The sequence below is a fragment of the Lytechinus pictus genome, chromosome 1, assembly GCF_037042905.1.
Source record: "Lytechinus pictus isolate F3 Inbred chromosome 1, Lp3.0, whole genome shotgun sequence".
NCBI lineage: Eukaryota > Metazoa > Echinodermata > Echinoidea > Temnopleuroida > Toxopneustidae > Lytechinus > Lytechinus pictus.
Genome location: NC_087245.1, coordinates 1,513,603 through 1,657,781, shown reverse-complemented (window position 1 = coordinate 1,657,781; position 144,179 = coordinate 1,513,603). Strand labels below are relative to the sequence as shown.

Below are 144,179 nucleotides of genomic sequence, written 5' to 3'. Positions count from 1 at the left end.
AAAAGAAATGATATGTCTTGCTATAAAACATGTTGTCAGACAATATTTTACTCGTAGATCACAATTACATGCATTTTATGTTTCTTACTCGTGTGAAAATTAGTTTCTCCATCTGCATTGTACATGATAAATATAGGGCCTATGGCGGCCATTTTGAATTTCAAAATACAGCATTTATCACATAAATGGCATATTAACAATTATGTATTTAGTCAGTATTCCACTCGTTTATGTTAATAATATGCATTTTAGTGCTCACATTTTTGGTCCCGGCCATTGCCATTGTACATAATACTCTTTGGGCCAGTGGCGGCTATTTTAGATATCAAAATACAGCAATGTTCCCATATATGACATAATAAATGATATATCTCGTTAGCAATGATGATTTGCATATATTACTTCGTTTATACATCGCGATTTTTTTGCAGTTTAGTGCTAATTTTTGTGAAAATTAGTTTTCCCTATTCATATTGTACATAAGAGTATACAATGGCCTATGGCGGCCATTTTGAATATCAGGAAAATAAATATTTTGTCAAAAATTATTTTTTCAGAGAGTATTTCACTCCTACCACACAATATCATGCATTTCATAGCCAATGTGTGAACAATTTTATGATTTTCATGTGTAATTTGCGTATTTTGGCGGCCATATTGGATATTGCGGAAAATGCTCAAGGTTACACGAGTGGCATCATCCAGATTCCAGATTTGTCAACTTTCTATGGGTCCTATCCTGGACTTTATCTAATTCCATGACTAAATCCGAGTGATATTCCACCCAGAGTAATGGCGTTTAAAATGTTTACAAAAACAATTAGTGCATAGTTTACATTAATGACATTAACCTTTCGTTTAATGTTCCAAATGTTAATAGCTACAAAAATGTGTAACAAACCCATGAACCAATATAGAGGCATCTGATTTGATATAGCTCTATAGTTTTAGATTGAGGTCCCTATGGCATGTATGGTTAACCATAAAAACGAAGCATGTTACTGAATTAAAACCATTAATGCAAATGCGTGTGGGAGGGGGAGGCAATGCAAAGCCCTTAGAATAAAAATAATTTAATTTGTTCTTCTTTTCATTTATTATTTCAACCATTTATTAAAAAACAAATAGCAAGAGCTTGTTGTAAGGGCCCCCTGCAAGTAACAATCCGATTGCATTGACAACCAGACATACACACACACACACCCCCACACCCTCATCAACACACACACATGCGCTGAAAGATGAGAGAGGAGATCGCAATATTTTTTGATCTGGTCGAATTTCTTACAGATGCTGACTAATAGAAACATTCCCATCTCTGCTGATGAGGTCTCCCTCGAGGGCAGTACGGTCAGTGCTGGAGTGACCATCATCACCAACGACACATCCAAGTTTGTCATTTACAACCTTGATAAGCCATCAAAGAACAAGTGTTGTCCCTGCCCGAGATTGTTCCTGGAATATAGTAGGACGTCGGGACGTTTGACCGGTTCTTTGCAGCTCCTGTGGAGCATGGCCATTATCACGTTGAGTAGTGTGATGCTGATCCTACACGGAGCCATAGAAGCATTCTGTGTGAATATGTCTATTGGTGTTCTGGTAAGACTCTCCGGATAATATTGTCCATGTTAAGAAGTCTGAACTCTATGCATAAAATAATGAAGGGTATCCCGGATGCTAAATCCTAGTTTATCATATACTATTAATGTACTCTTTCAATCTATACCGTATGATGTTTGATATTCTTTACTTCATTATCGTACCATAGAATGAGAAATAACAAGGGTTAGAAGGCCACCCAAGGTCATTTATGTCGATTGACCTCAATACCACTCTAATTGGCCTTGGTAATGTTGTATAACCTTTAAGTCCCCCCCCCCCCCCCCCATTTATCAAAGTGCACCCTGTGACGTGGCCTTGGCGCTAAACATTACAAAATTTAAGGCCTGGGATAGTATAGGCCTGCAAATAGAAACTCTGAACACGGGCCAATGAATAAGATCCATATTAGTTTTTGGATTTAATATTTTGTATTCAGAAAGGCCTAAGCCTATGATCTTAGAAATATATTTAAGTTTAGCTAAGACGGGACTCTGTGATCCAAAACTACCATGAGCCCATTTACCTTTAATGACCATTTTATGTCAAATACATCATCCTAATCACTCTTGGCACTGCACTTTTTCCAGAAAACAAATAATCATATTTTCATTGTGATTTGTATTGTATTTATGCTTGCATTTTGCGTTGTTTTATGTTATACAGGGCCCCCTTTAGACTGATGGGGTTACCCTGTTTAAATAATACAAAATAAATAAATAAATTTAATAAAAAGGAATATATTTTGTCACTATTATTGAATGATGTCCACCATGTCCACTGTAACATCATGGATAGTTCCATGGTAACATAATAAAAATACACTTTTTGTAATTAATTTAGCCGGACGACGCCACAGTATTTACCCACGCATCGAGTCATGTCTCAATATATTTTTCCAGTATAATTCTAAGTATGTTTCGCCATTTTTATGCTTTGCCCTAGGTATTTACATGCGGCACCGTCGGCGTTCTATCATTTGATATGAACAGAATCGTAGTAAGTTTTCCTTGGTATTGCATTAATTATATTGAAGAAGGAATGAAGCCAAGACATATTATCAGAGTGTATCATTAAAACTGATTAAAGGACAAGTCCATCCCAACAAAATCTTGATTTGAATCAAAATAGAAAAATTTAATAAGCATAACACTGAAAATTTCATTAAAATCGGATGTAAAGTAGGAAAGTTATGACATTTTTAAAGTTCGCTTAATTTCACAAAATAGTTATATGCAGATCCTGGTCGGTATGCAAATGAGGAGACTGATGATGTCATCCATTACTATTTCTGTTGTATTTCATTATATGAAATATGAAACTCCCCATTGTCAAGTGAAACAACGATAAATTCGTCCCTGAATAATTATGTGCTATTACCATTACTTTAACATTATATGGTTCAGTCAAGTTGGTCATTATTGTCAAATCTGTAATAAATGAAAAATTGTATAATTCAAACAATAAAACACAAAAGAAATAGTGAGTGAGGGACATCATCGACTGTCTCATTTGCATGTCACTGAGTCGTGCATGTCACTATTTTGTCAAAAATAAGTGAAACTTTAAAATGTCATAACTTTCTTATTTTACATCCGATTTTGATGTAATTTTCAGCGTTATGCTAGTTTGATTTTTCTCTAATTATTCAAGTAAACATTTTTCTGGCGTGGACTTGACCTTTAAACGTGTCACATAAAAATACGGATCTCATCTTTAAATCATTGCATGTTATTGCTTCTCTTTCATTCGAATAGCTATTTAGAATATCGAATGACAAATTTTCATCCAGACATTCTAAATTCCTACACGGTTAGTTTTAAAACAGTATATTGATATAATATGCATTAATTCATTGATCAATTCATTAATTTAAAATAATCAGGCGGAATATAAATCATTCGTTTATTCATTTTAATGTTTAATGCATTAATTCATTGATCAATTCATTAATTCAAAATAATCAGGTGGATCTTATATTTAAAACCATCCAATATGGGCCTAATTTGTTATTATGACAATCTACTGTATATCATTCTTCCAGATTGGTGCATACATGATCCTATCACTGATATCATTCTTTACTATGGCATATACTATGATCATGGGTGCATACTTTGCTCAGTTGATCAACTGGACCAATTCCTGTCGAGGGATAGTATACATTTATTACCCTTGCGATCCTAGTGAAATTGATGAGGTAAGTAATGATGTTAATGGTGGTCATTTTTATTATTTCAACACACATTCAAATTTAATATTGATTGTTGATTAATTCATAATTCATTATTCATAATCCATTAATCATTATTCAGTATTCATTATCAATTATTCATGTTATTCATTATTCATTACAGTCGCAGCTATTGACTATTGGGGTTTGTATGATCGTGTTTGCTTGCCTGGAAGCTCTGACGTCATATATCGCTTTTATATTCTGTTGTATTGGTGTATGTTCAACCTGTTGTTCACTCCACTGTGCTCGTTGTAGAAAGCGTTCAACCAGACTATCAGAGGCATTGAGTAATGATAATAACATATGAAACATACATTAGTGAACAAGTGATAATCTTATAAGATGGACATTCACCCTAACTACGCGTTAGAAGAACACGGTAACCATGGTAACGGCAACGGAGCGATCATACCGGAAAGGATGAATATTCAACCCACATCCTAAATTTGCTTTGACTTAAAATAATAATCAAAAGGTCAATCAGTACGAACAAAGTTAATGAGTTACTCAGTTATGTAGAATAGAAATCATGAGAACAAGTAATATATCCCTGATAAAGCTGACCTCTGATCTTTGGCTACTTTTTTTTTATAGAAACACCCTGTAGTTGATCGGGTGGTACCAACACTTTCAGATGTTGTAAATATTAAAAATTAAGGTTTGAAAGTAATTTTGAATGCTTTTATTTGACTTTTAATTCCAACGTTATATCTCATTTATACTAGTATTATCGTTTAATGGACAGCCTTGCACCGGGCCTTACATATCCGAAACTATGACAACACATTGTTGTTGTATGTTTTTCAGTAGTTGTTACTCTTACTCTTGAGTTGTATACTCTTACACCAGCACCTGCTCTCTGGGTTTTTACGCATTCTTCCTTGTACATAAATTATATATTGGATTTACATTCATTGCTATATTACTATATTACGGATCTGTTTATTTTCATTTGAAATTGGATGTAACCTGTGTAATGTCAATCGGAAGAAAATAAATTTTTAATTGAATTGAAATTGAAATGAATGAACCGGAGCCATGGATATGCTATGAACTATGGAAGAGCGCCATCTATCATCATAGCTAACGATCACACTAGTCCTTTTAATTTATTGCTGAAGGAATTAACATCATGGCTTGCATTTGAATCCACGACCCTTGGTTGAAGGAGGGGGGGAGGGGGGAGGGGAGACCAAAAATAATTTTAAAAAATTGCAGCTTGCACCTTAAATAACGTTCAAATATAAACCATAATAGTATACGTTGTTGAAAATGCATTTAGGTAAAATGCATGTTCACAATGCTTCTAAGTCTACCAATCCCCAGCTGGTTGCTCCGATTTGATTTTCATTTCTTTATTTGTGTGAGTATATTTTGGAAAATCGAAATGTTACATCTATCGTAATGGAATATATCTCATAATGTCACTACATATCATCGAGAAGTTGAAAATATTAAAAATATAAAGGAACATATGAAGAGGACACTACAAACAAAATTATTATTTTTTAGATATTAAAAAAAATACCATGCTCAGTTGAATTCTACCATAGAAAGTAGTAAAAGCATTCATTCATTCATTTTTTCGATAAGGTGGTTTAAAATGTAATAAAACAGTCCTACCTTAATTAACTATTTGATTTATTAAAAAAATAAAATGAATATTGATAATTGTATGATGTATCAGAAGTATATGAATTTTAGTATGTCAATAAATTTCTTTGATTATCATAATATGCTTAATTGATGTTAATGATAATAATGTTTACCAAAGTTTTATAATCAACACGTGAAAGTTATAACATTATGTTTGATCAGATATCAATAAATTTCTTGACCTTTCTCACGCACATAATGTTTAACCTTCCAGGTCTGAGCAAGACCACTCTCTCTAATCTCATATTTACTAATTTACTACTGGTAAGATTTTCGGATATTCTTCTCAGTCGTCTTACTACTAACTCTTCTTCCTCTTCGTTTTTTTATTATTGAAAATACATTAGTCCCTTTTTAAACTTTAATATACAATGAATAAACTGGTCCATATTCTTGTACTTTCTTGTAACAAAACCACTTTGTTGTGTATTCTATGTATTAATTTATATCGAATGTATAACCTATCGCGTCTTCAAGTAAAATAGCTGTTACGTATTTCTTTACAGGCATGATGAGGTAAGCATAGTAGCTTACATGTGATTAAAATGAACTACATAGCATAGAGAGTTGCATCTCACTCATCATCTTTATTATGTGTCTTGCAATTACAACATGTATATGTTTTGTCTTGCATATAGCCAAGTTCTCACAAACACACGGGCACACACACATATAGTCCTACATAATATCAATTTCATAAAATGTTCAGCTCTCCCTCCCCCACTCCTATATGTTCTACTCTGTACTCCATCTACAATCTCTTTGTCATTCCAACACACACACACCATCCAACCCCTACCCGCATGCACGCGCCGCATCAACAAGCACACGCGCATACACCCACACACACAATCAGGCTCAAATACTTTAAAACTCATCCAAGTATTATATAGCTGACTCACTTCCAAGATCATCCATTTTAAAAGACAAGTCCACCCCCAAAAAAGTTTGTTTGAATAAAAAGAGAAAAATACAACGAGCATAACACTGAAAATTTCTCATCAAAATCGGATGTAAAGTAAGAAAGTTATGCCATTTTAAAGTTTCACTTATTTCACAAAACAGTTATATGCACATCCTGGTCGGTATGCAAATGAGCTGACTGATGACGTCACTCACTGATTCTTTTGTATTTTATTACCTGAAATATGAATTATTCTAATTTTCTCTTTAATAAAACAAAGTTTTATTCCTTCCTGAGCATGTGTTTCTACGAAGCCCCAAACCGGACATTTTTGACAACCAAAAAAAAAAAATTATCACGTACGTACGTAGTATTATTACGTACGTACGTGATAATTATTACGTACGTACGCAGTATTATTGCGTACGTACGTGATAATTATTACGTACGTACGTGATAATTATTACGTACGTACGCAGTATTATTACGTACGTACGCAGTATTATTACGTACGTACGTGATAATTATTACGTACGTACGCAGTATTATCACGTACGTACGCAGTATTATTACGTACGTACGTGATAATTATTACGTACGTACGCAGTATTATTACGTACGTACGCAGTATTATTACGTACGTACGTAGTATTCTAATTTTCATTGGTCTATGGAATCCGATATTCGCCGAATGTGGCCGACATCGGCACCCCGCATTGCATGGCCCAACCAACGTCCGGCTTGCTAGCTGGGACCATGGTTGGACCATAGTCATGCTGGTGATGATCATGACTTTTCATCGATTATAGGGCCTATATAACAGGGACCTGGGAACGATTTTTTCAGTGGGGGTGCTGAAATCTCTCCTCAAAGGTGGGGGGGCGCCGGCCGCGCGGGACACAATAATTGAATTTTCCATAATTACACACACACACACACCTCTAAGGGCACCACACACACACCAACCAATCCTCCCCCCACACACATATATATATATATATATACATATATGACAGTCACTTCTTAGCTTTCTTCTTATAAAAGAACATAGATATATAATGAGATAAGTCGAGCGCGATCGAAACGCGAGCTATTTTTTTGGGGGGAAATTCATGTATTTTGTCCTGAAAAATTGAATATTTTGAGCAATGTTTGTGGTCCTGAACAAGATGCGTATGTAACAAATAATAACTGCGAACGTGATCAGTGCGAGCAGATATTCGCGCTCTGGTCTGATCGAAAGGGAAGTGTTATAAGGAATGTTTGCAGTTATACTCATTAAGACGATTCATATATCACCAATCAAATAATGCGAGCGCGAAGCGCGAGCTGAAAAAATTGACATTCCGACCTAAATACTGGACATTCTAAGCACTTTTTGCAATCATGAACAGGATAAGATGCGAGCGCGAAGCGCGAGCGGAAACAAAATTGAGATTTCAGACCAAAAAACGAGACATTCTAAGCACTTTTCTAATCAAGAACAGGATAGGTATATAAATATACAATTGATGCGAGCGCGAAGCGCGAGCGGAATTAAAAATGAGATTTCAGACCTAAAAACAGGACATCTTAAGCACTTTTCTAATCATGAACAGGATAGGTATATAACTATACAATTGATGCGAGCGCAAAGAGCGAGCGGAAACAAAATTGAGATTTCAGACCTATAATAGGGACATTCTATTCATGTTTTGAAAATCAAGAAAATGATGGGTAATTGGATATATTCTTACATTAATAATGTGAGCGCAAAGCGCGAGCAGAAAATTTTTGATATTCTGATCTGAAACTCCACACTGAATGCAATATGGTTTGAACAGATAAAGAGAAATCAGGCGAACATAAGAATAAAGATTTGATCAAAATCCGACAAGGAATATCAAAGTTATTGCATTTTAAAGATTAGCATTATTCCGGTGAAACAGTTTTAAGCATGTCTTCATTAATATTCAGTGAGCAAACTGATGATGTCATATCCCCAATTGTTCTTTTGTATTTTATTATATAAAATTAGGTTTATTTGATATTTTCCCTTCAAGAACCAAAAAACAGTTGAATTGACAACTGATTTAGTCTATTAGATATTCTTTGCTGCAACTTATTTCATTATAAGGGAGACATATCATTCACACTGGTATGAAAAAATTAAACAATTTTGATTCCATGTAATAACACAAGAAACAGGATAGTGGGGATGTGATATCTTCAACCCGCAAGGGCGGAAATCCCAGAGGGGACAGGGGGACGTGTCCCCCTACCAAAAATAGTAGGGGGACACAATATCAAATGCCCCCCTACTATTTTTGGTCTTTCATGGAGAAAAATACATCACTTCACAATCGAAATAATAGCTTTTGGACTAAATGACCTTACATTTTGGGTGAAAAACTTTTTTTTCTTTTTTTTATGCTTGTCAAATTTTCCATGCAGGCCCTGGTCCCTCTACCTTTGGGAAGAGATTTCCGCACATGTCAACCCACCTATTTAATATTCATGACGACATGCATATCACCATTTTCATAAACTATTGCTAAACTTTAGAATTAAATAACATAACTATTTGTTATCAGATTTTCATAAAATTGTATTTGATATAAATATTTTCAGCCCGGAGTAGCCCCAAAACAAGCTGCGTATCTGAATAAACATGCGTGCGCGTGTTTAGAGTTAGCCCTTTAGTATCTGGGCGTTGTAAATACTTTGTTTTTATTATAAAAATCAATAATGCGAGCGCGAAGCACGAGCAGAAAATATTTGATATTCCGATTTGAAAAAGGGTGAATTTAAACACTATTTTAAGTACTGTGTCGGAAAATTCTTAAGGGGGTGGGGTCTACAAAACGTCGTTCATTTTCATTACATTTCTGTCATTCATCAACTTACCACTAGATTTCCAGGAGGTGTTGCCTATGGAAAATAACACATGCAGCACCCCCACATTTTGGGGTGCTTCACCCCCAACACCCCCGCTTCCCAGGGCCATGGGGCAGGGCGAAAAAGACTGAAATTTGATTTTTATTGTCTGAATTGTAATTCTTTATACAAAACACGGGCGGTCGGGCTCGCCCACACTTGATTCGACATAAAACCCTCTAAGTTTCAAGTCCAACCACACCCTTGTCCCTCTCTGCTATCGAGTAGTCATGGTAGTGTGTAAACTATAATGGTTATCCAAAATTTATTAAGTGGGTAAAAAACATTTATTGCGAGAGGAAAAGTTATGTTATGAATAATGGATTTTTAACTAAGGTAATTAATATGGAAAGAGGCATATTCCAAGGGTGCCCAATTTCCCCCTATCTTTTTTTACTTGTAATTGAAACAATGGCTTTAGCTGTGAGACAAAATGACATTATCAAAGGTATTCCAATCCAAAATGAAGAAGTGAAAATTTCATTGATGGCGGATGATTCAACTTGTTTTTTGGATGGTTCCTTGGAATCTTTTAATATAACAATTCAAGTGCTTGATAAATTTGCTAGTAGTTCAGGGTGTAGGCTTAACTTATCTAAGTCAGAAGCTATCTGGATAGGAAGGAAAAAAGGTTGTCAAGATTTCCCATTTGCTGAAAGAGGTCTAACATGGAGAGATAATTCTTTCAAAACATTGGGTATTCAATTCTCGTTGAATTTTAATTCACTGTATAGTCTTAACTATGTTCCTAAACTGAGGCAGATAGAGAATATATTAATTGAATTGTTGGCGCTCAAGAAATTTGTCTTTTGTTGGAAAAATCTGTGTTATTAAAACTTTATTAATGCCTCAGTTGCTGTATTTACTATCTGTTTTGTGTATTAAAATTCCAAGCAAATTTTTTAAAGATCTAAATACTTTATTTTACAGATTTATTTGGAATGGAGGCAGGGACAGAGTAAAGAGGAAATATTTTTGTAATGACTTTTCTGCCTGTGGGCTCAAGATGGTTGATCCCTATACATTTTCATTGGCTCAGAAAATGATTTGGGTAAAATTTTTGTTAAATGATAACTACAATAGTGGATGGAAATTAATTGAAGTTTCCTTTTTAGACAAATTTAATGCAATGAGGGACATTTTGTGGAAGGCCCATGCACCTGAACAAATTTTGAATAATTTAAATTGTTCCCTACTTGCAGACTCAATCCGGACCTGGTACTTGTTTAGAGATAAAGCTTCCAGAAAAGAGTTTGGTTATGATTATTTGTATTTGGGTTATTCACATTGTATTTGGTTTAATAGAAATGTCAGATCCAAATCTAAACAATTTTTCTTTTATGGAAATTGGTTTAATAAGGGCATAGTTTTTATAAGTGATCTCTTTAATCCACCCCATCCAGGTTACAAGTTATTTGAAGAGTTAGTTCTCGACTTTGAAATTTCAGCAAAAGATAGAAGAAAATTTAATTTTCTATTACAAAATATTCCTGGTCCATGGTTAGATATCAATTCCGAAGTTGTAGATAAATTATTAGAGAAAAGGAAAGTTAGCAGTTATGCATACTCGATATTTTTCGATCAATGTCTCCCAGATAATTGTATTTCCTTTTGGGAAGAGTCGTGCCCTTCTAACGACAAAGTAGACTGGGAGAAAATACATATGCTGAATTTTAAGAGTACTATTGATAGCCGCCTCAGATCATTTTATTTCAAGGTGTTTCATAAGACAATTGCCCTTAATGCATTTTTATTTAAAATCAAGAGAAAAGATTCCCCAAACTGTTCATTCTGTAAAAGAGACCCTGAAACAATTGTACATATATTTTGTGATTGTCCGGTGGTTAACATTGTATGGGATGATCTTTTATCTATAATAAACCAAAAACAACATTCGAATATTGTCCTTTCCCCCTTTGTAAAGGTTTTTGGTATTCAAGGTGATAATTTTCTAACATTCATTTTCCTTGCTTTCAAATACTATGTTCACTTTTGTAAATTTAATAACAAAAACCCCAATATTGTGGAATTAAAAGCTCGTATCAAAGGTATTAAGGATATTGAATATGTTTTGGCGAAGAAAAATGGTAAATTACCTGTACATTTTAAAAAGTGGAGATTTGATATCTAATTTGTTTTATGAATCTGTCTTGACAAGTACATACCTACATGTACGTAAGTGCTGCTCTGTTTAATCATGTAAATAGCTTGTTGATTTGTTTGATTTGTACTGTGATTTATTTTTTGATCAATAAAGATTGAAAGAAAAAAAAAAGATCACGTATCGCGCGCGACTACGTCTGTATCGGCGTGCCGGAGCTTGATTGAGTCGCGTTACATGTTATAGGAGGGATGTTATTGGAATATGTGAAAGACGTTGTATATGATTTGCGATTGTCGGATGTGATAATTATGTACATTATAACATATATAAAAAATACAAAGGGAACCTGATTTCGTGGGGGTGCTGCCTATGGAAAATAATACACGCAGCACCCCCAGGAAAAATTTGGGGGTGCTTCAGCACCCCCAGCACCCCCGCGAGTTCCCAGGTCCCTGCTATATAACCCACAATATTCATATGATAACCATTCATTTGTTCTCGTCATCAGGCTGTGTTTTCAATTAAACCATTCCTTTCAGAAACTGCTAGAAACACATTGGGGAAAGGACAATTAAAGGCCTATTATGTTAGTGTTTTGGCGAGACAGTTTTTTTCAAAAATGTACCCACACGCGACACTGGGATGAGCCCCTATTATTTTACCACCCTTTTGAAATTGCTTCGTTCTCTGCTTAAATTTGAATATGATATGGTATTAATTGATGTAAATTAAGTGAAGATGTATAGGTGTTTAAAAAAAGAAAAACTATTTGAAGAGGCTGGTATTTAAAGGGAAATTCTATGCGGGAACAATCAAAGCAGAAGGCCTATTGTAGGCCCACATAAAAATTTAAAGCCTGCGGGCTTCGCGCTAGCGTGATCAGATTTCAGTAACTACCGGTATTTGAATTCATGTATGACCTTTTGGGAGATAACATTACGTACGTACGTAATAAATACTGCGTACGTACGTGATAATACTGCGTACGTACGTAATAATTATCACGTACGTACGTAATAATACTGCGTACGTACGTGATAATACTGCGTACGTACGTAATAATTATCACGTACGTACGTAATAATACTGCGTACGTACGTAATAATACTGCGTACGTACGTAATAATTATCACGTACGTACGTAATAATACTGCGTACGTACGTGATAATACTGCGTACGTACGTAATAATTATCACGTACGTACGTAATAATACTGCGTACGTACGTAATAATACTGCGTACGTACGTAATAATTATCACGTACGTACGTAATAATTATCACGTACGTACGTAATAATTATCACGTACGTACGTAATAATACTGCGTACGTACGTAATAATATTACGTACGTACGTAATAATACTGCGTACGTACGTGATAATTTTTTTTTTTTTTTTGATGTCAAAAATGTCCGGTTTGGGGCTTCGTATGTTTCCTTATTGTCAAATATTTAAAAATTGAAATGTTGTTTAATTAAACAATGAGAGGGACATCATCGACCCTCTCATTTTTATATTACTGTATTCTGCATATAACTGTTTTGTGAAAAATAAGCGAAACTTTAAAATGTCTTAACTTTCTTATATTACATCCGATTTTGATGAAATTTTCAGCATTACGCTTGTTTTATTTTTCTCTATTGATATTTTAGAAGTGGATTTGACCTTAAAAACACACACACTTCCAGTCACCCTAACATCCCTATTGCCCCCACAAGCGCACGTATACATAAATACATACACATGTCCAATACAATATAGCAAATGGGAACAATGATATGCCCTAATGATAAATATACACTTGTTCCATTGGGTGAGTTAGATAGGACAATTTATTGGCTAAAATATCAAGGGAGATTCATAATCCCTAACTTACCATATATTTCAATAAAACTTGTTCAAATAATATGGCAAAAATGTTAACCACGTTAGAGTATAATTTGATGATAAATTATAATTGACAATAATTATAGGATGAAAAAAAAAAAAAACGATACCATTACATAAAATTGAGCATTACCTTTTCACTTTTTGACATGCGAAAATCATATATTTTTAACTTTTGGATAATCTTGTTTTATACAATGTTTCCTTCTTATATTCTTATTCCTTCTTAAAGGCACCGCATGGTGCACCTTTACCATCAACATAATTTTAAACATGCATGTTCTCTCTGAAATTTACATGAATTTATTTTCACATAATTTGAATACATGGAACAAGTTTGATAGGTATTTACATTTTAGTAGTTGTTCATTCAAGGCTTATTGTAAAAATGAGAAAAGATGAGTATTGATTATCTATGCTACTAATATATTGCACATTATGATTCACACATAACCTTGGAATTCACAGATAAGAATATATCTACATGGCTTTAACATAAATAATAACAATATTATAAAAAACGATTAAAAGTATTAAGTATTTAACATCAGCAAAATAATGAATAATACATGATGTTAGGTAAAGGCAAATAATATATGATATCTTACAGGTAGATTGGATGGAAACATACTTTTAGAGAGGAATTAAATCATTCAAATACCTGTCCAAGTTGGTTATGAGAATATTAAGCACTAAAATCGACATACTGTATTTGTCGTACAGAGCTGTAAATGATTATTGAAATATTTGCAATCATATTTTGAAAAAAAATATCGTAAATCATCAAGTTTTGAGTAGTATGACCGTATGTCAGTTCGTCAAACACCTGGTGAGCGTGTCATGAAATAACTTGTCTTAAGTTTTATCCGACAAGTCCTGTTTTTTCGACAGTTACTATGGTAACAGTGCTTGTCAGCCAATCAGAATCAATGCAAGTTGTCAGATCTGACAACATGTTAGACAAAAATGTTGATGAAACGTATCCCTGAACAATAATATCTAAATAAAATTCTTTGAAACCATTTTCCGGGTATATACTTTGCAATAAAACGTATTCCAAATTCTGGCTTAAAAATTGAAAAGAAAGATGATTTCAATATAAATAATAAGACACGAGTTGTCGGGTCTTTGCTCAATTCTATATAAAACAATACAAATCGTATAAGAGAAGGATGCCTATAATAAGCTTTCTCCATCAGTGTATGGGTGAGATGCTAAAAGATGACTTTTCAAGGCATTACGTTGGTAAAAATCTTTACCGCAGTACTGACAAGCAAACGGCTTTTTATCGGCGTGTGTGCGGCGGTGAGTATTAAGAGTACTCGCCAATGTGAAACCTTTGTTGCAAACTTCACAGCGGTAAGGACGCTCACCTGTAAGTAAGGAGAAAAATGAAGCGGTCAACATTAATGTTGTATTACTTGTATATGTATGAAATTCGATATAAAATCGAATTGTTTATTGTTCATACCACTGATACCGTCTATGTCCATGATCATGATTAACTACTATTTTTAAAGTTTTTGTAAGATTTTTTCCCCTTCAGTTCTATTTAGATCCGAGGAAATATTATTATTGTGAGCTAATGTTGACAAGTTGTATTTTATTCGTATTCATCTATTTATTCATTACAACAGAAAATAATACAACTTACATACATAACATATATTCAATGGCATAACTGATAACAAACACTGTGTATATAAAGCATAAATCGTTCTTATTGATAACAAAATATGTGATGCACAAGGTAAAATAGATAATGCCTGTGGAAACAACGAGACTATATATTTTGTTGGATATAGGCCGTAAACTATAAATCTTGAAAAAAGTGCTTGAAATGGACTATCGCCTGCATGGATTGAAAGCTTAAATTAACGCAAAACTTAAGGTTTTTGGAACCCGATATTCCCAATGTTTGGATAACCCATATATGCAAATATTTAGCAATTTCTGAATATATTTGATTTTCATGAGGTTAATTTACCAGTATGTCGGTAGATGTGTGCCTGTAGATTTCCTTTCTGGTTGAAACCCTTCCCACAGTAGGCGCATGTATACATCTTGACCTCCGAATGCGTGCGCATATGGTAGGTCAAGTGGGTCAACTGCTTGAAGCCACGCCCACATTTCTTGCACTTGTGCGGTTTTTCACCTGCCAAGGGAAAATAGAGATGACCAAAAAAAAAAAGAATAAGGTAAAGATTTTTCAAAATAAACTTGACAGATTTTTCTTTGATATTAATTTGCATTTTCCGAAATTTTATTCCGACTTTTGGTTCTTTTCGTAACTGATTTTTGACGTTAACTTTTGAGGAAATTAAACAGTATCGTGACTGTAATCATCCTACCTTCAGTAAGAATATATAAGTGAATGCAAAATAGTCATTTGAATTTTTAATCCTATTAAGCGCTGTGGGAATGGCTTCGTTTATTTCTCTTTCAAATCCATGCAGCGATTCTATTTGATAACCGTATATAATAAATTCACCACAAAGAAAGATACAGACTGCAAGAACATCTTTAAATACACATTAATAATCATGATTTTAGAATTTCTTAATTACATCTTAGATCTGATCAATACTGCAAGAAATATTAACTTATACAGAAGTTCATTACTGCTATTTGATAACATGGAAATACAGCATCACTGAAAATCCATAGGTCTATAACTGGTTTTGACTCTCCTTGTTTTCTGTTGCAAACTTCTGCGTCATCAAAATATCTTTATATACATAAACGGGAGAGGCATCAGCCAGGGCTTGGGTTTCAATTCGAAATAAACTAAACAAATCCATGCAGCGTATGCCAAATTCTTATTAAAAAAGTAAAGTACTTCTAATAAAACAACAACAGATACACAAAACACCACGATACAATAGAAGAAGGTATCTATGGACGAATATGGAAAATTAAAACAGTTTGCGTTTCCAAAAGTTCACTTTGAAGTATCCTATTCGAGTACTTAAAATAAAAAACTGACATGAGCTTTGAGATTTTTAGGGATGAGTTTAGAAAAGGTTGAGGATGTCGTCCGTTTCTTGCTTGTGTGTTGTTATTTGTGGGGGTGGTTGTGTGCGTTGTTATTTGTGGGTGTGGGCTTGTGTGTTGTTATTTGTGGGGGTATGTGTGGTTGTGTGTGTTATTTGTGGGTGTGGGCTTGTGTGTTGTTATTTGTGGGGGTAGGTGTGTGTGTGTGTGTGTGTTATTTATGGGGGTGTGTCACTAGCGTACCTAAGGGGGACAGACTGCCCCCTGACGAGTCACAACTCATGCAGGGGACGTACCCCTACCCCCCTGACGAGGCACAACTGATCCAGGGGACGCCCCCCCCCCTTTTGATAATCAAAATGAAAACTTGAAAACCTTTTTTTTTTTTTTGCTTGTCAATTTTTTTTCTAATACGAAATGTCCTTTATTGGTGGTCGAAGACCTTTTTTTTTTTTTTTTTTTATTTGCTTGTCAAATTTTCTCCAAATATCCTCCAAAAAAATTGCCCCCCTTTTGGAAAATCCTGGGTACGCCGCTGGTGTGTATGTTGTTATTTGTGGGTGTGTGTGTGTGTTGTTATTTGTGGGGGGTGGGGTGTGTGTGTGCGCTGTTATTTGTGGGGTAGATGTGTGTGTGTGTGTTTGTGTCTTAGGTGGATCGTTATAAATAATATTCTTACCAGTGTGTGTATAGGAATGAATCTTCATATCAATCTTCTGATGAAATCCCTTGCCACAGTACTGACACACGAATGGTTTGTAGTTGGTATGGGTTCTCATGTGAGTGTGAAGATTCGATGCTCGGTTGAACGCCTGTTATTTTATAATAAAAACAGAAAACAAACACAAATGCTTAGGCTGAATAGAATCACAGTAGCAATTACAGCACATATATTTTACTTTATTTTCCGTTGATAATTTTCTTGGACCATTAATTGCATTTTCATTAAGGACTTATTTCCACAGCATCATGAATACATTACAATGGATTCGCATACAATATTCTTAAAATGAATATTTCCAATAACTGAATATTGACTGTTTCAAACCAATGAAATAAAGGAACTTTCGTATAAAGTTTACTAACAGGTTGCGTAACAACTGGGTAAAGACCAGCAAAAGCTTTTAAACAAGATTTCCGGAAGTAATGGTCTTTTTTTTTAAATGAATATTAATTTTGAATTGTCTATTTTCTCATCAGCTATCACACTTATTCATTTGTTTATTGGATTAAACATAATTGAATTTCGAATGCTCTCTAAGAGGAAAATGATTAAATTCACCTTTTAATTTCCACTCTTTGGCCCCGTTTCATAAAGCATGTTAAAAGTAGGAAGGTTATACTAACTGTTTCATAATTGTAAATGTAATATGAAAATTAATGAGGCATATAAGTGAAATGATTTGAATTTGCATTTTTTTTTTACCTTTCCACACTGCGTGCACACGTAAGGTTTGACCGTAGTATGGGTCAGGCGATGTCGGGTAAGGTTCCCGGGTTGTCGGAACGCTCTTCCGCATAGTTCACAAGCGAAGGGTTTATCTCCTGTATGGATGCGCTGTAAGAATGGGGGGGGGGGGGGGGAAATCCATTTAAATTATTCAAAGTAAGAACGATCGATAATTGGAGGTTTCAAATGTGAATTATATCAAACAAGATAAGGGAACGAGTGGAGATTTATCAAAAGAAATTGAGTATCTGAAACCCCTTTGTGCTTTATCAGATGGAGAATGATAAGCATCTTGGTCATCAGTGTAATGATAGAAAGTTAAACAGCTGAACGAACAGAGAATCAATATGAAGAGTTGAAAATATATAAGCTAATGTTGTGAACATAATCATTGTGCTAATAAGATGCTATGAGAATACTTCTTCTTTAAGAAATCTCATTCAGTGTAGTTGATATTAAAAGTGAATGACCCAATAAATGATGAATGTGAAGCACAATTGAAGTTACATCCCCTTCCTTTAGGGCCATTTTTGCCCCTGTCAGTGCCTGTCCAGGGCTGTACTCCATTGCTTACATACATGATTGATACGTAACGTTACTTCGCCAAAAATAATTATGTATCCTTCTAACCCGGGGGGGGGGGTGGGGGCCACTTCCATTCACGAGTGGATACCATGCGCGACCATGGGGTCTCGAAAAGCACCCTAAACACGTAATTTCCATATATTCTGAAAATGCGCCCCTTAACAAGTATTGGCGTGTGAAACCATACCCTTAACAAATATTGGTAACAAAACGTTACTCTTGGCAAATGTTCCCTGAATGAACCCCTAAACAAAAATGTTTTATTGTTACGGGTCCTTCGGTCGTCGGCTTTACCTTATTTGGTTTAGTACGACCCCACCTTCTACACCTCGCGCAAATCGGACTCTAAACACGAAGTGTTGGGGCAAAAAGGACATCCTTTATAAAACATTTTAATTTTGTTTTATCATCCCCGCGAATTCGACCCTAAACACGCAATTTTCCTAGCGAAATAGATACCCTTTTTTCATTATTTTTGTGTTTTTGACACCCTTATCACGTTACGTACGTAACGTGCCCTATCGTGAAAAAGACATCCTTTTTACGTGTTTTTTTGGTCGCGCATGGTATCCACTCGTCAATGTAAGTGGCCCCCCTGGGCCTTCTAATTAAACCCTTCTTACAGCCTAGCTGGAATATCATAAAAACATCGTGCATTCTTTTACATTCCATTAATTTTGGTTAATACGGAAGTAAAAAAAAGACAATGATCGACGGTATAACAAAGTGAGGATGATAACACGACAGCGCTTTCTTTTAACCATGGACCTAACTGCCCTTTCGCTCATAAAGAAAGAAATCGATACAACCCGTAGTCACCGGTTCATTTTATACCGGAACCTCGGCGCTTATCAAGACGGAGGAGACTGACGAGAATTGCAAGGGTAATTACGGCGGTTGTTCTTCCATGTATGTCTGGTATAATTGGTCTAATATTGCATCGATATTGAAAAGAAAACCTTAGGTAGCTGAATCATTTATTCAATGTACATATATTTCACTTAAAATGCAAATAAGCTTGCATTAATTTGTTATTTTATAGAGGAAGTGATAAATTCACTTTTACAAATAACTTCAATATTCGATGATAAGAAATAACTGGTTCTTAAAATCGCCAATTTGATTATTATTACATTTTAACTATGTCATGCACAGTCATGTACATGTATATACACGCAAATGAATGAATCCTTAAATATGTTATGTTTACCTATATTATGTTCCATAACGTCATATAAATCAAAACCTGCATGTTTCTTTTGTCTTCTTTACTAGGTGTAATAAAAACGAATAACTTTTTTTTTTTTTTTATGCGATACTTCCTTGATATTGAAAAGGTGTAATTGCTGCGAAGAAAAGAGTGGCAGTGTGAACATTCGTGAAATCTTCGACAGACAATCCTTTGTACATTATATCCAGAGGGATTCTGAGCATCATTTTATTGGTTCGCGTGCTCCTCTTTTATTCTCTACATCATCATCCATTCAAATCGATATTTGGCGCGTGGACACACTGGTCTGGAGGATAAGCACAACCCCTATTGATTCCCTGAACAGAAAACACGGCGTTTCATTCTTACGTAATAATCCCAAGCTGTCGAGCTTTTGTCACTTCGTAAAGGCAAGACTGAACAAAAAAGAGAGATGGATTCAAACACAACCCCACCTGGCATTGAGCAAACAGCTCTCTCCAGCGAAAAGGAGATGATTTTAAGAAGGTTTTTTGTCTTCATCTCTTTGTGTAAGACAAGTGAAATGAGATGATACTGGGAAAGTGGTAATAAGTGTCGGACTGAGTGTAGAGACTTAAGATAATTTTGTTCATGGATCATACTATTGAATGCGGATTATATTGTTGTGCACAGCTGCCGCTGTGAAGATCAAAACATGAAGAAATCAAATAAAGAGAGATCACAGAATGAGCTAAATCTTACAAAGATATCGAAATCTTGAAGTGGAGTGCAATGTCCTTCTCAGCTTGATGTAATAAAGCTTATCTCAATCTTGTTACTTCGAGTAAATGCGTGATATTCATAATATAAGGTGTATATTGAAAGAAGGTTACACAAAGTTTTGAGAAAAAAAAGAGTTCACTGCAAGGATATAAATGCAATGAAACCACAATAAACCATAGCCAAATCATACATACGAAGATAACATTTTTAATATCGTATGAAACACTTCGAAATCCGTACGTAGGCCTATTAGGATTTAATTTGATTTTACGGAATATCGATTATCAATAATGGTTGAATGAGAGAGAAATAGAAAGAGAGAGAGAGAGAAACATTTATTATTTGTTTCTGTAAGAGTAAAGTTAGTAAACATTATTTGTCTCACCTTGTGAGTGACTAATGTGTTGCTTCTGCTGAACCCCTTGCCACAAACGTCACATATGTACTTCCGGGGTTGAGGTGTCTTTGCACTGTTTGCCCTTCGACCTTTAGTCTCTCCTGTGTATTTTGGAATCAGGGGAAGGATGGCTCTGTCATCCATGTTGGACTCGCTGTCAGTCTTTTTATCGCCCTCTGAGATGGGATTTAGTCCATCCTGCAGAAGATACTGTTCTTCGGAGTCTTGCAGGAGAAATTGTTGTTCTGAGTCCTGGATGCTGTCTGCGTCATGGTGGAGTTCGTTATCGATGCCGTTTTGGATATACTCTACTCCCAAAATGGGTTGCCTGGTGAGTCGCTTCCCACCGGTTGGTGAAGAAGGTGACTGATCACCACTATCGTCATCTTCAATGCTTGTTTGAGAAACAGGGAAACGTGGTTGATTTAGGATAGTTGGACTCTCATATGCATTCGTTAAAGGTGAAGCAGAATCGCTGCTTTCTTCCTGTTCGTTAAATGTTGGCTTCACATTGCATATTGGTGGATTTTCAATGTCAGGCTGTGGTGGCGCATGGGATGCTGTTGGCGGGGACATTTCCACCCCTGGTCGTCCTCTACGGCTCGGATATTGATTGCGATCGAGTGGCTTTAGGCCGAAGCCACCAGAATACTTATGGGCCAGGAGATGACCATATGGAATACCAATAAACGGGTAGGATGATGGATGAATGGCAGTTGTTGAAGACATCTGATGATATCGCGGGTATTCATCATCTGCAGATCCTGCTCCAGGAAGTCTGACTGGCCCTCCCAGAGAGTGTTTCTTTAAGGATAACATATCTTCTGGATGAGATTTCTTGGAAATTCTACAGAATTCTTCATGCTCATCTACTTGTTCTTCATGTGACTGCTCACGAATCTTAAGATTCAGAGGTTCATCGAGAGGCTTTGACGCATAACCGCGAGGTGGCACTTGATAAAGTCCGCATTTAGGATCTGCAATGAGGTAACCAGGATGGCTCAAGAGACGATCACGAAGAATGTTATGACCCGTGATCTCGTGGTAACTAGCCAACCAAGGGTTAAGAACCAAACGTTGTGGGTCTATACTACCAGGTAGAGGACCATATCCCATTCCAAGATTCTCCGTCATGGGTACTCCAGGGTGAACTTTCTCAAAGGCTGAACCAGTGGACATGCGAAGGAGTGGTGGTGTTGGAGGATATAAACCAGGAGCTAGTGTGTAAGCAGGGTGAATATTTTTCAATCCTCGTGCTTCCATATCCATCTCTATGGCGTTAAGCTCACGCTTTGACAGACCTTCCGGATATATGTTTTGGCCGAAGTGTGACGAAGAGAATCCTTGATCAGGACCCCTCATGTGCATCCCCTCTTCATCTGTAAGAACAAAATAAATATTTAAACAAACGACAATATAGAGCAGGCTATTCTTAAATTCAAAAAGATTATCGAATGTAATGTTAGGAATATAATGAGAATACAAAATTATAGTATGATAATAATAATAATAATATTTATTATAATGATAACAATAATAATAATAACAATACGAATATATCCAGTTGGGTTCAGTCGTTCACAAGGTAAAAATATTTCGTTTTTATATTATTTTTTTCGATGTAAATGTCTTATTTTAAACTGTCACAATGGACGTTTGCAAGTATGCTATGATTGTTTTGGTGCTAAGGATGGGGAAAATATCCCATATTTTCATCACTTTCATAATTAAATTTACAGTATTAAACGTCATGGCAGTTCATAATATTTTTATTTGTTTACAACCGAGTCAAAGAAAAGTACAAGAATTCTGATGTGAGAATTTATTTTTGCGCTTAGTCAGTTAGTAGAAATGAACTTTTTTTTCTAATAGACGCACCAGACTGATAATGGTCCCAAGCATCTTTGATTATGTAAAAATGTTTAATAGATATGTGTAGATGAACAACACCGTAATTAAGATAATATAAGAGAACATTACCGATACTAAGGCAAACAAAAAAATAGGAAGGCATTATATTGATACTGATACTTAATTCTTTAAGCCATGTTAGTGGGGAAAATATTACAATCGCAACGCATAAAAGGAACATGTAAAATCGCTTAAAAGTGTCCGCCCTCAGAAAAAGTTTTTTTTTACATAATATGCAAAATATTCTCCCTTTTACAATTATTTTAAATATGATTATGATCAACAACGAAAAATAATGAGTAAATAAGATTATTAAAGAATGAAGCAATGTAATAAATAAATATATAAATGAAAATAAAAATGATAAACCACATATGAAACATTTAGGTACATGTATGAGTTTACTGGTCTTCCTTACTTATTTCGCTTCTTCATTGTTTCATAATCTTATTTACTAATTTTTTCAGTATTGATTATTAACATATTTAAATAATTGTTGAAAGGGAGAATAGTTTAAATAATGGTGACTGTCATGGTAATTATGATGTTGTTGATAAAGGGAAACTATTTATATAAATCAAAAGCGGCATGAGCATGAACTAAAATTATGCAATTGAAAGAAGATGATTATACACACACAAAGAGGAAAGAGATGAGAAAAAAGAGGTAGGAAGTATATACGAAGATAGCTAAGAGAAGAGAAAAGAAACGTAGAAGATTTATACATCGTTAAAAGGGAAAGAAATGGAACACACCACATGCGTTATAATTATACAAGACATAATAAAAACGAATAATAATTTTATCATTATGATAGTAGGTAAACTTCTTACCACCATGGACCATTTCATGACGAGCTAACAGCTCATCCGCTATGCTATCCACTCGAGCTCGCTTGTGTTTGACAAGAAATGCACGGGGCATGGTCAAGAATGGACGGGAGATTTGCGGGGAGTCAATCAATGACTTCTCGGTTGGGTGTAACAGGTCAACCGGTTGGATTGCTGCTCCTCCTCGGCGTTGTGGATGATGTAGTTCACGCCTATATCCTCGTGGCGCCGCGACAGGCTAGGTCAACACCGCAAGTCAGATATACCAGTCCGATTGAAGAATCGTTTTGAATCTGTATAAAGACAGGTTGTGTATAAAGATATTCCTAATTCATCAAGGATTTTGTATTTATTGTCAAGCATCAATATTGTGTTAGTTTCATAATCATGCATAATTACCTGATAATACGCTGGTATAAAGCTGCATGTCTTAAACGAATATAATTTCAAAGTCTTACCATTTTGTTCATAGATTACAACAGAAATTTACTGCAAAGCATGGGTAATTCCAGGTATAATCAAGTCCAACATTTGAATATAAAATGATTACATTGTAAATCCAAATTCGATGTTTCATATATAATTGAAATGGATGCAAAATATATTATGACGCAAAGTATTATTCAAACGTTATTCACAAGTATATGCCAGTGCCTGTAAAAATAAAGCTTGCAGTTAATTTTAGAGGAATCAATGCTCGGAGAATGATAATTATATTATCATTAATAAAAATTCTTACTGGCATCAAAATGATATGAAATGAATCAACGAATAAGAATCAAAAGAACGAGAAAGAAATACAATTACTTGCAGGATAGTTTCTTTAAAGTTTTTCCTAGGTATTTTAAATTATATATACACATTTTTTAAAGCTTTTCTTCGAAGCATTAAGGGTCATAGCATCAAGGACAATATATTGAATAATTCAACACTCTATTAAGTTCAGGGATTTAAAATGAAACCACATCGACTTGGAATAGGCCTTCTGACCAGCCTAATAGGCCTTTTTGAATTATTTTTAATCTCTAGTACTAACTTTTGAATGTGAAAAAATATACATTTTAAAATTCTATTGTTAGCTTTGTAATGAAATCCACAAGGTATAAATCTGATTCAAATAATCTGTTGGCCACTTTTCACAGCCGATCTGAATTCATTTAAAAATCCTTGGAATTTAGAATGAATACTTAAACTGATAATGGAACCCTTGTTCACATTACTCTTGAATAAATGCCAATATCCATCTATTTTCTGCTTTATTTCTTCAATTTAGATAGGTCTACAGAAGAAAAAAACGAAGAACGATAAATTAAAAAAAAAATTGTCTCGCCCCATCTTCTCGATAGATGTTGTGCCTTTTACAATTATTCGCGTCATGTTGCTAATACCCAAAAATATGTTTGATCAAGTCGATTGCGCAGACAATATAAAAAGAAGACTACTTGAAAAGTTTCTTGTTTAAACAAATGCAGAGCCATGTTTACAAAGTGTTTTTTGTAGCACAGTGAAAGTACAAGCCTTTCACAACAAACAAAGGCGAAGTATTTGCAGGTTTGACTTTTTTTGCAAAAAGAAACTGAAGAAGCTTTCTAAATAAAAGACAGGTTGGAGATTTTCATTCTTTTATCTCTTCTGTTATTTTACTTTTAAAAGAATGAGTTGTTTTGGTGAATCGCAGACTTATACCTAAGCCCACTTCTTCACAGTTTACTCCCATCTAAGAGTATCGAAAGAGAAAAGATTTGCACCGCGGAGGGTCTGCAGACAAACGCATTCGTGAGTTCCCATGAAATAACTTGATCGACTATGTAAAGGCCACACAGTCTTAAGAAAGTGTCGAGATTTTGTGGCGCTCAAACAAAGTGTAACAATAGTACCATCATCTGCAAACTTCTCTAGAATACAACTTTAAGACTTATATGCCTGATGTGCAGGTCTGAGTGTTTGAAGAAGTTGTCGGTACGGCTGAGTTTTGCATTTTCGAGTATTGACATTTGGAAATTGGAAAGAGGGGCAAAGCTGTCTTTTTTTTCTGGCGTATCATCAAGCAAAACATCGACATTCCAAAGAGATTGAAAGCTTTTCTTATGGATATATGAAAACACTTATGAAGTGAACAATACATTTGATTGTTCCAAAGGGAGGAAGTAGTGTAGTGTTTGGTCAACAATATGAAGATCCATTGTAACGAAAGAAAATAAGAATCTAAACCGGTAGCGGCTTATCACCGGTGGGCAAACAATTCAAATAAAGTGATATTTTTCAACTTTCGTCTAGAAATATACAGATTTCATTTCAAAGTTTTTAAGATGTCAGAAATAGATCAAGTGAAAATTATTTGATTAAAAACACAGAGAGGTCAGATTGTCGCACATATTTTAAAGTATAACCTTTGATAGGTAGCATCAATCAATCTTCCCAGCTCAAAAAACTTGAATATACCTATTGATTATGCATGTTGCATTTCTAAAAAAAAGAAATACATTGAACATGAAATTGTCCAGCGATTATATGTGGATGAAATAGTAAGATAGAATTATCATTCAATTTCGGTTTAAAAAAATGAAGGGATATATTTGATCTATTTGCAGATATATAAATTTTGAATTACGCAAATTAGACTCAACCGGTCAGGAAAGAAGGAACTCTTTTGAATTACTAGTAACGCCTGGACAGAAAAACAATCGTGAATGATAGGAAATTGTGATGTATTTCATCTAAATAACAAAATCTTGTTTCGCTGAAGCTTCGCTTATGTTCATTCTTCAATCGTTGTATACATGTTCATGTATTTTTTTGTGCTAATTTAATGTTATAGGTTATCAGAATACTAAAATTTATTGAAATTGTAGTATGCATATACGTGCATGAATAAATTGCTGAGAAATGTTTAGTTCTGCATGTGCAACTTTCGGCATCAGGAAAACCAATTCCGATAAGCAAATTTATTTCTGATACAATACCCCCCCCAAAAAAAAAAAAAAAAAAAAAAGAGGTTGACTTTGTTTCATCGGGATTTACATCGATGCTTATATCGTTAATATTGTTCGCATTTTTTTTCAAAATAAAATCATAGGCACGGTTTTATCATTTTATCCATTAATTTTGCTGTGAAAAAACCAAGACCGTATTCTCACAAAATCATGATGATGAAAAAGGCAATGTCCTTCTTAACTTCATCGTAAATTCAAGCATGAATACGTGGTATATTTCTAAATCACTGTGTCTTGTTTTAAGAAAATGGTGTGCATAATGATTCGTTCACAAAATTCATTTCCAACAAGAATAAATGCACAGAGTGTGGAAAAAATTATAGATTTCGTATTTTCAGAATAAAAGAATGAAAGAAATATTTAGGGATTTCATTACATAATTGTTATCGATGTACAAAACTTTTAAACATCCCTTTCAGGTCATTGAGAGATGACTAGGGAATGACATTGAATTAAGATCACTATACCAATGAACTAATCGTATTTATGATAATGTGCATTCAAAATGATAGAAAATCAATGCCTTGCGATCGTTAGTATATAAGATACTGAGCTTTTGAGCGGGAGATTCACTCCAAAGTTAATCTTGCATTTTTTATCAAAGAATGATTTTATTTAAAAAGGCGGATAAGCCAAGGTTTCAGAAATATACTCAACAATGTCAAAAATAACAACATATTTTTAGCCGTTACTCAAGATAATGAAGTGAAAGAAATGACTTGACATTATTGAAATATTATTGTTTTAGGGGGAAACGAGCATTTCTAAGAACCACACTCATATACCAAAATAATCTTAAAAGATGAAATGTTTGAAGTTGACAATAACTGTAAAAGAAATCATGGCCTCACTTGAATAGTTTGGTATAATAATATTTTGTGGGATGATAACAAATCTGATGAATATTGATGAGATGTTGAAATAATGATTAAAATAACAACATCAAAAATTTTCTTCACGTTCTTATGGACATCATGATACCGAAACACTAAACATATAAATACATAATAAAATGAAAAGTAAACGACTTAGGTAAACTGATCTCACGATATCAACTATAGTAATGAGCTTGAAAGGTAGTTTACATATATGAAAACCCAAGTGATCTTTTTGGCTGACTAAACATACTTAAATGACGTCATCGAAATTATAAGGGAGAGATTTCATGACTTCAGACCCTTCAGCCACCTAAAATTCTGATAGATGAAACCCTCTTGAATGAATACCTTAAAACCTTTAAGATATCCTCGGCTGACTAAAACCAAAACGGAGGCAATTCGGACAACAAAAGCCGAGCTTTCAGTCGCATGCTGTGCGCATCCAACGATCTTGTCAACAAATAGCGAAGAGAACAATCCCCCATGCCCCTCAGCTCTGGCCGCCTGTAGCAGGTGGTTGCTTACGGTCTACAAGCTGGGGCTTCCTTTTCTTCAAAGGCTATCGATGAGATAGGATGAGATAGGATTACACTCCTTCCATCTTACAAAGTCTTTGTGTCTAAAATGGTGTTTTCAAAGCAAATTTCCCAATCGAACAAAACGGAAGTTTTTTCCGAAGGAAGAGAAAGGCTTCTCAGTCTGAGATGCCGTATAGGAAAATTGGTTGGCCTAATTGCGAACAGTTTTTGGGTCCATTTTGTTCTTATTGATATTAGTTGGTCTGAGTAGTGAATGTGAAGGTTTATGATGAAAAAAAAAACGATTTTCTTGGACATGTCTGAATAAAGCAGATTAAATGTTGCGTGAAAAATGTCCCAACATATTTATTATGTGTTCTCTATCAACCATAAAAAAGGCATCTGAATACATTGTAATTAGAAATAATTGATTGATCATCATGATCATCAGAGCGTAGAAAATTCTTAGAAATGGGCGTACATAGTAGAAACATCGAAATGAATGTTAGAATTAATATGCAAACTAAAACAATGCGCGAGAATATAGCACTTGTCATTTACTTTAAATAAAGGTAGAGAAAACAACATTTCAATTATAAATTTTACGAGAAAACAAAGTTACACTCACCTTTTCACCTTATTATAAGTATTTCAAGTTCAGCCGAAGTAAAGATGAAATGACGCAGCTGATGACGAAAATGGAAAATGACCTTCCTTTCGTAAACGGGATAAATGGTTTAGAAGTAGACAATATTGGTGTAGTTCACCCTTTTCCAACTCGGCAACAGTATTGATAACTGTGATTTCAAGTTTGAAGATGTAAATGTTGAACTTCAAAGTTCGATGATGGAAAGTATGAATTTACAAATTTTGATAAAACAAATTTCAATTTAAAGTTCGTAAGCATATGGGGTTATGCTAACTTTTTCTTTTCGAAAACGTAAGAACGAATAAAAACTTTTGAATTATTTTTTGTTGACGAACAAAATATGAGATGATTTTCCTCTCAATGACGATGTGCCGATATGAGGCTGCTTTGAAGAGTGGATGCGCACTGGTCGATACAAGGCATCTGCTTTCTTTTTTCAGCCTATCGGTCAAACATTTCATGTGTAACATGCCAGGGGAGTGGCAGATGAACAGCTAGCCGCTGACCGCTTGTTCATTGGTCAATTTCTCAAGCAAAGGGGACTGTGCACTGGACCAGAAGAAAGATCCGCCCGCCTTGCGATTGCTTGTGAGAGTGTCATCAGGAACAACCTTCAAGCGTTTCTATGGCGCAATGTACTCCGAGCCAATCACATGCGATTATTTCAGTTTTTCACAACTATAATTATGTAGACCTATATCTATCGTGTATAATGAAACACAGATGTGGAAGTGAACGTGGTTGGATATCAAGTTTTTCCCCAAAAGGTTTATTCTTTGTCTTGAAGCTTTAGCACCGCGACTCCCCCTCCCCCTCTCTACCTCTGTTATCTTTAGTTTCTCTTTTTATCTTTGCAATGCTCATCTCTCCTTATTTTATAATGTAGTATGTGCATGCAAAATAAGATACAGATTTGTCTTTATCGAAGCTCCCTAATCCCGTCAATACTGGCATGACTGTGTTAGCTGTTTTAATGTTTTCGTAAATGTCGTAACGTCTGATTTATTTTTATCACTCGTCCGTCCAACATGGACTGAAACTTTACTTTACCTCGAACACCTATAATGTAATTAGTAATAAGATGACATGCCTTCATCATATTTTCTTTTTCATGCTACATAGACAAAATATTGAAATTCTCCGGAGAAACTGATTTTTTAGAAGATTTTCCTCAATGTTCCTCATCCTGAATTTCCAATTAGCGTGATTAGATAATGGTTCCAAACACTGCGATGACAAAGTTATACCAAGAATATCGTAAATATTTCAAACGCTTGCGCCTTTTAAATTTTCTTCTTTTTTGTCAGAATCCTGAACAACTTTCATAATTGTGCTAATGCTATAATTGTTCAGATCATCACATCCATCATCCACTCCCCGATATGGCGGTATACCATTGCATTAATAATTCAGTTTCATCTTCATGAAAACCAAGATTAAATCGTTTTCTGAGATATTACGTGATTTACAACAAGAGAATATATCAATCTCCATTATCAGCATAAAATGGCGGTCGACTGAAAAATAAATGTCGTCTTTTCTCTCTCTCAGTGCTCGTATTTCTTCTTCTTTCTTTGTTTCGCTCCCCCCCCCTCTTGAAACATTTGGGGTGTACTATCCTTTTGGTTGTCTGCCCGCTTGTCAAACATTTATCTGACAGAGTGATACACTGTTATTCTATAACATTCTTATTCAACACTCTTTTATTACTTTCCTTCGTTACTGTCATTTCTTCGAACCCTTTCAAAGAAGGAGCCACTATAATTTGGTATATTATTTTAGTATTTTTTTAATGAAATTTTCGTTTATGAACGTTACTTTATTGTGGTTATCAAAACCATGCTATCCAAACACATTATTACACATGCATATTTATTCAGATTTTAGTTAGTTTCATCTACTATTATAACTTTCACTTGATTTCGTCTTTCTATAATCATCAGTTGATTTCTTCGATCCTTTCCTTCACCTTTCATCATCATTCCTCATCTCTCAACCTCTTCTCACAATGTTGATTAGTTCTCCCCTCAGATGAGGCTATATTTCACCCTTTTCTTAATATCCTTTATATTCCGCCAATCTTGACTACCCATCACCATCAAAAGCTGGCTAGGACGAGATGATAAGACAAAAGGGGGAAAGTTGCAATATACTGCGAAGGTGATATGGCGCGATACGAGAGAGTGGATATACCGAATGCAATTAAAGTATTACGTAACGAGGCGAATTTTGTTTGCCGAGTCGCTTTGTGAAATACATATATATTATATATGCCCTTCGTACCAAGATAATTAGAGGCTCGGAGTAAGTGCACGCACATCCAATTATTGGAAAGTGCTTTCTGGACCAGTTTACATTCAAAACATAACATTGTAATGTCCATTGGACTGTTACATGATTTTATATCAAATAGGCCATGTGTCATAAATCGTGGAAAGGAATGTCTCACTGAGTGGCAAGCGCTGAAGACTCTTGCATTTGTGTTAAAAACACTTTCAAGTCTTTTTTAGCACTTAGCGGGAAAACACTGTCGCGTCCTAAGAAATTACTTGCGATTTTAAAACCAGTTTTTACTACCATTTATGAACTCTGAAAAATAAACCGTACCCGGACGATGCCGATTGGCACTATACGTCAACAGTCTTATTTTGATTTGATGTGTATAGTGAGATTACATTATTTTGAAGTTACTTGAGATGCTCATCATAATTACCACCGAATGTTTCCAGGATACTCATGAAATAGTTATCGACCAGTTTAATGACGATCCGAATAATATGGCAATGATATCAAATAGTGATGATATCGATTATTATTATTAGCATTGGCATTATTATCATTATTATTATTATTATTATTATACATTTACAAATTGGTTAAAAGTACTGGTCCTTCTTATCTTGTAAGCACAATTGCTCATTACACACCTGCTCGTACTCTACGTACGTTCCATGAATGACACCACCAAACTCGTTATACCTAGAATAAACCTCTCCATAGCAGAAAAACGTTTTAGTATAGCCGGATCTAGACTTTGGAATACACTCCCCTCTACCATCCGGAAAACACCGACCATAAAAAATTAGCATCTTTCAAACGACAACTCAAGTCATATCTTTTTCCAAATACCTAGTATAACATATTCATTCATGTATTGTTTTGTTAATTTTTGCTATCACTGTTTGGTTTGACTGGCTAACCCATCTGGGGTCTGGTGGCCGCAAGTGCTATACTAGAGCTTCTGTGAATGATGTGCCTTAAATGGTTTGTAAACGGAGCAGCAAGCAAGAGGCCACCAGGTCTCACCTGGCACAGCTGAGAATACAAATAGGTGATTCAATTTAATGTACATGAACACAATTTTATATATTCATATTTTAATTACTTAACATTTAGTTATATATTCTATGTCTGACAATAATTTGTAAACGCTGTGATACTTAAGTGTATAGCGCATATAACCATTATTGTTATTATCAATATCATTATTATCTCTATAAACATCATCATCATAATCATTATTATTGTTGTTATTTATTAACGATGTTGGAGTTCATCGTATAAACTGTAAACATACCAGGTTTGAAGAACCTAGTGATTTTCATATCATGATTGCATAGTATTTGCAACTGAATCTTTATAAACCTTTCAGTCTAATCTTACGTCCAATGAACATTCTTATCCAATGTATTTAATTTTTCGAAGTGATTTGGGTAGTGAGTGATACGAGGGGGAGATGGAGTGCGAAGGAAGAGTTTGTTGTCTCGTAGCCGGATATATCACGACCTTGCGTAACGTCTCAGAACATCATCCACAGCTACTGGTCATCGCTTCGTATCACGATTAATTAAGGGTTTCGATCGCTGGAATTGTTTAAGGGGGTGTGGGCATCAGTCCTATTTTTATTATTACCTACAGAATTAAAGCAAGAGGGGAAAATCGTAATCCAAGAGCCCTCAGATTTGTTCGAGCAAGCAACACACTAAATTTGTCAAAACGTTTCGTCACCAGTAATCTATACGTTACCCTTGCAGAGGCTACTGAATATCTTTTTTTTTCCACATCGATAAAAGCCAAACTTGGACATAATAACAACAAATACCAGAATTTAAATGTGATTTTCATGGGTAAAACAGTCTACCATCATTTAAAACAAAAACCCTTCTACTTTGAAGTGGCGGTATCACTGCCACCCGGCCCAGAATCATTATCCCGCTTTAGAACATCTTTTGTAAATTGCTTCTTGGATCGTGATCGATTAACTGATTGAAATGGAGGTGGCCGAGTGGTCTATAGGCGCCTGGTAATACATGGAAAGTCCGGGGGGTTCGATCCCTGTCCGCGGCACCTATGCCCGTGAGCAAAAAATGTAGGCCTAATTTTCTTTAATTTCACATTTGTATTCTCTCAGCCACGCCATGAAAGGTAGTGGTGCCCTTTCTGGCGCCACAATGGCCCGGGTAGTTAAAATGTTAAACGGTTATCGACTAGCTTCTTGTTTGACAGTTAGGGTATTCTCAACCCATCGAGGCATCCCTGGTCAGCTTCACTCCCCGGATCGTTATTTTACCCTTCTCATTTGGTTTCTGATCGCCACTAGTAGCCAAGCATAATGAATTACCGCCACAGCACCATCACAACCATCCATGACCCTTCGAGATCAATATTTTGTGGGAAGGTGTAATATTGCAACACTATTATAAAGAGTAGGCCTAAGATATAGTCTTTTAGCGTCGATTATGTTAACAGGTTTTTTCTTTTTAATGGGAGGGAAAACTTGAATATTCAATTTTGATACATCATAGAAGCTGTCATATTATCCCGTATTTTCATTTGCTGGGTTAAAAAGATAATCATAAGTGAATAGTCCCTATACATTCTGTAGTTCCGAATCGCTAATAGGCCCTATACCATTTATTGTATATATTGTATGTCTATAGACATACAAAAATATTACACTGCAAAAACTCCGGTGTTGATTTAACACCAGCTCGGAATCTATATATGTCCACACCAGAGAAGTATTGAAACAACACCAGTTTGGAATCAAACCGATGCTGTTTTGATACTAATTGGTGGTGTATAAACACCTATCTGGTGTAAGACTAACACCAAAACCGGTGTTGTTTAACACTTATCTGGTTTGGACATATATAGATTCCGGGCTGGCGTTAAATCAACACCGGAGTTTTGCATCGTACCAATATATTCAAATTCACAAATGAAAATATAATATTTGCGTTGGGTGTCACCCTCACTTTGTCATGTTCGTAAAAAGCGGAACGAAATATCTTGAACTGTTGAAAAAGATGTGTAAGGTTAATGAATTGTTGCATGTGCTTGCTGACTATTCTAATAAACGAACATTTCTCTATCCATCAAGATATGAGGAGCTTAATTTGAATCATACTAATTTTAATTTTGGAACATAAAAGTCGACAATGAATGAAAACAAAGCAGTGATTCACAACTTTACAAAACGGCAACAGTAATGCGATTTCAGCACTCGTTCTTTAAAACCCTGATACAGATTGAATGAATCTCGTTAAAGAATGAACGCGTTCAGCTATGAGGTACACTGTAACAACTCATTTTAACCAGATTAGTGAAGACGCGTGCCTACTTTAAATAATCCGGTCTTCCACTTTCACTGGGCTATTGTTAACCAATACGAGTTCCTTGGCTGATTTTCTCCTCAATCTTTATCATTTAAGATTTTTTTCTCAATTGCCACGCGCCAGCCAAAGGTACTAAAGATGGACTTAAAATGGTTTCTCGAAGCAACTTGAGGATATCGATTTAACATCCTTTGTTTTGGAAATCAAAGAATAAATGGGCGATCGTGTTCTTTATTTGTTGATGTAGATTTTTTGAAAGAGGGGGGGGGGGGGGGGGGGTAGCTAAGCCTGAAAGCGTATAATGTCAGAGAGTTGTCCGAAGTAACTATTAGAATAAAACATTGAAATCGGACTTATATTTACCGCAGATATATATTAAAGGGGCAATAACAAAACAAATTAAGTGCCCAAGCATATTGCTATTGCTATATGCAGGTTTTGTCCTTAGTTGTTTAAGAACATACAAAAGCGATAGCCAGATCTGATTACGAAGCCAGGTTCTTGAGGCGAGGGGATGAGTGCCATCTCCAACCAAAAGTTGATTTTAATAAAAAGAGACAAATTCAACAAGCATAACACTGAAAATTTCATCAAAATCGGATGTAAAATAAGAAAGTTATGACATTTTAAAGTTTCGCCTAATTTCACAAAACAGTATGATATGCACATCCTGGTGGGTATGCAAATGAGGAGACTGATGACGTAATCCACTCACTATTTCCTTTGTATTTAATTGTATGAAATATGAAATATTCTAATCTTCTCCTCATTGTCAAGTCAAACAACGATTAATTCCTCTCTGAACATGTGGAATTAACACTGTTTAATGCTATATGGTTCAGTCAAGTTGGTCCTTATTGTCAAATCTGTAAAAAAATGTAATATTGTATAATTCAAACAATAAAAAAAACAAGAGAAATAGTGAGTGATGGACATCATCGATTGACTCATTTGCATGTCACTGAGTTATGCATATCACTGTTTTGTGAAAAATAAGCGAAACTTTAAAATGCCATAACTTTCTTGTTTTACATCCGATTTTGATTAAATTTTCAGCGAAATGCTTGTTTGATTTTCTCTATTCAGATCCACATTTATCTGGGGTGGACTTGACCTTTAAAATCGAATGAACTGGTACACACATTTTTTGGAAACGAAATAGTAAATGTTGGGGGGAAAAGTGATGCCCATGATCTCAAATGCTCCAAATGTTATCTCCTCATCAATAGTAAACAAGGGAAAGGGGGTCTAAGCATGGACCTACAGTTCTAACTACGGTGAAAGGTTATATAATATCGATTTAAGAGTAAGATACATGGACAGATCAAGACCGACAGTGACCTGTAAGATTGAAAGAGATGAAGAGTGAAGTGAATAAAAAAATAGAAAATTTGAAATCGCAAAAGAGACTGATAGAGGGAAGATTAAATCGCCACTTGAACGGCTCCAAAACATCAGTTCTCATATGTAGTAAAACAACCTCTTATGTTTTTTTTTTCATCCAGATTTCAGCTAAGCATCAACTTTAATCCACTGTACTCATCTTCGCCGAAGACAAAGGCGACAGATTCAGTCGGCGCGTGGCGTTCGATCAAGCGATGTATCACCGTCAGTTTGCCGCTATCCCAGTGGGACGTAAATGGGCTCAATTTTCAGAAACAGGCTTGTCTGTTACGTAACACGCGTTATTGGAAGAGTACAGTGCCAATGCATTGTCAGAGATGAGAGTGGAATTTACATCAATTATCAATGAGACTAATTTATATTTTCTCTGCCTTATGTTATTGCTCATTCTTATTCTCTTTCCCTTGGATCTCCATCTTTCAAGTGTTTTGATCAGAATCTTGCTCGACTCATGAATTCATTCTCACTGATCTCACCTAAGATTTGTTCAAGAATTCTCTGTTTTACACTTATCATTTTTAGATATCTGTTTCTATATATTTAATCTCAATTTTATTTTTTCACTCTATCATCATTTCCATATATCTTGCAGGCTCTTTACATAATATTTCTTTCTCTGTTTATTTCTCACTATCTCACCCCTCTCCAGGCCCACTCTTATTTCACTCTCATTCCCCTATCATCCATCCCTTTCTCTTACTGCTCATTTCTTTCTATCTTCTCTAACTCTCTTCACTTTTATTGTTTTACTTTCTCATCTCTCTTTTTCTCACATTCATTCATCCCCTCTACAACTGTTCATTTATCTCTTTATTCACTGTAATTGTATCATTGTAATCTTTCCTCATTTATTCAAGATAAAATCAAGTTTATATAAATTATTGTAACTTGATTTTATGTTATACCAAATAAATGATAATCTGAATCTGAAAATTTACCCCCTCCCTCCTTATATTCTCTATCAAAATGTTCATTCTCTCTCTCACAATACTTCTCTCGATCTTCTATCATTCATTCATTCATTCCCTCTTCCTTCCGTTCACTAATATTTCGTTTCTCTTTCCCTTTCCCTCTTTCCTTACCATTTTCACCTTACAACATTTCATAGCTTAAACTGAAGTATGCAGAAAAGGAAGATGACTTTATGAACAGGCAATTTTATCATAATCCAAATACGAACGAAAATGTACAAAAACCTGTTTTTTTTTTATACAAAACAAAAATTGATTCCCAAGATATTCGTGAAAGTTTTTGTAACTCATGGAGTGTTCAATGTATATTGATAACAATTTTGTAATTTACTACAAATCATAATTAAAAAAGGTGATCAACATCTTTTCTTCTATAGGAAAACTTGTTTTACCATCAAAAGAGAACATATTTTTAAGTCTGTAATGTCAACAGTCTATCTTTCTCTTCACTGTTTTAGCTGAAAATATCTATATCTTTATATGAATTCCTCCTATTATTGAAATAAATAATCTCAATTACCTATCCTCTGAAGGGTTTGCAACAAGAAAAAATCTTCCCTTCTCAAACAGAAATTCATAAATTCCGGTGATTTGTTAAGACAAAAATAGTCATGCATTGAAAAACAAGTGGAATGCCTCTGGCGGTCTCACCTGCATCACGCGATTCAATATAGCAGCAGTGCTGACTTTGAAAAACACCATTCATATAATGATACAATATTACATTCATTGACATTGGACCTTGATCATGTGACCTAAAACTTGTCAGTGATACTTGATTACCCCTATATCCACATTTTATACACTATATCTATAAACTTTGAAAGTTATGACAGCAATCTAATAATTACCTCTAAAATGGCCAAAGTTCAATGACCTTAAATGACCTATGACTTTGGTCATGTGACCTGAAACTCGCATGAGATGTTCAGTGATACTTGACAACTCTTATGTCCAAGTTTTATGAACTAGACCAATATACTTACATAGTTATGATGGTAATTCAACAAATACCCCCAACATGGCCAATATCCATTGACCTTTGACCTTGGTCATGTGACCTGAAACTCGCACAGGATGTTTAGTGATACTTGATTACTCTTATGTCCAAGTTTCATGAGTCAGATCCATAAACTTTCAAAGTTATGATGGTAATTCAACAGATACCCCCATTACGGCCAAAGTTCATTGACCTTTGTCATGTGACCTGAAATGCACACAGGATGTTCAGTGATACTTGATTACTCTTATGTCCAAGTTTTATGAACTATAATAATAATAATAATCCGTTTTTTATATAGCGCTTAATACATCGGAACGACGTGTCTAAGCGCTTTACAGATATATAACTATACCAATATACTTTCAAAGTTATGATGGTAATTCAACAAATACCCCCAATTTGGCCAAAGTTTATTGACCCTAAATGACCATTGACCTTGGTCATGTGACCTGAAATTTGCAAAGGATGTTCAGTGATACTTGATTACTATTATGTCTAAGTTTCATGAATCAGATCCATAAACTTTCAAAGTTATGATGGTAATTCAACAGATACCCCCAATTTGGCCAAAGTTCATTGACCCTAAATGACCTTTGACCTTGGTCATGTGACATGAAACTCAGGCAGGATGTTCAGTAATACTTGATTAACCTTATGGCCAAGTTTCATGAACTAGGTCCATATACTTTCTAAGTTATGCAGTCATTTAAAAAACTTAACCTTTGGTTAAGATTTGGTGTTGACGCCCCGCAGCACAGTGGGCCAGAATGAGTTGAAAGTGCGTCAAAATTATATTCCGTGTTAGATTTTTACTTTAACATGTTGATTATGGGTAATTTTGGGCGTAGAATCGACTGAACATAATTTAAAGCCGATATGACGTCACCTTGATACCAAATTTTGATTGGCTACTTAAAACCTGTCTGTGAAAAGACAGATTACGCTAAACAATGTGTAGTATATAAACTTTGTGTTATGTACTAGTTTAAGATTGACCAGAGTGAATGTTGGTTTATGCTTCTCGCATGCCTAAAAAGTGTGTATGAGATGTCAAAAATAATTTTATGGCATCAAAATTATCATTAATTAGATTTATATTAAAAACAACTTTAAAATCTGAAAAATATTAACCGTGCTTTATCAAGCTATGTTGACTTGTGTAAAACGCAGAGTATATAACACCACGAATGTATTACTATGAGGAGGGTTTTTGGCTGAAATTATTCTACAAGTAAGTTTTATCTCTGGAAGAGTTGTGGGTATAGCCCTCATTTGCGTTAGCAACCTTTATTTTATTTATATTATGCCCGGATTTTTTGTCATTTTCATGGAATGGAAGGGGAATCTTCCTCGCCTGCAAAAGCGAACGGCAATGTACACCCATACGGTGCGCTACGATGACTGCGCGGTATAAAAATTACCGTTTTTTAGCAGGTTTTGGGGGTGTTGTGTCAAGTAAAATCGGCTCTAACATGAAAACGGGCAAAAACGGGCAGCTAAATTTAGTATCGACTTAAAGCTTAGACATCGGAAAAAATGATGCTTATAGAATTTAGACGGAAATACACGGAAATCCAAACGTTTCTTATGTAAATGCAAAAAACAAGGATTTTCAGCCTATTTCGAGAAATAATCATCCTATAAACCTCCTGAAAGATGTCTTTTATCTACTTTGAACCCTTTCACACGAAAAAAGAATATATCAGGATTATGTGGGAGCCATTTCAGATTCCTACAAGAAAAACCTCCTGTGAAATAACCTGTTTTTCAACTAGGTTGTCATATACGCGACATTTCGCAATATGTCACATTTTACGATTTGAGGTATGAAATTAACAACCTTTATGCAAATTCCAGAATGAAATATTTTGCTGAAGTATTCTTCAAAGTGTTATCTTTCAGCTGGGCATGACAAAAATTAAAAATCTGAAATTGCCCAAAATGACTTTTGGCGCACTTTTGTTTCGCCCCGGCCCATTGTGCGCCGCCGCCGTCGGAAAAGCGGAGCCTATAGTCTCACTCTGCTATGCAGGTGAGACAAAAATCATCTACATCACTATTTTCTCTGAATGATGAAAACTATTCATATAGTTTTATCTAAACTTTAGTGTTCATAACCTTGTGGACAAATAGTCAATTATGCCACTGTTAATGTTTTATATAATTGTAAGAGGAAAAGGGGGAAAGGAAAGAAGAAAAAACAAGAGAAGAAAAAAGAGAGGAAGAAGGGGAAGGAAGAGACGAAAAAAGAGAGGAAGAGGGGGAAAGAAGAGAAGAAAAAAAAAGAGAGAGGAAGAGGGAGAAAACAGAAGAAAAAAAAGAGAGGAAGGGGAAAAGGAAGAGAAAAAGAAAAGAGAGAAGGAGGGGGAAACAAGAGAAGAAAAAGAGGAAGAAGGAGAAAGGACGAAAAGAAAAAAAAAGAGAGAGGAAGAGGGGGGGAAGGAAGAAGAGGAAGAGAGAATTTTCTTTAGGTGCAATTCAGCATTTTCATGCCAATACTTTGTTCGAGCAATGGTGGAAAACCTCCAAACATGGTAGTCCAAGATATGTCCAAATGAAATTGAAATCAGTGGAAATCGGCCTGGTTCATAACCGTTTGGAACCAGGCCTTGTTACACAGATTTCAAAGCAGCTAGGTATATGGCCACATCTTGGGTCCAATCAGACAAATTCCAACCAAATTTTGGTTGTGGATGATTGTCATCATGCTCCGCCAAAGAATGCTTAAAAAATGCTGAGATGCAAAGTTATCATTGCTTCGGTGCTATATGGGGGTAATCCGGCATGGTCAAACAGAAATTTGAAGGAAAAAAATAAAAATTTTCTAGATTTTGAAAAACTCTCAAAAGCTGAATTATGTGCCTAATTGAATTTCATACACAATTTAATAACAATGACATTCCTACAAACATAAACAAGATAGTGCCCTAATGGATATCTGGGCCCCATCTTACACAAAGAGTTATGACTGATCCAATCAATCTCAACTGTATGGAAATCCATCCTTACCATAATTTTTTCTACAGGAAATTTGCACAATCTTGTTAGTAACAAAGTGAATTACACTGAATCTTCAAGAGAACAATGAATGTATGAATATACATCATATCTAGAAATTATTTTGAACAAATCTGTGTTTTAGACGTTGATGTTGCTAGCCATCCATATTTGAGGTTGATCGGATCAATCGCAACTCTTTGTAAGACGAGGCCAAGATGTTATAAAGATGTTATAAAGTATATGACAAAAAACCCATATTGTTGGCTAATGTAAAATATAAAAATTAAATGTGACAAAAACATATGTTCACACTACATCATTAAGCTGAAACATTGACAAATTGAGAATTTCATTTTCAGCATCAATATAATAATGAATGTAGGAAATGACCCCTTTCATTCTTTATATGTGAAAAGGATGTTTGATTTTGCAATAATAAACTTTCCCATTTTATGCACACTCATTCGGATTAATGCTGTTTGTGAAGTCTTTTTTTTCCCTCAGTCATTTCAATGAGTTTCAAGTCATGACCCCTTTCTCATATTATCATTATGAACATAATAGCTGCCATTTTATGACGTCTGAAATGTGATAAGTAAGAAATTGAATATAACTCCACAACTTAGCTTGCGTCCCTACAAGGTGCATTTAAGAATTCTTGGTTGAAGTCACTTGCATTTTAATTCCAGGAGGAATATTTCCTCCAACTGGTTTACTATCAACAACTACAGGAGCAACAGACGGTACACTGATGGAGCTTACAGCAGTATTTGTGGCATTAGGTACAGTGATGACGATCTGCTTTGGACTTGGTGCTGAACCAGGAGCCAACCTTGGAACCGTTACAACACTTTTTTTCCCACCAACAGGCTGAATATTCTGTAAAACATTCTCACTCACAATCGCAGCAGGGGCAATTTGTCCCTGAGGTAACCCCCCAATCACATTATTGAGAATGATGGGCATATTGCCAGTTTGAAGAGGTTGTTGTGGCATCTGCGAGACTTTGACCGTCTTGCCATTGCCGCCTTGCTGTCCGGGTGTGACCTGTATGAAGAACTTGCTACCCTGCTGCACGGGCTGCCCAAGTGCTTGGACCAATGAAGACATGGGCAACTTGTTTGATCCCATCTGTAATTTGAAAGGCATGTTAGGAGTGCCATGATTTTGTATTCCACCGCTGATACCAGGATTGGCCTGCATGGTGAGGTTGGTAGTAGGGTATGCCATCTGTATCCCTGGTTTGCTAGTCCCAACATAAACTACATTAGGTTGCTTAGACAGATCATTCCTTGGACCAGGAATAAAATTCACAGGTTTCTGATGAGAGTTGATTACAACTTGCCCCGTAGAAGCATTCTGGCCGATGACTTGTGGCCCATTCTGTTGCACTGGTGGCATGTACATCTGTACAGAAAAGTAAAACATTGACTTAACAATACAGCAAATTTTAGCAAAGGTGTTAAATCATGATTTAACCCATTGTTTAATTATATATACACAACTGTGACAGAATTATCTAACAGGAGACACTTGGTTTATCCACTTTTGTTTCTCTGAATCTACATGTTTTAGACACTGGGGGCATTAAGTTTGAAACAGGGATTACAGTCATCATTAGACATGATAATGGCTGTATGCATGGGTTAATGAGCCACATAAATAAATAATAGCAATTGCTTCATGTTAGAGCAATAAAAAACAAGACGGACACCAAGCAAAGGCTTAATTAAATCTGTATGCATAGCATACAGGCACTTTCTGTTGCTTGTCATTTGCACTCATCTATAGATATAGAAAAAGATTGCTTGAAAGACATACTGATAGCAGACTCAAGGCATTTCTAGCTGCAAAAAAAGCAAAGTTTCTGCTGGAAATTATGCATAAAGGATTTTTTTTTCTCTTGGCTTGTTGTTGTAAGCATTTGCTGATGTTTTCATAGACGGGGTGCTCGGTAGATTGGTACAGGGGAACCTTTTATTTAAATTTAATGAAATTCTCCCTTATTCACAACTGAAACCTATTTTTTAGGGGGGGGGGGGCTTGTTAGATTTTTCTTTACAAACCACCACCCCCTCGTTCCCAGGCCACTGGGCATATTTATCAAATTAATTGTTAAATGTTTGAATAAAATGAAGTGAATTGATGAGGGAATCAATACATTTCTGTTGTGATCCTTGACCTTTTAATATTCACAAGCTGCAATGGACTTGTCAATCTTGCTCATCTTTTGAGACTTCATTTGCTTGTAAGTCTGTGCAGTGCACATGGTTCAAAATTTACTTAAAATTTTGTAATTGGGTGTTGGACTAACAAATTTGACAATAACATGATTTTAGGTTCAAACAATCTTTCAATCTATTTTATGAATAGGTGATTATTCTTTATTCTATGATTATTGATTAATTTCATGCTTGTTATGATATAAATATCATCGCCAACATATTTCACTGAAAAATACTAAAATACAAGAAGTAAATAAATAATAATACATAAGGAATTAAATCAAGAAATCATGGAATAATAAGAAAAAAATATCATCCTTATCACTTTCTTATATTCAATGAGAATTTTGAAAAAAAGTACATGTATATACCTAGACAAGAAAATGAAATTCAGGAGCTTTACTGAGCTTTAAAAAGACTGCAATTTTGATGACTGAATTTAGAAAGCTCAAAATATTGGCTGCCATTTTCACGATCACGCTAAAAATCAGCACAAACCCTGTCCGAAACATTTTCTATATAATCCCATTCTTCAACATTTAAAAAAAAAACAGGATTTTCCACAATTATGCTATTTATGCAACAAAAATAAGTTTTTGTGGACAACAGGTATACCAATATTTATTGCAAATGCGCAAACCACTGACAATCATCAAACTTTGTTTGGCGGGAGATATAAAAAGGAGGTACATGGGTCTGTACCAGAGATATATTAGTAGGAATACAAAACTTACCACCTTAGAGGGTGTCTGTGTGATTATCTTTGATGCAGGATTGACTTGCTGGGTTCCCATTGGAGAGGTCATGGATGCCATCTTCACATTTTGATGAGATGCGACACTTCCTGGTGGCAGTGTCCACGAGCGATTGGGAATGTACTGGCCAGGATTGGGCTTCCTCAAGGCATTAAGGTTACTGTTAGTATTGCTTGTAGGAAGTGTATATTTTTTCTTCCGCGCAACCATAGTTGGATAATCCTGCAGAGAGCATATTGTTTGTTGATTAAAAGAATGGTAAATGTATTTTATTTTCTTCTGTTCCTATAATTGCAAGCTTGACATCATTTGATTTCCTTTGCAGTCCCCTGCATAGGCTACCTTTTCTCACCTGTGACCTTGCCCTGTGTATTTTCATGTCATTTCACAAAGGGATAGGATCTTTTTGTTGTGACTGGGTCTATCAATTTCTTACTCTTTCTACAGATCTTCCTTTTCTTGATATCACTGAATTTGATGCCCTTTCTCTGAAAAGAATGTTTATATCGTTACTGCAACACATGTGTTTCCTGACTGGTGAACCACCCAAGCCCCCTTTTTTATGTTTATTCATACATGTGGATGATGCACATTCCACAATGACGCCCCACCCCCCGGGGGATAAAGATGATTTATACCTCTGGGTCAGGTTCCCATGTTGGGTCATCGTCGCTTTCTTCACCACCAAAACCATACTCTTTCAGCCAGGCCTGTTCTTCCTCTCTTGCCCTCTTCTTCTTCTTTTTCTTCTTTCGATAGGGGTCATAGGGATCCTGAATAAAATCAAATGAATGAATGAAGATATATGCTTACGACCGCTATTATTTCATGTTCATAGGAGCTAGAATTAACAGAGCTCTGGTGAGCATTTCATAAAAAGACTTGTCAGACGTTTTATGCGACAAGTCCTGTTTTATCTGACAATGACCATGGGAACTGTGCCAATCCAAATCAAGGGAAATTTTCAGACCTGACAAATTGTCAGACAAAAAATGTTGATGAAATACTCCCCAGGTGTGCATTTAATAAACCAACGTCATCAGATTTCACTCAGTTTTCATTATAAAATATTTCAATATATTCAGGTAATGAAAAAAAATCAAGAAAAAACAAGCTTCATTTTAACCCTAATAAGACATTTTTCGTGATAAATTCGCTGCACAAATTTTTTTGACCGCATCGCTGACTATTTGCTTTCAAGTCTCGCGCCACTTTTGAGACCAAATTGTGATCCCCGGGTACGCGGTTCTAAAATTACGCACCATTTTGTAAGTGCATGCAGACCAAAAATTGCTCAAAAACGTGAATTTGTGTACAAATCCAATGCAAACAGTATTTTTATCCAAAATTAAAAAATGTATCATTATTTTTTCTTTTACTAATTAAAATCAATTGATTTCATCTTGTTTATGGTCAAAACAAAGTCCCCAACAATTTCCATTGAAAAAACAATAAAAAACAAAAAGTAAAAAAACAAAGAAATGCATAAGAAATTTAGAAAACAATGAAATACATAAGAAAATAAATGTGATGTTGAAATCTTTTTAAAGTACATTTGATCAGATTCCTATAAAGAGTGTGAACCAAAAATTAGCATTTTAGGGGCATTATTTAGTTAATTGATTTTATGCATAAATTAGCATAATTAATTTGCAATAACATTTTTCGCAGAATTTGATCTTAGTTTTATAGATTATGCCATGGGTAACGCGCATGCTTATTTTCGTCGCGATCGATGACCAAGATCATAAGGGGGGCTCTTCTTACATGTAGGCATCAAAATAGCCCAGTCTATTCAGGGTTAAATCACACATCTCATAGCATCTTAATTGATTCAAATAAGTCGAACGCTCATGAGAAAAACTCTCAGGAATTGAACTTACCACAGCTGCAGAAGGGGCAAATGGGAAATTCCCAGATTTCTGCTGACACTTCTTCTCATGCTTTTGCCAATGACGCTCCTGACAATTATAACTACAATAGCTAGTGTTCCAGCAGCAGAAGTAATTAGCTTCCTGACGGCAACTTGCACACTGCAAAAGAAATAGGAAATGGTGCAATATAAAAAAGACTATTATTACTCTGAGCAACCATGAAGATCTGATTTCCTTTCATTTGAATATATATGTATGTATATCTTTCCTACATATTTTTTTCCATAACTGGAGCACAATTTATTTCACTGTCAATTAATATCAGCCTTCTTTTTTTTTGGGGTGGGGGGTGGACTTGGTGACCTTCAATCGTCATTGCCCTATTGAAAAACACAGTTCACCCGAATGACATGAGGTGTGTCATCAAGTAAATACAAGAATAACGAGTTCATAATATTCTACAGCATCATGCACAGCATGTGTAGTAATGGGTAATTTGAAACCTTCTGAAAATACATAGGGGAAGGTGGGGTAAGTTGAGCATAGGGGCAAGTTGAGCATTGGGGCAAGTTGAGCCACCATCCACAGGCCAATAATGAATGAGTCAGACATTGTTGCGGTGTCATGTATTGATGACCCATTGCATCACCCCTGACCCCACCACATTGTTTTTAACAATGAAACAAAATGTACTTTTTAGAGGGAAAAATACAAATTTCAGCCAAAAAAGTAAAAAAGGGTATGAAATAGATAAGTGCTGTCTACACACACACATCTTTAGATATGATAAAGACATACATGTTAGAACAACATTGTTAGTCCAGGTATGGATCTTCACTCTTGTCATAGTCTTTTACATGATGGATGCATAAGAAATGTGTGGATGCGAAATTATCGCATTAAGTTGGGACTGGGGTAAGTTGAGCCAACAAACATGGGGCAAGCTGAGCCATGGTAATTCTTATGGTAATGTATTTAAAAAACAAACAAACCATAAAAAGTCAGCGATATGCAGGCAGAAAGGAGCAAATTTACATGACTGTTCTTTTCCTTAAATACCCTTTTTACACACGCTAAAATTTCCTTAACCCCGTACTATAGGTGGGGCTAAATTGCCTTTTAGCCCCACCTATAGTACGGGGTTAAGCTTAGCCCACTTTCTTTTTACACAGCATTTTTGCAAAGTGGGCTAACCCCACCTTTAGTACGGGATTATTTGGCCCTGCAAAAAAGCAGGGTTATCCCAGCAATTGCGGTGCTAAGAGCGATAGTACGGGGTTAAGGAAATTGTAGCGTGTGTAAAAAGGTACGAGTGAAGTACTTGTACTACGAATGATCGACAAAAACCACTAGTCCGGGGTTAGCGAGTTTCGTGTGTGAAAAGCAAGCATTCCTTATCCGGGGTTAGCAATCACAATTTGGCATGTGTAAAAAGGAAAAAAAATAGTACGGGGTTAAGGATAGTACGGGGTTAGCGATAGTCCGGGGCTAAGAAAATCCTGTGTAAAAAGGGTATTAGAGGATGTTAGTATTTATAGAACATTAGCAAGTGAAAAAACTTTAAATAAAAAATTGACATGCTGGTTCTTCCGCATACATTTTGTACATAGTTTTTGTGGCTCAACTTACCCCAGAAAGGGGCTCAACTTACCCCACAGATGGGGCAAGTTGAGCCATTTGACATCGCTTTTTTCAAAGGTGGCAATGACTCTCATTGTGGGGGTAGAAAGTTAAATATAAGTGAAAAATATTTCAGAAGAATATTAAATTTCATGGCAAGGTACTTATTTTTACAAAATTATTAATCATATCAATTCTAACATGCAAAAAGCAAAAAGTGTCACAACTTACCCGCCTTCCCCTATACAGTGCGTCCCACAAAAAACAAAACCGAGATTTAGCGATGATTTATCATAACTTAATCACAGATACAATAGACAAATGACCTACCATTTTAAAGCTTATAATCTCCTCTTTCATCTGGAATTAATAAGATTATTTCTCATTCACGCATGAGTGAGCAAAAACAATTTGAAAAGGGGATAACAAAAAGCCACTTGGCGTGCCAAGGTTTTAAAAAGAAAACCACATTTTTAAAAAGTTCAATATCTGCTCTTTAATTTGATACCTCAATTACAGAAAATGGTCAAGAAATAAGAAAGTTCTGGTTATTTGAAATAAGGCTTGAATTTCAATAATTTCATAAAATTAAGAGGTTTTACAGGCTAGCGTTCAAACTCACTCGACACTCCGTTTTGTTGACGATCAGCCATGCATTAAGTCTTTTGTTACCATGCGATAGCTTCTGCGGGAAACCGGTGAAAACACGTTTATTTAATGAAATTATGGAAATACAAGCATTGTTTCGAGGGATCATAACTTTTTTACTACTTGACCATTTTCTGTGATTTAGGTATCAAAGAAAAGAGAAGATATTGAACTTTTTAGTCATGTGATTTTCTTTTTGAAATTCAGATACCCCCCGCCAAATGAGTTTTTGGCATCCTTTCTTCGAATTGTTTTTGCTCAATCATGCGTGAATGAGGAATAATCTAAGTAATACCAGATGAAAGAGGAGATTCTAAGCTTTACATTGGTAGGTCATTTGTCTATTTTATTTATGATTAAGTTATGATAAATCATCGCTAAATCTCGGTTTCGTTTTTTCTGGGACACACTGTATAGCAAAGCCACTCTCAATATCACTCAACAAAAGGGAAAAAGACCGTCAATGTTCTAGAGCTGTCAAACTATGAAAATCTGAACATTAAGAATTTCTTGAGCTTTGGTTAATAAAACTGATATATTGTTCCTGTCAGTATTGCATTTTTGGTGTGATTTACATTTCTCTAGAGAGGTCCTAAGAAGACTGTTATTTTCCATTAAAATTGAACAACCTCCCATCATTATTTACTCACATGCTTGTATAATAAAAAATTGTCTTAGAACCACCGACAAGAATTTCAAGGGTAGCAAGGCTGGTTAAGGTGGGAACCCAAAACAAATGCCTTCTCGGCTGATGCAAGGGCTGCTCTCTATCTATGTCTTACCCATTGCTTTCCCTTGGTGTCAAAGATAGCATCTCTCCTCTGTAGGTCAAACTTTCTCTTCACCTTATTCAGCTTGCAATCTTTACTGTATTCCATCACTTGGCGGATCTCTGCTGCAGCTAGATCTATGAGTAAAAAAAGATAATCAAGGTGACTGTAGTGCTGCAAAAGTTAAGATTTTTTAGTGATTATTTTTTTGCGTTCTGCCCAGAAAGGTAATTTTGTGTGTAAATAAATCACTGAAAGGCTATTTTTTCATTTGTTAAAAAACTTTCTGATGGACTCTGATGAAATTTATATTAAAAAGTAGTATAAAAATGCTTTCCTCTGTCTTGCATTGTTTTTTTAATTTCATATGTATTTCCTTATTTTTCGACTTAAAAAACAAGAATTTTGATGAAATTGTCAGCGATACTTTTCTATTTACTTATAACATACGATTCATTCAATTCTAGTTAGGAAAAGTAAAAAGAATTATCTAGTTATGAATAGTGGTTGGAAACAGAATTTGCTAGGGATTTGGGGTTTCACATCCACTTTTACAAACTGTTGCACACAGAGATATAACCAAATTGGGCTCAAAAGACATTTTTTGCACCATTGCACTGAAATTCAACTGGAAGGGGGTGGCATAATTATGTTAGATAACTCAATAATGTAAAAAGCTCACACAATGTTTTAGGATTTTTTTCTTTCAACAGCTTGCAAAATTAGATTTGAAGCCAAATTCTGGAAGGTCACTTGATTATTGCAACAATTCTTTTAAAAAAACCTCAATTTGTACTTACTATTACAATGCATCATCTCCTTCTCTTGAAGTTCTTGCTTTGCTTTGAGTGAAATCACTTCTTTCTTAAGATCAAGGACCAGCTTCTTGATGTCATCACTAACATCCTCAAGACTAGAATCAAGCTCTTTAAAAGACTTCACTGCATCATCAACAACCTACAATAACAAGAGATGACGTAGATCAAATAACATTAGAACGCCTCATTTTTGTTTCAAATTGGCATCTGGCTAATGTATCACTGTAGTATCACTGCACAGTACTCTGAGAAGTGTTTTTTTAAGGGGCCTAGGTTTTCATATCACTTAGTATTGGCCTTCAAATATCACCTGCCACAGCTTCAATTAGAAAAAGAGACATAAATACTTCGGTTGGGGCTGAATATGGAGCAGGAAAGTCATGGATAGGGTATTGGGTTTAATAATGCCATGGCAGCAATAACTATCACTGAAGCATATCTATGTGGCTCATAATACATCAATGTTAAATTGGTTTAGTCAACTTGCACATGCATAGATTTGTATACAATGAATAACTACCTGTTCATATATCTTTGAAACAAGTTGCAATTTACATAATTACAAACGTGTGGCTGACCTACATTTAATGAGATTTATCTTTACCTTGGCAATTAACATTTTGTAGTCTGGATCTATTTCCACAGGTTTTGGAGTTCCATCCATTAACTGTTTAGAACTCTTTGACAGTTCTGCAACTTTCTTGTCTCCCACTGCTGGTATCTTCTTGGCTTCTTGACTGCTTTCTTTGTCCTTTGCTTCTTCTTGTTTAGCTTCAGGCTCGGTTGATTCACTAGAAGATATATCCTGACTGACTTTGGATTGTATCCCTTCTGGTTTCTTTTCCTTCTGGTCATTAGTGTCTGCAGGAGTAACGTCTGTATCCCTTGTTATCTTCGTTTCACCATCTGTTTTATTGCATTTTCTTGTGGCATCTTCTTTCTTCTCTTGATCGCCTGACTCATCATTTCCTTCATCAATGAGTAATACTCCATCTGAGGAATCCCCATCATAATCATCATCTTCACCAGCATCATCTTCATCATCATCTTCAACATCATCATCAATAGAAGCTTTGTCATCCATGACTTGGGTTGGCATTGCCTGAGCTGGCATGTCTTTCAACTTTCCATCTGATTGAGACTCATCATTCTCTATAACCTTAGAAGACTCTGCCAAAGTCTGATCATTTGTCTTCTCTTTCTCATTGCTTTCATCACCCCTCAATCCTCTGGAATTGATTTCCTCACTATCACTGACAACTTCTGTCTCCATAGCAAGGCTATCCTTTTCAGATATCACAGGACTGTCCACGCCCGTTTCAAGTGTCTTGACTACCTCTTTAAAAACCTTATGATAATCTTTGAGCTTCTGATTGACTTTACTTTCTGTCAAATTTTCTCCTGCATACTCATCAGTTGCATCATCCATGGTGCTTGTGTCATTGGAATGGCTTGCAGCCTGAAAGGACCCTTTCTCTGCTTCCTCTTCCTCATCATCAACCTCACTCTCCATTGTTTCATCTCCTGTCATATCAGCATCATCCAAACCATCCTCTTCGTCTCTGCCTCCTTCATCTCCCAGCTCTTCCATATCTTCATCAATGCCTAGGGATGCCTTACAGGTGTCGATGGTCTTGCTCAGGTTAAGAAGGAAGGTGTCCTTTCTAGGCGTTGACTGATTAGATTTCACCTCTTCTTTAGGGATGCTTGAACTTGCTTCAGATGAATTCACATTGGACTCTAGATCATCAAGTTTAGGAAGGCGGCTGGGCAAGATACTAAAGTTGTCACCATCTTTGGCGACAGGTTTCTTTGAAACTGGAGAATCAATGGTCTCGACAGTGTGTGTACCTTCTTCTTTTGTGACATCCCTGGGACAAGTTTTAAGTTTATCAGGATCTTCGGTATCTGGTTCTACAGTACCTTGTCCTGTTCTTCCTGGTGATAGGTTGCTATCCTTGTTTGAAGACATCCTTGGCATCTTCTCAGGCTGTTGAGAAGGAGACTCAGAGACTTTCCTTTTTCTGTCAGTATCGATGGATTGTCCCTCATCGTCATTATGGTATCCCTTGCCTGCTGTATCAGAAAGTTCACCCTCGTCCTCCTTCACTCTTGACTGAGTCACATTTTCATTAGAATCATCATTATGCTCCTTTTGAAAGGCCTTCCCTGTTTCTTGGTCTGCTTTTCCCTCCTCATTTTGCATTGCCAGGAATTCCCTAGAAGCATAGCTATGCTCCAAATCAACATGGTATGGAGACTGTGATGAGTCTCCTGTTACATCAAGCTCATTGCCATCCAGACTAGATGCTGGAGAGGAGTCTGTCTTCATCTCTGTCAATGCATCTGTTTTCCCATATGTCTTATCATCCTCCACACTAGAGGCAACAGAAATATCCATTTTGTCATCTGTCTTTTCCTCTTCCTCCTTCTTAGACGCCTCTTCACCATTTTCAACAGCCTTCGCCTTCAATTCAGCATTCTTTCCTGCATCAGTCAGGCTCTTGACTTTTCCATCGGGCATGACTGCCAGAGAGCTAGTTGTGTAGCGCTTGTTGGGATCATATGGAGTCAGGTGAGGGGCATACTTGAAGGGGTGACCTTGCTTTTCCTCCAGTTTCTTGATATGAATCTCTGCCTCCTTGATGGCAGCATTAAGTCCTGTTAGTCTCTTCTTTGAGGCTGGGAAGGGGATCTTGGTAGAGTATTGGAAGCAGTTGTGAGCTGGGATCATGGCTCTATCGTGCTGTCCAAAGAATCTAGCTTCAATGAGACCATCCTCTTCCTTCATTGCCTGCATTTAAAAACAAAAACACACAGATATGATCAGTGGCCAGATGATAGGAATACTGGGGTTGATTAAGAAAGCTTAAAGGGGTGATCCAGGCTGGAGATATTTATATCTCAATAAATAGAGTAACATTCACAATGCAAAATGCTGAAAATTTGATTAAAATCGGATAACAAATAAGTTTATATTGAATTTTAAAGATTTGCATTATTCTGGTGAAATAGTTCTAGGCATGTCTTTAAAATATTCATTAGGTGGGCTGATGATGTCATATCCCCACTTGTTCTTTTGTATTTATTATTTTAAATTAAGTTAATTCAAATTTTTCTACCAAGAACTAAAACAATTGGATTAAACAACTGATTAAGTGCATTAGTTATTTACTGCCGCAACTTATTTTATCATAATGAAGACACATCATTTACACATGTATGACAAACTTAAACATTTATGATTTCATGTAATAACATAAGAAAAAGGAAATGAATTTTCATGTAGATGTGCATATAACTGTTTTCACAAAATATTGCTAAATTTTAAAATCCAATAACTTCGTTATTTGTTATCCAATTTTGATGAAATTTTCAGCATTTTGCTCTGTGAATTTTTTTCAGCCCGGACCATCCCTTTAAGTATTTTGGACGGTTACAGTGAATTAAATAACTTTGAATGTTTAATCAAATGTTTTGGTACAAAATTAGAATATACTTTTCAGAACTAAAATGATTCTATTTCAATGCAACATAGGCAGTTCACAGTGCTAATCCTTGCCAACAGGACATGCAATCTACTTGATCAAGTTCTGACAACTATCCTCAGAATGATTCTTTGGCCACATGTTTCTAAGAGATGAAAGTTAAAAATAGGAAACTTTAACTTTGGACAGACAAAAGACAAAGGATAAGTGTGCTGAAGCTGAGAGCACAATTGACAAAATGTCACATTGTTTATTATTCATTGTATTTATTATTATTTCAATGATTGGGAGGGGGTTGAGAATGGCTGAAAATATGTAAATAATAAATCAAACACATTATACTAACCTTAGCAGGCCAGAAAGGAAAACCATGCAGCTTGGCCCATATCAGTGGATGAGGCTTGGTCTGAAATATCAAAGCAAACTTAATAAGTCATTAATCAATTTCAAAAGTTTGAATTCACAATTTTAGAAATGAATAATAAATATTTAATGAATAATTTTTGTTTGACAGATGCAAAAATAAAGGGTTAATATTTTACACCTCTCAACACATATCATGAAAGCAGGTGCAGCTATAAACTCTAAATTCACAGACGACAAAGAAAACTGGTATGCATTTAGCTGAAAAAGATATTGTGAAGGACTATAAAAAATGACAATCTTTTTGAAAATGCTCAACAGATAATGAAGCTAACAATTATGATATAGTAACATATTGTAGATTAAACATGTGCTGTGGCCTTAGAAGAGGTTCTCCAATATGCAAACAAAAACCACAGAAAGAAAATTAATTCTTAATGGAAAAGTTTCCAAGATGGGTGGGGGAATTTCTTTTAGAATAAGTTGTTTTTGTGATAAATTCTGAATGCATATTTTCCCAAGATGTCACAATTATTTAGCTGTCACATCTCGCACAGATTGAGACCTTTTTCATGATGATTGTGTCTACCACTCCATAGCTAATTTTGTTGATGCTTGTTACAGAAAAAAGGCTTAGCATGTAAATCACGTGTTTTGTAAAGAATATTGTTAAATATTTCCCCCTTAGTTTCCCTTCAGATCAAAGAATTGAACATAATGCTGAATTACATAATCAATAACAAAATCTGGAGAAAATAATGAAATACATAGGAAAATAAAAAAATGTAGAAATGCATTGAAATTTGGATATCACAAATCCCATTAATCAAATTCATCAATCATATGCTGCAGGAGTATTTCATGAAAATAAGAAAATTAGAAATATTGGAAATCATTTTTGATGTGCATATTCACATAATCTGCATACAATGAGCCAAAAAGACATGGATACTTACACAAATTTCAGAGAACCACTGAGGTTGTTTACAAACAGCACCTAGGTAACAGTCTGGACATAACTCAACCTCAGCCATCTAAAATAATTTTTAAAAAATTAATTAATTTTCTAACAAGGTGAACAACATGGGATAAGATTTATAAAGATGTGGAGGAACAATCTAAAAATGTAAATATCTGAAATTATTCAGCAAATGACAAAAAATGCTAAAAAAAGGTTCCTCCTAAATCAAAATGTTACAAATTTTCACTGAAAATATTTTGAGCATAGTCATTTTGTAAAAGTATTCTTACACTTATTCAGCAATGAGTGTAAAACTGAAGTTCATCCATTTTGTCATTCATGCAGGGGCACAAATTTAAGGAAACATTGTCATTTATGAAACTTCGCAATAGGCATTCTCATGCAAGCTTTTTATTAACCAGGCGCCAGGCACAATTTTGTTCCTGGTCAAAAGGGTTTTGCGTCTGGTTCCTCCGAACACTAGTATACCAGGGTGCCCGGTACACTATAGCCTATAATCTAGGCGGAGGATGCAGTTATTGTCTTTGCTGTTATGCCAAACATAAGCAATACGTCTGATGTGGCGAAGACTACGAATTCTACAAATTTGTTGTCTTTGCCAGATCAGAAATATCGCTCGCCTAGATTACAGGCAAGGTACACTACGACAAAATGCACATAAATAAATATACCAGAACACAGAATATTACAAAATATTTTTTAAAAGGGATCTGTTGAAATTTGAAAAGTGACAACTTTGTCTTGATTTACAGCGCTCACTCCTACCTAAGCTAATGGATGACTTCGATTCCTACATAGAAGTTAGTAAAGTATAGGAACACTTTGACTAAGCAATTTTGCTATAAAACTACATATATTTCACTTGAACAGTTACACCATTTTGATCTAGGGGAAATCTTACTTTAACAAGGATGCACTGCTTAACCTACCTCTGTTTCACAAGCCTTTAAAAAGGACTTTGCAGCATTGCTGTACCTATTTCCACCTGCCAAAATAAAACATAAAAAATAAAATATATTCATACAAGTTGTTCAAAAGTCAAGACGCTTACTCTCATTTCTAGTACTAAAACACAATAAAAGTACATATTATTTCAAAACATTACCAACAAAATGCGTTTTAATCTATTATTATTTAAATAACAAACTACTTTGTTTCAAAATTAATGTCATAACTGCAAGGTGTACACAATCTAATATTTGTTTTACAATAATGCTAAATAATAAGGTGAGAATATGAGATTGAGAACTGTGTTTGTACATGCCGAATGCCCCTCCCCCCAAAAAAAATGAATAAATAAATAAATAAAAAGAAAAAAATCAATAAATCCTTTTTGTTGCAACATAGAGACCAATTTGTTACTGCTCTAGGGAGACAAGAGGTTTCAATCAGCAAAGTGTCCTTTTGTACATGCTTTAGATACAAGTCATAATAGAAAGAAACTGAAAAGATAGCTTTGGCAGACATAGTCTACTTTATAGATAGCTTTCATGTAAAATGCTATGCATCATGTCCTTAAATGCACTTTTTTTTAATTTCATGACATTAGTACCATTAACAACAGCTCTGATGGAAAATCTGCCCTTTTATAAGCAAACCTATAAACACAGTATCAACCTAAGCTTACCCCAAATTCAAATCCTCATACTATCATTCCCCGAGACAAATGTCACCCTAACCCGCAAAATATATGAGAAATAAAGACATAGCAAATTGATAACTTCTTATCACACCAAACTTACTTCCAAAATACACAAATGCATTGTGTACAATCCATTTGGCATCAGCAAGGAATGACTCTGTGGAGCCATAAGATCTACTCTGCACATTCTGAATAGGATAGTGTATGAAAAGAAATAATGGTATTACTCATATGTCCAAGTTTTATGAACTAGATCAATAAACATTCAAAGTTACAAGGGTAATTCAACAAATACGCCAAACATGGCCAAAGTTTATTGAACCCAAAATGACCTTTGACCTTGGTCTTGTGTTCTAGAACTCGGGCAGGATGTTCAGTAATACTTCACTACCCTTTGTCCAAGTTTCATGAACTAGGTCAATATACTTTCTAAGTTATGATTACATTTTAAACACTAAACCTTAGGTCAAGATTCCGATGTTGGTTCCGCCAACATGGTCTAAGTCCATTGACCCTAAATGACCTTTGACCTTGGTAATGTGACCTGAAACCAAAGCAAGATGTTCAGTAATACTTGATTACCCGTATGTCCAAGTTTCATGAACTAGGTCCATAATCCATATACTTTCAAAGTTATGATGTAATTAAAAAAACTTGACCTTCGATTAAGATTTCAATGATGATGCCACCGCTGTCAGAAAAGCGGCGCCTATGTAGGCGAGATAAAAATGATATGAATACTGCACATGTACAATGGTTATACTGCAAGGATAAGACAGCATCAAGTGAGTGGTTTGCATTCTTGTTCATGAGATTGATACTGATATCTCCAAAGAAATACTTTTACACCTGCTGAACTATTCACAAAAATCTGGGGAAAGTTCATGAAATCAAACAATACTTCTCAATGATTATTTTACTATGAACCAATCAGATGCAAGGATTAGCTTACAACAGATAGTCAGTGGAAAAAAAAAACAATTACATAAAATGCTCTGCTTATTGTGGAAAGTGTAATTTTCCAGTAACAAATTCTGTATGAATAAGTTACTGTTTTCCTGATGAAAAGGAGTGTTGGTGATATTAATTCATTGCTATTTAGAAGCGGAGAAATCAATAACAAAACATAAAAAAGATCCTTTTCTTTTGGAAACACTTACAGTACACTGTAAGAGAACAAATGAACAGATTATGTGTAATATACTCTAATAGATGTAATGAAAGGAGAATATGCAAAATCATCAAGGTCATTGATTCACTAAAGAATTAAAAGCACAGGGCACCTTTGGAATAGTTCAAGCATGCCCGAGGCTTAGCTGAGGGTATTTGGACCATTTCAAAGCTAACAACTGTGGGTAATTACATGTATATGAATGCACATGAAATAAATATGTGTTTTACAGGTTTTATAAGAAAGTGATATGGATCTTTATCATTTGATAAACCATCCTCATCTCAAGTCAAATTTTGACCGGTCACTAGAACTAGTCATTAGTACCGGCCGTCATTAGCAAATTTGCCTTTGGATAAAAACAAAAGACTGGTCACATGATATATGTCAACCAATCATTTCAATAGATCTATGTCACCATTCTTTAATACCTTTTCCATCAGAGATAGGTCCATGGGATGGAAGATAAACTGTCTGTAATCTCGAAACTCTCGAAGGTCATCAATTGGTGTGAAGAGCAGAGACTAGGGGCAAAATACACAATTTCAAGGTATAATAACGAGTCAAGTTATTCTCAATATTCAGAAACGAATCTCATTTCATTTTTTTCATAACTGTGAGCTAAAAGCTTTTAAGCCTAAAGAAATATATCATAGACCATAAATAAAAATTCTGACTTCTTGATTAATCTTCACACAACAATTTGAATTAAGGCAATCATCCTCACAGCCGTAAAAAAGGCACTTTCTGACATCAGTTAGTATGTATGGCAACATGTATTTAGTTTTGTTACTTGGATTGAAACAACAAGCACAAAGAAAGTAGGGGAGTCTTCAAACACAAGCAAAAACTTACATTTGTGTATCGTTTCATCTTTCCGATTGCTGTACGTAGAACCTTTGCCAGTTTATCAAGAGAAAGCGAAGCCATAGCATTGGATTGTGTCTCTGTACATTCTGCATCTGTGATATTCTGATATTAAACATTGTATTGACATGATAAGAGCAAATATTAGTTCACTGTAAAGAACAAAACATTTTGCTTTGAATATATTACACACAACACAAACAACTATCCCCAAATGCACTTCCATGCACTGATCCCTATAAAAATCATTAAAAAAAAAAAATTATAACTCATGTACCAAAATCAGAACTGACTCAGATTTTTCATGAAGTTTTATTTTACATACAAATTGTTTAGATAAGGAAAGTTAGATGTTCTTTCGAAAACATTCCTAGAGATACTATATAATGACCTGCTTTTTACAGAGCTCATAAAACACATGCAATGCTACGTCTGTATCAATGTTAACATGTTTATTTTCAACTTGGAGTATTATAATAAAATATGACCAGCCATCCCCACACCAACAAAAGTTGCCAAAAATGAATTTTGAGATATATTCATTACGCTTGAAAAAGCATATCCTAAGCTTTGAAATTATATATATTTAAAAAAAACAAGGTTTGAAGTTCTGAGTCACTCAAGCATATGTGCACACTGTGTCATCGTGGTGAAACTTTGAAGCTGTCCGCAAAAATGGTTTAAAAAGAAACTGCTTTATCTCGTCTTTTATTAAACTGTACAAATTTAAATTTTGACAGTATGCAAAAGACGAATAACTCTTTCATATGAGGTAGTTTTAAATTTCTTACTTTTTGAAGACCAAATTTATATTTTGGCTACTTAGAGAGAACCGTTAATGGCAGCTTATTATTGGTTTGGGGGTGGATGGTCTCAAATGGAACTTGATGTAGTACATGGTGATGCTCATGGATGTATACTTTTCTCCTGGCCTTGTGCACAAACGGCGCAACATAGCTCAAGAGACACACTGACATTTGCAGCATTCGAATATGACAAGACATAACTCAAGTTAAGAACATGCAATGTACAGTGTATGCATCAAATTAGCAATAAAAAGATGTGTTGGTTCTTGGTGACAAAAGCAACCACTAGAAATAATATTCTAAAATTACTTTTTGTAAGTTTGATTCATTAATAGCTATCTGCAAATGGTGCTGAGCATTGCTTGGTCATGACTTAACATGCCTTTACTGCGATTATGACCTATTAAATTCCCCTTGACTTCAGTCATAGAGTTCCGGAGTGTGACGTCATCAATTCTCACTTTTTGCATTTCAGCAGTTTTGATACCATACTTTGGAAGAGCATGATAAAATACCTCCACGACCCAAATTTGAAAGGAATCAGTCCTTGGGGCTCCAAGAATACATAATCACGACCTCATGAATACATAATCAGTCCCATTGAAACCAACGTATTATTGGCCTCGTTCCTTACATTTAGAACCAGGCCAATAATACATTGACTTCAATGGGGCTAATTATGTATCCATGAGGTCACATCTAAGGCCCCCATGGACCGATTCCCACCAAATTTTGGTAGTGGGTGCCCTGCCGAGATATGGCATAAAAAAAGCTAAAATGCAAAAAAGTTTTTTGTGACATCATCACTTTGGTTCTCTATTAGGAGTGGATGGGTAAGAGATGTGATTTCTCCATTTGTATAAAGTTCTTACCTCACATTCCAGACACACCCAGTCTGGTTGAGGACAGGGAACGTTGGCGCAGGTGTCATGGTAGACCCTCGGACAGACATTACAGTACAAGAATTTACCATCATACCTCTGGTTGTGGCAAATCCAGCAGTAGAAGTCATTGTGTGGATGCTGAAAGTAATTGGTGAGAGTCATGTTAAAGATGGATAAGGCTAACTTCTACACAGCAAGTAAGCTATACTGCCCACCATTAATCATCATTGCTTTGGGTAACATATCTTCTGGTTCAGTTTGTAGCCTATGCAACTTAAGACCCATCATTCTGGCATTTTTGCAGATAACTCAACCTATTGGCATAAGAAAAACACTGAACAGAGTTTTTATAGGGGTAAGGGTGAAAATTTGAAGCACAAAACATGGCAAACTCTTCCAAATGAACTCTGAGATCACCCTGATCTACTTACTTTCTATGATAGTTTAATGCATGCATATAAAATGAGCATAAAGGAAACTATGTTGCCTTGCTTTTTGACATTTGACCTGTCCAATTGTGTAATGACATTGAAAGTATTGATCAATATCAGTATAGGGAGTGGTATGATTTAAATAGTTCAAAGATACCTATTAAGAAGTCAATTTAACAGATCATGTCAAGTCCAAATTATAAGTGATGCAGATAATGAAAAGACACCATTGAAGAGTAAGCATTGTCATAATAATTGTGAATAAGTGTAAACAGCTTCTTATTGAAACAAGAACAAGGAATTGCAGATTACTGTAAGAGCCTCCGAGAATAGACAAAAAGTAAAAAAATAATGACCAAATCAAATTATGGAAAAAAAAAAGAAACAACATGAAAACAAAGAAAGGGGGAGAGAATGCAATGGTGGAGAAAGAAAATTAAATTATTGCAGGAGAGACAGGGAATGAGAGTAAAAGAAGAACTTGTCTTAAAGAAAGACAATTGAAATGAAAAAGAGAATACTGAAAGGACAAGGAAAAAATAATGAATACAGAGAACAGAAAATAAAATAAAAGGATATCATCAACAAGACATCACTGGAGAACAGAGTCATAATAGTTCAAAGTAATGTATGATCATCCACTTCATGAGGGACATCCTCTATAGGAAAATCATATTCTCTATAGTTTTGTAAATAGAAAGTTCCCTACTTACTAGATTCTTGATAACCTTAGGAACAGGAACCTTGTTTTTTGACCGCATAAAGTCAGCTGCCAGCTTTGTTACAGATTGTGCAGAATTTGCTGCAGTATTCAGTGATGCAGGAAGTTTCTTTTTCTTTTTCTTTTTCATCTCTCTTTGTTTATCTAAAGGGAAACACATATAGAAGCCTGGTCAGTAAAGAGCATTTTATTTGTCAATGACACTTGTCAAGAGAAGTCAGTATAGTCAAACACACCAATCATTTACCCTGTTACCCAGTTTGATTTTGTCAGAACCAGTATACCACAGAAAATACTTGAGAAATCGAAATTGGTTTCACTTCTCACATTTCTTTCCACATGACAATGAATTTCAAAGCTTACAAATTAAAATGATAGAAAAAAAAACAATTCGCATGCCAAATTTCTAAGTTTTCTTGCTTGTATTCATGACCCTCCAATTAAGCAAATATTACTTAATCAAACCGTCAGTAGGCTGCCATATTTGACCCCTCATACCAAGATTGTGCAATAACTTAGCACCATCTCGGGGGGGGGGGGGGGGGTAAATGAATAAGACAGCTTAAACAGAAATGGTGTAGTAATGTAAGAGGCAGATACACAGAAGCAAGAAAATTGAGATATCTTGCACTCAATTAAAATATATAGTAGTTGTTAATGATTCCTGTTACCCTTTTCTTTGACTGTCTCTTCCTCAGCTGCCTTTCTTTTGGCTCTGTAAAAAAAATAATAAAAGTAGATTATTCTAGACTGTACAACAAACGATGCAGGCCTTGGAATTTATCTGGATTTGTATAAAGCATTATCAGGCACATTTCTTCAGTAAAGCACAAAATGGGGGGGGGGCACAACAAATTTTAAAGGCCAATTATCATAAGCCCCTTCCCCTCCTCCCCTACTCATCATCATCATTAATATCATCACCATCATAATTATCTAATAACCATCATCATCACCATTATCATCCTCATCAACATCTTCAGGCTCATCAGAAACATCATCATCATTGACCATATATAGCATAATTTTTAATCATTGTTTTTAATCTTTGTTACCATCATTTTCAGAATCATGAGTTTATTCTTATTTACATGTTATTTAAAGTCTCAGCTACCCCCCATGAATTTCCAAATCTACTAATGTGATCAACCTGTGTTGTTGTGCTGTATGTCACTTCATAAATTACATAAAAAGCCCTAAACATGCAGCTTTGAGTTCAACTATAAAATACCATATCAAACATTACATGGTTTGTTGTTTAGTTCTATTCACAAATTACAATACATGTCTATAAAAAAATATTATTTACTGTCTTCCTTCTTCCTTTTGAGTAATAAAGATCCAAACTTTTCATTCCTTCTACAGATTTGAAACTACACATTTACATTTTTATCTGTCCAAGACCCTGTTTATTAAAGGGCCTTCAATATTTCATCAGCTATACTAAATCCACATTAACATGGAGGAAAAGTATCAGTCTTTTGTATACATGTATTTTTGTAAGAAAATAAGAAGCTAAACCTAAATAATATTAATAATGAAATTATCAATTATTCCTACCCTGCATTGGCCCGATGTGTCCGTCGAAGTGCAATTGGTACAATCTGACCAGCATCACTGAAATCCATTTTGTCCAAAAACACTGTTTTATTCTCCCTACTGTTCAAGTTTTCAACTGTTACCACATGCCTCCTGGGTAATACTTGACCAATGAGAACACCGAAAGGAGAAATACCCTAGAATAAAATAAGAAAATTTTTATCTCAAATTTCCATTAAATATCCAATTTTAAGAGAATGAACCCTGAAAAAAAAAATAATGAGTGTAACTAAGAGAGAAAAGGAAAGGTGTAAAGTGACAGCAGATGGAGCAATGGGAGTATTTTCCAAAACTTTATCAGCAATCATTCACTTCCTGCCAGCTGTCAAGAGGGACGAGGAGTACTGTCTGGTCTGGTATGACAGACACAAATCCCATATATATAACTGTTCCCGTCATCGAGGAAGCAAGGAGGAACAGACTGATACTCTTTCTTCTGCCTCCCCACACCTCACACTTGCTCCAACCACTCGACGTAGGATGTTTGGTGCCTATGAAGTGTCATTACAACCGGCAATGTGCATCATATCTGTCTTCACATCCAGGCATGGTGATTTCGAGGCACAACATCATCGGGCTCATCTCGCTCGCTTACCTGAAATCAATAACCCACACAAACCTAGAATCGGCCTTCAGAAAGACTGGTGTTTGCCCATTCTATACATCTAAGGTGGACACCGCGACAGCAACAAGGCCCAGTGTGGTGACTACTCCACCAGACAATCATCCAACTCAAGATACTCGAGATTCTCAGCTAGTAACAGACAAATCACCATCAGAGAAGTTTCTGTTGAAGAGACCAGTGAGGCCATCACCATCTACCACTACAAGAAAAAGGGAAGCACCTTCATACCAGTCAGGTGGGGTGGCAGTAACTGAAAGCAGCATATTCCTGAAGATATTCAGAAGACTCCAGCAGCAGGATAAGCACCATCAGAGAAACAGTCAACAAGCAGGACCTAGTCGAACCCATCCACGTCCAATACCACCTCCACCACCAACTCCAATGAGTTTGAGCGAAGACGACGACGAACCATGCTGCCAGTGTAAACATTCGCCAACTCGTCACCTCTTAGATGGAGGGGACTTCATCATCAACTAGGCCCAGTGTGACAAGTGCCATCATTGGGTTCATCTTAAGGTCTGCTCACCAGTCATTCACGTAGGAAGAGATGAAAGATTTGTCTGTCAATGTTGTGTGAATGAACCATAAATCGCTGTTACATTCCAACTTTGTCTCATTCTATCATTCTCATCTCATTTCGCCTTTCACTTTCTAGCCTCTATCACATTTGCCAATTCTGTTTTGCTGAAACTTATTATTTAGTCATTATATTTCACTATATTTTGTGAATGATGTTTCACGATGATTATGCAAATATATAAATATGTAAATATATAAATATATAAACATGTAAATATTTTTGATATGTGAATATGTAAATATATAAATATATAGATATGTAAAAAAATTAAAGATGTGAATGTTTATAATGTAAATATGAAAAAATAACTCACCGTGACATTCATTTCATCACTACAGCCTTGTCTTTAGATGTCAATAAAATGAACAGTTTTATCTTGCTCCAATTTTATTCAAGTATTCACTAAGTGAGACTTCTTTCGATTGTGTTTATAATTCTGTTGTTTGCTTGTGATCCGATTGAGATGAAATTGGTGTAAAGTTGATCTGATGCAATTGTGGTGGTTGGATTTTGAAAAGTGTACATGACTGATTAAATGATGTAAAATTTGAGTGAATGTGGTAAAATTGTATAATAAGACCGAAATGGTTGTATCATAATCATCAGCTTGGCCTCTGAGATTGTGGTTTGCACTTCTTATATTTGATGATGTGAATATTGCATGAGTAAAGAAACCTTCACTAACCCCAAAGGAAAAACATACTGATAATGGCTAATGAATACAAAATCAAATGTTATGAAATGAAAATGAAACAGACCTAAATAAAAAGAAGAAATCATGAAAAACAAGAGTGTCGCTGAGGCGTGCACATAATACGCCCACATGTAACACGGAAAATTGAGTTATTGGTCAAGCAAGAAAAGTGGAAGGTGGCAACATCACCTTTGACCATCTGCCCTCAAAATCAATAAAATTGCTGAGATCTATGCTAGTATCAAACACACCAATTATGAACCTAGGATAAATGTACAACTAAAGTTATCGCGTTATAACAAGGACTTCAGAAGGGTAAGATGAAAACATGTCACTGTGATCTTGACCTTTGACTTCAAAATCAATAGGCTCCCTGGGATCCATGCTAGTATCATACACACCAAATTATATGAGCCTAGACACCCTTATTTACGTACGTAACATGCTCTATCTTGAAAAAGACATCTTTTCACATGTTTTTTTGGTAGCGCATGGTATCCACTCGTCAATGTTAGTGCCCCCCCCCCCCCCGGGAGCAAATGGTCAGACATAGGTCTAGAGTCGACCAGCAGACCAGAGTATGGCAGTGTATCCTACAGCCAGACACCATTATTTCAGTGCTTTAATAATGACAACTAGAGAAAATACAAACAAGAAAATTTTGCACTTGCTATTCCAAATATTATGAAAATTATGAATATGATAAAATTATTTCAACCGTTTTCTTAGCATCGCACTTGCCAGATACCCCTCCACAAAAAAATTGTGCATGCCAAATTACATCATGATTCAGGACGCGCGCCAGACGGGTACTTATTCTTGATTTAAATGATGTAAGAAAGAATTTGTGTGATTTTTTTTCTCATTATATATCATGAGAAAATTCTGAGTTTTAGTTTGTTTTTTTATAGAATCTGAGCAGATGTTGGTAATAAATTTGTGTTTGCAAATTTTCTGGGTTTCTTTTTCTTTTTAACTGCATGTTCCATGGCACTTTCCAATATTATGCTCGTTCGTATCATGACGCTCATCAAGTTTATCGATGCGCTGTCGATGGCTCTAATCACGGTAAACTTCGCACACGCACGGTACCTTAAGAACTACATGTAGACGCGCCGTCGACGATCACCAGTATACCACACCTCGAGCTGAACATTCGACAGAAGGAGTGGACGAGATTGAAATTCAGCAAATTATAATATATAGGCCCATATATCCGTCAGAAAATATATCAATTGTCAATGCAATTCCTATGTTATATGATATTTTAAGCATTTTCTGTCATTTTATGATTTTAGAGATACATAAGGTAAAAGTTTGAATTTTTTGCCTTAGGCTTGACTTGTTTTTGCAATCTTGTTCTTGTTCATGTTGTTTTATGTACCGGTATGGTAGTGGATCGTATTACCGAACACTTTTCATGAATTCAATCATATCAAACACATTATTCTCATAAAATTCACCAAACTTTCACAATAAATACACAATTACCTACAAAATATAAATATGTAAAAATTTTGCCGAAATCGTTAGTCCTTTTTACGATATTAGCTTCCAATCGGACCCCTCTTCGCATGTGAAATATTTTGGTCACATGAAAAGGTATCGTATTACCGAACGTGTGTTTTCTATGGGAAAAGTTGAAAAAACAACAAAATCACTGATGAGCTATTTTGACCATATTTTTGTTATTTTTAGAATATTAAGACTTTGATAATGTGTTTTTTACAACTTTTCATCATCTTTCTATTCAAGTTCTCTTTGGAAGGATGTTGCAAAATTTTGAGCGTATAAAATTATTTTCTGATGCGTATGATGCGCGCGTTCGGTACCGTATGGGTACTAGTATTCAACCTGGCATAATTCAAAGATTTTGACATATTCCCCAAAATATTTAGAAATGGGGAATTTATCTTAATTTCACACCTTTGTTATTTCCAGGGTAATCTGTTGTCGATATTTTCTTTGTCAATCTGTCGACTGTATGCGCGGAGGGTCGAATTATGCGGCGATGGCCTTTTGCACTGAATGGTACTAGTATTCAACCTAGTGAGGATTGATAGCAAATCTCAAAAGGGTTTAGATTGCTAAATTAGATCTAGATCTATGTAAGTCTCTGGCTTTGAGTTTGATTAATTCCCTGTTTGGTCTCATCTCAAATGGTCTAGTCCATAGTCGGATGGGACAAGGGCAGATTGAGAGACAGGGCCATCTTTCATCGCTAGTGTAGTAAATTTGCCATGTACCTGTAGTACCATATATGTATTAGTCTGTGTATTAGTATATATGTATTGATCTATGTTCATGTATATTAAGTCTGTGTATGTGCTGTGTGTATGCGAGGAGCGCTCCTGATTGGAGGAGCCTTTATATGCTCCTACGCCTGCTACGTGTGTGCGTTGCACAGCACGTACACAAGCTGGTGCTGAGAGATTGAATCCCGACACCACAGAGAGAAGACCCAGAGACGCCATCGAGTGTGGACATGCATCCCAGCTGTTCCCCACCAGGCGCCATGGTCTACAAGTAACTTAGAAGCAACATAGAATTAGTATACCTGTTTATCTACCGTGTGGCATCGTCTGTACAAGTGTCAGGTGAGTATTAGTTGTTGTCACTGTCTCGTACCGTCGGTAACCCATTTGTGTATTAGTGAGTCCTAATCCTTGTCAGTGTTGTAATTGTAAGTTTAAACCACTCGCCCATCGTAACGTATCGTATCTCGTGCCATCACATATCTGTAACCCACATCTTCCATTTTTACAACATTGGCGATTGCGAGTTTTCGGATCGTCCTGTGCGCCTGTCATTTTCATTTTTATCATTTCATGTCCGTTCATACTTCATATTTGCTCATGAAAGTCATTTGTGAGTGATTTTGAAGTGTATAACGAACGGAGAGTGAGTGGGAAGTTTTCCGCTCTCTACCGTTAATTGTAAATTTGCGTGCCGTGATTGCGTGGATTTACATGCATGCATCTCGTACACATCTTGTTTAAGTTTTATCATTTTTCCGTACATGATATCATTTCTAGTTTGATACAAGTGGATTTTGATATATATTTACCATATCTAGGAAATTATTTCATGTCCACTACGTTGCATTTTATTCTCTGTGCACACCAAAGGTGCACACGCCCTTCATTGTTTGGTTGCACGTGCATTTCTTATCGCATTCTTCGCGAGTCTCTGCTATTGTTTGGCTCGCCGTCGAGAATTTCGTTCCTTGCATATTTTTGCGTCGCTTACCATCTCGTTGCTTTTGTTTGTGAATTCTTTGAGATCTGCTTCTAGGCGAGGATATTTTTAGTCCGCCATTGTCTTTATAAGCTTTCTTTCAAATTTGGAACATTCACACCACACCACTTCCAAAAAAAAAGTCGGGTGTGAGTATTTGGTGGATTTATTGGATTGGAAAAGTTAATTTGAACTTGAAATTTTCTCTCGATCCTCAGTAATTATTCCAGATGGTATAAGTTTCCTACAATTTCATATTCTTGCATATCGGGCAGTGCACCAATATTTTGAGGGCGTAGAGTTGTTCATACATTTCTATAAAATTTCCAGTATATATTTTCTATCGACATTTGGCAAGTGTTTTTACAGCCAGTTCTGTACACATTGAGTGGCAGAAAGAGTGTTAGAAGTTCTAATACTCCTGGTTGCCGGGTTGAGTAATAATCTGAATTTTTACTCAACTCGAAATTACACTTGTGTCGGTGGTACGTTAGAGGTGGGTTTTTCTGAATTTCAGATCTTACCTGTTACTAGAAAATAGGTGGGTTTTCTGAGCTTCGCATCTTACCTGTAACTTGAAAATATACTCTTGAATTTTGTTCTTAATACACATTTTGTGAATTTTCTTCAGTGCATTTCATTCACCACATATGATATTGTGATTGTTTCTTCACTTTCTTGTAATAATAAATTGTCATTGTCTAAATATAAAAGTTATTTGTTATTCATTGTTGCTAATTGTTCACCCACTCGGTAGAATTGTGTGTGAATATATAGACATCTATAAATAATTCCAGTGTCAGACCCGTTGGGACTGGAAAAAATAGACGTCTGAATTATTTGTGTGAATAGACTTCTGTATAATAATTCCAGTGTCAGACCCGTTGGGACTGGAAAAAGAGAAGTCTGAAATATTTATGTGAATAGACTTCTGTCAATACCAGTGTCAGACCCGTTGGGACTGAGAAAGAGAAGTCTGAATAATTTTATCTTCCCTATCAAATAATTGGTAGTTTGGGCTGGTTGGGTGTAGGCTCCATAATTTTTTGAAATTGTGTAGTTTTGCAGAGAAACCGGTAGGCTATTAATTTCTTGATAACTTAGATATATTATTCTCTATGTTCTTCATGTTACATGTTTATATGTCGTCTCGGTTTGATTCGAAATAAATTGAATCATCACTATTGAGAAATCTATGTGCTGATTTTGATTTCCATTGATTTGCCAGTCAAAAAGTAATAAGATTGTTTTGACCAAAAATTGACAATCTACCCTCGATCGCCTAGCTCGCTCGGTGAAGCACTGCCGAGCCGAATCACGTGACTTCTAACTTATATTTTTCACTTGATCGAGACTCGTAAACACAACAGTCGATCAGAGTTAGAGTTTGCGAAACTCTGATTTTATACTATTATAGTGATTGGCCGTTGATTTATTTTAAAGATTAGTTCTAAGTAGGAACTCGTAGAACTAGAAGTTGATTTTGTAATTGGATCATTCTTTATTAGTTAATTTTAGATTTAACGTCGCGCGGTTTCCAACCAACACCAGCGCAGCGCACCTCTCCGTCTGGCCGGTAGCTCCAGGCAGGGGTAACGTTCACGAGCCGGCTATCGTTTCCGTGAAGGCAAATTTTGAACGAGTTTCCTTTTCGTCAGTTTTTACTGACAATTTGCTGGATTTAGCTGCCAATTGTCTCTTGACTCAATATTTACGTGAATTGAGCTAAGTTCCTTGTTCCCATATTGCCATATTCTCGTTTGTACTTTTTTCAGCTTTGTCCGGTGACGGTGTCGATCAAGTAGATCTCCACCAGCCAACGGCAATAGCGTGTGCCTATCTCACGTGTAGGTGTTGTGCTGTAGGCAGCACTATCACTACTTTGTCTTTGCATTGTTTGATGTCAATTCGACTCTTACTGGGAATTAAAATAATTTATTCGAATTCCTTTAACCTCTTGAATTTGAGCTTATCAGTTGAGTTAGAGCAGTGAATTGGTTTTTTACCTAAAATATATTTCAGATCTTTGTGACACTTCTGATTTTTGTAAAACTAGCTCGAAATTTAACCATAAAAATACTCGTTTTATTGGATCAGAAGAATTCCAAAGTGAGAATTTAATAAATCCCGAATAGATCTAGTATCTTCATATAGTTTAGGGAATTTTCTGTTGCAGATAATCTTGTTCATCTTTCAGGTGTTTGTAATTTCCTGACCGTGTATACCTGGAGCCAACAAGTGCAATTGTTTTGCTTTGCCTTTTGACTCGGTGTACACTTGTTTGAACGAGGACTTGGAATTTAATTTCAGGCCCTTAGTTCTTTGTAGGAAATTTTTCTAGGAGGTTATCCTGGATTGTCTTTCTGTCTGTTTGAAATTCAGGTTTTCTTAGTAGATTACTTTTTAACAAGCATTGTTAGATCAGGAATTTTTCTTTGGAATAATTCTTGCTTGTAAATTTAATTCCTATATGAGAGATTTAATTTCTATATTTTTAAAAGAAAGATTGTTCTCAAGTAAAGGTCAAAAAGTTCTGAATAAATTTTAATAAGGTTCTTGAAAATACTTATTTTAATTCAATCAACTCTTGATTCTGATTTTAAGTGAAAAGTACAGATACTATTGATCTTTGATATCAGAATAATTGATATCAACATTCTTTGAAATTATTTTTTTCATATAGTTGCTTTTGTATTTTTGGAGCATCATTCTTGCGCTGAAAATTTGCAAATTTCTATTCAGGCTCTAGAATCCCATTCATCAGTGAAGTACAAAATTCACTGCTGTCATTTTGCGCAAGTTGATTTCTAAATAGTAGTCTCATCATTTTTTAGTTGGTAACTTATCCCCATTCTAAAAAAAAAGAAAAAAAAAAAAGAGGAAAAAAAAGAAAGAAAATTGGATGTGGGATAAATGTGTGTTTGACATTTATATATTGCATTCATCAGAAATAAACATTTATATATTGCATTTATATATTGCATTCATCAGAAATAAACAATTATTATTGAATGCTACTCCTGTAAATCGTTGAGGCTTCGATAAGTTGAATCCTTGTTAGGTTCTTTTAATAGTCGTAGAGTAAGTAAAACTTATTGACACTTCTGCGATTACTCAGAGTAGTAGAAGTTTGATATTCTATTCTACAAGTGTAGTTTCTGAAACTTGAAGCTGCACTGTACTTTGTAAATATACTTTCACTGAATACATCCATTGCTACAGGAGTGTGTACATTTATTATTAATATTCAGAGTCAGACGCTTGTTCTTAGCAGTACAAGTATTGCAGTACTTCACTCTTTCCTTGGCAGTAAGTGTGTTCAGTGACACAAGTATAAACAAACCTAGTTAAGTTCTTTCACTGATCTGCAAGCTTTATTCTGCTAAGTTTAATACACTGTAGATCATTGAATAAATGAAAGTATCATTTAAAATATGTTTAAGAATATGCCTTTGAATCACCAAGGTGATCATCAATAATACTTTCCTGAATTTATCTGGAATTCATAATGATGCAAAGTGAAATCGCCAGAGCAAGACAAGGATTAGTTGAAGACATTATAGACAGTCGTAATACTAGTAGGGGATACTTATATGAGTATTCACTGGCAAATAATCTGTACAAGCTTGGTTATCCAAGAAATTTTGTAGATGAATTTGTTTATGAGAGGTTTGATTGTTCAAGGATACATTATTTATCTGATCTCGATTTAACAGATCTTGTATATAAATGTGCTGATAAATGCCAATATAAATATGCTGAACCCAATACTGGTAGAAAGCCTCTGGCTCATAATTTGCATCCTGATGCATCTTGTTATTCTAGGACTGATCATTATGGAGATTGTTCCAGGAATTTTGGTCATAGGTCATATGGTTCTTCCAACGTTGATCAGGATAGACATTCACAATATACTGAGCACTCTAGATACATGTATGCTCCTAATACTCCCTATATTAGTGAGGATTCCAAACAATCATCTTATACTCAGTGTGAATCCAGATCAAATAGTAGGGTTCAGATTACAAATGAATATGATGCTTATCCACAATCTTCTTGTCATACTTCTAATGATCATTCCAAAGATGATGCTTATATAGCAATGATGATGCACTGTATGGCTGTTCAAATGAAATCATTGTCAGAAGAACTGAAATCATCTCGGCATTCATCTACTCTAGATTCAAGGCTTCCGTCCTTAGATCGAGGTTGCGATGCCCTGAGATCTTATTCTCGTGGGTGTACTGGTCCGCGAGTGTCCTCGTTGCCCAAGTACGTGACCTTCGATGGTAGAGGATGTTGGCACACTTTTATACGTAATTTCCAGCTATATTCGGAAGATCGCGGTTGGGGTCAAGCCCAACAGCTCAATGAACTTTGCTTCTGTCTTGAGGGAAGCGCAATCAAATATTTTGCATCAATTATTGTTTCTTCCAAGCTAAACATTCCCTATACAGATGTTATCAAGAAGCTTGAGCAAAGATTTGCTTCCAAAGAATTTCCTGTCGCACAATTGCAATTTGATTTTGCGCAGCAGGCAACAACCGAAACAAAGGGGGAATGGGCCGACCGTGTCCTATCCTACGCTTCACGCGTCTTTGACGGATTGCCTGAGGAGATTTTTGAGAGGCAAATAGTGCAAAAGTTTTGTCAGGGTTTATTAGACCATGAAGCGGGAAAATACGCTATCAAATCACGTCCTCGGAATCTCGATGATGCCATTTACTTAGTTCGGTGGTTTCAGCATCGGCTAAAGTATGCAAGACAAAGGTCTTACGATACTGTCGAGGAGGATCCCAGAGTTAACCGTATGGGTGTTTCCGGGCATGCCTCTAATGCTCAGCAGTCCTCCGGTCAGAACAGTCTGGAGGACCGAGTGCCCAATCTGGAGAAGAAGGTTGATATTCAATCTGCTCCAGGGGCACAGATGAAGTCCTTCCAGTCCTCAGTCCAGGGATCGGTAACTGCTGTCCCAGAGCTGAATAGGCATACACATTCTCCTTCGACAGAAGACACTGAATCCCAGTTGTCTTGTCGTGATGTTTGTTTTGCATGTAACAAATCTGGACACATTAAGAGGAACTGTCCAGAACGTGTAGCAGTAAAACGTGTAGATATCTTAAGTGTAGATGATGTAACTGTAAATACCACATGTGTAGACGATATAACTGTCAATACTACATGTGTAAGTGATGTTACAGCTAATACCATAGGTGTAGATAATGTAAGTTTTGTAACTGTGTCAGAGGACAGTCGAGCCTCTACTGAGGATGCCAAGCATGGGCAGAGTTATCTTGTGCAAATGCTTTGGGGAAGTACCCCTCCTAAGCTGTCCATCCTTGAATTCCTCAGTTCTCTTCTCTGGTGGAACCAGAGATATGTCTGTAGTTTAAGTAATGACCCATTTATTATACCTTGTCCGTGGCTCCTTCCTCCCTGGCCACCACCCCAATAATGGAGTAGTATCTCCTTGATCAGTTGCTGAAAGTCCTGCAATTGAAATTTCTGTTATACGTTGTATTTCTTTTAATAGTCACTGAAGGTGAAGGCACACTTCTTATTTTTCAATAGTTTTTACCTCTTCAGGTGACATATGAAGTAATTGGTGCAAACACTGGTTATGCAATAGATAATTCTTTTATCATATTTGTATATATTTTATACTTCATAAAAGATATATAGATATTTCAACCATAGATCCTTTACCTTGTTTGCAAAGGCTAATATAAACAACCCTGGAAATATTGTCATACAGGATGTTGAAATAGTAGTAGTTTTTCTCAAAGAGAAAATACTATGTATGTATGTCAAGTCCAGGTTGTTATATTTATTTGCACCAGATCTGGTTGAAGTATCATTACTTTACATGCTTTTAAGAGCTCAAACATATTACCAATCATATATCATATTTGTAAAGGTCACATTGTACAGGCCTATATATTGGTAACAGAGCTCCAGCCAAATTGGCTTTATTTCATTGTTATGCTTATTAATAGTACAATATACAACTTGATATACAGCACTGACCAAGAGTCAACCTGAACAATCTATATGTAAAGAAGTGCACTTTGAAGGATGAACACACCTTCTTTCAGTCTTTTAGACTTGCACTAAATAAGAATATATTCTTTGTTTCAACTATCAATACATAGACAAGACTGGGCCAGACTGGCCGGATTACTTACCATTAACTTGTTCTTGTTTCTCAAAGTGTATATTTGCTGGTCTCAAGCGATAAGATATTTGATTTTGCTGGACCAGCAACCTTTTTAAATGAACAAGTTATTATAGAAACAAGTTTATGTCCTCAGATCACACTTTTTATGTATTTGAGGTATTTTATTGATGTCATGTATTTAATCAGTTTTAATCATATAGGCATATATTACATTCCTCTGTCAGAGTTCTTCATATCTGTATTTTTCTATTGAGATTGCACAATATAGTCAATTCATAGATTTGTCAATATATGTCGCAATCTGATGGAACCGGGAGGAATGTAGTAAATTTGCCATGTACCTGTAGTACCATATATGTATTAGTCTGTGTATTAGTATATATGTATTGATCTATGTTCATGTATATTAAGTCTGTGTATGTGCTGTGTGTATGCGAGGAGCGCTCCTGATTGGAGGAGCCTTTATATGCTCCTACGCCTGCTACGTGTGTGCGTTGCACAGCACGTACACAAGCTGGTGCTGAGAGATTGAATCCCGACACCACAGAGAGAAGACCCAGAGACGCCATCGAGTGTGGACATGCATCCCAGCTGTTCCCCACCAGGCGCCATGGTCTACAAGTAACATAGAAGCAACATAGAATTAGTATACCTGTTTATCTACCGTGTGGCATCGTCTGTACAAGTGTCAGGTGAGTATTAGTTGTTGTCACTGTCTCGTACCGTCGGTAACCCATTTGTGTATTAGTGAGTCCTAATCCTTGTCAGTGTTGTAATTGTAAGTTTAAACCACTCGCCCATCATAATCGTATGTGTCTCGTGCCATCACATATCTGTAACCCACAACTTTCATTTTTACAACACTAGGTTGAATACTAGTACCGACGGGTTGAATACTAGTACCAAAATCCGTCGCCGTATAATTCGATCGCCCGCGCACACAGTCAACTGGTTGAAGAAAAAGATAACGGAAAAAGAATAACCAGCATTTGCTCTTGGAAATAAGACGGGTCTGAAATTCAGGTAAATTCTATATTTCTATATATTTGAGGAAACTCTTCAAACGGGTTGAATACTAGTACCCTTACGGTAATACAACTTACAAGGCCGGTCGGTAATACTAATACAATCACTCACTATAGTATACTATTGCTCTGTGAAATTGAACTGCAGAAGCCTTACGGTACGAAATTGTTTTCGTACGCAGTAATATGTGCGTCGGGAATCATGATAGTGTCCAGTAATTAATACAATACGTGACTAGATCTCCCGGGGGGGCCACTTACATTGACGAGTGGATACCATGCGCGACCAAAAAAACACGTAAAAAGGATGTCTTTTTCACGATAGGGCACGTTACGTACGTAACGTGATAAGGGTATCAAAAACACAAAAATAATGAAAAAAGGGTATCTATTTCGCTAAGAAAGTTACGTGTTTAGGGTCAAATTTGCGGGGATGATAAAACAAAATTAAAATGTTTTAAAAAGGATGTCCCTTTTGCCCCAACACTACGTGTTTAGAGTCCGATTTGCACGAGGTGTAGAAGGTGGCGTCGTACTTTAATAACCAAATGATGTGTATAAAGGTAAAACCGACGACCGTAGGACCCGTTACATTAAAATATTTCTGTACTTGTTTAGGGGTTCATTTCAGGGAATATTTGCAAAGCCAAAGAGTATCGTTTTGTTTCCAATACTTGTTAAGGGTAGGGTTTCACACGCCAATACTTGTTAAGGGGTGCATTTTCAGCATATGGAAATTACGTGTTTAGGGTGCTTTTCGAGACCCCATGGTCGCGCATGGTATCCACTCGCCAATGGAAGTGGCCCCCCCGGGCTAGATCTATAGTATAGTACGGTATAGTTACTGCCACTAAACATTCAACAACCCTCGAATTTCATTCTTATTTTTTATGATTGTCAGACTCAGAGTAAAAACTAAAATGAATTTTTGAAAAGTGCCACTTTCATGACTTTAAAACAATAACACACGAGTACCGGTATGTATGGCCATGGGAATTAGGCCTGTGTCTGTGATCGATACCAATGTTGCGTTTGCCTCTAACGTTTGCGTTAGGCCCCCTATTTGATTCCCGTGATCCTTTGCGGTGACATACGCCCTCATGCAAACGCGCGCGATGTCATTGCATTGTCAGTCTAACTTGTCGTCAGAATTTTTGATACGGGATTTTGGTGACTTACTATATTACGGTACTGCCTCTGGCACTGGAGCGATGCGTTCTCCAGACGATGAAATGCCACTTAACAAACCCAGACAGTGATTCAGTAACAACCCACAAAATCAGAGTACCACTGGAAAGAGCAAAGTGGTGTGGGGATGATCGAGTTTTACGACCACGAAAAAAAAAGGTTTATCGACGGATGTACAGACTTTATGGTAACGTCAAAAAGCAAAATTGAAAAGGATTTTTTCCCCAAGGTTTTTTTTTTTTACAATGAAGAGTCAAGGAGGGTTCCTTTCAAAGCATGATTTTAATTAGATTGGGTAGATTTCACATCACTTGATTTTCTAAATATATAAATCTGCTAGATATGATTAAACCTAACAAATTTTTTTTATGCCTAAATTTTCATTAAAAAATAAAAATACTACTATTCTATCACGATTTCTGATACACAGCTCGATTTTCTTAGATGAATACTTGAATAGAAAGCGAATGAATCCCTCTTTCTGGTGATTTATATCATTTTACTTTTTTCTTCATATTTTGACCACATAATTATTTTCCTTGCATAGCAGTAAGCAAAAATAAGGATTACTTTAGGACTAATATGTTTACTTCCAGAACATATATCTGGCATTTCATATCCAACCATCAAAGGGTATGTTGACATGCAGCCTTCTTGAAACAGGAATATAGCCCAACCTCGGTCTTCTAAAAGAGATCTTATTCCCGGATCTTACTATACATATTTCTTCTCCATTTGGGCAAAGGGAGTTCAGTGACAGCTAGCCCTAATTCCGACCAGCGGATCTCTTACCTCCTCCCTCGCCCCCCCCCCCCCCTCGTCGATGTCATGATATTTTAGGGAAGTCCACCCCCTCCATTTGCTTTCTTTTTTTCTCAAGTTATTACTCAAGTAAAAATATGGCAATGCGTTTTAATGTTTGTTTTATTACTGCACAGAGGGAAAAGCGAAAATCTCCAACTTCTGCTTTTTAAGACCATTCGAAATGAAAATTGTTCTTGCCACTTTTCAATCTACTCATCAAATTGCCAATTTGAAATTTGTACAGTCACAGTGATCTCATTTTTCAAACATTATAGGGTAAGTCCATCCAAACAAAAAGTTCATTTTAACAAAAAGAGAAAAACCATAAAACCATAACATTGAAAATGTCATCAAAATTAGATGTAAAATAATAAAGTTATGATAAAGTCTCAGTCAATTTCACAAACAAGTTACATGCACATCATGAACGGTATTCAAATGAAGAGACTGGTAACATCACCCACTCCCTATTTCTTTTGTATTTTATTTTTATGATATACTTAGATTTTTTCCTGTGTCATGTAAAAAAAAAAATTCATCCATAAACATGTGGAATTATTGTTTTAACACATTATACTTCAGTCAAGTTGGTCACTATTACAAAACCCGTAAAAAATTGAAATATTTTAGAGGCAAACAATACAAAACAAAAGAAATACAGAGTAAGGAACAATGTCAACTCTCTTATTTGTATATCACTGAGTTATGAATATAACTATTTTATGAAAAATACACAAAACCTTTAAATGTCATAACTTTCTTACTTTACATCCGATTTTAATGAAATTTTCAGCGTTATGCTGTTTGAGGTTTCTCTATTGATTCAAATCAACATTTTTCTCTGGTGGAATTGACCTTTGTTAACTTTCTTATGCCACGTCCATTTTTTCACACTTTCACCATTCTAATCTGTTATGTTTTCCTTCCACATATTCATTTCATTAGCAAGGTTGATTGGTCCTTTAATTAAATGCTGATAACTTTAAATTGTCTTCTAAGCTCTGAAAACAATCCAAGTATGTCAATGCTCTCATGAATGTCATTATTCTAGAATTTGTATTACCCACATCACAATCATTGCACATTTGTTCATATTTCTCTCTTCCAATAAACAAACATAAATGCATTTTATAGATATCATTTGGAGCTGTCTTTATTCACATATATACAGAACATATATATATCATATCATCTTGTTTCAAGCCATTTTCCAGCTGGCCCTGGTGATCAAGATACAAACTTATGGGAATTACAAAATACACAGGAGTCAGCAGGTTTAACATGTATCAAATACAGAAATACTTGTGAAGAAACCTATGTTAATTGTTAAATCATTATCAACTTCTCTGTCTCTTTGAGTCACTGTATCCCAGAGTCCAGTTGCATAAAAAATAATTATTGATGGCAAATTTGCAATTAATGTTAAATGAAAAAAAAAAAAAATGTTGAAAATCCGTATTTTATTGTTCGAAATAGACATGAAAGGAAATACTCCGAAAATTTGCTTCGCCCAATTGATCGTGGGCCTGGCAGCCGCTGTGCAGCGCCAGATCGACCAGGCTCTATCCCTTTAATCGTTGAATGCCAAACAGGGTAGCAGCAACTCCCATCTTTTAACGTCTTTTGGTCTAACGCGGCCGGGGTTTGAACTCCCGACCTCCCGGTTGTGAGACGGACGCTCTACCAACTGAGCCAACACACCGGTAATGGAAAGCTTCATCTAAAATAAATCAGAATCAAGACTTCCAAAGTAATTACAATCGAACCGAACAAATGGGATTTTAATTTTATGGGCCATGGGATGGAAATAACAGAAACCAATAACTTGACATTGTTTTGAAGGGAAATTCAACCCAATATTATCAAACACATGACATTACAAAGATATATCATTATCAGGATATAATATGTCACCTTTGGCTCTAGCACCTATCATGATTCCAGTTTTACATATTTGTTTCATATGTAAAAATATTGTTATCTTGGGGTGTTGATCCATGTGTTGTATTGGGGGTGGGGGGGGGGCATAAGTGAAAAAAAAAGCAAGCTGAATAATTGACAATTTGGTTATGTTTAATAGAATTCTCACGTTTAGTGGTTTTAAAGTGCTTTCCAATGCTTTTTAAACCACAATTTTGCAACCCAACGTGATTTTGATTCATTCAGCTAACTTGCAATGGTGGTAGATTTAGACTGTTTTTTAATCAGTAATTCAGATATTATTATTAACACTTATTACATATGTCATACAAATTTAGAAGGTCTTTAACCTGTTCTGCAATGGGCCTGTCTAGCAATGCAATTTCTAGAACAGCAGTATTCTTCCATGAAACCCACAGTATCTGTCTTTTTTTTTAAATTCAGTTTAAAATACAGCAGAAATAGCAGAGTTGATATCAATAAATTATTGCTCTAAACCCATATCTTTACTTATAATAAAATCTTTTGATGGCTGTTTGCTTCATCTAAAATTCCTTCAATAACAATCACTTTCAAAGAAAAAAGAACTACATGGATACATCACTGGATGCAATTAAATTTATTTTCTCAACCACTGCCAGAAGCTGATCCTTCAAACAAGTGTTTGAGAGACAGATCTATATTCAGGTATAAATTTACCTCTTTATTTACCTTTGATCTCACGACCCAAATGGTAAAAGGTAGAGAATTTTAACTTAATTGCTAAGAAAGCATGAATTCTAACCCTGTAAGCAAGCAACCAGAGGACCGACGGCTTAAGGTCCTCTCCAAGGGACCTGGTAATGAGGATTAATGCCTTACCAAAGGGCACTAGCGCACCAAGTGGAAATCGAACCCGGGTTACCGGAATACAAAACCCCCGCTCTTTCGACTGAGTTATTGCACCTCTGATCAGATCACCATCAAATCAACATGCAAAATGAGGCAAGTTTGAAGTTGGTTCTTTTGGTATTATTCTTCACCAACCCAAGATAGAAAACTTTCACATTGCAATATTCAAATCCAAGTGATCTCCAAGTTAGTGTTCCTTCAAGAATACTTGACTATCCAGGGCCATTGTCCATCGGTCAGGATGTTGCATTCAACAAACAGTTTGTCAAAGTCATTGGCTTTTATCAAAATCTTCCTAAGCAACTGATGAGCACATCTCTCAGCTGTTTCCTCAGCTTTTCATTCCCCTCACAAAAGATGTGTGTTGACCCCTCTTCCAGTTGTATAATGGTATCTTCCGATTCCTGTGTGATTGGGAGAGTAATTAGACTTCTTCATATATTGTGCTACAAAATAATGCAATAAAATAATGAAAGAAACATCACATTTTAATAAATGGAACCTGTCTCTCAAGGAAAACGCATCATACTCAGCCTAAAATTGACCAAGTCATTCAAATTATTATTACAAAATTATTTTGTCTTCAGGACCTTTGCAGAGGTGTTGAGGACTATGAACCACAAGGTCCAGGGTTCGAATCCCACTGCAGTACTCATGCTCTTTGGCAAGGTGTCTTTTTATATTTGCCTCTCTCCATGCAGGTGTAGAAAATTGTTATTAATATTATAATTATTACTATTATTTAAATTTTGGCACTCAGACAAGTCATTTATTGTAATGCAACTGACAATCAAAACAGCAACTATATTAAAATATTCAAAACAGGACTTCGTTCCTCAAAAAGATGACAGAAATGAACTCAACCCAACCAAAATAAAAACAACTTTGTAAAAAAAATGTAAAATGATTTTTATAAATTGATCAGTAAAAAATTTGCTTTAACCCTAAACAGGCAGGGGGGGGGGTTGATTAATCAACCCCCCCCCCTCAACATTTTCTGCGATCATTCCGCCGCGCGAATTTTTTTGACCGCGCCACTCGCAGAGTTTATACTTTTAAGTCTCGCATCTTTTGAGACCAAATTTACGACGCCCGGGTACGCGGTTCCGAAATTACGCAACATTTCGTAAGTGCATGTTAGACCAAAAATTGTTCCAAAACGTGATTTTGTGTACAAAGTCAATGCAAATTGAGTTTTCTCATCTTATTCATAAAGATATGATTATTTTTACTTTAAACAGCTGAAATCAATTGATTTTAGCATAATTATGCTTCAAAAAGGTTGTGCAATAAATCTGGTGAAAAAACAAAGTAAAACAAAAGGTTGAAAAACAAAGAAATACATAAGAAATTCATAAAACAATAAAATACAATAGAAATCGATTTCCAAACCGAAGTTTTTTTCAATTGCGATTGTTAAGAATGCTACAAAGAATATTTTTACCAAAAATTAGCATTCTAGGAGCTTTATTTAGTGAATTAGAGCAAAAAGTATGATTTATGCATAAATTTGCATAATTAATTCATATAAAATAAAATCTCATTATTTTGGAAAATTTTACAGCCTTGTAGATTACATCGCACACTACCAGCGTGCAAATTTTTGCGGCGCTCGCGCGATCGGCGGCCGAGATCTCGGGGGGGGGGGGGGGGGGTTGAATCAACCCCCCCCCCCCCCCCCGGCCAAAGAACAGCCAAAAAAGCCCGGCCTAGTTAGGGTTAAATGTAGGATTTTTTTCTTCTTTAACAATCCTGCAAATGGTAAAGCTTCTGGGCTTTGTAATACAAATTGATGACTTTCATGCTTGATTATATTGATCAAATGAACTGTATGATGAATTGCATATGGGAGGCAATATTGTCTTACCAAGTGAACTATATGACCTGATCCAGTGCTTTCTACCTTAACATCAGCAATGCCATTCTATAAAGAAAGAGATTTAACATATCAGACAACTATTAATTCTCCAGAAAATGTTTGTGTATGTGGGGTAGGGGGGCATTGATCTGCAAAATTTTGCATCTCAAGGACAAATCTTCATCAATACTTTTGGATGGGCACAAAAGGAAATGAGAATACAAAAGGGAAATACTTTTTTAATTAATAAATATATATGAATTCATGTTGGTAATCTTAGAACGATATATACAAACTTGAAACACTAAAATAAACATGACACATTCATAATTTCAAGGAAATTGTTAATGATTTTCAACATGTTGATAATAGTTCTTCCGAGATACAGTACTTTGGAGACATTTCATTTATATGGTGCATGCGCATACACTACTTCATCTGCATGCTTGCAAATTGCTCATCATCCTGATACTACAATCCTGAAAATGTCTGAGAATTAGTTTCATGATATATTATTGTTTTGTCTTGTTTTGTCATGTATTGTGAATATTGTACTTGTGTTTTATTCAAACTGTATTCATTTGCTGTATTTGTATAACTTTCATTTATTTGTTATGGAACCCCATGCTTTCCAAGCCACTGGTTTTCGAGGGTGTTTAATCCTCACATTTTACAATGTATATATTTTCTCGTGTGATTTTTATCTAATAAGTAAATTGACCTGAATTGAATTATGAAAACAAAATACTATTTTTGTTTTGATTTAAAGCAAGTACACAAGTTGAGTAAAAAAAATTCTTAAAGGTTCGATCAATGAGATCAATAGGCATTCATACCGAGGCAAGACTCTGGACAAATTCCTCCATGTCAATGTTACCATAGACATAGTTCTTAGGATGAGAGGTAAACACTTTGGGTGTGGTCTCTTCTTCTCGTTTTCTCTTTCTCTGAGGTTGACCAGGGCCAAGCTGTAGGCTGGCTTGAGGTGAAGGCAGCTCCTGAAAATAGAAAACATTGCTATTAAGTCAACCAATAACACCAAAATCAATCATCTCACCATTATCTAGATGTTACAACACTGAAATCACTATCTGCTTCATGATTATATGAATTTCTAATGAAGGCCAAGAGTTGTGAGGTAGTTTGTCATAAGGAAATCCCCCCAAAAAAGAAACTGCCTTATCCTTCAAACAAAAAAGAAAAGAAATAAGAACGTAACCATCTGGTTTATTTACTTGAATATTTCAAATGATCCTTATCCTAATGAAGATGAGTGAGTTTTTAAAGTTTACCCAATTCCGTATAAGCTAATGAGAATTCTAAATTTGAGTGATAAATTCATTATTTTCAATATCTGGCATTCCCCCTCTTCAAAATATAACACCAGACACTGCTTTTAAACCCTTTTGAAAGTTTTAAAGCATTTGACAAAAACAGGAACTATGATAAAACAAGTGGAATGCCTCTGGCGGTCTCACCTGCGTCACGTGATTCAATATAGCAGCAGTGCTGACTTTGAAAAATACTATAACTCGCACAAGATGTTCAGTGATACTTGGTTACTCTTATGTCCACGTTTTATGAACTAGACCAATACACTTACAGAGATATGATGGTAATTCAACAAATACCCCCAACATGGCCGAAGTTCATTGACCTTACATGACCTTTGACCTTGAACATGTGACCTAAAACTCGCACAGGATGTTCAGTGATACTTGATTACTCTTATGTCCAAGTTTCATGAGCATAACGTCAAACCCCCGTTTGGAGAAAGACCGCAGTTCAGATTGCAAACTGCGGTGTTATACCCCATTTTCCATTTGGATCTCCCAAAAATCATTTCCAAGCCCTTATCAACCGTGCTTGGCCAGGTAATCCTGGGGTAATCCCCGCTGTCTCAATTTCACCTCCACAGGCCAGTATATGAGCGTTGAGCAAAGGACGAAAAGATAAACAACAGCTGTGCTATTACGTAAGACTTCTCTGCCTGTAGTAGGACCTTCAGAATGAAATTATTGTATTCGATATTTAATCACGTTTTCAAAGGCATATTGTATTCAGTAATCCAATGTTAGTCCATTTTCAATTTCGAACGAAGAAAATCGACCTCGAAATAAGGAAAGTAAGCGAATAAAAATGACGGCATGCTTTGCTGGGACCGATCTCAGCGCTGCGCATGCATCCCATCGTGTGTGGCCCCCTGCTGTGTTATCTTCGGACCGACGTCAAGGAACAGGTGTTTTGATACTTAAATTGCTTGCTTGGGGCAGTTAGGGTTTGTCATACTTGGAGAAGAGAATTGATGAGAAGGGAAACTGGGGTATAGTGTTCTCAAACGGAAGTTTTCGTCATGGTCAGATCCATAAACTTTCAAAGTTATGATGGTAATTCAACAGATACCCCCCATTAAGGCCATAGTTCATTGACCTTTGACCTTGGTCATGTGACCTGAAATGCGCACAGGATGTTCAGTGATACTTGATTACTCTTATGTCCACGTTTTATGAACTAGACCAATATACTTTCAAAGGTATGATGGTAATTCAACAAATACCCCCAATTTGGCCAAAGTTCATTGACCCTAAATGACCTTTGACCTTAATCATGTGACCTGAAACTTGCACAGGATGTTCAGTGATACTTGATTACTATTATGTTTAAGTTTCATGCACAGATCCATAAACTTTCAAAGTTATGATGGTAATTCAACAGATACCCCCAATTCGGCCAAAGTTCATTGACCCTAAATGACCTTTGACCTTGGTCATGTGACGTGAAACTCATGCAGGATGTTAAGTGATACTTGATTAACCTTTGATGACATTTCAAAAACTTAACCTTAGGTTAAGATTTTGATGTTGATTCCCCCAACATGGTCTAAGTTCATTGACCCTAAATGACCTTTGACCTTGGTCATGTGACATGAAACTCAGGCAGGATGTTTACTTATACTTGATTAACCTTATGACCTTTTCATGAACTAGGTCCATATACTTTCTAAGTTATGCTGTCATTTAAAAAATTTAACCTTCAGTTAAGATTTGGTGTTGACGCCGCCGCCGCCGTCGCCACCGCCGTCGGAAAAGCGGCGCCTTTAGTCTCACTCTGCTATGCAGGTGAGACAAAAAACCCTAACATATTACTTGTTGTAACTTCTGAAGCTTTCCATGGCGAAAAAGATAAAAAGTACTGTTTCTTACCTCTAGAATAAACTTGTTGTCATGGAGATTAAGTTGACCAGTGACAGTAGACACCAAGACACCTGGTTGAAGTTCTACTGGAGATAGACTGCTGGCAACCTGCACGATGAAAGACATGAGAAAACATGATGAATATCACTGCTTTGAATTTGCCAAATTCTGGATCCACTGCTGAAAAACTTCCCACTATATCATTCTTATGACAAGGCCTCATGGGTTTGGTTCTTCTTATATTCCAAGCCACACTGAGACAGGCCAGGCCAGTACACTATCTGACCCAGTGAAAGTCTCAAGACCTTTTAGATTCTGGCAGTGAAGGTATGTATTATTCAAGAGTACATGCCAATGTGCCACTCCACAATGTCAATTCTGATGACTTCATGCAACCAGGGCCCCCCTCTTACAAAGAGTTGCGATTGATCTGATCAACCGAAACTATGGTCGACCAGCAACGTCAACATTTACAAAGCAAATTTGTTCAAAATATTTTCTAAACATGATGTATATTCATACATTCATCGTTCTCTTGAGGATTCAGTGTGATTCTGTTTGTTTTCTTGGATTTCCACACAGTTGAGATTGATTTAATCAATCGTAACTCTTTGTAAGACGAGACCCAGTATGTTCACTTCTGTGATGTGGGGTTCATTGATGCAATGATACATTTGTTGCTTGACGCCGGCATCTGTGGTAGGAGATTCAAACTGGAAACGATGATTAACACAAGAAATCCAGCCAGGTTCCTAAAGGATCTGTGGATGGCATTTTAGGGCTTAGGCGACTAGTCTTTTTATAAGTCACTTGCTTTATATACACATCATATCAGACATGAGGCCTTGTCTGAATGCAAGCTATGGCAATTTAGCATATATAAATAGGTTTATGAAAATTTGATATAGAGATGATTGTATGTTGCTAACACCACAGTAGTAAAAATAAATAGAAATTTATCAGTAACTACATCAGCCAAACTTGATGTTGCAGTTAAAGATAGTTTTCATCTCAGAACAACGTATCTTCAGCCATGGATGGAGTGTGAGATAATAACTTTACCATATGAAACAATGTACAGTTCATTACACAGTGTTTTCGTATAACTATCCATCCTGTGTAGAGCAGCACCCAAATCACTTTATTATTATTTTCAGGTATCCCCTATATTTACCTCAGGTGTAATCTCAACCTTCTCATATCTCCTCTTCACTAGTAACCCAATGACATCATCACGATTGTATGGTGTAGCTGCAGGCTCCTATCACACAGAAAAATATATATATCAATCTTTTTAATGAAAAATTCACAATAGCATGGTATTTATTGGAAAGGTAGGTATCATTCCATCAATTATGGGGCATGTTTCTTTTCAATAAATGGTTTCTTGACAAAATCAGGGCCTGTATTCCATAAACAAGATAAGCTTTTTGCAAGAGTTTGAGCATTTATCTTAGAATTGTGATCGTCTAAGGAATCTTCCCCAATGATATTCTATAAGCTTTAGAACATTTTTCTTAAGTCAGATGATATTGCTAGCCAAAACGTCACACAACGTTTGTCAAGAACAAAATACCTTCCCCGAGGTAAAAAGCTTATGCATTTTATGTGTTTATGTGGCCTTGTCACCCAAAGGACTAACATTGTTAGATTACTACATACCACTTCTACAACAAGATCTGTTCTCAACGGATGAGATTCTGGTGGATTGGTGTAAGATTCAGGTAAGACCACTTGTAGAGGCTGTCAAATAAGATAAAATTTAGATGAAACACTAAAACTCTTCAATGATAGATTAATTTTGAAATAAACCGTCAGAAGATAATTTGGTGATATCTGCTAAAAAAATGACATTTTTGTTCTGAATTCTTCACTCTTAAATCAATTAGTTTTTATAAAAGATGGAAACTAAGAGAAATTGTATGAAATATATTATGTGATGTTAAATGCCAGCAGCTCCCTAATATAATACATTAAAACAGTACCAATATCAATATACATGTAATACCTACTTTCAAATATTGTTCATTTCTCAGAAAAGTGCTGCATTTCATACATAATTAGACAAACAATGTTATACATGATTCTATTTAAAAAAAATCAAAACCCAAAAACCATTATGCAGAAATTCATGGCATATATAAAAACATTGGGTAGGTGCTTGCATGTGAAATTACAAAATTAAAACTTCAAGCTGTAAAATCATAACTGTTATTTTTGATAGACTTCCCAAAGCTTCTTATCAAAAAGCGTCTAAAAAAACACCTATGAAATTATAAATCTTAACTTGCTTTATGCCTCAAACAGCACTTTGTATCCTTTGGAAAAAGTTCTATATAAATCCAATCACTATTATAGCTAATTTTTCTGCTAATGATGATAATTGATTAACTCTGATGATATTCATGACAATGAAAAGGCAAATAAAATCATATTCAATTTTACAACACTGTCAGTAATATCACATTTGATGATGGATAATTATCAGATCACTAGAGGGGGGGGGGGGGTGTTAAACTAATACGTTGATTTTGTTCTTACCTTGAGATCTTTAATCAACTTGTTTGCCTGAGGAAAGGTAAGAGCTGTATCAATAGGACAGTAGCAAGCCTTCATTGCTAACGGTTGGTACGGGGCCAAAGCATCCAGGTAGGCAAACTCAGGCTCTATTCAACAATGAATATGTAAGATTATTTTAGGGTATAGTTACATGTACATCAAAGGCAGATCAAGGCGGAGCATGCCCCTCTATATTTCAAGCATCATCCATTCAACATACATTTTTATATTATAGCTAAATCTAAAAAAAATTTAATCTCTGCCCCCTCTATGTTCAAATGAGCCATTTGCGCCCCTTCTGTTTCAAAATCCAGTATTCACAAATAGTTACATCACATGCACATGTCAAGAATGCTACTCTATCTATATATTATTGCCCTAATAAACATGTAAACAGAACATTCTTTCTGTAAACGGTTCTCTATTTATGTGCAATTGCCAAATATGTATGTCATGTTTGTTATATCAATAAATACCACTTTTAAATTGAAACAATTATAAAGATCAGAATATTATCAGTTTATTAGAGTAGTTTACATGTATAGATGACCAAACTCTTTACAACATTTGTGGGATTGATTTTTCAATAACAACCATCTTTCTTCTCTGGTTCAGCAGTTAAAAGTGATCGCTTTCCACTTAGAGGCATGCGATATATTGAAAACTTATAATTATATCCCAAAATATTGTAAAAACCAGTGTAAAGATATCATAGATCTCTCAAAGAACAACAAAAGTAGTCTTCAGCTGCTGATCTTACTGGACGAGCATCCACTCGCAAATTCTCCAATTAAACTACATTTAAACAAATTTAGTCTTTAACCCTTGATGTGCCAGTTAAACTGCAGATCTATGGGATTTATGAGTGACATTTGAAAAAATGATGGCAAAAGCAGCATGGCAAATGTTAAAGGCAGGTAATCCTTAGAACATCCTAGCTAGTCTAAAGGTATATCGTACTGTATATGGGCAATTCCATGGAAAATGTTCACTTTCGAGAAAAAATGAAGTTTCAGATTTCACTTAAGCAGTCAAATTTTCTTAAAAAGTAATCTATAAAGTTTCAATTTCCAATAGAAAAATCACAATATTGATAAAATTTTGTGTTTTTCCATCATCAAAAAAATAAAATAATAAATTGCAAAATCTAAAAAATGTGGCTATTTTTAAACAATTCATCTTTCCTGTCTCTACTAAAAGCAAATAAGGTCCCACAGGTCTCTTTTAACTTTTGTATCGATGATTAATGTTTAAATCAACAGAAAATCATTGTTATATTTCATGCCATTCATCAATTTTAGAGAAATCGATCTTCAGATTAATGTGATTTCTTTACCATTATCAGTGTCATGTCCGTTACGTTTTTCACTTAAAGTTTTCACAGCTTACAGGAAATTTGTCTGAAGGTACTGCAGATTCAGATTCTATGTTAGAATTAAACCCCCTACCATGTGTAGCAATCATTTTCCCTGACCACTTCTCATTTTCATAAAAATGGCGTAACGGACATGACAATTCGCGTAACGGACATGACACCTAATATATGACAAAAGGCAGCATTCACAAAAACAAAATATTAGGCTCAGTGTCACAGACTGTGGTCAGTCTCAATTGCTTGAGGATAGCTGGATGTAATAACTCCTAGAATCTGCATGTCATTCTAGCTATTTTTAGAAGTTGGTAAATGATGAAAGTTCAGCTCTTGTTCTGGTATATTTTTCTGAGAATTAACGGTCTGCCACATAATATTAGGATAAGATGCAGCTAAATCTGGCAACATACTCAGATCACAATCTGCATCATTTGTGTTTGAACAATAATTGATTATCTTTAGGTGTTTGCACTGACAGTTTGGAGCATGATAAAACTCCAACTTGTGAATTCATGAGATCTTTGATGACATTGCTTCAAAGTATCTGACTTTCACCAACCCTCAACTTCTTCAGTGATGGCACTGGCTCACATTTAAAACAAGTTTGTAAATATTCAGATATCTGTGTTACATGATGTAGCTCTATGAATCCATGAATCTACAGTGGCACTTCTTCATATCACAAAGCAAAGAGGCTGTGGAAGGAATGTGGCGCGATCAATAAATTATGTCATCATAGTATTTTGGTCAGCCATAATCATGATTTGAATGATGTATCTTCGTTTGTACACAAGCAGCGCAGACAATACAATGAAATTAGATACAGCCACATTTGTCAGCAAGCAAGATCGTAAGATTTAGTACATCCAAGATTTGATGAAAGGATGATTATACCAAGGATCTTTATTTTGAATGAAAAAAATCTCAGAAGCGATTTACAAACATTCCGATTACCTTATAACTCGTACATAATTGATAATGAAAGACTGGTTTCCAGGTACTGCTATTAAAATTTAAAATACTTTTTAATATAATTTTTTTAATCTTGAATTTGACATTAATACTAGTACATATTCTTTATCATAAAATACATTTTATAATACAGGTGTATGTTCATCTTGGATTTAATCAGGTCTGGTACATTTTGTTTTCTTCTCACAAAAAATCTGATTTGCTCTTCTCAGTGTGCCTATGGTACTATTAAAGCATTGTATTCTATATAAAATTATCATGTGGGCTATAGCTATTAAATTAATAATACCTGCCAAAAGTGCCAATAATATCTACATTTTTTTCTTAAGAATGTTAGGAAAGGTACTTTGCTGTTACATAATTACATTCATTATTCATATTTCTTTCATTTTGCAACTAAGAAGTGCTGATGAAGTTCACTTCGGAAGGGTGTCATGTCCGTTACGCTAGTGTATATTGTCAAATAGTAAGCCATGAATAAAAAATAATCTTTACTGTCAACTTTTTCTCTTTTAATTAGATGTGGCGGATGGTAGTAACTGGAAAATAATCATTAACTGTTGTTAACTGGTGTAAAAGAAATTTTTCCAAATATTTTTTTGTTTTATAAATATTGTACGCAAAGCCCCCCTCTCAAATTGCAAAATAATAGGAGATATTACAGATTACCAGTTATGATGTGTGTCTCTAACCTCTAGCCTTAACAAGTAACCAATTAGACTTGTACCATATCTTGTAATAAAATAATTATATTCGCTTACAAAAAGTGGACGAAACTGTCATGTCCGTTACGCTTCATGTGTCATGTCCGTTACGCTACATTTTGAGCTATGAATACAGAATGCACTGTAAAACTTTTGTTAAACACCATTTTATGGATAGAGCATGATCTTAAGGTTAAATTAACACCAGCGTCAGGTGCATGCAATCTAAGAATTCACAGGAATTTTGATAAGCAATAGGAGGTAAAAATGCTTCGTCCATTTCGTGTCATGTCCGTTACGCTGACAAAGAGTGCAATTTCTTCGCAACTGTTCAACGAAACGATTTGAAATTTCATGTGTATGTAACTGATACTTAAATGTGTCTGATAAGCTCAGTAGCAATTATCAAAAGACTGCTAATTCTACTGTATAAACCTTTGAATTACAAAAATTTGTCTGAACGTCATGTCCGTTACGCTGGAATTGCCCATATCCAACTCACCAATAAAGAGGACTGTATTGTTACTATTCTTGCCCCACATCTCCATGAAGTGAACGGCATCTCCCATTCTTAGAGAGGGGTGTCCAGTGAACACAACGCAGGGTGTTTTGAATTGGTTGCTAAATTCACCTGCATGAATAGACAATGAAGATAACTTTTGAACTAAATATACAATCTGAATCAGATGTAATCCAGTTCTATTATGTTTGATATCAATTAAAAAAGTTTTATTACATTGAATGAATTCAAAAGGCATTATGATAGTTCAACAGCTTAATTTTACATATTCATGCAAAAAAGACATACCTGGAACAAAGACGGTTTCCTTTTCAATTCTTGGTTTAACACAGAGCACATTTTCTTTGTAAATACATAAACAAACTCTGATATTTGTAATTCAACAATAAAGATATGGGCTTCATGAATTATGTATTGCTATGCACCCTGTCCATGCATATCTATGACAAACATCAATTAAAGGTCAAGTCAACCCCAGAAAAATGTTGACATGAATAAATAGAGAAAAATCAAAGTAGCATAATGCTGAAAATTTCATCAAAATCGGATGTAAAATAAGAAAGTAATGACATTTTAAAGTTTCACTTTCTTTCACAAAACAGTGACATGCAAATGAGACAGTCGATGATGTCCCTCACTCACTATTTCTTTTGTTTTTTATTGTTTGAATTATACCATTTTTCATTTATTACAGATTTGACAATGAGGGCCAACTTGACGGAACCATTTGGTACTAAAACAGTGTGAAACAAACGAAACTGGGCTAAGGAAAAGTGGGGCTAAGCATTGGCCAATCAAAGAAGTCTAATCTCACGTTAATCATGCTCTGTATGGTAAAATCATCAATATTCATGAGCTGCGTGATAGTCCGGGGTTAAGGCGTTAACCCCCTGCCAAGCAAATAGTATGGGGTAAAGAAAGACAGTGTGAAACCAAAAAAAATATAGTATGGGGTTAAGGAAATACAGTGTGAAAAGCATTACAAGAGTACATTATGTGTATAGTAATAGTACAATCAAAAGCAACTTACCATGCACACTTGGGAAGTGTTTTAACCTGCCATTCTTAATCAGCTCTGCATGTGGAAATGGAGGTTCTGGTAGATAAACCCTGGATTGCTTCGATCCACATAGCCTGATCGGAAATAGATAGAAAGATAGAGGGTGGGGGAGAAAAAAGGTTTCACACTTGTCCTATATTTTGAGTCAAAGCAATTAGTGTCCTGACCCTGTATCACCAAGTTTAGCATTTAGTGATTCATTTGCATAATTTACATTGATCATTCTATACAATACATATCAACTGTATGAACAATCTCAAAACTTTGTGTTACGGGCACCATGAGAGAATTAGAGAGAGCATTAAATTTTAAGTTTTAAATGCAAAGTCTAGCTTTGGTAAGGCTTCAAACACAATCAAACATATTTCCTTGTTAAGTAGAATAAAAGTTAGAATTGAAATATTGTGATTCTTTCCGCTCACAGAACATGGGCGAAAATAATCAAGACCTGTCACTCATACAACTATTACTTCAGTACGTATAACATTCATGATAACCAATTCATCTTGACTTGTATTAAAAAAGAAATGCAGTGGAAAGGGCCGTCAGTATAATATGGATATAAAACAACTTTGTTATTCATGTGAAGTAGATCTTCAAATAGTCATACATATAATAAGCCACACATGAACAATAAATAAAAAAAAGAAAATGCAGATGAACTAATTCTCTGATCATTTAATACCATAATGGCCAAACCCACTTGGTCTATTATGACTTGGTATAGTTACAGTTTGTTTCAATTATCACTTGTTCTAAATATCATTTTGACTAAAACCCAGTTGGTCTAATTTCCACTTTATCTAATATCATTTTGCACTTTGTCAAATGAAAGTTTGGTTCATAAACAGTTCATCTATTTACATAGACCAAGGTTGTGTTAGGCCAGGGTGAATGGGTAAAGCATATCTGAATGAAAATCCACAGAATTTATATTGCACTTGATAGAGTGTCCGTCTCACAACTGGCAGCTCAGGAGTTGAAACCCAAGCCACGTCAGACCAAAAGAGGTTAAAGATGGAAGTTGCTGCTAACCTGTTTGACGTTCAATGATTTAAGGGATAGAGCAACGTCAATCTGGCACTGAACAGTAGCTGCTGGGCCCATGATCGACTGGGTAAAATGAATTTCAGAGTATCTGCATTTCAGATATCTATTTCAAACAATAAATGGATGGGCTCAGACCAAATGGTAAGTATACACACTAGTTGTAGACAAACTAAGATTAGACCTCGTGGAATGAGAACAAACCAAAGGTAGTCAAAGTGGCCCATATTCTGAAATCAGGTTTAATTTAAACTCTGGTTTAAATATGTGGTTTAACTATGGATAGCCAATACAGGCATACATCTACTGTAAACGCTGTTATTTTCGCAGGATTAATTTTTTCGCGCTTGGCGACTTCAAAACATATTCGCGAATTCTTGAATCCATGCTGCACACTCCATAATCACAAAGTCACTTCCTCCTTCCCCATCTGTGAATGGTTTTAATTAACATTTCAGCAACGAAATTGTATTTTCTGATCATTATTTTAGCTCTAAAGCGGCGTAATTCAGCATTGTTTTGGTCCAATCATGAGCTTTTGTGACATCTAGCGCAACTTTTCTTTGCAGGGTGGACATCGGGGAAGGCAAAACAGAGGCGCTGCTGGCCTGGTATGGACGGCCGAGCACTGGGTAAGGACCGGGGGATTACGGCTATTCAAAGTGCATGGGATCAATCAACAAACCTGGGCGATCGACAAGACGTCTTCTAAAAAAACTAAACAGGTCTGAACACTCACCAATCAAACAGCAAAAGCAACTTATATTTTAAGCAAAATCATAATTTCAATACCGATCTGTGACTGTAAAAAAAAATATCGCATTGGAACAAATTCTCGCAAAGCATACGATTTTGGAGCTCAAGCTTGCTTGCATGAATGTTGCCCTCTATAGGTCAAATTATGCATTTTTTTTTTCAAAACGATACACACAATTGAACCGCGGCTCAAAACTTGCATTAAAATAGATGCCCATAAATTCGCGCTCGCCGATCTTGCTGCGAAATCCGCGAAAATTTCCACTTTTACAGTATAACACTAGTATTTCAATATATCAGCTAATTTTCTCTCAAATCATTCAGAAGGATAAATAAGATAGCTTTCTTCACCCTTCACAAGTTACAAAAGAACACAGTAAACATAAGAAACATACAATGTAAGGACAATTTTGACAGTTTTGGCTTTCCTTAATTTTAGGACAGGGTTGGACCGTAGTCTTAGTTAAACATGACTTCAGAATGTGGGCCACTGAGAGTAGACCAAGTGGCAATTTACCAATGTTTTTACTACATACCCATACCTGCCAACCTTTGATAATAAAAAATCAGTATCAAAGCCACGAGGGCCCCGAACGGGTCGCGCGCGAGATGGTTTCCCCCTCCCATGGTAGGGACTCTGCATTTTCTGCATGTAAAATTAGCATTTCTCTACCCCTTTTAAAGCAAATTTACCCTATTTACCATACCACAGGATGACCTACATGTAACGTTAGTCTACTTATATGTAATATAATATCATTTGTCAATTAAACATTAAAACAAAGGTCTTGAAGATATCACGTTTGTGACAAAAAATACACCCAGTTTCATTCAGGTGTGATTTGTTTTCATTGAAATCTATATAGACTTAGGAATAATTTAATTTTTTAATAAATTGTGAGGCCCTCTATTGTTGGAAAGTTTCTGGAAAGATTCTCTTTTTAATCAGAAAAAAAATAATTTCAAGAATACAATTGAGTTTTGGGCCAAGGGATATTTTGTATCATTAATTCAGATTCAAGTTGGCCTACTGTATTAAAAACTGAGTGCAAAAAAATCTAACATTTATTTATCATTTATATCAAGTCTATCATATGCATCAAAATAAGCCAAACATTGTCATCTTATTCATGTTTATATTTCACCACACAGGAGTAGTGACTGAGGACAAGGTTATATCATAAACTTTATTAGATAAGTGCTTGTTGGCATAAGAAAGCAGATTTTCAGCCATGACAAAAACGGAGCCGAAGCTTACGGCGGCATACGCCCGACCCGCAACCACCACTGCACTTGCGGTGCGCCGGTGAGACTGGGAGGCTGAGGCGCAGCAACTCGGGCGCCGGGAGTTTAGGCAAGCGAAGCAAGTAGATTTGGCGTTCAGCTCCGATGGCTCAACTTGACTCGAAAGTTGATAATTTCCTTTCTTTCTCACAAATTTGACAATTATTCGAAAAAATAAAGTACAGATCAATTTTAACATTGCGTAGGGATAGATCTAACTTGAGTAACTGCAGCAGAGCCTCCCCATGTGCACGGCGCGGCCGGCCGAGCGGCCGGGTAATTTAAGCAGCCGGTCAGCAGACTCATCAATGATATTACCAACACACTCTAGACACCAAAACACGACTCATTCACTAACTCATTCCACAATACAAAATCATCCGGCGAAAAGGGCAAAACCTCGAATAAAAAGTGAAATTTTCTTACTAAATCACCATATTTCGCGTCAAAAATATCACCATCGTTAATTCTATACATCGTAGTTAGGAAACAAGGGGTCTAAAAAAGTGAATTTTTCACGGTTTTTCCGATGTTCGTGGATTTTGAAAACGTGTCCTCACTGAAAACTGGCACTTTCGCGAGCCGATGTCAGCCGCCATTTTGTTCCGGAAGTCAACGCTAATATCGGCCGCGCGCTGCTCGTAATTTTCACATGCAATTGCAATGGAACTGTGCACTTAGCACTTAGCCGTGCGCTCCAGTTGTTTATGCGTTAGTCGTATGTTACAGCCGCTTATGCGTTATTCGCATCATACAGCCGTTTCAATAATTTCAACACTATATTGATTGACCCAAAAATCGGAATTTCGGTTTAAAAATTCGGAATTCGGAATGGAGGCTAAAAAATCGGTATAATTCCGCCAAAATCGGAATGGTTGGCAGGTATGCATACCATTCTGAGAGTATCTGTGAGAAAGCTAAGGAACTGTCTGCTACAGGTGAGATGAAATAGAGAGGTGTTTGCATCAAACCTACACTCTCCATGTAACCGGCAAGACATTCAAATAGATCGTAGATCACACCAGAAGGATAGCATGGGACTAAGACATTTCCTCCACTCTTGATTGTCATGGCTAGATAGGGGTAAAGACAATGGGTATCATTATCTCACATGACATAGAATAATAATTATAAAATAATAAATTTGAAATGAAATGAACATTGAGAACATTCTGTTCTGATGCATCAATATGTCTCAATCAATCCATAAAATTATGTAAAATGGAGAAAAATTAATTTCTGACATACAGCTTTAGTTTATGGCATTTTTCAAATTCAGTATTTAATGAACTCCTCTGTTGTCAATGACAGTATAACCTAAACTCCATTCACAGATATTATAAGAAAGGTACTTTTCCAGGTTTTTATATTTTTAATTCATAAAGTATGTTGATTGAATGAACAATTGATTGCATATCCATGATAAGACAGAAAGGAAGCAGGATTTGACTGATCAACATCTTTAGTCCATCATGGTCAGCTGCAGACAACCAGGAGATATATAAGGAGCATTGTATAAGACAAAAATATTCAATGATTTTCACTGACAACTGTTATAAGCTACTGATATCCATGCATCTGATTGGCTGATATTAGACTTACTGAGTGTGCTGCAGAACTCTCCCAACATGCTATCAGGATTGTGTGCTGGAGTCTGTGTGAGTCCTGTCAGTACAATGACATCACTGTTCTTTAATGGGTCTTGGTTGATGGGCATAGAATGTGTGGTGAGAAAGGACGATGCCGATACATACGATACCTATCAGATAACAAAGGTTAAAGGTCAGATAACTAGAAAGGGCTAACCAATGGTTGCCATCACTGACCAAGGGGCTATGGTCCACTCTCTCTGAATAGCAACTCAGATAACAACCTCAATTAAATAATATTCAGAATTTTAAAAATCTATTTAATATCATCTAAATATGATCAGACATGATATTATACAAGACAGTTGTATAAATATGCAATACTGGTAAGTCTTTTGTTGTACTAATCCAAAGCAAGACAAGGCACTGTGTACAGTATCACATAAACATTCTTCATTAAAAAAATTGCCATCATAACAAGCGATGGACAGAATTAAATATAATGTAAAATTATGCAGAAGTTTCAAAATATGGTGACATTCATAATATGAGTTAATATTACTACAGACATTGCATCATAATGGATATTTCAAGAAATCAGGTTGAATTATTTTCTTCCGTCCTCATACGGATCAATAGAAGGGACTATGGTCCATATCTTGTGGATAGATTCACCTTTTCATAAGCTGAGCTGATGATCCAGTTACAACTTCCTAGACAGAAACCAGAACTCAATGGAACTAACGTCAGGGCTCCATATAAACTCTAATATAAACACAAAACAAATAACAATGCAAAATAATACATTTCATTTATAAAGTGCTTTTTATAAGAATACAAAGCACATTTAACAAATAAAGAAATTAGAAAAACAAAAAGGGTCTGAATTTTCTACAAACATCATAATAGAAGCAGTAATATTGGAAATGTAGGCAAGTTGACACAAATAGATCATTATGTAAATGGTATCATTGATATCCCACTGACAAACATTGCCATGACATGGTAGAGTCTTGATACATGGTAAGGTATAATTCGGATCAATCACTATCAACTCCTGTCTCTACAGTATAACAAAAAGTTTACAAAACTAGTCTTAAAGAAGCAACTGATTTAATTGATAAAGCACTAATATTTGTAAGATGGAATCCGAGATAGATTCAAAGAGATTCTGATATGAACCACTACCAAGAATTAAAATATTGTAAACTTGTTCAATGTTTCTTCAACATATTTTCTTGATCTAAAGTATTAAGACTATTCCAAGATGTTACAAGCCAGGCAAGCATTCAAACTGAATGAGCATGAGAGTCAATTGAATATAATCACTTTCCAGGACAGAATATACGTTGTAAGGAAGGAATCATAAACCTATTTAATAGCATCAAACTGTCAATCTATCAAAGTGAATGCTTTTTAATACTAATGGTGCTTCCATTGCAAAATTTTGACTTTATTAAAACCACATCCAATTTCAAGGCCCTTTTGTATAACAGTATTGCTGATGGGGCTTCCCTGTTGAATGGAAATGAAATTGATAAATGAATTATAAAACACTAACCAGCTTTTCTGAGAATGCTGCATTGGTAATTTTAGATAGACAGGCATTCACATCATGTTTACTGTAGCACTTCTTCCAGCACCCAAGCCATTTAACATCTTTGAGCGGAGCAGGGAGTGATTTCAGTAAGTCTGGTTTCTTCCAGGGGGAGGATGATTGCTTCTTGGGAACTCTTTCCATATACTCAACAAGCTCTTCCATCATTTGCCTATATCATTGAAATATGTGCAGTAATAAGCTTAAAATGGATTACCGGTAGCCTGCACCCATGAATGTTTTTTAACAGAAATATGGCACAATATAAAAGCTGTGGATCATCATCATCATCCATAATAGAGTCATTTGGAGGATAAAAAGAAAGACAACTGACAAATCAACTCAGTAAACTTTGTTTGGAAATAGGCAGTTTCTTGGTGAATAAAAAGCAGGAATTACATTACTTTTGTTTGATAATAATAATATTCCATAATAAATCAGAGCAATTTCTCTAAGTGCTTTACAGACACATGTATATTATCAACCTGGTCATTTAATTCTGACTTGCCCACACACAATTTATGCACCTTCTCCACTCCCATGGGAGCATTCCTTCACAATGATTCTCACATGGTCAGCAGATTATCAGAAGTCTGCTGAATCATCACAGTGGTTTTTTAAGTCAAAGTGTTGCTATCATAGCACTGAATAGCACCATCCCGCTCACAAATATTGTGCATTCATCATATAAAGCACAGAAATACTCTAAATCATCTTTACATTAACCTTACATGGTTATTCTTGTTGCATCTTTCCTAGAGAATTCTATGACAGTTTGAATTGTTCACTTCACTCTGAAGTAGAAATGCCCTGGGCCCAGAGGTATATGTATAAGACTTTGACACATGAAAGTCTGTGGTTCAATACCCTGCCACGGCACCTGTGCCCTAGAACAAGCTATTTAATCAACTGTGCTCTTTTATCCTATATTCAAATAAATGAAAATACAAGAAAGTATTCTTGGTAATAATGTGTGTGCACTTGTCAAAAAGAAAAAAAAGTTTACTCTGTACCTGCCAATTTGAATGGTTGGTTCTGTTGCATATATGACACCTTTGAAACCTGTAAACTGAATGATAAGGATATCATATAATCTATTTTAATTTTGAGACAATTGCAAGAAAAGAGCATAATCCGTTATTTATCATTAATAATATTCTTATTCTACTTGGAAAATTGAAATATCATGCAGTATAACTAACATAATAATAGAAGCAGATTGTCAGATTTGTAATTATATTGATAATTTATACACTATATATAATGATAAAAAATAACATTAGATAGCACAACAAGAAATACACCTGTAGCAACTTCACATTTTCGTCAAATTATACAGAACTTAATTTTCTATAAAGTCCATTCACCTTTGTAAATCATGTGTTTTCACATATTAGTAAGCGTACGAACATTTCATGTTTTGTAATACTTTTTGACATGTACGCTTATTCCAAAGCTCCATGCCTTGTAGACTTCTGAACAGCCAATCAAGTTTTGTTTACAATCCATCAACGAATGACAGCTTTTGTTTATGGTCAACAAACTTTTATTCAACCAATCATTTCAGTTCAAGGCGTGGCTTATCTCGGAGCATTTTCTGTGGAAACGTTTTTGCCTCACTTCTACCTTTGATCTCGAGGAGTCAACTTCGTGGTCACGCGTTTATTGAAGAAAGTCGCTAAACCTCGTGGTTTTACAATTAGACCATTCTTGGATTTTATATACACCCATAACTGGATTTATACACTTGGATATCTATATATTGGAGTTATATAGTTCTGCATTTCTGAGTTCAACTTTTCATCTGTGGACATACCTGTGGATTATTTTATTCGCGTTTTCCGTGTGCCATAGAGGAGCTTCAACTTCATTTTCTTCTTTTTCGCGGACAAGATAGCGCGACAAGTTTTCTATTAATTGTGTTGGGATTGTGCAATAACTTTGGACTTCACTTTCGCAGTGATTAATATCTTCCGCGGTTCGGTCATCAACTAGAGCTCTAGTCGCGATTCGTTGCACGCCCTCAACGGACTAAATCGCTCATATACCATCGCAATCGCTAGCTTCCATATTATCTTTGAAGCTTAATTCATGGACTCCGTGAATCAACTCAAGTGTGCCATTTTGGATCATAAGTCAGACAGTTGGTGAGTAGAATAAGTAGAGAACATAGAAAAATTGTAGTTAGGAATTCACTTCACATCACATCCTGTCCATTACTACTAATCACCAAAAACTAGAAATATAAATTAAATACAGTATTACATATCTATACTGTTCAAGATGTTGAAATTTGTCAAGATATTGAGAGAAAGTGGGAGTTAAGCGCAATACGTAAGTGTCCTTTGGCAAGGTACTGATCCTAATAGCAGGTCCCTCGGATAGGAAATGAAGCTATTCGACCTCTGATTGTTTATAAACAAGCAATAATGCTTCTTAGAAATCAGAGAAATAACAAACATTAACCATCACTAAGTCATTTGCAGAACTAAAATTTTGGTGTATCTTATTTCTGTATTATACTATACAACTAGATGTTTAGTGAATATTACCTCTATAACATACACTAAATTACAGTAAAAATATTTGGCATATCTTAGCTCTTTTAAACATTGCACCATACCACAATACTAAATGTTTGGTGGATGTTACCTCTAAAACACTGCATCGAATGTACTACATGTTTAGTGTATCTTACCTCTATAGCACCTCATCATACTACAGTACAGTACTATAGATTTGGTCAATCTTACCTCTATAACACTAGACCATACTACAGTACTAAATGTTTAGTGTATCTAACCTAGATCCAAAACACTGCACTGTACTACATTACTAAAGGCTTGGTGTACCTTACCTTTGCAACACTGCACCATACTAAACTACTAAATGTTTGGTGAATCTTACCTCTATGACATTGCACCATACTACAGTACTAAAGGTTTACCTCTGTACCACTACACCATACTACAGTACTAAAGGTTTGGTGTATCTAACTTCTATAACATTGCACCATACTCCAATACTAAAGGTTTGGTGTATCTTACCTCTATAACACTGCACCATACTACAGAACTAAAGGTTTGGTAAATCTTACCTCTATAACATTACACCATACTAAAGGTTTGGTGTATCTTACCTCTATAACACTACACCATATTATACAGTTCAAAAGGTTTGGTGTATCTTACCTCTATAACACTACACCATACTACAGTTCAAAAGGTTTGGTGTATCTTACCTCTGTAATGAATGGTAGTCCAAGCATACAATGATAGTTAGAAATCAATATGGCATCTACCGTTGACATGTCAATCATTCCAAACTATGAATAAAAAAAAGATCAAAATTAAAATTGTCTTAATGTTACAATTTTTCATACAAAGTTCACTAGATAAAAGCAGTCAAATCTCAGAAACTTGTTCATAACATGTGAAACTTATAAAATGAATAACAAGGGATTGATTTGTACATTAAAGGTAAAATGATAATTCAAATGTAGTATTTGTACATCTCTTGTATATTAAATATCACAAATTAACCATCATCTCTAATGATGCAAAGCATATCCATATCTTGAGCACAGTAGGAACCACAAAAAACAAACACACTCATAAACATCCGAACAATAATTCACCTTTCTGGGCTGTTAAAATCTTGCATCACAAAATATACAAAATATACAAGTGTAACGCCTCTAGCAGTCTCACCTGCATTACACGATTCGATATAGCAGCATTGCTGACTTTGAAAACAGCTATTCAATAATTATTCACAAAAGAAAACGTTCATAATATAATATTATACTATGTCCATTGACCCAAAATGATCTTTTTCCATAATCATGTGACCTAAAACGTGTGCAAAACAAGCATTCACACTTGATTACATGTACAGTATGTCTATGATTCATGAAATAGATCCATAAACTTTTAAAGTTTTGATGCTAATTCAACAAATACCCCCAACAAGGCCAAGGTTCATTGACCTTAAATGATCTTTTATCATAGTCATATAATCAGGGATACATCGTTTATCTTATGTCCAAGTTTCATAAACTAGATCCATAAACTTTTCAAGTTATGATGACAATTCCACAAATACCCACAACATTACCAAAGGTTGTTGACTCTAAATGACCTTTGACCTTGGTCATGTGACCTGAAACTCGCACAGGATATTTGGGGATACATTGTTGCCTATATGTCCAAGTTTCATGCACTAGATCCATAATGACAATTCCACAAATAGCCCCAACATGGCCAAAGTTTGTAACCATAAGTGACCTTTAACCTTGGTCATGTGACCTGAAACTCGCATAGGGTGCTCAGGGATACTTGATTGCTCTTATGTCCAAGTTTCAGGAACTAGATCCATGAAATTTCAAAGTATTGGTTTGTTGTTCAACTTTGACAACTTATACCATTTAAAATCTTAGAATGTGCTTTATATAAAAACAATAAAAATCTAAAAAATCATTTTGGGTGACTTACTGTTGGTTTGGGTGGAAGGTGAAATATATTGAGATACAAGGTTTTGACACCCCTCCAGTGAAACATAAATCACCACATTGCATGCATATTTATTCCCATTCTATGTCTGTAGTTAAAAATCTTTACATCCTGGTATCATTTTAAATCCTGTTTATTATTCCTGATGTCAAGTTTATAATTCACCTTTACTATATAACTTGTAGGCTACTGAATTCTGCTTTTCTAGTAGGCTTTATAGAATGCTCATTCTGTTCTAGTAGACTGCATGTTAATCCATCACTATATCTTTCCAATACTTTTCTATGTATCAACAGATGTATATTTACCTCTGGAGTACAAACTTCTGGTGTGGCATCAACAAACACCCGTCCACTGCACTCCTTCAGCTCCTGTACAAAGTGATCAGCAAATCATTTTGGTAGAGACAAAATAAAGTTCAATCATTAAATTTGTTATTTTTCACCAAGAGAACCTTTCAGTTTGTTAGCTTTAAGAATGACAATCCAACTTTCACTTTCAACAAAGTACAAAAGATACATGCATTAGTATCAAAGATTTACATTTAATAGTTGAAAACTAAATATTGTTAGTCCTCAAAATAAAAATTGAACATTATTATATATCATTCACAATTATTTATTTCATTTTCCCCCTTCCCTTCCTCTTTAATTCTTCATACCTTTGAATGTGCAAGTCCATGGCCTTTCTCACTTGGCTTCCAATTTGGCATTTTTGAAAACTGGGTGCTACAAGAATAAAGGGATGAGAGAAGAAATTATTATAAAATGAAATCAATAAACTTCATGTTGCTCGATGAGGGAATTCAGTCAATCAGATATTGACTTCAGCAATTATCTCATCTACACTGGTGATAAAATATTTTGGTATTACAGTGCATATGTATTTGGATGTGTAGGTATTTTCATTTTATGCATCATGACACATAAGTATGCATTGCAGCTTTGCTTTTCTATTCAATATGCAGACCAATGAATGCATGAGTTGATTGTCATTTTCAGAATAAACATTTTGAATATAGATGATGGCTTTCTTCTTGAGATGATGATATCAGGATATATATAATCCAGGGAGTGGCAAAAGGGGCATGTGTCCCCCCAGGCCCTTATTGTTGATTCTTTTCTTAAAGTGCCCCTTTCCACTTTGGAAAATCCTAGATCCATCCCCATATGATGAAGATATAATCAGAGATGAGGATGATTAAAATTACCTTGGAACCAGAGGCATTGGAAGGAAATGCTGAAGACTGCCAAGGTCTAGACTACAGTCTAGAAGAATCGTTGTCCCTTTGAAAGTCAATAGAAGACATGGTGCACTAGGTTGCTCAGACAGACAATACTGTGATATAGAGGAAATAGTCAAGGTTTAAAAGTTCATAAATGCCTCAATTCCACAGAAAATGCAAGCATATACAATACAAATCTTCGTTGAGTAGGGATCAGTTTTATGATAAATCTGGAGGAAATTGTACGATGACACATCATTGACATTGCTAATTGTGCCTATTTGAAATACCTTTAGCTCTCTAATTACTATAATCACTATGTCATAAGACCTGCCATCCATTCACTCCCCCATCATGCTCTAACCCCATGTTGAATAGAGGCCTGTGCCTGTCACTAGTCTGCTGTTAACTTGATTTCTGTGCAAATTCAATGTGTTACCCTTTCTCCATTTTTATTTTTTGATAAGTGATTTTGGAGATGCGATCCTAAATTTGCGAAGACGTTTGCGAGCTTAGAACAAAAAAATAGATTTTTCCCTTTTTAGCACATTTTTCGGCAACCCCGCTTCTTTAATCTGAGTTAAATCAACGCATGCTCTGGAATATGGCAAAAATTCCTTATTTTTAACAGAAATATTTAAATTTTTAAAGGGGATTTTGGAGTTAAAATCCGGACTTTCATGGGGTAAGTGAAAGTGCCTGTGTTATAAAAATGTGTTTGGAGTGTGTTTTTGAGGGTGTTGTGGTGAAGGAATGTGCTGGATTGTGAAATGGGTTTGCCATGTCGAATGGAGGCACATGTCGAATTCCGGTTGCGTTTCTCTAATAATAGAAACAGACAGGGTAAAATAATCAAGCATATATCCCTAAAACAGGGTGTGACATGAGCGCTTGCCCGATTGCCCAGAGCAAGTAAAAATTAAAGTCGGGCAAGTGTTTTGTAGTAAAGACAAAAACTAATTGCCCAAATCTGGCAAGCAAAATTCTCAATGTTAAAAGAAATTTTACAAAGTTTTCCCAAATTTCAAAAAGAAAAAATACAGAAGAGAGAGAGAGAAAAAACAAAGTTAACAACTTTCCTCAATTCAAATTGCACGCCAGTTTGCGCCATTTCCTTTGATCTACACACAAAGTCAGCATACATACATGTAGCTGATGGCCGGAACTCCCACCTGCCACGCAGGCAGGAGCAAATTGATTGGTTCTCAATACTGCATCGGCACAATGATCAAACTCTGAATCAGAGTGAACAATCTCACATAAAAAATATTTTATCCACCAAAATAATCACAAAATCGGCAGGAGATATTTTTAATTATATTGATTTTCAGATTACCGTACTGATTTGCTGATGTGATCGGAGGAGCAAGTTATTGAGTTTTCACATCTAATTGTTTCAGCCTTTGTTTTGAGTCTTGTTGTGATTGGTGCAAACTTATACGTAGTGGGAAGAAAGCTAGCTTTAAAAAAAAAGGTGCGTTTGTGTACTGTGTGCCGTGACGATTCCCGGGGGCCAGTCAAATGTATTGCTGTACACATGTGTGACCAAATTATATCCAAACACCCCCTAAACGAGTTTTTCTCTGTGTGCAAAATAACCCCCTAAACAAGTTTTTCGCGGGCTTCATTTACACATTTTGGCCCCTAAACAAGGTTTGTACAATCGGGAAGAAACAAAATACTTTCCAGAAACAAGAGGAAAAGCCGCGGGGCAAAAGCTTGGAGAAAAAACATACTCGAAACACATTTGGCTAGTCTTAAAAAAAAAATACCCTCAATACATTTGACCCCGCGATTGACCATTCTTTCAGAACCACCCTTTTTTTTAAATTGGTGTTTTTTATACCCTTAATGAGTGCGGCCTGCATCCAAAATTGAAAAAAAGTTATTATCATTAGAAGATTGTTGTTTTTGTAAAATGCCGATTACATGATTCTGATGTTGTGGTCTTTTTATGTTGGCAAACTCAAATTTCATTTGATTTGCCTTTGTTAATCAAAACGTTTTTCTTTCATATGAGCAATTATTCACTGATGCTCAATTAATTTAAAATTTCAATTGAAATCACAAAAATTGCCAAAATATGTATTACTGCAGTATGTATGAAAAAATGTGACCTTTTTCTCTGTTTCTCTTCCACCATCAATATCTTTACTTCTCTTTCTCTCTCTCTCTTCCACTATTTCTATTCCTATCTGCTTTCCAATTCATTTCCTGTATCCACTCATCTCAGTTCGGATAAGTTTATTCTTAGCTAATAAATGTGAACATTATATGCATGTAATTTTTATAATTCTAAGTTATCATGCCTTGCCATTTGTCACAAAAATCATTAGGACACTGTTCAAGCATAGCCGGGTATGATCCCCCTCTCTCTCTCCTCCCTATTCTCTTTCCCTTTTTTCTTTTATCTCCCCCTCCCTGCCTTTTTCTTGCTTTCCTCTTTTTCTTCTACGTCTCATATTCCATCTCCCAGCTCTATCGGTCTCTCTTTACAAACACACTCACTTAAACCTATATTATTGTATTATTTTTTACAATCTAATATTGGGTATAAATTGACACATTTCTTACAAATGAAAAATCTAAAATGATCATGGTAACACATTAGGTACATATTTACATGTATTTTGCATATTTTCCCATTTGATTAATGAGTATCGATTTAAATTCATTTATGATATACTTTGTTTCATATAGACTAGGCCTGGGAGTAAACATCGATTGATCGAATGGCTTGCCGCCGATCGCTATTAAATCTATTAGCAAAATTTACACTGATCGAATATTCAGCAGATCCCGATTAGACACTTGGGATAACTCGATTACGCAAGTGATAGTAACAAAATGACAAGATAATAATGATAAAAATTGTTTTTAAATACTTGATACAGTTTTAAAAAATGTTACCGAGATAATTTGTCAAAAATAAACTAATGTATCACATTCACAATTAAACACCAACCTAAAAGAGGTCAGAAAGTTTTAATTCCACCCAGCCTTGCATGCCCTCGATACACAATGTATGTTGTATGCATAGGTGTACATGTATACAGTGCGTCCCACTAAAAAAAAAACCGAGATTTATCAATGGTTTAACTTTATCATAACTTAATCAAAAATACAATAGACAAATGACCTACCAATGTAAAGCTTAGAATCTCTTCTTTCAATTGAAATTGCTTACATTATTTCTCATTCACGCATGAGTGAGCAAAAACAATTTGAAGAGGGGATACCAAAAAGTCACTTGGCGGGCTGTATCTGGGTTTCAAAAAGAAAACCACATTTTTAAAAAGTTCAATATCTGCTCTTTAATTTGATAACTAAATTACAGAAAATGGTCAAGAAATTACAAAGTTCTGCTTATTTGAAATAAGGCTTGAATTTCAATAATTTCATAAAATGAAGAGTTTTTACAGGCTAGCGTTCAGAGTCTGAACTTCAGACTCACTTATTTCCTTTTTGTTGACGATCAGCCATGCATTAAATCTCTTTTGGTAACCGTGCGAGATCTTCTGAGGGAAACCGGTAAAAACACGTTTATTTAATGAAATTATGGAAATACAAGCATTGTTTTGAGGGAACAGCATTTTTTTACTTCTTCACCATTTTCTGTGATTGAGGTATCAAATAAAAGAGCAGATATTGAACTTTTTAGACATGTGATTTTCTATTTGAAATACAGATACCCCCCGCCAAATTAGTTTTTGGTATCCTTTTTTCACATTGTTTATGCTCACTCACCCCCCACACCTTGCACAAATCATACTCTAAACACTTGGGGCAAAAAGTACATCCTTTACAAAAAAATTTAGTCTTAATTTTTAGACCCTCGCAAATTTGACCTAAACACTCGACACGTAGCTTTCCTAGCGAAAATAGATACCCTTTTTTCAATATTTTAGTGTTTTTGACACCCTTATTACATTAAGTATGTAATGTGCACTATCTTTAAAAAGACATCCAAGTGTTTTGCCTTGGGGGTCTTTTCTTTCCTAATTAATTCTTTCTTCAAATCAACCTTTCTTCTAATATTCCTTCTTGCTTGTCCTTGGCTTTTGCAATGTAATGCCTAAAAGTATAGGCGACAATGCCTAGTTCTTTAGAAGAAGTTAGACTTTCTGACAGTGTTGGGAAACGGGCCCAAGGCCCAGCCAGGTGGGGAATTTGCTCGAAGATCGAAGACGAAGTCGGCCGGCGCGGTTGCACGAACGCTAACAACAGCAAAGCTAGGCGTCTTGGACTCGTCCTTGCCGCCTGCCTTGCCCGGCTGACAATGACAATGATTTTATTTCTTTGACGGCCCCTCCTGGGGGCATAGAAGAAATATAACAACTTACAACAATGGCAATAATAGGCATAAGAAAAAAATACCAAGGTAACAAGAATCAAACATGATGATAATAAACATATGTACAATACAAGAGCAGTAATAGAAATAGAAACGGGCACAAATTAACCCACCCACTCCCGACATGCCAGAGAGTATCTGGAGACCGGTACCCCACTTAGCATGTGCAGGTGCAATCCAACAAAATCTGAAATCATGCCCTAATACAAGAAAGTAACCAAGACAGCAACTACACTTAAGATATTAAAATTTTGACATAATGAATTTACAAAATCTTGACAGATTTTTCAAGTCTTTTGTATTTCGCATATTAAACAACTTGTGCATTTTAATCACGTTTGGTCTGACAAAATAATACCCTCTAATTAAAGCTTTCCTTTCACTTTCAAAAGCAGGACAATTAAACACATAATGAATCTCGTCTCCTGGCTCATGCGAGTCACATAGAGTACAAGTTTGCAAACCTTGATTAGGCAGGTAACGACCATTAGCAATTGGCAATCTATGATTTCCACAACGATATTTACAGAGTTCAATCCTATCTGCAAAATCTAATTTCACTAAATAGTTCTCAAACCCAAAATCTTGTTTGAATATCCTATAATTCATGCACAAACGGTTTCTATTAATTTCAGTATTCAATTCCTGTTTAGCAATATCATCCAATCTGAGACTCACAGTTGACTTAACCCACTTAACGTCCAAGACTATATTCTCAACACTCCACAGGTTAGACATCCCACATCTATCCAAAATGTTTTTCACTTTTACTATCCATGGTGACTTATAAAGGTCCCTATCATGAAGTTGACGCAAAAGCCTATAAATCATACTTGACAATTTAGATTTTCCATTTACACTTTGACGAATCCTTGCCCAAAAATTTATCATACGCTTTTCAATAATATAAAGCAGACTGACTCTTCCCAATTCGCCATATGCCATACAATTCGCAGACCCTCGACTAAGTCCAAGGAGGCTTTTTATAAACTTCTTATGAAACATTTCAATACAATCTACATCACCAAACCCCCAAATTTCACTACCATATAACAAAATTGGTACCACCAGCTGATCAAACAATTCACATTGAATGTCCAAAGGCAAACTCAACACATTGGCCTTACTTTTAAGATTAAACATTGCTCTCCTAGCCTGATTAACTTGCTTTTTCATAGCTTTCTTGAAGGAGCCATTGTAATTAAAAGTGGTACCTAAATAAATATAATCCTCTACGACGTCAAGAGCAGTATCCCCAAACAAAAACTCTGGATATTTACGAACCTTTCCACGTGAGAAAATCACAACTTTAGTCTTGCTTGTATTAACAGAAAGTTTCCACTGCTCACAATATTGATGAACAGCCGACAGAGCAGACTGAAGTTCTTGAGCCGACTCAGCCAATATTATTGTATCGTCAGCATATAATAAAACATATAGTCGTAAGAAAACTTCCACATCATCATTGCTCAGGTAGTCCCTTATTAGAGAAGAGCACATATTTAAGCCTTTATAATACCGACTAACAAAATATTCAAAATCATTAAGAAAAACTGCAAAGAGCAAAGGAGATAAATTTTCACCCTGACGCACTCCGATATTACAGGTAAAGAAATCAGAAATGTTATATCCATACTTTATGCATGATTTAGCATTTTCATACATATTATAAACAACACTAATAATCTTCCCATTGATACCACATGAAATCAACTTCGACCAGAGACTAGATCTGTCAACAAGGTCAAAGGCTTTTCTGTAGTCAATAAAGGCACAGTAAATTCTCTTCGCATCGTGTAGATACAAATCGATCAAACCATGTAATGTAAATATGTGATCAAGGGTACTATGACTTTCTCTAAACCCTGCCTGCTCATTGCCTAAAATTCCTGCACATTCCAAATAATTGGAAAGCCTAGAGTTAATACAAGCAGTGAACAATTTACCTACACAACTCAACAAAGTCATTGAAGAATGGACTAGGATATTAGACGATAGCCAACCTATTGATGTTTTATATCTAGACTTTAAGAAGGCTTTTGATGCAGTACCTCATGAAAGACTTTTATTGAAGCTGAAAGCTTATGGAATTGAGAACCCTCTTCTTGCCTGGATTAGTGCCTTCCTGAAAGGCAGAAAGCAAAGAGTGGCTATAAATGGAGTGACATCATCTTGGACAGATGTTAAGAGTGGTATACCGCAAGGGAGTATCCTCGGGCCAATCCTATTTGTCATTTTTATTAATGATTTGCCTAGTGACATAAACTCCAGGATCTTACTCTTTGCGGATGATACTAAGATGTACAGAGCAGTAGGGAATGATGAAGAATCCAAGGCCTTACAGGCAGACCTGTCCAAACTTACCATGTGGGCTGAAAAATGGCAACTTCCTTTCAACCAGAATAAGTGTACAGTTCTTCACTTTGGGAGAAATAACAAGAAAGATAAATATCACATGAATGGAGATGAAGTTGCCTCATCTACCAGAGAAAAGGACCTGGGAGTATTGATTGACTCGGAACTCAAATTTCATGAGCATATATCAATGGAAGTAAGCAAAGCCTATCAGCTCCTTGGTATCATCAGACGGACTTTCACTCAACTGGACACAAGGACCCTACCAATTTTGTTTAAGACATTGGTAAGACCACACCTAGAGTATGGCAACATCTTGTGGAACACTCAATGGAAAGAAGATGCGGATAAAATTGAGAAAGTCCAGAGAAGAGCAACTAAGATGGTGCAGGAGATAAAAGAACTCCCCTACTCAGATAGATTAAAAGTATTGGACTTACACTCCCTGTATTATAGAAGAAGGAGAGGCGATGCCATTATGGTATTTAAAATACTGAAAGGAATGGTCAAGATGGACTCAAGTCACTTTTTCTTGCCATCAACTAATTCTAGGGACAGTGATTTTCCGCGATCGCGGAAAACGGACGGAATTCACGGAAAGGGCCTTTTGAAACGGAAAGTGGCATTTCAAACGGAAAATCACGGAAAACGTATTTTCCCTAAAAATACACAGAATAGCAACAGAAATTACTCCGAAATCACAACAAAATGAGAATATTAAATGGCCACAAAACCCCAGAAAACACGATCTCACTTCGCTACTATCATGACAATTCACACGTCGTGACTGCACTCGACATCACCACACTCGATTGTACCCCGCACCGTAGCCGTACCCGGCGCCCGGCCGGCCGGGTTGGGCTTCACATGCACACATATCGTTCAACTACACGGTTGTGTGTTGCTGCCCTCTACCTTAGAAGATGTAACAGCACGATATCGTGGTCTTAAAATCCAAGATGGCGGATTGGCAAAAGCCGTTTACTGATGATAACGATGTCCAAAAAACCCCAAAATTATCGATGAAATATCATTTCATCGTGAAATAATGCTAATGATGTGAAAGGTGAGGATGTATGCATGCTAAATGGGTTTGTAAAAATATTTTATGCACCCGCATAGATCCGATTAGAACAGATTCTATTGTGTTGTTGGTACAGGCTAGTAGCAGATACAAATTTTGACCAGTGCGAGTGTACGTGTTGTGATTTTGCTATTCAATGTGTAAACGGAATTGTCACTTTTCCGTGTGTACAAAGTCTATGGGGAAACAGAATTTACGTTTTCTGACATGCTGAAACGGAATTTGAGATTTTCTGAAACGGAAAAGGCAATTTTTTGAAACGGAAAATCACTGTCCCTATAATTCACATCTTCGAGGTCATACGTTAAAGATATTTAAAGAACGATCAAGACTCGACATACGCAAATGCGTTTTTACTAGTAACCGGGTAGTGAATGACTGGAATAGCCTCCCCCAAGAAGTTATTTGACTCAGGCTCCATCGATGTATTCAAATTAAGACTCGATAAGTTTTGGTGGTCTGAGCGTTTCAATCTCCAAGTCCAAATGATCAAAACCGTCTCTACCCTACACGTGTGCAAGTTTTTGTTCTTATGACTTATGACGTAATAACACATCGTATGGAGATGGACTGCAATTTTCAGATGAAGAGATCGAGGTCAACAGGATTACCTCACCTCGTAACATGATGATGATGATGATGAATTATCAGGATCATCCACTGAACCTTTGAATCTGCTGGATTAACATAGCCCCACATGCTAGCATTCATGTTGTTGTTTGTGTGAATGATTGATAGCTGACTGATCATTAATTGGCTGTAACTAATAGACACACAAACACACACTTCAACAATAACATAACGGCAGGAGGTCGGATAGGTTTTCTTACCAATTTCATTCTGGCTATTCCGGCTTCTTATATAAAATGCAGGATATTCTTGCAGTGTTTTCTTTTGCTCGCCTCAGCTCAGTTCAGATGGGTATACCGTTCAGATGGTATGGTACGGTATCCTCGCGATAATAAAATACGGAAGAAATTAAGGACGGGCGCGATCGATCGCGAGACGAGTGTGGTTGCGGGGGATCCCTCGCCCGCGCCCCCGGCCCGGGTAACGCTAGGTACAGGTACCGGTACCGTACTTAAACCGCGCCTGCGCCTGTACCAGGTACTGTTGCCGCGGCCGGTCAACCAGACGCCATATGCACCTCATGTCATGTACTTATCAGCGGTTGTCCGCGGGTTGGTTATTGACTACGGTACATTACATGTACCAGTTGGAGATTCTCTTAACGAGTATTTTTAATCAGATTTACCGGTATCTGAGCCTGATCTGAGGCAGTGGGTCGTTACGTCAGCAGCAAGACGCCAAGACTCAAGAGTGACAGATAGGCATGATACTTGATAGGTGCGAGGAGGGTAAACTTTTAATTTTGGATTAAGGTAAGTGGCAAGGCAAGGATGATCGAGAGATTGAGCCGAGGTTTCACTAATTGTGAAATCTCAGTCAGGCTCAGCTCAATCTCTCGATCAGCATCCATGCCTTGCCACTAGTGTCTAGTATAGTCTAGACTAGACAGCTGCTGAGCTGGCAGGCATCTGTTTCGAGGAGTTTTTTAACATTTTTTTTTTAATGTCTCCTCGTACACAGACGGCTCGCTTAGCCTGGACTGGAGTGGAGGCTTCTGGGGAGTAAAAGTCATCTACTATACGTAGGCTGGAGTAAGCCTACGACTTCCGTATAGTAGATGACTTTTACTCCCCAGAAAACTAGCCTCCAGGACCAGAGTCCAGGCTAGGCTCGCTATCGTGCAGCCACGCATAGGCCCTAGGGGTTAACAATGCAAAATCCCCCCGACGGGGCTCATCGATTTTTGTCTTTATTTCATAAAAATATATAAAAAGAACTGTACCAAAATAAAGATTATTATATTATTCTGTTTTGGCCTGAAATGCACCAAAATGGGGAAAAAACTTCAAAGGGGGAAACACAGTGACTTACTTTGGCTGTCGCGCAACTTCATTTCCCAGTTTTATCCGAACTTAATACATAAACATATGGCCATCGAGTCCCTGTACAGATTGAGCTAGAACTTCGGTCTCTGTATTTGGTGAGTGGAGCCAACGAGTTCAGCGGAACAACCAACATAACATTAACAGAGACCGAAGCTTTTGGTCTAAGTCTAGACACTAGCCAGGCATCTAGCATGTCTAACATTAGGCCTAGATCTACACTGGATACAGAAAGAGACATCAAACTCAAAGTCCTTAACATTTATTTTAAGATTTCCTCTTGCAAATGATTCGAACTGTGTCTGGTTAACCTTTTGAAGAAATATGAGCAGTAGAGGCGCATGGCTGATATTTGAGTCTTTCTCCAATTTTGGAGACAATCTCTGATATTGGAGACATGCTTTGCAAAAGAGATAGGCAACAACACTGAACTAGAAAGTTAATTCCCCTCCAAAATTTGCAGCTAGGTCAAAACCACATGATAACAAAATATAAATGAAAACAAAAGTAGATGGAGAATTCTTGAGCATATATGGTTAAGAGGAGTAATTTTGCCACCATGGTAATCCCTCTGACGCAAATGTTAAACAGAAAAAATCTTGCATAGTGGAGACTGGCTCTTAAAGGGATGGTCCTGGCTGGAAATATATCTCGATAAAGTAGAGTAATATTCACAGAGCAAAATGCTGACAATTTTATCAAAATCGGATAACAAATAACAAAACTATTGAATTTTAAAGATTTGCATTATTCCGGTGAAACAGTTATAGGCATGTCTTTATGAATATTCATTAGGTGGGCTGATGATGTCATATCCCCACTTGTTCGTTTGTATTTTATTATATATGAAATTTGGTTTATTCAAATTTTTTCTACCAAAAACTAAAACAATTGAATTGACAACTGATTAAGTGCATTAGTTATTTATTGCCGCAACTTATTTCATAATGCAGAAATATCATTTACACATGTATGAAAAAATGAAACATTTATGATTTCATGTAATAACATAAGAAAAAGGAAAGTGGGGATGTGACATAATCAGCCCACCAAATGAATATTCATGACGATGTGCGTATAACTGTTTTCACAAAATATGGATAAACTTTAAAATTCAATAACTTCATTATTTGTTTTCCAATTTTAATCTTATTTTCAGCATTTTGCTCTGTGAATTTTACTCTTTTTATTTAGATATATAAATATTTTCAGCCCGGACCATCCCTTTAAATTGAATACTGATGTACAGGATATAATCTCCAGAATGGGAGAGAGTCTCCAACATTGGCCGTATGCCTCTACTGAGCTTCAAAGTTCAATAATATTAGTAAAATAATATTGATATTTAACTTGTAGATGAAAAGAAACAATTTAAATTATCATCTTTTTTTATTACAGACCATGGAACTGTATGACGAAGCTTATGATGAAAAATGGATGAAGCAAGCAGTGTGCATGGTTTGTATCCAATTACTATGGGACTGAAAATGAATGGTTACATATTTTTAAAAAGTTCTGTTAGTGATGTTAATAACACTCAGAAACCCTAACTACCATGTCTACTCTTTAGATTGCTTGTAATAGATGTAGCAAAATGTTTTGTAGTGAACAATGGTCAGTTCCCTATGAGAAATTAAGATATGTTTTCTTTTGTGCAGGGTAAGCAGGCCCTAAGTAGAGGAGAGGTCCCAGTAGGTTGTCTCCTTGTGTATAATGATCAGATCATAGGGACAGGAGGAAATGCTGTCAACCAAACCAAAAATGTAAGTTATACTGCTTATTACACACTTTGAAGCTGCAGAAAAGATAAAACTTTGTACTAAGGGATCAGAGCACTATATTATTGATGTCATTTTGCACCTCTTGCAGTCTGCACCTCAGGGTGCAAAGTTTGAATCTTAATTTATTAGTAAGCAGTACTACCACATCCTATCCATATATTGACATGAAAAGTCCATCATTGTAGCTGAAACCAGGGCGTCCCTGCTGAAACTCAGATAAGAATTCCCATGATTGATACACTCCAGGTCTCATATCAGGTCTCAGAGATAATGTGACTCAGTTTGGATAAGTCTCCCGACTTTGAACCACAAAGTCTGGGGTTCGAATCCCACCGCAGCACTCGCGTCCTTTGGCAAGGCATTTATCTACATTTGCCAATCTCCACCCAGGAGTAGTAAATAGGTACCCAGCAGGAAGGAATTCTGTGAATGCTTGAGCGTCCGATCCGCAGGGTAGCCATGCTAAAGCCGGGGTAATAGTATGCAGCACTTACAAACCAAGATCATGAGATTCACAAACCTTTCAAATACTCTACTGTGGAACAAGATGTGTCTAATTTTGAGCAATTTAAAAAGATAAAATAAAATCAATGCCTTGTACTTTATTGAGATTTGTATCAAACCTTTCTGTACATCTTTATTCAATTCATTTTACTCAACATACATGTAATATTAGATTGCTTTAATATTGATTCATATACCGATAATCAATGAATTTTGGATTGAATTGCTCTTGTAGATTATAACTTTGTATTGAAAAAGGAAAATACTTATCATAGGTCAGTTTATCCATGTTTTGAAAAAGAAAGTACAACAGCTTTACAGGGTTTCCCCCAAATTTGAAAAAATGCTCTGTATACAGGCGTATTGATTATGAATTTTCAAGTTATTGCAGAATTTTTGAAAAACAGAACAAGTAAATCTGTCTTAATGGTCATTTTAGTTAAATTTTTGCTTTTGTAGATTGTATGTTACTTACACCTCTCATTTCAATAACGTTCATTCTACTGCACTGTAGGCCACAAGACATGCCGAAATCTTAGCTTTAGAAGAAGCAATGAGATGGTGTGAAGACAAACAGATGAAGAGAGAAGAGGTCTTCTCACATACCAAACTATTTGTGACAGTAGAACCCTGTATCATGTGTGCTGGGGCTCTGCGTATCATGGGTGAGTTTCATTCTCATAGAAAAGGCTTCATACTCTTGGGTTGGGTTGACAAATCTTGACTGCAGTATTTGTTCTTATAATCTCGTTGTTGAATTTGATCAGCTAGCCTTTTGTATGAAACTGTTGTCTAATAATGGGGATTCGGTAGTAGACATTGATATGGTAGTTGTACTCTTGGATCTTGCCACTTTCTGCATTTGCCATCAGAATGTGAAGCTTGTTCTGCCAAGGTGTTTTTCATTTTTTAAATTTAGGGTATTTATATTGTGCACATGCTTAAAGCACTGTTAACCCTGCTATTCTAGGCTACTGATTTTGGTCTTCACAGCTTTTTCTGAGGAATTCTTTCCTGCGGCTACACATTTACTTCACCTAGCATGAAAGCAGCATGATGTAGATGACTTTTTTGCTAAGGAAATTAACGCTATGGCAGGGATTTGAACCCAAGATCCTCCAATTTCTTAGAGCATGCCTATTGTCTGTGAAATCCTAAACACCCACAAGCACACACATTCAACAATTAACACTCACTTTACATTAACTTGCTAGAGTACGAGGCCGGCTTGTCCGAGGCCAAGGCCAGATTGCCCGAGGACAAGGCTAAGGCTGACCCACCTGAGGACAAGGCCAAGGCCAGAAGGGTCAAGGCCGAATATTCCCATACAAGGCAGGCCAAGGCCGGAGAGCCAGGAAAAGGCCAGCCATGGCCAAATATTGTTATATTATTTTGTGGCAACGGCCACAGATTTCATAGGGACCCTAAATACCTGTCATTTCTTAGCCCAGTGATGCTTTTTACTTTGGTTATGTATTGTGATTTCCACACCTCCATAAAAAACATACATTGATACTCATATATATACCGGTAGCCTATACATTGCATATACATATACAGTACACTCATACAGTCCATAGACACACACCCACAAAAACGATTTTCCGGCCTCGAGACCCACAACACTGCTTGTTTATGATAATTTCCCTCATTCAATAAGATCAACATTCTAAATATTGGCAGGTATGCCAGAGTATTAAACTATATCTTTACGCTCAAGGCTCTTTCATTATTACTTATTGTCTTACATTGTATTTGAATAGAATAATACAGCAGTCACTTGATAGAAAAAAAATTTGTTTTTAATCTTTTATACAGGTATTAGAAAGGTTGTGTATGGTTGTGCTAATGAAAGGTTTGGCGGTTGTGGTTCCATCTTCTCTGTACATTCAGATCAGCTACCATCTACAGGAGAAACTTTTGAGGTAAGTAAAGCTCATTTAAAAGCATACATATTCCATAACTAGATGGGTCTTAAATAAATTTTGGTGAAAATGAAAATCATTAAGATGGATATATATTAAAAGCACATGTTCTAACATATTGTTTGGTAAAAAAAAATCTGTCACCTAGCAGGTATGCTGTGCTTATTTTATCATTTTCTCAGCATTTATGCATTTTCATAATTATTTGGCACCTCATATTTATTATTGTACATGCAAACACTTTCATGGTCATTTTATTGGATTCTGTTCATACTCATTTTTAGATCATTGTCAAGCTAGAATTTACATTTAAAAATGTCTGAGATATGGTTGTTCTACTGGAGTTATGTGTACATATCATTCATATCTCTGTAGAGGACAGGAATGCTTACTGTGTTACAAATTATATTTATTACAACTAGTATTCAGTACACTCTACGTAGTTCACTCTCACAGCTTTTCAAAGCTATAAGAATGCAAGTACCTAATAAAATACAAATACATGTTCATGGAAATAAAAAAAGGTAATGTTTTTAGGAGTTACTTAAATTGATCTTCAGGGTTTGTTGATTGACTGAAGGGAAAGGTGTATACAGGATGAGAGTATTGAAAAGTAAAAAAACAAAAAAAAGTTAAGAAAACAAGAGGAACTTGTTTCATCAAAACCCATTATTTTTATGAGACTAATATCTATAAACATTAGTTAATTGATTTGCCAAATAATTTATTTTTTTTTTTCTTCCTTTCTTGTATGTTTTTTTTTAAGTTATGCTATTTTGTCGCTACTTACCAATAAAGAAAGATAAATTTGTCTTCACAAAATTTCACCACCACCAGTTTTAACTCTTACAAGTAAATCACAAAGTGATTTCTCGACCCATTCTTCTGCAGTGTAAACCTGGGCTGTATGCTGATACTGCTGTTCAACTTCTTCAAGAATTTTACAAGGGACAGAATCCTAATGGTAAGTTTCTTAGAAGATTCATAGAGGCAACATAATGATGGGTGGGAAACATTACGTAATTTGAATCTAAGTCATTTGTTTCACTTTTACAATAAATAACATGAATGCATAGATAAGGAATATATTCTTAAACATATCATTTCAGTATACCAATGAACTGCATTTGATATGTTTGACAGATTGCAACAACATTGCTTGTATGTCAAATGCTTAGTAATATGGTTGTACTATTAAGGAAATATATAGTTTCAAATTTGTTCATTTCAATTTAAGTATGTATATACCGGTATATATTTTTAAAATGATTAAGATACTGAGGCCTCCATTTTCAAGCAGAATTAAGAATCAGTTATATAAACATATTCAATATTCTTTACCTGTTACAGATTTTGAGATTTGGAGAATCTTTATCTTTTGAATTAGAATTTATCAATTATGAGTATTTCTTTAAAAAAAAAATTCCCCAAGGCTACATCATTATGTTTTATTTTCAAAGCTCCAAATCCAAAGATCAAGTCATCTGGTGTGAAAAATGAAGGTCAACAGTCCCCCTATGATAACACTGAATCAAAGAACCAAAGTGAAACTTCAACCCCGGTCAAATGAAGGTGTAGTGCTATAAACCAGTGGATTTTGCTGATACTAACACCAAGCGATTGAGGTCTAGTGCTCTTCATCCAGTGGCTTTGTCTACAGATGAACACTAAAACAGTGGAGGCCAGAAGCTTTAGAATTGACAGCCTTGACACTGAACACCAGAAAAACACCAGATTAGCTGCAGTGCTCCAGAACCAGTGGTGTTTGCTGATATTCAACACCAAGCAATTGATGTCAAGTCCTCTGTATCCAGTCCCTTTGACTTACTATGAATACCAAGCTGTGGAGGTTAGAAGCTTAAGAGCCAGCAGCTCTGACAATCCACACCAAAGAATAATCAGTCAAGTGTGGTGTCCAAAACTGTTGCAAGTGCTTATATTCAACACCAAGCCTTGATGTCCAGTGAACAGTGTCAAGTGGCTTTGACTGTCAGTGACCAATAAACAGTGGAGGTCAAATGTCACATCTAATGGGCAAGTGCTCTGTTTCTTGATGGTAAAAATGGAAAGCAAGGTATAAACCATGAGCACAAACTCCAAAATAGTAGTAGTGATATTGAAATCAAATTGCCAATGTGGAAATTAGGTCTTCTAGTAGCATCTAGATAAAGCATTGTGAGATCCATTGAGATTATACAGGTATCATATTATCATGGATGCTTGGGAATAACAATCAAATCAGACATGGGGTATACAACGAAAAGAGGTTTAGGGCAAGTAATAAAAATCAAATGCAAGTCCAAAATACCTACTTGTAATAGGTTTGAAATCGAGTTGGATATGATTCTTTGTTGTATTTGATTGCATATCTTCCTGCAATGGGTTCTCCTTGCTGTGAACCAGATACATAAAAAGTAAACAATATGCAATTTTTATCAACATTCAATAAATATTCATATTGGTAAATCTGAATAACCAATAACAAACATGTTTTCTGGTCTTTTCTGTTCTTTATTGTCTTCTCTGGTAACTTGTGTTTCCCTTTTTCCCTATTTGTGACTGTCCTGTGTTCAGTTCAGCGTTTTCCCCAACTCAGTACTTCTTTTTGTCTTCCAGTTAAAGGAGAATGAAACTCTTGTAGCAAGTTAGCTTTTGTGAAAGCAGAAAAATCAAAGAATAAGATCAACAAAAGTTTGAGTAAAATAGGACTAGCAATAGAAGAGTTATGAGCATTTGAACGTCGAGATCACTAATGCTATGGAGATCCTCCCATTGGCAATGCGACCAAGATCTATGATGTCACAGATGAACAACTCTCCCCTTTTGGACACTGAAAATATACCCCAAAACATCTCTTTTTGCTCATTCTAATCATATGACAAACGATTCATCAATGATATAATGTTGTGAAACCTCTGTACTTGTCCTCTCATAAAGAGAACACCTCACCTTGTGATAGACTCTATAAAAATGAGAATATAAGTGAAATAAGTACTAAAGTAATGAGGGAGTTGTACGTGTGTGACATCACAGATCTTGGTCGCATTGCCAATGGGAGGATCTACATGGCTTTAGTGATCTCAATATTCAAATGCTCATAACTTTCTTATTATTCATTCAATCTTCCTCAAACTTTCAACTATATGTTTCTTTGATTTTTCTCTTTGATATGGATTCAGCTGGTTTCAAGGGTTTCATTCTCCTTTAAGTTATCAATCCAATGGCCTCAGTATTTACAGCTGGTCCACAATCTGATTTTGGAACAAATCAAATTTTGCTTATCTTCTGAAAATATGAATGAATAATTCAAATTAACTGTAAGAATACTGATATAATAAGTTTTGATTATTGCAAGCCATTATTGTGGAGTAAAGGCCAGATTTGTACAATTGCTTAACATCCATATGACTAGAAATTCATTCGCTTTTATTCCAGTTGCATCGTCACAGATTTGAACATCGTAAGTATTCATACAGTGATGTAGAACTTTAAACTGTAAGATGCACCATATTTGCATCAAATTTTTGCTACGTTTTATTCCAAAATCAGGTCACAGACTAACCGTAGGTGTATGGTGACCTTAAAATTTATTAGTCCAACCATGCTTTGAGGCCACTCCCTCTATAGTTGAAGCTTAATACTTTGCTCTTTAAACCTTTCTACAGTCTGGTTGTAATTGATATGATAATACAGAAGAAATTAGTTGAACTTTTATGTGATTGCTAAGAAATAAAAATAAAGTAAAATGGAGTGAATTAATCTGTTATGGAAAACGGGCATGATATTCTCCATACTAAGTTTGGAATTCTGATTTTTTTTAAGGACAAGTCCACCCCAACAACAAGTTGATTTGAATAAAAAGAAAAATCCAACGAGCACAACACTGAAAATTTCATCAAAATCGGATGTAAAAAAAAGTTATGACATTCTTAAGTTTCGCTTAATTTCACATAATAGTTATATGCACATCCTGGTCGGTATGCAAATGAGGGAACTGATGACATCACTCACTCACTTTCTTTTGTATTTTATTATTTGAAATATGAAATATTCTAATTTTCTCCTCATTGTCCTGTGAAACAAAGTTTCATTTCTCACTGAACATGTGGCGTTACCATTGCTTAACATTATATGGTTCAGTCAAGTTGGTCCTTATTGTCAAATCTGTAAAAATTGAAATATTGTATAATTCAAACAATAAACAAAAGAAATAGTGAGGGACATCATCGATTCTCTCATATGCATGTGACTAAATTGTGCATATAACTATTTTGTGAAAAATAAGCAAAATTTCAAAATGTCATAAGTCATAACTCTCATTTTACATCCGATTTGGATGAAAATTTTCAGCATTATGCTTGTCTGATTTTTCTGTTGATTCAAAACTACTTTTTCTGAGGTGGACTCGATCTTTAATGATTTTTTTTTCAGATTTTTAAATATTTTTAATTTATTTTAAAAAATGCTTCACTTCAGTGACCATTTGATGTATAGGTCATCTTATGCAGAATATTGTATTGGGAACTGCCCTATTCCAGTTAAAGCCAGGGTAATAAATCCAATTCATTGCCTTTAAATTGATTTATTTCTAATTATATTCCTTCTTTAAATATTCATGAGTATTCTAAATGAGTGATTGTGTGATAAATGATAGTTTTTCACTTTGTTTTTTTCTGAGCAGAACTGTGCATGCTCAATGAAATATAAATAATGCGCCATTCTGCCCAGGAAAAAAATAGTGAAAACTATTCAGAGCCTCGGACACATTGAAACCGAATTGTCTCAACTGGGCAGTCCAGGTAAATTAACACCACAGACACTGATCAGATTCTACCAATCACGGTGTTTGAAAGAAAATCAAGAATAAGTGGGAATTATTCCTCCTCTCTTGGACTAGCAATTTGCCCCTCAAAAAAATTAGAAATTGCCAGTCCAAGCTTTGATCAATAATTCCCTTCTATACTTTCTCAAAGCCGAGTATATTTGTATTGTTTTGTTGCACAATATATTCAATACGAGTATTTGATGATGAATGATGTTGGTTACTTGAAAGAATGATAATTCGTGCTGATTGATGAAGATGGTAACACCTTTTGATATTGATAGTAAATAATTTCAAAATAAATTAAAAACTTTGAAATAAAAATTACATACGTAAATTGTTAGTTTAGATGTTTTCTCACGTCCATAATCCTTTTTATGGTTTTATTTTTCAAAAGAGACATCTAACAATACAAACTCTATACATATACAGTAACAACTTTCATATAAACCTGAAACTCACATACTCCTCCGTACCTCAAAAAACATCTATGTATCAAAATACATAACCAGGTGGTAAAAATCATATACCACATAATTTTAATTCATCACTTTAAGTGATATAAACCTTGTGTTCCTTCCAATGTGTTATGAGGAAAATTCTTGAAACAAGTATTGTTTTTCCTGCACATATCACTTGTCACTCTACATTCCTAACAAAGTCATTTAGTTAGTGACACAATTGCATATTTTCTCTTCAGTCAAATGCGATAAATTTTCACTTTTACCCAGTCAGAAATTTTTGTATGTACTGTCCCCCCCCCAAAAAAAAAAATGTTCTCATGCTAATAAATTAAGGCAAAAAAAATAGGGTTAAAAGTGTCTACTGTCTAGAAAATCTTAATATAAACAAGTTGATCCCATTCATGCAAAAAGCATGTTGGAATCACATTTTAATAATCCCCTTTTATCCGACATGAATCTATCACTTCAGAAAAAAATTATTGTCAATAATTTGGAATGTTGTGAAAGAACTTCTAACAATAAACTCTACCAATGATGAATCAGATATAAAAACTGTATATCAGTTCATATTGCATTATTTTCCTTTTACAATATATAATCAATGGCAAACATTTCTTGATCAACATTTCCATCACATTTACGGAGATAATGTGATGGGTACAAGCAATGTTCGTTTTAACATAGAGTAAACTTGCTAAGAAGAATTTCATTTAACATCATGAATTTGTAGTTTGAATAAGACTTGTATCCTCTCATGCCTCCTGTGCTTTAGGAGGAAAAACCTACCAAGTATTTGTTAATATTTCTCATCAAACTCACAATTTAATGCTGCTTAGGTTAATTTCATAAATAATTCAACCCAATTGCTACTCTGACTCACATTTTTTCCATGTTTACTTTACTGCATGAACCCCATGATAATTTCAGAATACTTCTCCTTTTCATATGAAGTCAAAAGCAGAAACAGATCTCTTCCTGCGTATATTGTGAGCTACAGAAAAGTATACTACATCAGTTTGCAGCATTTATATGATCTTCATCTCCAGAGTATAGTCACCATCAGACTTACTCATGTATTTGTCATTATCATCAAGTAATCATCTTTAATTAATAAATGTATATATGAACTGTACATCCTGCATCGATCCAGCGACAACACAATATGGGGCCAGCATTACATAGAATTCACTCTTAAAGGCATTGGCTAACATTAATTTGAGCTGTAAGGTCTTCTTTCTTATCTGTGTCTGTGATATGTTAGAAAAATGAAGCCTTGAAATAAGTTGCACCTGGAAATCATTATTTAATTGTTCAAAAAGGTGAAAACTAAAGTGACAGCATCCAACTTGAATTCCATGATATACAACCTGTGTAACAATTGGAACCCAAGCATCAAAATTAAATGAGTTTCCAGTCACAGATATCTTCAAAGTATCTCCATTAATTCTTCCTGGATAGCTTTTTTTATATTCCATATGAACAATAATAAATTAACCATTAAATTAACCACACATCAAAGTTCAGGATTCATTTTTTAAAGACCTTTGTAACGTTAACCAATGTCTTCAAATAATTTCAATTGATACATAGAACAAGTGAACAATGTTGCACCATGTCATGTGAATCAAATACTGAGTTTGCTTGATATAAAAAAGTACTGATTCTTTCCTGATGACTTAAAATAAAGACAAATGAGTAGACGGCAGTGTGTAAACAACATAACATGTAAAAAAATACAATGTAGGTAGCATACATTAGCTAAGTTAATGTGAATCTTTGAGCAGACATCAATATACTTCATTCAATAATAGAACTTGTTTACATGTACATGTTACCTCATTCAGTAATTATTTAAGGCACAGAGGATATAGAGGCAACATAATGATGGGTGGGAAACATTACGTAATTTGAATCTAAGACATAATTGCATCATATATTGAATAGCCGATGATTGAAAGTATGACAAACTTTACCATTTATATAGAAAAATTGAATGCTGAAGAAATAAAGATTATGTAATCATTACACAGTAATAAAATTGAAAAAATAAGATTGCAAAGAATCTTCATTACTGTTTTGCATTGAGTACAATTATTGATGCTTTTAGCACAGGCACTCAAAACAGTGACAGCATTTCATTAAAAAAAATGAAGCACCAATTTAAGACATGAATTGGCAATTATTTAATGAATAGTACTAGTAATTCATGGAATTGTGTATAGTTAGGCAACTTGATGCATACTCAACATCTTATCACACAAGGCACTGATACTTGTTCAAAACAAAAATTCCATTGTTTAAGAAAATGCATACCGTATGTAGAAATATTACATTGCAGCAAATGGACGTTATTAGTATTACAGACTTCATACTTGGTGGATAGTTTTGTTTTGCACCAGTGATTTCGATCTATTTTCCTTTAATCCATCAATCAAAATGATTCAAGAATACCACACTCTGGTATGCTGCTCTGTCACTACATTTTTCAATCTCATACTTCAATACACCAGATACACACACTCTTTTAATGAGAAACTGTTAAATGATTGAGAGCTTGTTAATGACTTACCAGAATGACAACTGGAAACGGTTATAGACTAACTTTTAAGTTCATACATTAGTCATAGCCTTTAGGTGAATGGAATACCTAGAATTAGGCATAAGGTACCACATATTAACTTGCTTTTTGCTATTATTTTCGTATTAGAAAAAGAGGGTGAGAAAATAAAACCGCTTTCATCAGGAACTGAATCAAGGACCCTTGCACGACTCGTGCTCTACCAACCAAGTTATCCAGATTTTATCTGTTCAAAGAATTTCTCCAGTTAGTATTCTTGTTGATAACATGATGGTAATAGGAGGTCCAGTTTGACTATGTTAAATCATTAGGGAAAACTCATGCATGTATTTAGCACAAAAAATGGATCACACACACCCCCTCCCCGTCAAACTTTAAATAGGAATGATAGAAATGAGAACGTATTTGTAGAAAGAAGAATGTATCATGGAATGGCATGAAAATATAATACAGAATTTGTTTTTAGTGTTATTTCACAGAAACTTCAAAATAGTAAATGTATTTCTGATAGTATCCCTTGAAACCAAGATTGTCAAGTGTTCAGGTTCACTTGGTTATTAATTCAATTTTGGTGAAAAAAACAGCATATGACATTAATATCAAGGTGAACAAGATAATGAATATATCCTATACATAGTAAGGCATGGGCCTAGTTCATTCATTAAGACATTGAAATTCTTACAAGATTAACAATAATTTTTTCTTTTTTTTATCATTTTTTTCATAATAATTTATTACTCATTCTTTACAAACCAAATTCCCAGCACTGGAAGGTATATTCTTTAAGGAGAATTTGTAATTCTATACAAGAATAAGCATCCACTTCTTTAAAAGATGAATGTACTTTATAAAAAAAAGTACTTCATTTGCAGTAGTAGGATAACCAATGTCACATCTCTGAATATTTCAACAGATTCTAATTACTTATCCATATTTTCCCCCATTTATCTTTTAAAACATTTCTAATTTTTTCAGTTTTCTTCAAAATAGAGATGATACACTGATACAGAATCATTCATTTTTGGAATATATTCAGCATATTACATTATCAAATCAATTCAATTTTCCCTGAAATAAGTGGTATTTCTTAAAAATCAACTATTTCCCAAAACTAGAATTCCAAACCTTCCCTGATATCGAAGCTGGCTGGGAACCCAAATAAAATTCTTAAACTCTCAAACAATTAAAACATGCAAACTAATAATTCATATAGCTATTAGAATATATCATAGGCATCAAAGAGGTCTGAGATTCCTTCATTATCATTCAAAGCAAAGAGATAGTCATCAACAGCTGGAGGAGAAAGGGCAACAAAGTCATCATCCAAACCATTCTGATCTTCAGTCTCTAATAGTAGGCTCCTACTCAACGCTGATAGATCATCTTCTTCTAAGGCTGTGGCTTTCAATGCAGGGTCACCTGAAAAGGGGCAAAGGTCAACAGAAAGGTCAATGATTGAGTCTCTCGAAAAGTCCTTTGATAAGGAATCACTTAGACAACGAATGACAAAATTTCCAAGCACATTTTCTTAAATGGTTATCTGCAGCCATTGCGGCATTTCTTAAAAGTTCAAAGTAATGGGAGCTGTAGGATAATTGCCATAAGACTGATAAAAACAACTGTCTTATGCTGGCTTATTTCTATGAAAACATTGATATAAGACACCATTTATCTTGTATAATCTGGTGACACGAATCAATAGAACAGGATTCCCATTGGTTCTTCACACAAGGTACACATGCACAAAATTCAATGTTTTTATTTTAAATAATTTAGCCATTTCTATACCAATTTACTAAAATGAAAGTAAGTACTTTGAAAGTTAGATCTTATAATACCCATGCATGACATCACTTTTCATTTTATCCAATTAAACACTTGAATATCTAAAATACTACTTTTCCCCACTACTAGATCACAACTTTAAAGTCAATGTATTTTCTTTTTATGAAAGGAAAATAGGAAATGACTTTTTTGTTCAAGCTAATATTTTCTACGAGCCTAAAAGCCATGATTGAGCAAGCACTCACCCTTTGAGCTGCATGGTGATGAATTCTTTGATTCAGCTTCACATTCTGATGAACTGCTGTCATCTGGATTATCATCAGGACACAGGTAGACCTCAATCTGTCCTCTTGTACTCTTCAGCCATATCTGAATATTAGAGCTCTGTGGAAGAAAGTCATCATGGAAGAATATTATATATTATTCAACAAGCCAAATTTTCACATGAATAAAAAAAAAACATATACCATGTACAGAATCTTTAACGGTGAAAATGTCCTTTCCGCCTTCAAAATGGAAGCGGGATATCATATATCATGTGCCTTTCACAACCTGTGATGGCACTACTGTTTGACAAGACATTTTTATTTCTATTCCCATTCTCTACCAAGGGGTTTCAAGGTACTAATGCTGTTTGGCAAGACATTCATATTTCTATTCCCATTATCTACCAAGGGGTTTCAAGGTACCAATGCTGTTTGGCAAGACATTCTTATTTCTATCCCCATTCTCTACCAAGGGGTTTCAAGGTACTAATGCTGTTTGGCAAGACATTCTTATTTCTTTTCCCAATCTCTACCAAGGGGTTTCAAGGGTACAGGTTAATGAAATAAAAAAATTAGCATCCATTTACAAGATTGCTACTGACTTGGACATCAGGCAAAGGTTGGTCAGCACTTTGCTTGTCTTTAAATTGGTCAAGAATGTAATATCATCATTGTCATTCTAATAAAGTGCCTGGAACTTAAAGGAATTCTCATATAGATGAGGATAAAAAAATTGTCTAAATGTTGAAATTGAAGAAATAATGTCAATTAAGAAAAAAATCAACTAATTAAATGATTAGTTCAAAACAAAACATGAAAAGAATACTTATGAGACCTTTGACTTTCGCTAATTATTCAAGTTAGACAAGGTTTGACTAAGGTATACAAACACAGGGATCTTCCCACGAGGCCAAAGATTGTACATTCATCTACATCTAATTCATTTTTATTTTTGGTTTCAAACACAAAAAAGTTGCAGTTGACAAAGAGTTGACATCTACATGGTTAAAATTACGTTATTTTCAAGAGGGTATGTTTCAGTCTATGTTGAAGATGAGGCTAACAGGAAAATCTTTTGATGTAGACAAACTTCTGGAACATTTACATCTTGGTAGGTTCCTGGAACTAAGTACTACTTACTTCTTTAGGATCAGGAACTTCTAGTCTTGTTTCAGGTGGTGCCTTGATTGCTATCACTGTCTGATCTTCAAAGCTCTCAATTCCTCGAATGTCATGATAAGTTACATAAGCATACGTAATAAAGGGAGTTAAGGACAACATCTATTTCAGCACCCATTAAAAACTACACATACTTTATCTCTGTTATTTCTCAATAAGAAAATATTCAATTTATGATTTGAAATACAATATTTGGAGTAAAAATATCTTGTGTTGGAAACCAAGGTTTGTATCCACTTGGTATACTAGCAGATGGTCTAATTCTCAGATTGTCTAACACCATCATGGTAAGCCCACTTGCAGTCATCAGATGGTAAAACAGTGAATCTCGAAAATCGCTGTTCTGAAAAAAATGACTTAAAGTTAAGAGTTTAGCTTTTTTAGGAGATGGGTATAACGCAGTGACAGTGCTTATTTGGGGTTTTAGATAAGAAATAAACAAGATTTCTGTGCAGATAGACTGTTTAAAGGACAAGTCCACCCCAACAAGAGGTTGATTTGAATAAAAAGAGAAAAATCCAACAAGCATTACACTGAAAATTCCATCAAAATCGGATGCAAAATAAAAAAGTTATGACATTTTAAAGTTTCGCTTAATATCGCAAAACAGTTGTATGCACATCCTGGTGGGTATGCAAATGAGAAGACTGATGACGTCATCCACTCACTATTTCTTTTGTATTTTATTATATGAAATATGGAATATTCTTATTTTCTCCTCATTGTCAAGTGAAACAATGATTGATTCTTCCATGAGCTTGTGGAATTAGCATTGTTTAATACTATATAATTCAGTCAAGTTTGTCCTCAATGTCAAATCTGTAAAAAATGAAATATTGTATAATTCAAACGATAAAAAACAAAAGAAATAGTGAGTGAGGGACATCATCGACTGTCTCATTTGCATGTCACTGAGTTGTGCATTTCACTGCTTTGTTAAAAATAAGCAAAAATTAAAAATGTCATAACTTTCTTATTTTACATCTGATTTGATCAAATTTTCAGCATTTTGCTAGTTGGATTTTTCTCTTTTTATTCAAATCAACATTTCTCTGGGGTGGACTTGACCTTTAACCAAAGCACATGTATAGTCACACTACACATCAAAGAAGGTTTATCTTCTAATGGCCGTCAGATGGTAAAATGGTTTTACTCAAAGATAGACTATTTTACCATCTGACAGCAATGATTAAAAAATCTCAGGGTTAAAAGGTTTATATTAAAGATAGCTCGCTTTACCTCCAAACGACAATACAGACAATGGGCTAACTCAAAGAAAGACTGTTTAACCATCAAATCTGAAAGAAAAGTATAAAAAAGTACCGAGATTGCGGAAATTGTCACTACAAGACATGATAGGATTTTCTCGAAAGCACCATCGGAAAGAGCGCTCTCACATTACCAGGAAATTGAACCTCAAAAAGTGAAATTTTTAGTTAGACCGTTTTACCATCTGACTGCCGCTTGGTCTACCAGTAGATAGACTAACACTATCATGGCTAAACTCACTGGTCTACTAGCAGATGGTCTAATTCTCAGATTGTCTAACACTGTCATGGCTATGAAACCCTATGAAACTCATGACTAAACCAAGTGTTGGCTATGCCATCCAACAAAAAGAGCCTTGTAAAAGTTATTTGAACCATACTCTGGCCTTCGTTAATGCAATATACATACTGTATGTAACAACGTTTCTTTATTGCCACAATCTGCACAATAATAGGATTATGGATGTCAAAAGCAGTTCTGGTATCTTAAAGATGGTTGGACTTAGTTTTGGTACAGTAAAATACCATTCCACAATTATTTCAAAGGATATCTTGCATTATCAGGGTCTTCTGTAAGGGTCTTCAGCTGCGTGGATGCATTCCTTAGTAACTCATCTAATCGCTTCTCTTGAGCCTCTAAATCATTCAATTCTGGTTAGGGAAAAAATATATCAATTATTTTTAAAATGTTAATAATTACTTTCAAAATGAAAAGATCACTATGTTTAACATAGTAAACAAATAAGCACAGAGTATCTAAATCTAATATCAGCTATTCTGTAAGGTTTAATATCATATTTGTTCGGTCGATTTCCAGCTTAGTCTGGGTTGGGTATATATATAGCCATTACACCACACTTCTTCCCATATCTAGGGACATATCGAAGTGAGGGAACACGTACATGAGGTGACACGTACATGAGGTGAACTTACAATCTGTTAAATTATCTGAATAGGAGTGACCCAGTAAGGTCAAAAACATTTTACACATAATGGCATGACAAAGTTAAGTCTATCAATAGTATTTTTAATTCATTTTTTATGTGTTTTTTTTTTTTTTGGGGGGGGGGGTAATACATCAAACAAAAGTACTGAATTCCTTTTTGCTGATTCATACTTAATTTTTTTCATTTTCTTAAGTAAAATAAGATGGATGTTTATATTTATTATCAAACAAGATTACTGAAATAATTGTATGAAATCTAATTTGAAATAGCCAAGGCTTAGATTATTCTAAAGGCATCAAGTCCATTGCCTTGGATTTCCCATTTGTAAGCCTTAACCCTATCTAGGCTGGGGGGGGGGGCCTCGGAGGCCCCCCCCCTCAACAAATCGCGCGATATTTTCGCCACGCGAAATTTTTTGACCGGGCTGCTCGCTGACTTCTTACTTTCAAGTCTTGCACAACTTTTGAGACAAATTTTGCGTCACCTGGGTACGTGGTTCCGAAATTATGCAACATTATGTAAGTGCATGTCAGACCAAAATTTGCTCAAAAACATGGTCTTGTGTACAAAGTCAATGCAAATTGTGTTTTCAACCAAAATTCATAAATGTATGATTATTTTTAGTTTTGCTGGTCTAAATGTATTTATTTTATGCTTTTTATGATCCCAGAAGAGTCCCCAACAAACTCTATTGAAAAACAATGAAAAACAAAAGGTCAAAAAACAGAGAAATACATAAGAAATTGCAAAAAACAATATAATACATAAGAAAATGATTTGATATCGCAATTTTTTTCATGTACACTTGCTAAGAACACCACAAAGAGTTTCTACACCAAATATTAGAACATTTGGAGCTTTATTTAGGGAGTTAGAGGAAAAAGTATGATTTCGCATACTAATTATGCATAAATTAGCATAATCACTTAATAGCGATTCGCATGAAATAAATTACTATACAATTTTGTGGATTATGTCCCAGGCAATCCGTGTGCCAATTTTCGGCACGATCACGCGGTCGACGGCCGAGATCTCAAGGGGGGCTGGGAGCCCCCCCCCCCCCCCCCCCCCCCCCCGGCCATATGAACTCCCAAAATACCCCGGCCTAGATAGGGTTAAAGCCAAACACTAATTGGCCTTGGGATATTTTTCGTTATTTTTTTTCATAAAAAAATATATTTTGCCCATTGTGGGGTGAAATAAACACATAATGGCCCATGAGTTGAACCCATGGTTTATGCATATTTCCTGTATAAAGTATGCTATTTACCGTGTATATTAAAAAATGTCCAATGCTGATGTGCGCTTTTGTCTCAGTGCACCCAATTGATGCCTGTTGCCATGGTTAAGTACGCTATTTTATTCATGAGTCCACTGTTTGAAGAGTGGGCTCATTAATTCGAAACAGTGGACTTATGAATAAAATAGCGTGGATAACCAAAGCAGTCAATTTGGCGCACTGACGAAAGTGCACATCAGCATTGGACATTTTTTAATATACGCGGTAAATAAGTGTATTATTTATACAGGAAATATGCATAAACCATGTGTTCAAATGATGGTTTTAAAAACTACCTTTGTGAATTCGGGCCCACATGTAGGAAAGTGGCGTTGCCTTTATTGTAGTTCCCTCAAAGATCTATTTTAGGTCCAGCTAATAATACTCACCTGAATGTAAATTGACTGTTTCTGCCGATAATTGTGGATTGACATAACCAGCATGAACAGCTACAGAACTATTAGCACCTCTGAAAAAAAAACATAACAGATTAGACAAAATAAGGATTGTGTAATTTAATAAATACTTTGCTTGCTCAAATGCATCGAGAGTGAATAATTTATCACTTATCCCCTTCCTCACATCTTTATTTATGCAAATAGCATTACTGTCATGTAGACTTTATATCCTGATTAGATAAAGACTGAAACATAGATGTTAAAGGTTTGGTGAAATGTATATCATTTAATGAATTTATCAAAGCATGTGCTATTCAAGGTTTTTCTCTAAATATCGCTTTTATGAAGAACATATTTATTAATATGCAATCAACCTATACATTTATCCAGCATTTTGGAGAAACATGTTAATAATGAAATTCATTTCCCGTCTTGAAGTGGCAATACAGATTACAGACCAAACACTTTCTGGCTGCTCATGTATGATGTATATTGCACACAGTATTGTAACTTCATTGGCATGGAATTGTAAGGAGTGATGCATCAATAACTACATTGATCAGTTCTGAAAGAACTACCCTCCTGACCCCAGTTTTATTTCAACACATTAACTTGACTTTGAATAGCTTTTGTGACCCACCCATCCACCCTTTATGTGTGGACTAACACTTTGGTTGTATGGTTATAGAGAGTACAGTGTATGTTGTTTTTGACAGAAGGCAGTGGATAATACATTAAAGATTAATTCCAGTTGTAGGAACGATCTCAAAATGACTTTTTACAGAATTCAATATAATGATCACCAAAGTGTCTGTTTGTATGAATGAAAAATATGTGCCAAAGGATTCTGGAAGAAATTGTGTAATTGCTGAGAAATAAGCAAAATAAGCGCGGATTCGGTCACTTCCGCCGGGTCTTTATTCCAGCAATAATGATACACTGTCCCACGTGTGCCTATCTGTGTTGGCGATCTTTAGTGTGATCGTTTTTGAGCTAGATATTATGATTTCACAAAGTTCAGTTAATGTGACTGTAGCAGATCTAGATCCACGAGGATATATCAATACTTAACCTTGGTTTTACAGACTTTTTCACGAAATCAGTGTTTTACTGCAACTACGTTCATTTAGCTTTAAAAATACAAGTCTGGGTCCTGTTATTAATTAAATGTTATCACTCGTCGGTCTACCCATGGAACTCTGAAAATGATCATTTTAACAATACAAAAATTAGGCAATCTGCTTTGTTGTTTCAATTTTCCTCTTTTTCCTTCCGCCCTTGAAATACAAATACCGTAACTATTACAATACAAAGTAAGAATTATTATAAAACTTGTATTTCAAAGTTACAAAATAATGTATTTATTGGACAAAAGGAAATGTACACTGATGACTAGTGGTATAAAAGCACCCCATTTGGAGTACAAGCGCCACTGTAGTATTCATGTATGTGCAAGTCGGCTTAAAAGCAACATCTTTAGTTATTCTACTGATCAATTCCCTTCCCTGTGCCCTCACAAAGGCAGGAAGTTTCACTCATCCTTGGTTTATGAATGGGAAGGCGAACAATAGAGGGGGTGGGTGAGAGGTATACAAATCTCCTTTTGTATGCATTGACCTTGTAACCACAAATTTAAATGACCCTATTCATCTTTCCCTTTTAACATGTTGGGCTGTTGCTGTGTTGATGTCAACAGCAAATGAAGAGCTGCATCATGTACCTACAGTACCAGTCCTTCACGTTTATAATTTCGTGGAGCTCAATAAATCGCTCTCCTTATTTTTTTGAGGAGCTCAATTGAGCTCCTCAGAATCGCTCTCCTTGAGGAGCTCAAAACAATTCAATACAATACATGTATGATAAATTGTAGATTTTTCTTAACATCGTATAGGCCTATGCAATATCTGTGTATGGGTGAAACTAGGCCTGGGACAATACGTTTACAAAATATCGCGCTCCTGCTTAACAAAAAGAAAATTTTTAAAAATGGCCATCTACTTTCCATAATTCCTTGAAATTATTTTGATTTAGTTGAAAACTATCAGAAAAATGAAGAATATTCACCTCTTTCCCAACTCTGCTTTGAATTTACACTCGGTAAATATTGTAGTCCCACATGTAGACTTCCATGGTGTTGCCATGAAAATCTACATATGGGACTACAATATTTACCGAGCTTAAAATCAAATCAGAGTCGGGAAAGAGGTGAATATTCTTCATTTTTTCGGTAGTTTCCAACTAAATCAAAATAATTTCAAGGAATTATGGAAAACAGATGCCTATTTCGTGAATATAAAGATGTAAAATGTGAAATTTCAGCAACATTTGCAAAGCCTTTTTTTTTTTTAGGAGCGCAATTTTTTGTTCTCCTTATTTTTTTTAGGAGCGCCGGCGCGATCGCACTCCTCAAAAATGAAGGTCTGCAGTACTAAGAAAACTTTCAGTTCCTCTTCTGAAAAAAAGAGAATCCCTTCTTGCATTTGAAATTGTGCCTCTCAAAGGGGGGGGGGGCATAGGCTGGCTTTGCCCCCCCCCCCCCCCTGGATCTCCCAGTGACTGACATCTCAATACATCTCGTTTTTTTTTTCAAATAAAAGTCCTGAACAAATCACTTACTTCCATTGGATGTTATTCTTGGATTTCTTGGTAATGAGTTTAATGCCTTCTAATACATTTGTGATGTCGTATATTCTCCTCTTCTGGACTTCAAGAACTTCTGCTGCTCTATTCAGGTCAAGGACACCATCCGGTGCTCCTCTTAGTAGACCAACAAATCGCTTTGTTAGAAGACCTAATGATGTGTCGTATCGGGACTTTTCCATGGGTGACCTTGTGGGCGCTGTCATCAATCAAGGAAGAGGGATGAAGGAAGACGAATGGGAAGAACAAATAAATTTGTAATCTGGCAATTCTCCATCTCATTTTGATCAATTGTCCTCTCTTGATTTTACCGATTTCATCAGCCCACCTAATGAATATTCATGACAACTGTTTTCACAGAATATTGCTAAACTTAAAACTTCAATAACTTTATTATTTGTTATCCGATTTTGATGAATTTTTCGGCATTTTGCTCAGTGAATTCTACTTAAGATATAAGTATTTTCAGCCCGGACCATCCCTTTAAGTCCAGCTACAGCTTTGGTGAAGGGTCAATAATATGAATTATCATTTAACATTCCAATCATATAAGTTTAGTGGCAACCAAATAATATTCTTCATCCATTAGAATTCATATATGGCATGGTTTCATATCTATCACCCTCTCTTGGTAATTTCTTTTTCTTTCTTTTGAATAGGGATATTTTAGACAATCTACAATCAGAAAGCTCCAGTGTACAGACATATATGCTGAAACTCATTTTGAGTTCATTCTATGAAATGAAATACATGCATATTACAAGTTAAAGATAAGGCACAGAGATATTTTGATCTGATAGGGCACCAACTAAAAATATATTTTATCTCACAATTTATCCTGTATCCTGTAAAATAAATTTTCACTTCCTATCCTCCACATCCTAACAAATTTCGGGTGAACACTTTCATATACATGTAGGCCTAATCAAGTAATAACTTGGGATAGCTGTAAGTGCATGGAGGACCTACATCATGTACAGACAGGCTTTAAACAAATAGTCCCATCCCCCCCTTTAAAAAAACCTAGGAAAATTAAATACCTTTATACAGTTTTAATTAAGACTACCAGTACAGTATCTAGCTTTTACTGAATTGATTTAAGTACAGAAAAAGTTATATAAAAATTACCGCAAATTATGCTTGCGCAAATATTTACTGAATGATATGCGCCGTATAACTATAAGCTAAAACAGATTGAAACATTAAAAAGACCCAATAGCTCTTCAACATGATCCTATAAAAAAATACCTCTTGTCTTTTTTGTTTTTGCTGAGGGTCTAGGACTAGGTGTCTTGAAAGCTGTACTAGAAGCAACATTTGATGATCGACCAGCGGCAGAGTCCAGCTCCAGTTTCCTTTTAGCCTTTGGAAAAAAAAATGTCAGAATTACTGGTTAATAAAAGTGCAATCAATAGACAGTGCTTATTATGCCGGGACCAGCAGATGCAATACAGGTGAACAGCCTAGCTTTGAGGACTTTGTGATATTTTTTAATATTTTGACATAGGCCTATACTTCTTCATCACGAAGCCTTGAACCCTGTGCCATTATAAGACTCTTTTAAACAAAGATAGAAATCACATTTGTTTGATTTAAGTTATCTATAGGCCCCCTACACCTATTATTTATTAAATTATTACCTATTAATTATTAAATTATTTTTATTATAATAGGCCTAATTATTTATAATCACATAGGGCCTAGGGCCTATTAAATTTTAGTATTTGTTAAATAACAATTTTTATCTATAAACTGTTCTTCAAAACGGCATTTTGTAACATCGCTAATTGAAGGTACATCATAACGAAGCGGTTCAACAAGGGTCAGGCATATTGACTTATTGTATTTGCTTTGTTGACAAACGGATCGAAGGATCTACATATAGTACATGAGATCGGTCTGGTAAGAAACCTCTCATTTTTGCCATTTATAGTGAAAGAATTTTTACCCCTTAAGTTTATATGCATTAGGCGCATGAAGGTTCATAGACCTTCGTGATGAAGAAGTATAACGTTAGACTATGTCAAAATATTAAAAAATATCATTACAAAGTCCTCAGGCTCAGGCTCAAGCCAAGGCTAGACCGTAATGACTCCAACTTATTAGAATTCCAATTCATTAAAATTTAATGTTAACATGCTTAAGTTAGAGATTTGTTATTGAGAATTCAGACTGTAGTAGTACTAGTAGTAGTACTAGTAGGCCCTAACTTAGACTGGCTAAAAGTTAGAGTAAAGTCAGGAGTAAAGTTAACGTTAGATTAGAGAGATTTTTTCTTTGTGATCATGATTCAAACACTAAAATAAATCTAACGACTTTTAACGTTAGTTCTAGATGAATAACTTTGTTAGATGATAAGGAGCAACTGAGCTCAGTGGTCTTCTGAGAACTGAGTAAAAAAAACAACAAAAAACAGGGGTCTATCATTATCAAACAAGTGATGCTTACTGGTGGTCTCCCAAGTTGAGGTCTCATTCCTTTTGTCGAGTCAAACTCCGGCGTAAACCCAACAACGTCCACTATTTCTTGATCAATTTCTTCCTTAATATTTGACGATACATTCGTTATGTCTGACGACAATGATTGGTTCGAAAAGTCAGGGAGAATTCCTTGCGGTGACATGCCCAAAATTGTCCTTATTCTAGCTTCTGTCGGCTGCCGACGAACAGCAGTCACTGCTCCTCCGCGGGGCATTTTCGGGGAGAAGTCTACGCGGGATCCGAGCTGAGGACAGTGAAAAACTGCTACGGACGGCTGACGCAGAAGATTAACTAGACCTACTAAGGACAACAATAACCGGTTAAATTTCTACTTTCTGGAAACAACTGATTGAAATCGATGGAACAGTGGGTATCTTAAAGATTGAATATAATGAAGTGCTTCTGGAATTTAAAATAAATGCTCAGATTCGTCAAGATTGAATGGATTTCCTTCCTTCATCCAAATTCTTTCCAATGAATGAAAAAGCCACAGTCCCGTTTGGTCAGCGACGTCTGGCCTAATAAAATCAAATCGGGAGAGATTTCCCGCGACTCGTATTTCGCGCGAGACGTCTCACGTGTATGTTTCGCGCAAACACTGCACCAATCGCAAACTTGTCACCGCGAAAGCGAGAAAAATATTTTCTAACATTTGAATTCTCTTGTTATCATTTCTAGATCATAAATATTCCGTGATTTACATGAAGTAGTTACATTCAGAAAAAGGAAATATTTTCCCTTCCATTTATTTGTTGCTTGATTCTCAAACAGTTTTTTTTTATTTTAGTAGAGTCCCCAGGAAAATGATGATATATATCGGATCCTGATTTAGTTCTCCTCGCCCAATAAAAATGTAAACAATATGTTTTCAGATCCGAAGTAACTCTACATTCTGCAACTTGCGATTCGGCGGAAATCCCAGGGGGCCGGACGCGTCCCCCTACCATTTTGGAAAGGGGTGACATAATATCAAATGTCCCCCCTACTATTTGTGGTCTTTTATTATGGAAAAAAAAATACATAATTCAAAATTGAAATTATACACATGTATCATCGAATTTCGAAATATAGATAAACAGATAGTTTTTGTTAAGAAATTGGATAGGAAAAGAAAAGGCATACCGGCCCGACTATTCTCGAACTCGCATCTAGCCCTATATGCCAGCCAAAGAGTGATGACATTGATGGCCATTGTCAATTTCATAACTAATAAAAATGACGAAAAAAGAAAATCGCCTCTGGATACTTATAAGTAAATTTAGTGCATAGATGGTAGACGAGAATGTTCCATACCCCGTAAAACATACCTTTCTTAAACCAATTCATTTCCCTTTATTCCAAATTTACTTGGAATATAAGAATATTTTCATTGTTCGCGTACTCAGTAAAAAGAATAGTTTTCATGAGTTATGATTAATCCTTCGCAGTGAATTTTAACTATGTTTAAATCGCACAAGTTTGTTTTTAAATATCCAGGCTATTAACGAGACTTTTATATTCAATTTTTACACAAAATTCCTGCTGTGGGAGGGGGCATCATAGGTAGATCAAGGGGCGAAGCGGCGGCCCGCCCCCTATTGGCGGCGCAAAATAGGAAGGTGAGGAGAAAAATAAGAAGAAAGATAGGACGAGGAAGAAAATAAAATGATGGAAGGGGAGGGGAGGGGAATAACTGGAAAAAATAAAACTTTCAGGTCATAGTATAAAAATAAGAAAAATCACTCGCGCTTTGCATTAATACACAGCCATCTCTTTATTTCAAAACGTGCTTAAATTTTTTTCACTTTTTAGATCGAAATATATAAAATCAAATCATTTATTTAGGAAGATATCCATCTTTTTCATAATATGTAGGTTTAAATCTTAAAAGAAAGTCAGCTCGCGCTTTGCGCTCGCATTGCTTATTGAGATAAACTGCTTGTTCTTTATTTTAAAAGTGCTTGAAAGATCCAGTTTTCAGATCTGAATATAAAAAAAACACTTCGCGCTTCGCGCTCGCATCAGTAATATGGTTGAGTCAGATACTATCTTCTTAATTGCCAAAAGGTGAAAAGAAGATGCCTTTTTTGGTCGGAAAAAAAAATCAGGATACGCTTCGCGCTCACATTAATCAAAATTTAGTTAGATAGCTAACATGTCCTTATGCTAATGATACCAATTTTTAGGCCACACTTCGCGCTCGAATCTAATATTGTTTAGTAAAATTCCTATCCTGTTCATAATTTGAAAAAGTGTTACGATTGTCCAGTTTTTAGGTTGGAAATACAAACTTTTAGCTCGCGCTACGCGCCCTCATTAATTGTCAAGATTCCTATCCTGGACTAAGAATGTCTAGTATTTAGGTTGGAAAATCAAAAACTTTCAGCTCGCGCTCGCGTTAATTGATTAGATTCCTGTCCTGTTCATATTCTTTTGAAGGTGCCATGAATGTCCAGTTTTTAGGTTGAAAAAAAAAAACGTTTCAGCTCGCGCTTCGCGCTCGCATTCATTGTTTAGATTCCTATTCCGTTCACTATTAAGTGCTAAGAATGTCAAGTTTGTAGGTTGGAAAATTAAAAACGTTCAGCTCGCGTTTCACGCTCGCATTATTGTTTCCATTCATATCCTGTTCATATTCTTTTTAAAGTGCTATGAATGTTCATGCAGTTTTTAGGTTGGAAAATCAAAAACTGTCAGCTCGCGCTTCATGCTCGCATTAATTGTTGAGATTCCTATCCTGCTCATATTCTTTTTAAAGTGCTATGAATGTCCAGTATTTAGGTTAGAAAATATAAAAAAATTCAGCTCGCGCTCGCATCTATTATTTAGTTAAATTCATATTCTGTTCATGATTTGAAAAAGTGTTACGAAAGTCCAGTTTTTAGGTTGGAAAATCAAAAACCTTCAGCTCGCGCTTCGTTGGAAAATAAAAAACTTTCAGCCCGCGCTCGCATCTATTATTTGGTTGAATTCCTATTCTGTTCATGATTTGAAAAAGTGTTACAAATGTCCTGTTTTTAGGTAATTCCTATCCTGTTCATGATTTGAAAAAGTGTTACGAATGTCTAGTTTTTAGGTTGGAAAATCAAAAACTTTCAGCTCGCGCTTCGCGCTCGCATTAATGGTTTAGGTTCTAGTTCATGATCACAAAAAATGTTCAGAATGTTCAATTTCCAGGTTACAATTTATGAAATATCAACATATTTGGGCTCGCGCTCGCATTATTTATTGAGGCCTTTCATCTTTTAGTTAGGAATACCTCCCCTCTTCGAAATATATATATATATATATATATATATATATATATATATATATATATATATATATATATATATATATATATATATAAATGTGTAAAGTTATACATGTACAACAGCTTTGGCAACTCTTTTATTTAAATATTGTAAAGAAATGGATGAAGAGAACAATGGTAGGCGTAGCTTAAATCAAGGTTCGGCCAGAGCTATCTACCCTTTGGAAAAATTGGTGATGCCGAAAAAATGTCTCTGCCGGGAATCGAACCGCCTACCATTGTTCTCTTCATCCATTTCTTTACAATATTTAAATAAAAGAGTTGCCAAAGCTGTATAACTTTACACATTTGTATACTTTCTCCCATACGTGTACTGTATCAAAGCAATATAGCTTTGATCCAGCTGAAGCATGGCGGCTTGTCATTGTTCGAAACCCACCTTCACACGACAAAGGAAATTATAATTGGTATAGTATCGAAAATCTGTCTATCTGACGGTCAATCGGATCGGGGTCGCCCTAGCCACTAACCCGTCTCTGTGGTCTAGTGGTTAAGGCACCGGCGTTCATAGCTGGGGGCCCGGGTTCGATTCCCGGCAGAGACATTTTTTCGGCATCACCAATTTTTCCAAAGGGTAGATAGCTCTGGGGAACCTTGATTTAAGCTACGCCTACCATTGTTCTCTTCATCCATTTCTTTACAATATTTAAATAAAAGAGTTGCCAAAGCTGTTGTACATGTATAACTTTACACATTTGTATATATACTTTCTCCCATACGTGTACTGTATCAAAGCAATAGCTTTGATCCAGCTGAAGCATGGCGGCTTGTCATTGTTCGAACTGACCCACCTTCACACGACAAAGGAAATTATAATTGGTATAGTATCGAAAATCTGTCTATCTGACGGTCAATCGGATCGGGGTCGCCCTAGCCACTAACCCGTCTCTGTGGTCTAGTGGTTAAGGCACCGGCGTTCAAAGCTGGGGGCCCGGGTTCGATTCCCGGCAGAGACATTTTTTCGGCATCACAAATTTTTCCAAAGGGTAGATAGCTCTGGGGAACCTTGATTTAAGCTACGCCTACCATTGTTCTCTTCATCCATTTCTTTACAATATTTAAATAAAAGAGTTAATTGCCAAAGCTGTTGTACATGTATACACATTTGTATACTTTCTCCCATACGTGTACTGTATCAAAGCAATAGCTTTGATCCAGCTGAAGCAGGATCGATGTTCTGTAGAACATAAAAACGGAAAACTAAATTATTGTGTCCCCCCCCCCTACCTTCAAGGAGAGATTTCCGCCCATGTATCCGGGGATCATACCATTTTTTAACAGTTTATTGGGGTGGGACGTCAAGCAGCTATAGGGCCGCCTGTTAAGGCCGTCGCTATGAGGGGGGGGGGGGGGCGACACCCCCACTAATCTGGAAACCGTCGGTTAATCTACCGGTAAATCAGCGCTTCCGTCGGAAAAAAATGAAGAAAAGGGGCGATCGAGAGGGGAACTTGAGAAAGGGAAAGAAGAAAAAGAAAGAAAAAATGAAACGAAGGAAGGAAGGAAAAGAAAGAAAGAAAGACAGAAAGAAAGAAAGAGAAAGAAGAAAATGAAAATAAAAGGAAAACAAAAGGAAGGAGAAATATTAGGGTAGACAATATAAACCTGTGTGCATGGGCGGAAATCTCTCCTTGAAGGTAGGGGGGACACAATTGAGTTTTCCGTTTTATGTTCTACAGAATTACTAACTCAAACACACACACACACACATACATATATATATATATATATATATATATATATATATATATATTTCGAAGAGGGGAGGTATTCCTAAATCCTAACTAAAGATGAAAGGCCTCAATAAATAATGCGAGCGCGAAGCGCGAGCCCTAATATGTTGATATTTCATAAATTGTGACCTGGAAATTGAACATTCTGAACATTTTTTGTGATCGTGAACTAGATTCGAACCTACCTAAACCATTAATGCGAGCGCGGGCTGAAAGTTTTTGATTTCCAACCTAAAAACTAGACATTCGTAACACTTTAAAAAGAATATGAACAGGATAGGAATCTAAACAATTAATGCGAGCGGAAAGCGCGAGCTGAAAGTTTTTGATTTCCAACCTAAAAACTGGACATTCTTATAGCACTTAATAATTAACGAAATATGAATCTAAAGAATGAATGCGAGCGCGAGCTGAAAGTTTTTTTAATTTTCCAACCTAAAAACTGGACATTCATAGCATCTTAAAAAGAATATGAACATGATAGGAACTAATCAATTAATGCGAGCGCGAAGCGCGAGCTGAAGTTTTTGATTTTCCAACCTAAATACTGGACATTCTTAGTATTTTTTCTAATTATGAACAAGATAGGAATCTAAACAATTAGTGCGGGCGCGAAGCGCGAGCTGAAAGTTTGTATTTTCCAACCTAAAAACTGGACAATCGTAACAGTTTTTCAAATCATGAACAGGATAGAAATTTTACTAGACAATATTAGATTCGAGCGCGAAGTGTGTGTCATGTCATTTCCGGCCTAAAAATTTGTATTATTAGTATATTTTAAAAATCAAGGACATGGTAGCTATCTAAATTTTAATTAATGTGAGCGCGAAGCGTATCCTATATTTTGTTTTATTTTCCAACCAAAAAAGTCATCTTCTGTCACCTTATTGCAATAAACAGGGTGTATCTGACTCAACCATATTACTGATGCAAGTGTGAAGCGCGAAATTATTATTTTTTTATTCAGATCTGAAAACTGGATCTTTCAAGCACTTTTGAAATAAAGAACAAGCAGTTTATCCCAATAAGCAATCTTTGCGCGAGCTTTTTTTTAAATTTTTAGATTTAAACCTACAAATTATGAAAAGATGGATATTTTCCTGAATAAATAATTTGATTTTATATATTTCGATCTAAAAAGTAAAAAAAAAATTAAGCACGTGTTGAAATAAAGAGATGGCTGTGTATTAATGCAAAGCGAGAGCGTATTTTTGTAATTTTATACTATGACCTGAAAGTTTTCTTTTTTTTTCAATTATTTCCCTCCCCTTCCATCATTGAATTTTCTTCCTCGTCATTATCTTTTTTCATTTTCTCCTCACCTTCCTATTTTGCGCCGCCAATAGGGGGTGGGCCGCCGCTTCACCCCCTTGATCTACCTATGATGACCCCTCCCACGGCAGGAATTTTGTGTAAAAATTGAATATAAAAGTCTCGTTAATAGAGTATCTAAAACAAATTTTGGGGGATTAAACATAGTAAAAATTCACGGCGAAGGATTAATCATTACTCATGAAAACTATTCTTTTTACTGCATACGCGAAATATGAAAATATATTCCAAGTAATTGAAATTTGGAAT

General features: G+C 35.5%; 6 protein-coding genes across 10 annotated transcripts in view; 2 read left to right on the top strand and 4 right to left on the bottom strand.

Moving 5' to 3' along the window:
- LOC129265866 (uncharacterized) overlaps positions 1 to 6,057 on the top strand; it is a 9,344-nt gene extending 3,287 nt beyond the window's left edge. Inside the window, exons 2-5 of the mRNA XM_054904079.2 lie at positions 1,291 to 1,599; positions 2,545 to 2,598; positions 3,644 to 3,799; positions 3,957 to 6,057. Of these exons, the coding sequence (XP_054760054.2) occupies positions 1,291 to 1,599; positions 2,545 to 2,598; positions 3,644 to 3,799; positions 3,957 to 4,142 (705 nt within the window). The 3' untranslated portion in view covers positions 4,143 to 6,057. The remainder of the gene's footprint in view (positions 1 to 1,290; positions 1,600 to 2,544; positions 2,599 to 3,643; positions 3,800 to 3,956) is intronic.
- A 6,757-nt stretch (positions 6,058 to 12,814) lies between these two features.
- LOC129255619 (zinc finger protein 768-like) lies at positions 12,815 to 29,309 on the bottom strand. 2 transcript variants are annotated; one of them, XM_054893966.2, is made up of 7 exons: positions 28,442 to 29,309; positions 23,428 to 23,717; positions 20,672 to 22,062; positions 17,724 to 17,855; positions 16,977 to 17,109; positions 15,291 to 15,458; positions 12,815 to 14,676 (listed from the first exon to the last, which is right to left on the bottom strand). In XM_054893966.2, exons 2-7 carry the CDS (start codon positions 23,516 to 23,518, stop codon positions 14,480 to 14,482), a joined length of 2,112 nt encoding a protein of 703 aa, XP_054749941.2. In that variant the 5' UTR covers positions 23,519 to 23,717; positions 28,442 to 29,309; the 3' UTR covers positions 12,815 to 14,479. The 2 variants fall into 2 exon arrangements, with proteins under 2 accessions (XP_054749941.2, XP_054749948.2); XM_054893973.2 differs by lacking the exon at positions 15,291 to 15,458 and having other exon boundaries at positions 12,991 to 14,676; positions 28,442 to 29,058.
- Positions 29,310 to 39,930: 10,621 nt separating this feature from the next.
- On the bottom strand, positions 39,931 to 62,254 carry LOC129255603 (MYND-type zinc finger-containing chromatin reader ZMYND8-like). The gene is made up of 17 exons (XM_054893950.2): positions 62,084 to 62,254; positions 61,195 to 61,238; positions 60,516 to 60,667; positions 59,360 to 59,509; positions 57,670 to 57,786; positions 57,246 to 57,338; positions 55,744 to 55,831; positions 54,931 to 54,986; positions 53,976 to 54,053; positions 53,003 to 53,062; positions 49,773 to 51,962; positions 49,151 to 49,307; positions 48,363 to 48,487; positions 45,322 to 45,471; positions 44,077 to 44,211; positions 43,418 to 43,660; positions 39,931 to 41,865 (listed from the first exon to the last, which is right to left on the bottom strand). The coding sequence occupies exons 1-17, from the start codon at positions 62,149 to 62,151 to the stop codon at positions 41,107 to 41,109; spliced, it is 4,665 nt and encodes a 1,554-aa protein (XP_054749925.2). The 5' UTR covers positions 62,152 to 62,254; the 3' UTR covers positions 39,931 to 41,106.
- A 15,336-nt stretch (positions 62,255 to 77,590) lies between these two features.
- LOC129255595 (integrator complex subunit 9-like) lies at positions 77,591 to 112,624 on the bottom strand. The gene is made up of 19 exons (XM_064103309.1): positions 112,136 to 112,624; positions 103,498 to 103,625; positions 102,949 to 103,015; positions 102,596 to 102,658; positions 101,018 to 101,101; positions 98,790 to 98,845; positions 97,741 to 97,948; positions 96,855 to 96,944; positions 96,193 to 96,349; positions 95,483 to 95,663; positions 91,474 to 91,577; positions 90,426 to 90,554; positions 86,858 to 86,982; positions 85,979 to 86,059; positions 85,491 to 85,577; positions 84,326 to 84,424; positions 81,959 to 82,120; positions 81,132 to 81,188; positions 77,591 to 79,668 (listed from the first exon to the last, which is right to left on the bottom strand). Exons 1-19 carry the CDS (start codon positions 112,142 to 112,144, stop codon positions 79,549 to 79,551), a joined length of 2,007 nt encoding a protein of 668 aa, XP_063959379.1. The 5' UTR covers positions 112,145 to 112,624; the 3' UTR covers positions 77,591 to 79,548.
- LOC129255584 (tRNA-specific adenosine deaminase 2-like) lies at positions 112,286 to 122,116 on the top strand. Of its 4 annotated transcripts, XR_010294403.1 has the most exons (8): positions 112,292 to 112,652; positions 114,656 to 114,715; positions 114,916 to 115,020; positions 116,057 to 116,207; positions 117,361 to 117,467; positions 118,359 to 118,431; positions 118,928 to 120,074; positions 120,658 to 122,116. XR_010294403.1 is itself a non-coding variant. In XM_064103492.1 (7 exons), the coding sequence occupies exons 2-7, from the start codon at positions 114,659 to 114,661 to the stop codon at positions 119,035 to 119,037; spliced, it is 603 nt and encodes a 200-aa protein (XP_063959562.1). In that variant the 5' UTR covers positions 112,286 to 112,652; positions 114,656 to 114,658; the 3' UTR covers positions 119,038 to 122,116. The 4 variants fall into 4 exon arrangements, 3 of the variants coding, with proteins under 3 accessions (XP_063959562.1, XP_063959647.1, XP_063959709.1); XM_064103492.1 differs by having other exon boundaries at positions 112,286 to 112,652; positions 118,928 to 122,116; XM_064103577.1 differs by lacking the exon at positions 120,658 to 122,116 and having other exon boundaries at positions 112,611 to 112,663; positions 118,928 to 119,953.
- Positions 122,117 to 122,622: 506 nt separating this feature from the next.
- Positions 122,623 to 138,102, bottom strand: LOC129255574 (transcription factor E2F3-like). Its single transcript, XM_054893923.2, has 8 exons — positions 137,542 to 138,102; positions 136,342 to 136,456; positions 135,070 to 135,292; positions 132,445 to 132,524; positions 130,381 to 130,480; positions 128,523 to 128,637; positions 127,362 to 127,500; positions 122,623 to 126,750 (listed from the first exon to the last, which is right to left on the bottom strand). Exons 1-8 carry the CDS (start codon positions 137,785 to 137,787, stop codon positions 126,548 to 126,550), a joined length of 1,221 nt encoding a protein of 406 aa, XP_054749898.1. The 5' UTR covers positions 137,788 to 138,102; the 3' UTR covers positions 122,623 to 126,547.
- Positions 138,103 to 144,179: the final 6,077 nt, after the last annotated feature.

Coding starts and splice junctions, on each gene's coding strand:
- LOC129255574 (XM_054893923.2), bottom strand. CDS start 137,787: ATGCCCCGCGGAGGAGCAGTGACTGCTGTTCGTCGGCAGCCGACAGAA. Junction 128,638..130,380: donor GAAGACCCTGATAATGCAAG/ATATCCTTTGAA, acceptor TCCCTTTATTAC/GTATGCTTATGTAACTTATC. Junction 127,501..128,522: donor AAGTTCCTGATCCTAAAGAA/GTAAGTAGTACT, acceptor TTTCTTCCACAG/AGCTCTAATATTCAGATATG.
- LOC129255584 (XM_064103492.1), top strand. CDS start 114,659: ATGGAACTGTATGACGAAGCTTATGATGAAAAATGGATGAAGCAAGCA. Junction 116,208..117,360: donor TGGGGCTCTGCGTATCATGG/GTGAGTTTCATT, acceptor TCTTTTATACAG/GTATTAGAAAGGTTGTGTAT. Junction 117,468..118,358: donor CTACAGGAGAAACTTTTGAG/GTAAGTAAAGCT, acceptor ATTCTTCTGCAG/TGTAAACCTGGGCTGTATGC.
- LOC129255603 (XM_054893950.2), bottom strand. CDS start 62,151: ATGGATTTCAGTGATGCTGGTCAGATTGTACCAATTGCACTTCGACGG. Junction 49,308..49,772: donor ACAAAATGTTAATTGCCAAG/GTAAAGATAAAT, acceptor TTGTTATTGTAG/GTTGTTGATGATGCAGTGAA. Junction 48,488..49,150: donor GGAGATGATGCATTGTAATA/GTAAGTACAAAT, acceptor TTTTACTCATAG/ATCTAGCTGCAGCAGAGATC.
- LOC129255595 (XM_064103309.1), bottom strand. Junction 86,060..86,857: donor AGTTGATTAAAGATCTCAAG/GTAAGAACAAAA, acceptor CTTATTTGACAG/CCTCTACAAGTGGTCTTACC. Junction 81,189..81,958: donor TTGTCCAGAGTCTTGCCTCG/GTATGAATGCCT, acceptor CTTTCTTTATAG/AATGGCATTGCTGATGTTAA.
- LOC129255619 (XM_054893966.2), bottom strand. CDS start 23,518: ATGCCCCGTGCATTTCTTGTCAAACACAAGCGAGCTCGAGTGGATAGC. Junction 17,110..17,723: donor TGTGCACGCAGTGTGGAAAG/GTAAAAAAAAAA, acceptor ATAAAATAACAG/GCGTTCAACCGAGCATCGAA. Junction 14,677..15,290: donor ACACATCTACCGACATACTG/GTAAATTAACCT, acceptor CCTTACTTACAG/GTGAGCGTCCTTACCGCTGT.